This window comes from Jaculus jaculus, chromosome 14 (genome assembly GCF_020740685.1).
Source record: "Jaculus jaculus isolate mJacJac1 chromosome 14, mJacJac1.mat.Y.cur, whole genome shotgun sequence".
NCBI classification, from domain to species: domain Eukaryota; kingdom Metazoa; phylum Chordata; class Mammalia; order Rodentia; family Dipodidae; genus Jaculus; species Jaculus jaculus.
Window position 1 is genome coordinate 75,791,987 of NC_059115.1, and position 144,179 is coordinate 75,936,165.

Genomic DNA, 144,179 nt, shown 5'->3' on the forward strand with positions numbered 1-144,179 from the left:
TCTACATAAAATAAATTTTCCTAGAGAGAACATTGTACATGATTCCCCCCGCCCCCAACAAGATGAACACTGACCTATGGCACACTATTCTCTGTGCCTGGAAAAAAAAAATGCTTAAAGTTTATTTCCTTATCACAATATTCTCCAAAAAATATGGTAAAATCAATTGTGAGACAGACTCTTATTTCTACTAAATTTTATACATGGAACTACCAGTCCATTCTAAGTAATCCGTGTATACCTTATCAGTATTTAAACACAAGCTTAATGGTTTAATCATCATTCCTTCATCATCCTAAAACACTGATTTGCTGTAACCAGGCAAACCTATTTCCACTGAAATAAAACAACAGCTTTTTAGTCTGAAGTATATAGCAGAAATTACTTTGATGCAATAAAAATAAGCAAAAATTATACAAAGCAAAAAAAAATCTCTGAAATTCCATTAAAGGCTACATTGTGTGATTGTCCAAATGTCCACTGGAAGACCTTCATACAACAAAAAGATGTCCCATGCTCTCTTCATAAATGTCTTGTACCTGTAGAGGACACTTGACTCATAGGAGAAAGGAACTGACCAGCCCAGTGCAATTCTGTCAACAATATAACAACTGATACACAATATGAAAGTAGAAAACGGTAGAAACTGCACAATTCTAAATTCCTTCAAAATTGTTGGACACATACACAAGGTGCCTATTTGTCTAGATTTCACTTCTGCTGATAATATGCATTATTTTAACAATCACAGACCTTTTGCTTAAAGTTCTCTGCAGTCAACAATACTTCAGGTTAGTGTGTCCTACCAAGTGCACTTTGAGCATCTTGTTTACTTACCGGTAGAAGAGATGCACTGTACTCGTGTATCCATGACAACACCACAGCATGCTAGAGCAGTACTAGATCTCTCTGTATTTTTTTTTTTTTACAACTTCAATATGAGATTAAAAGTAAGGAGCTAAAACTTATCAAGTAGCCAAAGTGTTTCAATAGATAAAATATATATTTTGCGGAACATACGAGAGTTGCTTGCAGAACTATATTACTGTTATTTCCAAGCCTTAGCTACATCTGTAAACTGATGACAAATACTTCTGAATGGTACAAAAAGTAGAGTAGATAAAACTTTGCAAATTCTTATTTTAACAATAAAATATGTGTGTGTCAAGAATGGATCATTATCCATTTCAGACAATTATATCATACCTTTGCATGTTTTGAATGCTTCATCTTATTTTCCTTTTATAAAGTTTTTTTTTAATCAAAGGGGTTATTAATATTTTGTCTATTAATATCTAGAAGATATTTGTGACTAGTAGTTTGCCCCACTGATATTTTATTTTTATTAAACTATTTTAATGACTACACTTTTGAATAGAAACTTTTGGATAAAGTAACATAAAAATTCCTTTCCTGCCTTAATTTCCTAAAATATGTTATTATTCTGAAGAATTATTTTAAATTTATAATTATTTATTTATAATTATTTCAACCAATCTAAGAATTATATAAATAATTTCCATTGATAAATAAAATTATCCATTGGATCTAGCAAGATTATGTTGCATTTGAAATTCTATTTTGGAATTTTTCAAAGCATGTTAAGTTTTTATAAGTTCAAAATTAAAATGTTAAATCGTTTGTTGATTTCCTTGGATATATTTATCGAATAAATAAGCTTAAATATAACTTTATATCAAAACGTCTCAAAGACATGGCTCACCTACTTTGTGTCTTAATTATCTTGGCATTCAGTATAACTGAAAATTACTTAGTTCCTTAGCAGGGCTATACAGATAGCTCAGTGGTTAAGGCACTTGCCTGTGATGCCTGAGGACCCAGGTTCAATTCAATTCCCCAATACCCATATAAGCCAGATGCACAAGGTGGCTCATGTATCTGGAGTTCACTTGCAGTAGCTAGAGGCCTTAGCATGCCTATTCTTTCTCTCTCTCTCTCTTTCTGTGTCACTCTCAAATAAATTAATAAAAATAAACAAAAATTGTAAAAAAAATAAAACAAAAACTGTTGCAATATGACTAGAAAATTTCTCATTAATATTTACTGAAAAGTAAGTAAGTAAACTTTAAAAGTGGTGAAGAATATTTCTTTCCTCCTTTTTTTTCCCTCCTCTCTATCTTTTGCTTCTTTATCAGCCTCTGGTTCCTGCATGCTTTTCTTTTCTGGCTAAGCCAATCAACTCATGGGCAGCATGCTCTGGAGAAACAGTGGCACGCATATGGCCTTGAATTGGTTTGGTAAACATATGCCTCTGCAAGCATAGGGTATCATGCCAGGAGTGAGATATTCCATTCTGGGGGAAGGAGGGTGGGAAATGCTTAACCACCTACAGATGTTTTGCAGCTAAAGCTAGAAAACTTCAGTCAAAGAGCTGCAAAATGTGTAATTTGGAATCTTTCCAGGTCTCTCTCTCTCTCTCTCTCTCTCTCTCTCTCTCTAATAAGAAAAAAAGTTAACAGCCTTCCTATTCATCTCTGTTGAGAAAATTTACAGTCGCTTCCCAGTTCTGCCCCATTCTGAAGGAAGGACAAAGGATTGAGACTGGAGCTGTCCATCTGCTCCATGACAGTCATGTTATAATAGGTGCTGTCTATTTTTATGCTATTGCTTATGTGGACCCAGGGGACTGGAACTATTTAATTCACTGATTTCACAGCTCTGTTGTGTGTCACAAAAGGTTAAAAAAAACCCAACACACTTTTTAGCACCCTGTTTACAAGGACTCCCTGTAAATCTAACTGAAGTACCAGATTCCCACCCTGCCCCCCCATGCCAACCTGCCCCCCCAGCCCCGAGCTTTCCTTCCAGTTTGGTGCATTCAGATAACAGGTAATAGATGGAACTCACACCATGGAAGTGGTCTGTGCAAATAGTGGTTATTTCAAATCTGTTGTGAATGTTACTTTGAAAAGCTCACACATTCCAGAAGTCAATTTGAAAAGAAAAGATGTTTGCCTTTAAGATTTTAGGATTAGGCAACTCTTCTCCCCGAGATCCAAGAATTAATGCTATAGATTAGGAGAGGGTTAATGAAAACCTGTTGAGGAAGACTGACGACTTCTATTTCTTTCCATGGGCAGGAGCTGAGCAGTCCCTTGTGCAGCTGGTACATGTTGGTGTTTTGCCAAGGCCGTAATGAAGCCTCTGTCCTCCAGGGCATTTGCCTGGAAAGATATTGGTGGCCAAGAAAGACTTGGGCCTGTGCTGTGGTCTTCTCAAGAGCAGTGGTGTGGGATGTTGAACCTGGCATCAGGGTTTGCTTCCAAAGCGAGAATGTGAACATGAGATGAAGGGAATATCTCTCTGTTTCCCACCAAGAAAGATCTCACTGGATATATTTCAGTATATCATATCCTTCCTGCAGCCCACTTATGATTATGTATTTCTCTAATATTTAGAGAGCCATAACATTCACTTGACAGGTGTGATTATCACTTTCATTTGGATACCATTAACCAAATTCACTTCTGCATGTGGTAATTATGAAGATGACTATGTATTCTCTCAAAAATGAGCTTCTGAGAAATGGGCTTAAAGGGCAGAGGTGTTCTCAAATATTTTTCAGAAATAAAGGCTATGACTTATAGTGTTCACAGGGCACATGAAAGTACTATGTGTTGCAGGGATCTAAAAAACATGAATTAGAAAGGCTATCTTACCTTGGAGTAAATTCATGAAGTAGTTTGCATGTAAGTTAGCATTTCTCAGTTTGCTCATTCATTCGTGTCAACATTTCTTGAAAATCTTTAGTGCATCCAGCACTAATTCTGAGGAACATTGGTAGGGACATCTTAAAGGATGGTAAAAAACTATACATTAATTTTTCTTTCTTTATAGTACTCATCTTCCGCTTACCAGGTAAGATCCATTCCACTATGTCTTTACATCTAGGAAACCCTTCATTTCAAGCATATTTTTCCTAACTATTGGCATTTTCATTTCCTTCCATCCTCGTTTCCAGTGTGAAACTAAGTAGTAACACGTGGAAGCTCTGGATGCTGAAAGATGAAGAAAGAACCCACTGCTGTAGACTGCTCTCATTGTATTGACTTCTACGGGCCCTGTTACCATAGTAAATTGTCTATTAATATCTAGAAGATATTTTTGACTAGTAGTTTTCCCCACTGATATTTTATTTTTATTAAAATATTTTAACGACACAGTATTGAATAGAACTAAAATTTAATTTTGAAATAAATTTTGAAAGTAAATTGCCTGTTTACCATAGTCCTGGTAATGGAGCAGGGATTCCTTAATGAACTGAAATTGTGGAACTGAATTGTAAGTCTAGAATCTTAGAACTAATGGGCAAAATGCTATTTTTTAAGTATAATAAGTTGAACAATTGATTCAGCCAGATAGAAGGTGGAATTTATTTCTTGAAAAATTATCTGCTAAGTGATAGTTGTTTTCCATCAATCCATTGAGTTCCTTTGAAAGACAGGGAGATGAAGACTGACGGAAGAGACTTTCCCCAGCAAGTACAAAGCCTTGGGTTCAATCAAGAGCACCATAAGAAATTAAAACAAGGGCAGAGAGCTGGTAAACTTTTGGAAATTGACTGTCGGATGACCAATAAGAAACCCTTGGGCCAGTGGTGGGGAGACAGGCCTGAAATTCTGCCCTTGGGAGGCAGAGCCTACAGTCCGACCATGTCTCAAAGCAACAGAATAGGGGCCTGGGAAGATGGCTCCTTGGTTAATGGCACTCATTTGCAAGCCCGCCAGTCTCGGTTTAATTGCACCTGTGTAAAGCCAGATGCCAAGCAGCACATACGTCTGTGATCTCAAAGTGCCTAAGTCACTGGGAGGCAGAGCCACGAAAATCCCCAATCGAAGGTCAGCTGGACTGGCCTACATGCAGCAGTGAACATGGAGCAACAGGGAGACCCTGCAGTAAGTGGAGTAGGAGAGGACACATTCTCTGGGTTGCCTGAAGACTTCTACGCATGTGCCATGGCATGCGTACCTGCTCATAACACTGTACACATCCAAAAATGCAGGCACACATAACAAAATAAAGTGAGAGAGAGAGAATGGGGTATTCCTGATTTTTTATTTTTAAACTTTGTTAATAATCTAAAGAGGAGTGTTATCATAAAAATATGTGTTCTTTGAGCAGAACTACTTTTTACGGACCACATAAATGGGTACTCAGGAGAGATGAGAGTTGGGGCTGCCAGTTCACCCTCTAACGTTAGGATGAAAGGAAATCCAAGTATGTAATAAACAGAGTGTGACGGTGACAATAGCGTTCTATAGATCTTTGTCATTTATGAAGAAAAGGGGATCCGATTGGAGAAGTTTATGAAACTGTTCAGAAAAGATCTCAACACGAAACTATTACTATTATCTTTCTGACATTGTACTGCAAATGAAACGCATTCAGCAATTCTCCAAAGGCAATTCTCTTTGCCTCAAATAAGTCTTTCTTATGGGCCATAGAAACAGAATTAAACTGGTTCCTAATGTTTCCATTTGTTCTCCTACAGAATAAACTCATTATAGTCAGTCCATTAGAAAATGATATTAAAGGGTTTAATTGCCTGTGCATATTAAATATGTTTAAAATTTATGAAAATAAACATTTTGAAACTGAGTAAATATTTTGTAATAACAGAAATGTGGAATGTGTATTTATGTGTATCTTTCAGGTGAGGCAGACACAGCATACTGCATTGTGCAGTGGGCCCCCCTAGGAAGAGGATGGGAATTTAAGAGTCTAAACCAAATAAGGACAAAATTCATTTTAGGAAACATATGTGGAATTGCTAATAGATTTTTAAATGGTGATTTAGTTTATTTAGACAAGATCTTTGGATGAAATATTGCATTATGGTAATGAGAGTAGATTTACAACAACTGACATGGTTGGTATTCTCTGGGTCTGGACACTTTTCCCAAGGGGGAATGTGTATTGACCTTGTGTCCTTACCCATTTAGAATAACATGTCTCAAAACTGTCTGACTGACAGCTGCTTATTATGAAAGTTCATATAAAATGAAAGATCAAGTTAACAATTTAACAGTAATTAGGTGCATATACAAAATTAATGATCCAGTAAGCTTAACTAAGTCCCCAAAGCCTAGAGGTGCTGAGAAAGTTTTCCCCTGAATTTACCAGCTCCTCAAAAGCTCCAGTGAGCTTTAGTTAGCATTTAGATGTCATGATAAAGCAATAAAAGGAAGAAAACTTGAAAGCATTTTGAAAATTAGGTAAGCACTTTGATGCAAACCCCGTGTTTATTCTCACACATCTACACAAAGTTGTCTAATATGTTTGTCACAAAGGGACAGAATTTTAGCAATGAAATGCTTCATTTAGGCTTCATAATATAGTGCTTCATAAGGCTTGTCATTTGTTTTATAAACAAGCCTTAAGTTTCAGGAAAAAAATTAATGATTAGTTAAATTTTTAGTTATGTGTGTTCGGAACTAGGAAAAGAAGTTGGGGGAAGAAACTTTAAGAAACATTTATATGGAAGAAATTTTAAATTGGGTATGGGTCTCTTTCATCACAAATTAAATAATTGAGTTATACTTTTTAAGTAAGTCATTGCATTTCCTCTCTTCAGGTTTTCTCAAAAAATATTTTTAAGTCATATGAGCCACTCCAATCACTTCTACCCTCTTCTAGCATCTAGTTGAATTAACAGGCAGTGTTTTCTGTTACATAAGGCATGTTGAGTTCCCAAAAAACAATAAGCACTCTGGACTCATGTATTACTGGATTATTTTTGCAGTTCTTTATCTGTTTCCCTTACATTTCACTCTTCCCTAGTGGCTACCTGTACAGGTTTGTCAGGGAATTGTGAGGCTGAGTTTCTAGAGCACGTTCAAGAGGTGACTGAGTGGTCAGCACAGCACAGATTTGGGTAATATGAGCTCCTTGTGTGAGCTCCCTTCACCTTGTGCTGGCCACACGTGGTGGCAGTGCCTCGTTCAAGAGAGAGGACCTCTGGATGCAAAATGGCACCTTGTTTATTACTGACTTCTGTCTAACTCTAAAGAAACACGGGGAGCAATCCTCACTAAGTAGCCCTGGTGGTTTGACTCAGGTGTCCCCCATAAACTCAAGTGTTCTGAATGCTAGGTTCCCAGCTGATGGAGATGTTGGAATTAACACCTCCTGGAGGCAGTGTATTGTTGGGGGCAGGTGTAGAGTGTTATAGCCAGTGTCCCCACACCAGGGGTTGGCACACTCTCCTGTTCCTGTTGTCCACCTTATGTGGACCAGGGGGTGATGTTCACCCTCTGCTCATATTGTCATTTTCCCTGCCATCATGGAGCTTCCCCTCGAGCCTGTAAGCCAAAATAAACCTCTTTTTCCCACAAGCTGCTCTTGGTTGGGTGATTTCTACCAGCAATGTGAACCCGACTGCAGCAGTAGCCCTCTTAACTACAGGTGGAAGATCAAGGAACCTGGGCTCTAGAAAATGGTTGTCCAGTAGAAATTTCTAGGTTGATGGATATGTTCTGCATCTGCAGAGTGACTGACAGGAGAACCATTGTCCATGTGTGGCTCTTGAGGATTTCAAATATAACTAGTGAAAGTAAGGAAGGGAATCATTAATTTTACTAGAATCTTATTCCTTTCAATAGACACAAGTGGGTAGTAGACAGATTTAGAGTGTCCTTCCCTGTCCTTCAGCAACACCTCTCCGCATGCTCGGGAGAATCCACTGTAGCCTTTGCTTCTCTGGAGAGACTGTGCTTTAGAAACTCAACTTCAGAACTCCCTCCCAGCCTGTGCTACCTTCCTGGCCCTGGATGCCTTCTTGCCTGGACAGACCTTCTTGCTAAGCTGCACATCCTAAGACAAAGGGCTGGTGTTTTGCTCCAGAGAGGGAAGCCATGTAGTGAGGGCTCTGTCATGCATCCAATGTGCCTCACACATGTTCACAAGTGACCTCAAGATGTAGCAGGGTGACACGCACCTCTTTTTGAGCTGAGTTATTATGCATGAGTTATAACAAATCAACTAATTCATTACAAAGCACAAATGAGAAATAAGTCAATACTTGGTATACCATATACAAAGACATGCCCATTCACCTCCAGTTATTTTTGTTCACCTACAGTACACCAGGTTCTAGACAAGAGACATAGCAGGGAAAGATTAGTTGCCATTTTGGGACTCATACTTTTATAAGGAAGACACAAAACAGATCAACAAAAGTACCTGTACTCACAATAAAGAAGGGATAGAGCTGGGTGTGGTGGTGCATGCCTTTAGTCTCAGCACCCGGGAGACAGAGATAGGTGGATTGCCATGAGTTTGAGGCCATTCTGAGACTACATAGTGAATTCCAGGTCAGCCTCAGCTACAGTGAGACCCTACCTCAGAAAAAGAAAAAGAAGGGAAGGGCCAGGTGTGGTGGCGCACATCTTTAATCCCCGCACTTGGGAGGCAGAGGTAGGAGGATCGCCATGAGTTTGAGGCCACCCTCAGACTACATAGAGAATTCCAGGTCAGCCTGGACTGGTGTGAAACCCTGCCTTGAAAAATGAGAGCAAAAATAAGGGAAAAGAGTGAAAGAGATGTCTAAAATATATAATTGAGGGATAACAATCCAAGGACACTACTTCTGAAGAAAGATCTAAATGGAAGGAAGAAGCTGATCTTGGAGGGAAGAACATCTTAAGCAACCTGGTCAGCAACCCAAGCCCTAAGCTGGGGATCTCTGTGACCTTTTTTAGGAAATAGCATGAGTCTCCAACTGCTTGCAAAGCAATGAAATTGATTTGAAGGCAGTTTTGTGTTGACTATGCTGAAGACAGGATTTATTCTAAATTGGGAGTGAATGCATGGGAAGGTTCAAAAATTTGCACTTTAAAGGGTTCATTAGGATCACTTCTTTCTTTTTCTTTTTTGGAGAATAGACGGTACAGGTGCAGACATAGAGGCTGAGAAACAATTTCTGTGTCTTCTGAAGTAACTTAAATGGGATGTGCTGAGCATTAGATTTGGGCTGTCCATAGTGATGTGCCAGTGGTAAAGCAAGAGTTTAAAGTGAGCTTCTTTCAATCCAGTCAGTGGGGTTCTGCAGCTGGGCGCGTGACCTCATTTGGAAGTAATATCCAGCCTGACTCTGAGCTCTTTGCGATTGTGAGTCCAGCATCAAAAGGAATCTCTCCTCACGCCCCACACAGGTCCAGTGAACAGATGGGTGAGTCCCCTGGAAGGAGATGCACCTCTCTGTGTGTGCCTCAGCTCTTCCGTAGACCTTCCATGGAACCTCTGCTCACCACAGGAGGTGCCCAGTGATGGCAACTGACACTACTGTTTCCAAGGACAAGGCTCTGGGGATTTTCTTGGGCGTAGGTACAGACTGCCACTTTCCTCATCTTCCTTGCCTATCATGGGGTGGTCAGTTAATGAAGAATCCCAGGCCCATGTTTCCTCACTACAAAGTCAGACAACTCTAACCAGCACGCTTGAAATAGCTTAGAAGCAGAAAAACTACCCCCCCCCCAACATCAGTTTCTTTAAAATTTCCCATAAAAGATAAGTAAGATCTTTTAGGAAAGGAAAAGCATCATTTTGTACATCATTCCTATGCCTTTTCTAAAGGTTTTGTTACATTAATTTTTCATGTTTTTTTTTTTTGAGTCACTCTCTGTGATGTGGAATTTCTTCTTCCTACTTTCCTCCAAGGACATAATATTATTGAAAGTGTTCTTCTAAAAAAGATAAAATTACTACTCCAAGTAGGGGGAAGTCACAGAGAGATCATATTCCAGGCTGAATAATTTCTGAACAAAGAGAATGCTTTTTAGTTTCAACTCGATGCAACATTTCAAGAGTCAACACAAGCAACGGAGTTGCTGCAATTACACGGCCCATCTCCACATGGGCGAGAACCGCAGCTCTCCAGGACAGCCTCTGACAATGTGCAGGACACTCCGCTGACCTTTGGGAAGCACTTAACAAGGGCAAACTTCAGGAACATTAGTTTTCTCTCCTGCCCCATCACCCTGATGCTTGGTGCCCTTCATAACCAAAGCCCTATATAGGAAATAAAAATGTTCTACTTATATTGTGGCTTCAGCATTTCAAAGCACTCTCACACAGATGAGAGCATCTTGTAAACTGTTAAGCACTATGCAAATGGAAATTGTCAGGATTCTCACTGTCTCATGTTTTTTCTTATAAAATCCCAGGAAAGGCAAGCATTAAACACAACTTTAAATATGTAAAGAAAGCATATGACAGCATTCAGGATATCCACACCATAGAGGATTGAAAAGAGTCTCTGAGAGATGATGTTTATGTTCTTTCTTGGAACTACCAAGGCAGTGTGTGTGTGTGTGTGTGTGTGTGTGTGTGTGTGTCAAGTGTGGAGTGGCAGCCCCTCCAGACCAAGTACTGAAGTTCCTTGTGCTCAGAGGCTCTGCTTCTTTTTGAGATGGCTGAATTTCTAAAGAATATCTCCCATCAAAGTAAAGCAGCAGAGCTGGGCATGTTAGTGACTATAATCCCAGTGCTCAGGAGGACGATCCAGAGGGATTGCTGGGAGCTAAAGGCCAAGCTTTGTGACACAGTAGATACTTTCTTGACAACAACAAAAGAAAGAAGAGAGAGCGAGAGAGAAAGAAACACAGAAAGAGAAAGGGAAAGAGAGATGAAGGGAATGAGGTGGGCGAAAAGGCATTAAAGTCAAAATATGGGAAATAATCCAGGAGACAAAAGCTGTAACTCAGAAGACAACTATGAGCATGTGGGAAAACAGTTAAACGTGGCATCAAGAGAGAGAGCAGCCCTTGGGCGAGGGTGGCGCTGAGTGCCAGAGGTCCCAGCAGCACGTGCCAGCTCCTGAGCTTCATCTCAGTGCTGAGCAATGAAGAAAAAGAGCAGCAATGCCTCAAATAATTAATCTGAACTACTAAAAATGTTCTGATCAAATGATATGATTAAACTTATAGAAAAATGTGCTAAGAAATTATGAATAAGGAAGAATTATTAACAGGTATAAAAGTGAAATCCCAAGGCTATCATGACTTCAAGAATGCACAAAAACAAGAAAAGAGGCTGGAGAGACGGCTTAGTGGTTAAGGCACTTGCCTACAAAGCCAAAGAACCCAGGTTCAATACCCCAGGAACCACATAAGCCAGATGCACAAGGTGGTGCATGTGTCTGGACTTGGTTTGCAGTGGCTGGAGGCCCTGGCACACCCATTCTCTTCCTCTCTGTCTTTCTCAAAAATAAATAAATAAATAAATAAATAAATAAAAATAAGAAAGGAAACATAATAATCGTATTCTATTTGAATTGATTAGAAAATATTTGGATGGCCACTATGCTAAATATTGTGCATTTTTGATGATAGAAGAAATCTAAAGAATGAGAATGCAAGCCCTAAATTACCACATACATTAGCGGAAAGAAAAGGTGTTTTAAAATTATGCATCAGGGCTGGAGAGATGGCTTATTGGTTAAGGGACTTACCTATGAACCCTAAGGACCCGGGTTCAATTCCCTACTACCCATGTAAACCAGATGTACAAGGTGGCACATGCATCTGGAGTTCATTTGAGGTGGGTAGATGCCCTGGCATGCCCATTCTTCCTGTCACTCTCTGCCTCCTTTTCTCTCTCTCAAATAAACAAATAAGTAAATACAATATTAAAAAATAAAATGATGCATCAAATGGTAGCAGTAGTTCTACAAAGGATGCATTAAAAGGCAGCAGCAATGCGTTATTTAGAAGCACATGGGTCAAATAGCTAAAGTGGTTGCAACTCTGACAAGCTACAGAACTACAGCTGATGAAGCAGAGAACCATGATAATTTGTTCTAAGTTCTCTGATAATGATTTACTGTTCCAAGTATGTGCACGTGATAGTTAATGAAGTAATTTGAATGCATAAAACTTTTACTTGCTGGGTGTGATGATGCACGCCTTTAATCCCAGCACTCAGGAGGCAGAGGTAGGAGGATTGCTGTCAGTTCCAGGCCACCCTGATACTACATAGTTAATTCCAGGTCTGCCTGGGCCAGAGTGAGACCCTACCTCAAAACAACAACAACAACAAAAACTTTTACTGCAATTGCTTGGCATAGTGAAATTTACTGTTCTTCAGCTTTTTGTCACTGGGCCAAAACCTCAGGAAACAAGAGAAGTTATTGCAAAGGAGAGCTGTTTACCTCGTGGTGGCCCAAATGCAGAGGGGCAAGGGTAAGAGGGAAAGGCCAGGGTTCACCGTTCAAAAGCGTGTCCCCAGTGATTCATTTCCTCCAAGTAGGCCTCACCTCCCACAGTCTTACCACCTCCCAAGAGTCAGCTTAAACTTTGGTGGCCTAAATGGTTTAAACTATGGATCAGGCCAAAGACCTAAGGACAAGCCTCTAATGATAGACACTGAGACACTGAGAAGTGAGCTTTGCTCAACTCTAAGGCATCTCTAAAGCAGTGAAGTTGACATTCGAGATTAACTATCACGTTAATTAATGAGCCCTAAAAAATCAACATATAAAAATAACTTGCTAAAAAGAGTAAATGACAGACAACTAAATAAAAATTACTGGTAATTGAAAAATAAATTTTTGTTTCATTTAAAAAAATTTAATTCGTTTATTAGAGAGAGTTGAAGAAGAAGAGAGAGAGGGGAGCAGATAGAGAGAGAATGGGCATGCCAGGGCCTCCAGCTGCATGCACCACCCTGTGCATCTGGCTTACGTGGGTCCTGGGGAATTGAACCCAGGTCCTTTGGCTTTTCAGGTAAGTGCCTTAACCATTAAGCTATCTCTCTAGTCCTTGTCTTACTTTTTATTTATTAAAAACTTCCTGTATCTTCTCTTTAAAAGTATCTTTGACACAGGGCATGGTGATGCATGCCATTAATCCCAGCACTTGGGAAGCAGAGATAGGAGGATTGCTGTGAGTTTGAGGCCATCCTGAGACTGCAGAGTGAATTCCAGGTCAGCATGAGCTAGAGTGACACCCTACCTCAAAAAAGAAAAAAAAGGGCTGGAGAAATGGCTTAGCGGTTGAGTGCTTGCCTATGAAGCCTAAGGACCCTGGTTCGAGGCTCGGTTCCCCAGGTCCCACGTTAGCCAGATGCACAAGGAGGTGCACGCGTCTGGAGTTCATTTGCAGAGGCTGGAAGCCCTGGCGCGCCCATTCTCTCTCTCTCCCTCTATCTATCTTTTTCTCTGTGTCTGTCACTCTCAAATAAATAAAAAAAATAAATAATTTAAAAAAAAAAAGTATCTTTGGTGGCTGCTCATGCACACTCACCTAGGGCACAGAAGACAAGGCACACAGGTCCTAGGTCTGTTCTCTATCATTACCCTAACAAGTTCTACTTCCCCACACACCACAGCACATAGATCACGGGTGCACTCTGGCCCTGAGCAGGGTAGTCTGTGCCCTCAGGTCCCCAGCGAGAAGCAACGTGCTCACCCTGGTGCCTTGCCCGAACCCTTGAGTAGACTGCCTATGAACACGTACCCAGATCAGGAAGACCTGGGTAGACCCTCCCCCTGCATCCAAGTCAGTCTTGGCTCACCTCCCACATCTATGTTCTGCCCATCCTACAGTAAACAGACCATCCATGCCTTCCCCGAGCAAAGCACACCAGGGTACTCGAGAGAGGCCCCGGTGGAGACCTTAAAAAAAGAATAATAAATGTCAATCAACCCACTTACAAAATGGGGCTGGGAACAGAACAGAGAGTTCTCAAGGAAGAAATAAATTGGCCAAATAAACATCTTTTTAAAAATGTCCAACATCTTTTAGTCATCAAAGAAATGCAAATTAAAACTACATTTAGAATTCTACCTCATGCTAGTCAGAATGGCCATCATAAAAAAGGAACAAAAAAAATCATACACACACACAAAACGAGACAATAATTGATGAAGATGGGGGGAAAGGGGAACCCTTACCTACTGTTAGTAGGACTGTGACCTTATACAGCCACTATGGAAATTTGCATAGAGTTTTCTCACAAACCTAAAAATAGATCTACCATTTGATCCAGCTATACCACTTCTGGGCATATACTGGAAAGATGCCACATGCTACGCTATGTGTATACTTGCTCAGCCATGTTTATCACTCCTCTATTCACACTAGCTAGGAAATGAAATCATTCCAGATGCTCATCAGCTGATGAATGAGAAAAGGAAGATGTGGTACATTTACACAACAGAGTTCTATTTAGCAGAAAGGAAAAATGAAAGTTTCAGGAAAATGAGTGGAGCTTGAAAAAAAAATAATACTAAGTGAGGTAATGCAGGCTCAGAAAGACAAGTGTCTGCGTTCTCTTCTACGTCTGGATGCTGCCATGGAGTAGTTTGACTTGTTTCAAAGCAGTAGCATCAACAGTACTGGTTAGGAAGCTAGAACGAGGTTTGCCGAGAGAAGTGGGGGGTGGGGTGAGAGGGGAGGATGGTCAACACCTGTGAGTGGAGGAACCGCATGCAGGGGAAGATGGTCTGTGAGCAGGGTTAAGTGAAGGAGTTGAGGAGGGATTCATAAAACTAAAGGTGCCTGAGTTAAACTACAGAAATCTTCTTCTTCATTAGACAAGTAAAAGACATAATTCTTGGGATGGCGAGATGGCTTACCGGTTAAGGCATGTGCCAGCAAATCCAATGGACTTAGGTATGATTCCCGAGTACCCACATAAAGCCACATGCACAAGGCAGCACGTGCATGTGTCTGGAGTTCGTTTGCAGTGGCTGGAGGCCCTGGTGTGCCCATTCTCTCTCTATGTATCTGCATCTCTTTCTCCCTCTCTCTCTCATAAATAAATGAATAAATAAATAAAGGTTAAAAATAACTTTTTAAAATAGTTTTTAGATATGGATAGCTTTGGCAGAAGTTCCCTGCTGCAGTGCAGGATTTGTTCTTAAACCTGTAGTGTGCTGTGGATGAGTCATGGTGCCAGCATTAGGTCACACAGTGCGATGTAGGTTAGAAGGGACCCATAAGGCTCCCAAAATAATGCAGGCCACTGTCAAAGCATTTGGTTACTCACCAGAACTAGATGGCACAGGTAGACGTAAGCTAAGGATATATTTTACTAATGTCATTAGCTTCTTTAGAGTAAAAGGAAATTTTTTTTCTATTTCTTATACACAATGTTAGAGGACAAGTTACACCATTAAAACGCTCAGAGGGGGGAACCCTTGAATCTGCAGGTGGCCCAGAGAGAGACTGCTTCCAGCTCTGTGTGCAGTTCGGGAATGCACCTCCTTCTTGTTACCGGTGTCTGGCATTCTCAGCCCAGGGGCTTTCCGCGTATCTGCGCATGGGTGTCTGCTGAAGGAAGATCAACAAGCACCTTCTGAAGAAATGGCTCACTGGTCACCGGGGATAGTTGAAACAAGCATAGCGATATCTTAGGTAGCTTTTGACAAACTTAGGACATATGGAGTCTATTATTCAGCAAATATAATTGAGGAGCCAGGAAGGTAGCTATGTCAGTAAACTGCTTGCTTTGCAAGCACAAGGGACTGGGTTTATCTGTAGAGCTATGTTGAAATGCCGGGTATAGTGGCACATGTCTGGAGTCCCAAAGCTGAGGGGATCCCTGGCCTAACTGGTCAACTCTAGGCCGGTGATAGAACCTGTCCAACAAAAGGTAGATGGTGCTCCTGAGGAATGAATGACTCCTGAGATTAACCTCTAGGCCACGTACACACACGTGAACACAAACAGGTGCACTTGCACACACATGAACACGTGTGTGTGCACACACCTTAAAAAGAAAAAAAGCAGAAACAAATCCAAGGTTCCCTCATCCACCATTCAGCGCATATTACAGTAAAGCCAAGAAAGCCTTGATAGCACCTTCAACAGTACTTCCTACTTGGATGGAACTGTTTATTTACTTGTTTGTTTGTTTGTTTTGAGGTAGGGTCTCGCTCTAGCCCAGGCTGACCTGGAATTCACTACGCAGTCTCAGGGTGATCTTGAACTCATGGCGATCCTCCTACCTCTGCCTCCCGAGTGCTGGGATTAAAGACGTGTGCCAATATTTTATTTATCTATTGTGTGTGTGTTCACACATGAGAGTGCAAGTTCACACATGTCTTAGTCTTTGCTTCTCACCTTGTTTTGAGACAATATCTTTCAGAGTTCATTGTTTTCCACAGTTCTCAGTGTGTAAACAGCCATATTGGTACCATCGTTAGCCTCCTCCCTGTCCTCACCTCCCCCCCCTTGCAGGAAATGTGGGTCGTGCATTGTTAGGTTAGCCATCAGTTCTGTTATCTCTTTCTTTTAGGGAGTCCTCCTACTCTCTCAGGAGTCCTCCTATGTTTTCCTTAATAAAACCTACTTTTGCCTTCATCAACTCCTTTGGTTTGCAAGACAAATGAGAGCCTTAGCCAGTCAAGTCCAACAGATGTGGGTGAAGAGAGGCCCTGTCACTCTCAAGTCCTGCAACCATTGTCTTTCTTTATGAGGAGAGAAAACTGTGACAGCGGAGAGAGGCATGCTGCCTTGTGCAGACAGAGGTCCCAGGTATACTGACGCTGGCTGGAGTATATCTGAGGCTGTGAGTCATGGGTAAAGCAAAAGCATCCTCTCTCGAAAGTGCAGAGAGGGAGAGAGAAAGCCTGGCTCTGCTAACACCTAGATTTCAAACTCTAGCCAACAGGACAGTGAGGGAATATATTTCTGTTGTTTTAAGCATTCCAGTTTAAGGTACAGACATTTCTGGGTTGTAACTGCTTGACTTTACAAAGATACAAAAGATATGCATTCAATACAAAGTTTGCTTCACATTTTGAATATTTAACCCCCCCCCCCCCCCGCTAATGGCAGGCATTATATACTCTCCAGGTGCTGGGAAGCAGCGGTGAGCTGCAATGCCCTGACCAGTGTTAATCATATGGAAAGTAGTCCATACTGCACTATGCACTCATTTGCTAAGCTACAATGCTTGGTAGGTTACATACATTAAATTTCATTTGTTAGGATATTTTCAAGTCACTATGTATTTCTTGGGATCGTTGTCCTAAGCTGAGGAGTAGCTATACATCGATACACTAGCCCTCAGTAACAGCTACCTTGAGTACCTAATAAGCTTGAGAGATTGTTCTGATTTCTGGTGAACAAATGCCTTTGAAGCTTTTCCTAAGGCTGAAGTGAAGCCATATGGAAATCTGTGTGTTAGGACTCTCATTTGCATGGACACAGAGACTATATTGTTCTAGATAAAACCTGGAGGTAGGAGAATAAGTTGGTAGGTAGCTGTGGGAGGGAAAGGGGAAGAGATACGGAGAGAGAACCGACAAGTAGACTGGACAAGATTGGCTGTCATTAGTGGAAGAAAAAGGGAGGTATTTCCTGTGATTGACTTGGAGAGAGGGATAAAAGGAGAGGTTTCTGGCTGTAATTAATAATGGTGGTGCTATGTGCTACGATAAAAAGCGATGAGGATGGTACAGGGTTAGTGGAAGAAGAGTCTTACGTTTGAAAATGTTGAATTTTATATCTCAGAGGGACATAAGAAAAACCCAGTAGGCAGTTGGATGTAAGTATGGCACATGGGTCAAACAGACCTTAGCTAAAAGCACAAATGTTCGGATTAGTATATTGGTGGTATATGAAAAAGATTAGAAAACTGAATAGAACAAGAGAAGGTATCTTATCTTTCTTAAATAACATGAACACTTTTTGATATATGCCCACATACATTCTTTTGGAGTGAGAATATAGGTTTTATTCAGATTCAAAAAGTGACTCTCAGAAACTTAAAAAAATTGAGAGACTACTGATATAAAGTCAGGAAAAAAAAAGACGGTCTGGGATAAGGCATTAAAGCATATAGATTTTAAGAGAAAATCTTGAAATAATATTTTGAAAGAATGACCGAATAGGTAGAAGTAAATCTCAAACTGCATGTCCAGGGATGGTGTTTAAAGGGCATGGGTACTGTTACTGAGAATGGGCATGGCTGATCAATCAAGACAAAAGGAAAAACTTACCACTAGGGTGGTTGTTGTGAACAATTTTAAATCCATTATAAAGCTTTACATTCATAAGAAGTGAAAGAAAAGCCCTTGAAACTTTACAATAACAAAATTTCTATCCTTCAGCTAATTCCAAGATTAATAGCCAGAGTGAATTTTGTGTGTTTGAAGAGGGATCAGTCAACTTTTAATGTTTCCTCTACCTATTCCCCTTTCATCGTTCATGAAAACATTGCTTATGTTTCTGTATTATGTAGTATACTGCTGGTTCTTCTCTGAAAGAAAAGGTGTATGTTGTAGATGTATCTAGAAGACATTGTACATGTATCTGGAAAACATCTACAATGAAAATTGTTGGGCTTATGTAGAAACCAAAGACACTAACATCCAAATAGTTTTCATAGCTATAGGTTGGCTCTTGAGAGAGAGTTGAGTTGAGTTCAATTATATTGTGAGAACCATATGAACAATGGCAAGAAGTTGCAACTTCAAAGAGTGTAAAGATTCTAGGCCAGAGCTGGGGGCTGGGGCTGTGTTAAAATCATGTTCAACTTTTATTATAATTATCAACTATATAATCTGTAGACAGAACCCTAGTAAATCAAAAACTAAGTTGCTCAGTTTTTTTTTTTTTTTTCTGAAACAAGTTTTACTACGTAGGCAAGGTGAATTTTGAACTTGAGATCCCTGTGTGTTAGCTTCTCAAGTGCTAGAATTATACATCTGTGTCACCATACTCGGCTAGCTACTGTTAGCAGTTACTTTCTTGTTGATGGGTCAAAGTACAAACAGCATATTGAGGGAAGGGTGTATTTTGGCTTAGTTTTGGGAGAAGTTTCCTCCTGTCACGGGGAGCAGGCAGCTTAGGAATCACACCTTGTCTGAGCCACAGGAAGGAAGCAGTCTGAGTGAGCTGAGCTGAGCTGAGCATCGGGTGGGACAGACCAATCTACTTCAAGGTTGGCCTCTACGGACATATCTCCTTCATCAAGGATCTTTCTCCCAAAGGCTCCACAACTTCCCCAAATTTCCATGAGCGGGATACCAAGTATCCAAAACATGTGAGCCAGTGGGGGCCATTTGACACTCAAACCACCGTTCTGCTCAATATGCTGTGTGTTTCAAAAGATATTTGGCATCACAGAAACAAAAATGTTGTTAATGATTGCTTTGAAAATAAGCTCTTCAATAAAAGAAAGAGACTTGTGCTCAGAACATGGTTTATTTTCCCTTAAACAAGACATTCTTCCAGAAAGTGAAGAATGATAGGATTGAAAACACTTCCCTCCCACCCTGTGGCGTTCCACACTGCCGACTCACGTGACACGTGGCTGTGCCTATTCTTTGACCCATTTCCCTTGGCCAACGCTTAAGCCTCTCCAGAATGGAATTGTGTCACATTCATCTCTATGGCCCCTACCAATATCACATTAACTGGAGCCTTAAATGCATTAAATTAATAAATTAATCTTAACTATTTACCCAAATAAATTTTTAAATCTCATTTTGAATTTCTCTTTGTACAAGAACTCATATTTTCTGCAAAATTCTTTTGGTTAACAATTGAAAAATAGAATAGTTATCCCAAAATCCATGTAGATTTTTAAAACATGGACCTTACTATGATTTTTTCGGGTCACCATGATTTTGTGGGGTCACCATGTTATGAATTTTTGAAGTGCTTAAGAGACTTTACTAACATCAAGGAATGACAGTGGTCATCTGCCCATTGACTCTATCACCATACGTCAGTTTCTAGGACCTTACATCACTCCTCTAGATATAAGTAAAGAAGTAATTTTGATGATACAAAATGTGAGGCTGGGGCAATACTTCAGCAGTTAAAGATACTTGCTAGAAAATCCTGTTGGCCCAGGTTCAATTCCCTGATACCCATGTAAAGTCAGATGCACAAAGTGGTACATGCATCTGTAATTTGTTTGCAAAGACAGAGGGTCCCTGATGAGAACGCCCACAACCCTTTCTTTTTCTCTATTTTCTCTCTGCTTCCAAATGACTAAAAATATTTAAAGATTAAAAACAATATAAATGTGTTTTTTAACAAAAATATATATGTTAATTTACCTACTTTCTGGAATTCTAAAAGAGTTTTTCTATCTCTGATATTTCCTACTAAAACACACAAAGATGTTTGCTTATGGAATTTTTTTAGCCTAAATCTTGGATGATATACTGTGATGATTATATTTGCAACTCTCACATGCAATTTTTCATACAGTAATTGTTAAGTAGGAAACAGAGGAGAGCCAGACATGTTGATGCACACTTATCAGGCTGGCACTCAGGAGGCTGTTAGAGGATTCCAAGTTTGAGGTCAGCATGAGGTACTAGAAAGATAATTTAAAAGAAAAAAAAAAAAAAAGGTAAAAGCATCTGAGTAGGAATTTCCTTTTTCTCCCATGATCATATAACCACATCATGATGAAATTTCCACCCTTAGCAATGTGGCTAGAAAAGATCTAAAAGATGTTTTCTGTATGCAACACTGCTTTCTAAATAAAATAGTTAGAATCTTTACCATTTTCCCCACGCAAAAAAGAGAAACGAAGAAATCACATTGAGTCTACTATAGATTTTATTTTTATTTATTTATTTTGGTTTTTCGAGGTAGGGTCTCACTCTGGTCCAGACTGACCTGGAATTCACTATGTAGTCTCAAGGACTTTTTTTTTTTTTCAGGTACAGAGAGACTTTATTAGATTAAGAGAAGGAAAGAGACGGAAGTACAGAGAGATCCCACCAAGAGTGAAGGAAGAGGGGGTAAAACCCCTTGAGTGCTACTTTAAAGAATGAAGATTTAGGGGCTGGAGGGATGGCTTAACAGTAAAGGCGTTTGCCTGAAAAGCCAAAGGACCCATGTTCGATCCCCCAGGACTCACATTAGCCAGATGCACAAGGGGGCGCACGCGTCTGGAGTTCGTTTGCAGTGGCTGGAGGCCCTGGCACGCCCATTTTCTCTCTCCCTCTTTCTCTGTCTTATAAATAAATAAATAATATTTTTAAAAAAAAGAATGGAGATTTAAATGTGTTGTTCCCGAAATTTCTGCAGTCAGCTATGATCTCCAACCGCCTGTTTGAGGTCTCTGCTGTAGTGGAATAGATACCCAGAGCTAACACCTAAAACTCAGCGCTGGTCTCTTTTGTGTTAGTAGGCTTTCCGTCTCTGCAATGAATGCACAGTTAAAACAACTTATAGAAAGGAAAGATTTGTTTTGATCACAGTTGTGGAGTTTTCAGTCCATTTTCTTTTTAAAACAGTTTCACTGTGGGGGCTGGACAGATATCTCTGCAGTTAAGACTTGTCTGCCAAGCCTAACGATCTAGGTTCAATTCCCCAGTACCCACATAGAACCAAACCCAAAAAGCGGTACAAGCATCTGGAGTCCATTTACTGTGGCTAAAGGCCCTTGTGTGCCCATTGTAACTCACTCTCTCTCCTCACGGTCTCTCCCTAATTGCAAATAAAGTTAAATTAAATTTTCAAAAGCTTCCTTGTGTGTGTTCATTGTGTATGGCCCCTTCACATAAGCATATGTTGTATGTAGAGTAATCCTCCTCCATCCTCCCCTCCCCTCCTCCTACTGTTGGTGCCTTTTGTTTGCCTTGTACAGTTTCATTTCTACATTCATAACTTGTTCACAAACGTGAGTTTCTGTATCTCTATAAAATGTAGTATAAGGTTTGGGGTGACCAAGACCATGCAAACCACTCTGAGGCAAAGACGGAAGCTTTCATCTGGGAAAAGCACAAGCTGCCAGGGCTGACTCACAAGAGAAGAGCCCAGCCCGCCTGAGTTCTCAGGCAGTGGCTTGACCAGGCTTCTGCAGTGGGGGGAAGGTGAGGAAGGGAAAAGAAGTCATTTGTTAAGTGAAATAGAAAAGTTCCTTTAGGGGACATCATTACATTAATCATTTAAAATAGCTAGGGCATGACACCAGAACAATGACCAGGTGACTTATGAGATAGGGGGCAGGAAGCCATGACCTGGGGCGTTGTCAGGCAGGGAGGGGATAATGACTGGGTGGTTTCTTGAAGAATGTACACTGTCTATTTCCCCATGCCTCTGGCACCATTCTGTTGACCATGGTGACTCCACCTCGGGAGCCTGTCCTGACCTAACATTTAGGAACCACAAAGCAGAGAAAACATACATTTTTCTATCTGAAGAAAACATACATTTTTCTATCTGAAATTGGCTTAACTTACTTGCTACCATTATCTCCAGTTGTACCCATCTTCCGGTATATGACGGGATTCCATTCTTCTTTAAGGTTGGGTTTCAGTGTGGTTTGATTGGCTCTGATGATTGAGCCTGTGACAACTCAACACAAGGAAGAGCAAAACCTCTTGCCTTATGGCTGGAATGCCACCAAGAGAGGAAGAGCTGGTACCATCATATACTTCAAGGGCACACCCCAATAGCCTCGAGACCTTCCAATAGACTTTTCCTGTTCTGGGTTCTACCCTGTCTCAAAAGGGTCTCATCTTAGCCCAGGCTGACTTGGAACTCACTCTGTAGTCCCAAGCTTGCCTCAAACTCACAGTGATCTTCCTAACTCTTTTGGGATTACAGGCATGCACCACCATGCCTGGCTGAGCAAATAGTCTTAAAAAAAAATAAGCGCATGCATCTAGCAAATAAAGCCCTCTAAATGCTTCCCTCCATTGTCTCTTTCTACAGTCTAGAATGTTCTATGTAACTTGCACTTCGCTTAGGTCCCTGACCTCATTTCATTCCACACTTTTGCTCACTCGGTGCATTCCAAGCAGAAAGCATGCTCACTAACCTGCCAGGCTTGCACCTCACTATGGGCCTTGAATTTCCTACCTTTGAGTTTAAAAGGTAACTCTTACCAAAGCAAGGAAGATAATGTTCCTCGGGAGGATGGAAAAGAAAGTCCCCAGAAGAATGAATGCACTATAAACATGCTGTAAGAGAAATGTGAGACCTTCTACCACTAAAAACCAGTAATAGATGGGAATCTGCACTGATAAGAGTTGATATCAAATTCAGAGTTAAAGAAACATGCAATCAATTCTAATTATCCATAGCAACATAGCATGGGTGGCTTCTTTTCATCACCCAGCAGTCAGAATTCAGTGTGAATCTAAAATAGAAACTCATTTCACTCTCACACAACATAATTATGAGGTAAATTTTCTGGAAAAACAATGCATGTAATAGATTCCAGAGTCAAGTAGAAGTGATTTTTAAATTATTTGCTATTGTGGGTTATTCAAAATAACCAAATTATGATTTGATAGTCATCACATTTCAAATGAATAAAAGAATAAGTGAATTTATATAAAGTGAAGCATATTAAGGAAATAATTGGTGCAAACAGAAAGGTGGGGCATGTTGTTATATAAGCAGTTGCCTCTAGTACAACTTTATGTTTTAAAGTTTATAAATGTTTTAAGAATATATATGGATATAAATATCAAAATGTGGGCACATAACAAGGAGCGCTATCTGAAAGATTGTCATATGTCCAAGCCTTAATTATTATGAGCCACACTAGTCCCATTTACCAATAAGCACGTGCCGCTTAAAATTGTTGCATGAATTGTGAATAAGCAACCTTGGCCCTGAGTCGACCAGAGCTTTGTCTGAGGTCACTCTTGATTGCGTGGATCTAGTGTGGCTCTTAATTTTTGGGTCTCTGAACACAAAGTATATCATGGTTATCATGAAATGGTGCAAACTGGTTTAGTTACAGTTATGTGGGTAGTGTATTTCTTTCTCTGTAATCAGATTAATTTTAGAATTTTTATTAAAAATTGCAGAATCAGGACTGGAGAGATGGCTTAGCGGTTAAGTGCTTGCCTGTGAAGCCTAAGGACCCTGGTCCGAGGCTCAATTCCCCAGGACCCATGTTAGCCAGATGCACAAGGGGGCACAAGCATCTGGAGTTCGTTTGCAGTGGCTGGGGGCCCTGGCGCTCCCATTCTCTCTCTCTCTTCTTTCTCTCTCTCTCTCTCTGCCTCTTCCTCTCTCTCACTCTCAAATAAATAAATAAAAGTAAACCAAAAATTGCAGAATCATTTGACTTTCTTTCTTTTTTTTTTTTTTTTTTTTTTTTTTGAGGTAGGGTCTCATTCTAGTCCAGGCTGACCTGGAATTCACTATGGAGTGTCAGGGTGGCCTCAAACTCATGGCAGTCCTCCTTCCTATGCCTCCCAAATGCTGGGATTAAAGGAGTGCACCACCACACCCAGCTCATTTGACTGTCTTTTTCATAGTTCTATAGATACACCTATTCAGAAAGAAAAGCAAGAAATTTGGCCCACAACACTCTACAAACAATAATTCAAATTTAAATATATAATTTGTTTGTTATTATTATTATTATTATTATTATTATTATTATTATTATTTTGGTTTTTCGAGTTAGCGTCTTACACTAGTCCAGGCTGACCTGGAATTCACTCTGTTGTCTCAAGGTGGCCTATATCACGGCATTCCTCCTTCCTCTGCCTCCCAAGTGTTGGGATTAAAGGCATGTGTCACCATGCCTGGCTAAATATATAATTTTTGAAGGATTTCTCCTTTAGGTTCTGAAACTATGAAATAACCTGCATATTAACACTGTTATAACAAATTCAGGATCTTTAACTTAAATAAATGTTTAAAAGATCTACTATAAGAAGGTCTTACTTGGGCTGGGGAGGCTGCTCAGGGGTTAAAAGCACTTGCTTGCAAAATCTGTTGGCCTGAGTTTGATTCCCCAGTACCCACATAAAGCCAGATGCACAAGGTGGTGCATTCATCTGAAATTTGTTTGCAGCGGCAGAAGACCCTGGTGCCCAGTGTTCTTAATCTCTCTTTTTCTGTCAGAAAAATAATATATTTTAAAAAAAACACTGCCACTTTTTTGTGGATGTTTTATCTCCTAGGAATTCAGTAAACTAACTGACTATTGACACCTGTTTTTCCTTTGGCAGACAACCAAATAAAACCAACATTAACAAAGTTCAGAAAATGCTTACAACAAGGGAAGATGACAAATACACCAGATTCTTTAATACTGAGTAAAAGTTTGAAAAGCAATCTTTTCTTCTCATTGCAAATAAGTCAAAAGTGTTTTTTTTAAATATTTGTAAAATACTAAAGATGGTTTTAAAACTAAAATAGCAGTTTGTTGGTATGTTGTATTAAAGCAGCATTACACATTACTAGTTGCACAGAGATTTGATCAGTGTATGTTCTGATATATAGTGATCAATATACTACTGTTGGGCTGGAGACACTGTATAGTTGTTAAGGCACTTGACTTCAAAGCTAAAGGAACCAGGTTCAATTCCCCAGGATTCATGTAAGCCAAGTGAACAAGGTGGCACATGCATCTGGAGTTTGTTTGCAACAGCTGAAGGTCCTGATATGCCCACTCTCTCTTTCTCTATTTGCCTCTTTTTCTCCATCTCTCAAATCAATCAATCAATAAAATTATATGTAATATATACATTTGTAATATATATGTAATATATATATTTGTATGTATGTATGTAGGTATGTGTATGTGTGTGTATATATATATGGAATCATTTAGACCAGCACTTGAAGGAAAATTACATGATAATAATTGGGTAATTTTCAAGTAGGTAGAGAAATAACAATTAAAGTTGAGAATATTTCATGCATAGGCTCACATAGGGACCCAGAGAACAAATCATCCATACTGGGTAGTTTGTGCGAGAATTATCATCAGCCAGCCATCCTCACTCTTAGCTTGCTGCAAGGGAGCTTGATGGCAGAACATGGTACTTTGGCATGAACTTGGCATCATGTCCATGACAGGAGGTAGAATGCAACTTGTCTTTGCACTAAGTATTTCCTCTTCTCTTTTTTGAAGAGTCCTCATAATGTTTTGAAAATAATAAAAAAATGCAGAGAAAGATTAAAATTTCACCAGTAGATTTTAGGTCCTATTATATCATCATGAGAGAGTCCTATCATATACTATGCTTTTACTTTTCTTGGAACAACCATTTTCTCATTTCCATAAATATTCTACAAAAGACATTGAATGGCTGAATATTATTCTATTATGTAGATATGCAATAACTTAACCAGTTTCCAATAACTGAGGATGTGGTATGTTTTGGCTTTCATGATGATTAATAATTCTGCTTGTTGATTGCTGTTCTTTTCCTATTTAGCTTTATTTCAAGTACAGATAAAAACAAAGAAAAAATAAGAAGGACCATCTACATTATTTTATAAAGAAGTACACTCATTAAAATAAAGTTTTATAAGAATTATTTTAAAAGGCCCTTTTGGCTGGGGAAATGGCTTAGCAGTTGAGGTGTTTACCTGAGAAGCCAAAGGACACCAGTTATATTCCACAGGACCTACATAAGCCAGATGCACAAGGTGGCACATGTGTCTGGAGTTCATTTGCAGTGGCTGGAGGCCCTGGCGCACCCATTCTCTCGCTCTCTCTATCTGCCTCTTTCGTTCTCTGAAATAAATACTGAATATTTTAAAGGCCCTTTGTCAGCTTGGCACAGCCTGATATCATATTAAATTGATCATTAAATTATTTGATAACTACTACAAAAAGCTTGCACAAATTTTTAGAATATGAGTTCTGGTTCTATTAGACAAGCACATTTCATTTTGTGATTTTTTTTATATTCTTAGTGATATATGCACAGTGTTTTTTAGAATCCTTTTAGCAGCTTGTTAAATATTGGAAACATTGAAGTAGAGCTTTGAAATAAAATGAAATTGCCAAAAAGTTATGCATCAATATAATCTACCAAGAAAATGAAGCCAACAGAACCCATGTCAACCTATTTTTATTTTCTTTTTTCATTCATGTTTTTAGTTAGTGTACAAACTAATGTTTATTGTGACATCCTGATGCATTTGCACCTTTGTACCTTGCTCTTGTTTATCCCCTTTCCCACTCCCTTTACTCCTCTCTCTCCACTCTCATTTCCCTTCTGCTCTCATGTCCTATGTATGCACACATGCATGCCTTCTTTTGTCAGGCTGCCCATGCTACTCTCTGGTGAAGGCTGCTCACTTGTGCATGTTTCTGTGGCCTTGTGGATGGAGCTGATGCCCGTCCTACAACTCTTTTTCAGCCAGCACCCAGCCTCATGGACTGAGTAGCTGCCAGCTTCTTGGACTCTTCAGTCTATGAACAGCTATTGTTGGACTACTCTGCCCATATTTTGCGAGCTAACCCAGTAAATTCCCTTGTTACTACATATCCAAGTGATTCATTATTTTCCTCCAGAGAACCCTCATATAGTATGTACACATTTAAGTTATTGTGTGAGAGGAAGCATGTGATACATGTCTCTCTGAGTCACTTTTTTTTTCATGTAACATGATGATCTTCAGTTCCACGCATTCTCCTGCAACTGGTATGCTATGTCCATTCTTTTTTATGTGTGAACAAAGTTCCATTGAGTACAATGTACCACATTTTCTTCATCCATTCATGTGTTGTGGACATCTAAGCTGGTTCCACATCTTGACTATTGTGACTAACACAGCAGCAAACATGGACATGCAAATATCTCTGTGGTACCCTGTCATACATTCCTTCTGGTGTTTACTCATGACTGGTTTAGCTGGATGATATAGCAGTTCTCATTTTTCTTTTTCGGTTTGAGAAATTCCCATACTGATATCCATGGTGGTTTCACCAATAGGCCTTACTTCCAGGAGTGCACATGGGTTACTCTTTCCCCAAATCATCACCAACAGTTATTTTATTTCTTCATAATAATTATTTTGACTAGGAAGAGATAAACATCAAAGAAGTATTATTTTGTGTTTCCCCCATGGCTACAGATGAGGAAAATTTTTTGAAAATATTGATTGGGGGCTGGAGAGATGGCTTAGAGGTTAAGTACTGGCCTGTGAAGCCTAAGGACCCTGGCTCAAGGCTCGATTCCCCGGATCCCACTTTAGCCAGATGCACAAGGGGGCGTATGCATCTGTAGTTTGTTTGCTGTGGCTGGAAGCCCTGGGGCACCCATTCTTTCTATCTGCCTCTCTTTCTCTGTCTGTCACTTTCAAATAAATAAATAAAAATAAACAAAAAAAGAAAGAAAATATTGATTGATCATTTGTGTTCCTTTTGTTGAGTGTGACTGTTCAATTCATTTGCCCATTTATTGCTTGGATAGTTTGTTGCATTTGGTGTTTAATATTTTGAAATTTGTTATAGATTTAAAATATTAATCCTCTGCCAGATGTTGACAAAGATTTTTCTTCCCATTCTTCTCTCTCTGTAGTCACTGTTCACTCTACTTACTATTACTTTGCTGTATAAAACTTTTTAACTTCCTATAATCCCACTTATCAATACTTGGAATTATTTTTCATGCTAATGGAGTCTTTTGAATAAATTTCTTGCCTATATCTATATCTGGAATTGGAAACCAGATCAGAATCCTGTGAAGACAAAGATTATGCTCTTAGTGCCAAACTGTCACTGGTCTTTGGCTAATCAAATTCTCCCTCAATTTATAATGCTTATCTCATTTAAACTATGCTGACTTCAACCTCCTCTGGAGAATCTGTTCTTCTTTTCCAGAAGGTAGCGTGACCTGATTAACTACCCCTCACACTTTAGCCAAGCCACAGCTGAAACCACAGAGGAATTGGAGAGATGAGCAACAGTGCTGCTTCTGGGCTGGAGAGAAGCCAAAGGATCCCGGTTCAACTCTCCAGGATGCACATAAGCCAGATGCACAAGGTGGTGCATGCATCTGGAGTTCGTTTGTAATGGCTGCAAGCCCTAGTGAGTGTTCTCTCTCTCTCTCTCTCTCTCTCTCTCTCTCTCTCTCTCTCTCTCTCTCACTCACACACACACACACACACACACACACACACACACACATAAATAAATAATATATATTTTTTAAAAAGAGTTCTATTTCTATGCTGAACCTGATAATCAACACCAGGGTGAAGGAGACAGACCCTGAGGATACCCAACACCTACCAAAGCACAGATCCAGAGGCTCCTAAGAGTCCATCACTGAAGTAGCCTTAAAACTTACTCACCATGGCTCAGAAAATTTTGTGGAAGAGGTGAGGAAAGATTGTAAGAGCTACAGGTTGAGACATGATGCCCTCACCCCAAAACTGACTGCTGCTCCCACAACACAAAACCCACAAACCCATAGAAAATACCAGCAACCACACACAGGAGGGTCCCCAGCAGAATGGGGTCAGGAACAAGGGAAAAGATGGTACCAACATATGATGTATCCATGCAAAATATGTTGTTAATAATAACAATAATAATAATAAAGCTAAAAAATAAAAGAATATATGTATTTATGTAAAAATGCATTAGAATTTATCAGTGAGTTTATCCAATTGTGGGCTTTTCTTGTTTGTTATAGATCTGAACTGCTTCTATTCTGTTAATTTTGGTAGGTCATAGGTGTCCAAAATTTACCAATTTCTTCTATAGTTTCATATTTTTGGAGAATCTATGTTCTCAAAGTCTTCCCTAATAGTAGTTAGATTTTATTGGAATCTGTTTAATGCCACCCTTTTCATCTCTAATTTCATTAACTTGGGTCATTTTCTTTCATTTGACTTCACCAGTGATTTCTCAATTGTGTATATCTTTTCAAAGAACCAGTTTTGTTTTTGCTTATTTTATATCTGATTCTTGTAGTCTCTACTTCATTGATTTATGTCCTAAATTATTTTGTGCATTTACTTTGGGACTTGGCTTGTCCTTGTTTTTCTAAGACCTTGAGGTGCATCATTATTTATTTGAGATATCTCCAATTTAATGTAACAGACATAGTTATAAACTTAACACTTAGAACTACCTGCCTTTGCTGTGTCCCAAAGATCTTGAGAAGTTGTGCTTTCATTTTCATTTGATTCTAAGAATTGGAATTTTTTTTATTTTCCTCCATGATTTAGTCAATGACCCATTGTCATTCAAGTGTACGCTATTCAGTTCCCAAGTATTTGTGTACTTTCTATGGTTTCTCTCACAATTGATTTCTAGTTGTATTCCACAATGATCTGATAAGACAGAAGAAATGATATTGATTCTTTTGCATTTTTCAGACCTATTTTGTGGGCTAGAATGTGGTCTATTTTAGAAACAGTTCTATGGGCTGCTGGAATGAATGCATTTTTCATGTCTATTTCATCAAATATTCTGTAGCCATCTGTTAAGTTAATTTGTTCTATTGTGTAGTTATCTTTGAAATTTCTTTGTTGACTTTTAGTTTGAATGACCTATTTTTAAAGGAAACTGGGGAATTGCAGTCACCTACTATTATTGATGCCATTCCTACTTCAAATCTTACATATTTAAGTATGATATAACAATTTTGACTAAAATGTACAAATTACAAGGAAGTATATGAAAAGTTTAACAGGAAAAGGAATAGAGACTGCTCAAGGACACCTGTTCACAGTGAGGAGAAACAAAGATACCATCAAATGCATATGTAGGAAATAAGTAAAAAGCTAAAAACAAATAAAATTTTTGAGATGTAATGGCAACACTAATGAACGAATTTCAATCATAGAATTGCTAAGTTTTTAGCAAACAAACTTCTGCTGAGCTTACTGTATGTAGAAATGTCATGATCTTTTTTTTTCCCCCAGAAAAGCAAAAGCACTCACTTTAGGACATAACTTTTACAAAAAGTAGGTTAAAAGAACTAAATACACATAAACACACATGCACATATTTTGTGCATATTTATAAAGACATTCTATGTTATTTTAAAGAGTTCTTGGGCTGGAGAGATGGCTTAACGATTAAGCGCTTGCCTGTGAAGCCTAAGGACCCCGGTCCGAGGCTCGATTCCCTAGGTCCCACATTAGCCAGATGCACAAGGGAGCGCACGCATCTGGAATTCATCTGCAGTGGCTGGAGGCCCTGGTGCGCCCATTCTCTCTCTCTCTCTCTCTCTCTCTCTCTCTCTCTCTCTCTCTGCCTCTTTCTCTGTCTGTCACTCTCAAATAATAAAAATAAACCAAAAAAACTTTAAAAAAAAAGAGTTCTACAATAGCATATTACCTTTTCAAAGTAGAACACTGTGTGCCCATTGTAGATTGATGAAATAAGTTAATCAATTCACATTTGATGGCATGGCTCTTCCAAGGATGAACACCTTACAACCAATAACAAAAAAATCAAGAAACACATACAAATGGAGATGAGATTTTGTCACTGTGGTTTAGGAAAGGAAATACTTCTTTTCTTTAGAATTATTATTATTTTTTAACTTACAGTGTAGCAACTTCTGTTTTTCTTCCTCTGAACTTTGTGCAGATTCCATGACTATTATGGATCAGAGCACAAGCCTTTGAAAATGTGTATTCAGAAGCTCTTCACAAGTTTCTTTTCATTTTACTTGGTTAGCTACCAGTGAGTGTTTGCACACATAGAGAAGTTCAGGGAAAATTCTACGTAACTCCAACCAGCACACTATGTGGTGCAATATTAGAAGGAAAAGTACATATTGTTCTCAAGATTAGATTCTTTAAGGCTGATGCACATTATGACAATCTGATAGTAAATACCAAAACCAAGCTGTATATTATCACATCTTTGAACCTTTTTGCATTATACAGATCACACAAATATGATGTACATTCTGAGATTAATGTGACCAGTAGATAATGATGTCAGTGACATGACAATATTATATATATATATATACATAGTATATTACATATATATGTACATAGTCCCTGTTGCATTTAATATTAATTTGGAAATACAATGCCAGCATCAATTTTTAGATGCTACATTCTTTGTTACAAGAGTACATCTCTACATGGGGCCAACATTTAAGACACTGAAGCATGAGGTCAGTACACACATACACACACACACACACACACACACACACACACACACACACACACATCAGAAATATAATGAGTTATATACCGAGACACAAAATCAGTTGTAACTCATTAGATAAGTTAAACTCATATTTAATGACTTTTTGCAAAGGAGTTTAGAATTATAATGATGATTTCTTATAGACAGAGTGATTTCCCAGTAGTCTAAGTTTTCTAATCACATAAGAAGAACTGCATATGATGCTGAATAAATTATGAACCATAAAATTGGAAACAATTCCTACACTTTAATAATATCATAGTTTAACACAAGAAAAAAAAACATGTTCTTCCTTCCCCATTCATTTCACATAAGCTACAAAACTGTATTGGTCTTTGGAGTGCATATGCAGGAAGCAAAGTAGGCAATTTTTAGAAGTATTCTATGGTTCTGATGTAATAATTGGAGAAATTCTATATGAAAAAAAAAATAGTTTCTACAAAGTATATCTCTTGGATTCTTATTAAATCAGAACTGACATAGATTTGGGAATGAGAGACTAAATGGACCATGGTAAGCCATGAAGCGTGTAACTGCCCACGTGGCATCCGAGGACACGGCTGAGTTTTGCATGAAGGGTGGCTGTATGTCGATTGTCTGTCTCAGGTGTGCACTTCTTACCTTTGCTTGTCCGCATCCCCTCATATGGCATCAAGCACGTGTTCTACATCACAGTGATGCAAAGGCTCAGCAGCTTAGTGTAACTTGTGCCTAACACACAGTGCCACAGTGGGCATTTGAACTTGAAGGGGGAAAAAAATCCATCCTTGGGTCTATTACAAAATAATCTTTGGCCCCATCACTTAAAATTAAATTTCTTGCATGTAAATTTCCTTGTGCTTGGAAGTGGGATAAGAATTCTGTGTCAGATAGCTCCCAGAGGTCTTAAAGACTTAAACCCAACGTGAAACAACTATGGAGACTATGTGCAGCTCTACAAACCTAATAATTAGTAGAATAAACAGGTAGTCTTTGCTACTAATAAAGTCGTGAGCCTATATTCAATCCATGACAGTTCTTCTCTTATTCCTTGCTATTTATTTCCCTAACATTTCGCTTCTTACTGACTTCCTTCTACGGGGACAATCCCTGTTTCTGGAAATGTAAAGTTGCCATTAGTGTGGCTGAGCCTGTCCTCCAATGTGTGCACACTCGTTCTTCTCTTTGTTTTTTGTTTTGTTTTGTTTTTCGAGGTAGGGTCTCACTAGAGCCCAGGCTGACCTGGAATTTACTATGTAGTTTCAAGGTGGCATTGAGTTCACGGTGATCCTCCTACCTCTGCCTCCCAAGTGCTGGGATTAAAGGCATGTGCCACCACACCAGGCTGGTTCTTCTCTTTGGGCTTCTTATCTCTTCCAATAAGACTTAGCCCCAAATAGGAAAAAGGCATCCTTTAGAAATGGTTGCCTGAGGACAACCCAGGTTGGAAAGTTGTTAATAAGTTGAACAATTGTTTTTGGCCAAAGAACATTACTCTTGTGAGGCAAACGGTGACCTTTTATTACAAAATCAAGTAGACAATTCAGATATTATCTCAAATTCTCTGTGAGTACTTGAGATTGTGTCACCAAAAAGCCATGTGTTGGAAACCCAGCCCGATGTGTAGTTTGGGAGGTGGAACCTTTAACAGGTGACAAAACCACAAGGACCCATGCTCACAAATGCATTAATGCTTCTTCAGAGGAATGGGTTCTTGCTTCCTTTTCCATCACTTTGTCCTTCAGTCATGTGACACTTTCCCCCTGGAGTTACGTATGTCTATTCACCGCAGATAGGGCACAGAGAACAGATCAAAGCACGTTCACACCCAAAGTACCAATTCATTTACTGGCTACTCACAAAGCAGGGTAGAGGTCACTTACTGGACCATGGGTGACTCCCCAGCAGCTGCCTCAACCAAAATCCCACCCCAGCTCTGATGACTCAGCTCAGAAGCTGCATCTCCGGTGCATGCTGCAGGACACTTGCCAGTTGCTAGCCAGAGCAGGGAGGGGAGTTTTTCCACAAGCAGTTGTTTCCCCTTTACATAACCTCGTGGAGGGAATCTTGCAACTTTTTCCCTGGACTTATTGACCTTGTGAGTCTCCAGAGCCTCCACCTTCACCCCAGATGGGAAGGTTTCTGTTCCCAGGAAGTTGGAAAGTGTCTGCACCTCAACAGTTGATTACTACCCCGGCAATGAGAGAGTATGGTCATATAACCTCTTAAGTTTCAGCTCTCCCAGGGTTGATCTCCGGAGCCTTCCTCCTGCCTCCAGGAGGGAGTATTTCAGTCCAGAGGGATTTTCTCTGCAGCATCTTCTTTTCTGGGATGATGGCCCCCTCAACCGTGGATTTCTCAGTCTTCAGGAGCTTGAAACGATAGATGTCTAGTCATTGTAAATGACATGACCTCCAGTAGTCTGCTTTAGAAACACAAACTAGCCTGAGATGGAGGCATGTGACAGACAATGCTGACAATGCCAGAGCCAGCCTGCTTCCTCAAGGAAGCCTGTACCCTGTCTCCTGGTCTGCTTCCCAAAACCTCCTCTGCAAGCTTCTAGGCTCTGTGGTGAAGACACTCTGACGCTCACTGACAACGATAAGGCACCCCACATATACTCGGCACTAAGACCTGAAGCCGGGAGGAATCTCTGTATGTCAGGAGCCATCCCAACCTAGCATACAGTGGACAAAGAGGAAGACTCAGGGGATGGCGCCTGGCACCGCTCCTCCTTCCATGGTCACCTTACACTGCTGTGCGTTCTTCCAAGCTGTGTTGTCCTGGGGGATGCTCTACCCCCGTGTGGGGTAGTGAGTAAGGGACATAGTAAAGGACAGCTCATCTCATTTGTCAGCAATCCTGTGATAACAGGTTGGGAGGATGTTTCATCAAACTGAATAAATTACCCTAGTCTGTAGTGCCCACCGCCTACCTGTGCCAGCCAGTGGGATGGAGATTGCCAAGAGATACAAGAAAACACCCACAGGCAATCTGTAGGATATCAGGTTTATTGAAACTTGCTATCAGGAAAATTAATCTACTAACAAGGTTGAATATCCAGTGCCAGCCAGACAGGAAAGGAGGTCCGTTGGGAGTGTGGACCAACCAACAGCCCTTCTTGTAAGACCCACTGGTGGTGGCATGGACAAGCAGAAATTTGTTCTTTCCACAGGGTTTTGATCTGCCAAGAGCCGGAGCGGCATTTCCCTGCTTCACAGTACTGCTTAAGGGCTGTGTGCAGGGGACTGTGAACACCTCTTTCATGGTGCTCCTTCACCACAGCTAATACTACTGGGAAAGGATTTTAAAGGTTAGAAAACATTAAGCTGTGACACCTTCAGCTCACCTTCCTCGGTATGAGCAGCATTCCAAGGAATAGCTAACTTCTCTCCACACAGACCTTATCTCGATGTCCCTACCTCGGCGGATTTGGCCCACTTCCACTGCTCCCTTGCCTTATTGAGAGCCTTGGGAATGGAAAAGAGGTATTTGTGGGACATGGCAGTTCATATTGATGCCGTGTTTTGCTCAGGGATCATATATAGGCTTAGCACTTTGAAGTGCTGAATGATCTACAGAAATCATTTCAGCGTTCATGGAACACAGTTTCCCTAGGTGTAGAGCAAAGAAAAAAAATGGCATTCCTTTCACTGAGATCTGATTGTGAGAAAGAACAAACAATTATGAATGTTGACATCCAATACAAATATCAAGATTAAAAGATTGGGAAATTGCCTCTGTGCTGTTTCTTAACATACATGACTAGACAGTGATAATTTGATGACAGAAATTTTCAATTTTCTCATTTGTAACTTTTGTTTAATAAAAAAAAAAAAAACCTAAATGGTAGGAATCCATGTCCCTCCTGTGGTGAATTCAGTCAAGTAACTTTTTTCTTGAGCCAAAAACTATGCCCTGTTTAAAACAATTTGTTTCACTATTTTTTTTTTAAGGTAGGGTCTCATTCTAGCCCAGGCTGACCTGGAATTCACTAGGTAATCTCAGGGTGGCCTCGAACTCACGGTGATCCTCCTACCTCTGCCTCCCAAGTGCTGGGATTAAAGACATGTGCCACCACACCCAGCTTGTTTCATTAATTTAACCCAAAATTGAAAAATATGTCTGCTGTGGTTTCTTTGAATTAGTGGAGAGTTCATGGCCTCGGCTCTTCTTTGCTGTTGACTCTGCACCACCATTGGACAGCTTTTGTTTGCATAAATCCTCTGGACTAGTCTCATCAAGGTAACCAATGCATCCTTTTTGCTAACCGCAGGAGCATCTTTAGCCCTGTTGTTTCTGAACACCTTAGGATCCTTCAATACATCTGACAGTTCTTCCTAATTGAAATGTTTGCTTATTAGGATGTCTGATACGGTACTCTCCTGATTTTCCCTCACACTTAAAGAACTTCCCTCTGAGTTGTTTGAAACCTCATTAGTTGTTACCTGAGCTATGTCTCTGGCGTTTCTCCCCGGTCACTGTGCATCCTGTCATTGTGCCTTTGCGGTGACAGTCGCCTGTACTCAGGTTTTCAGTGGTGATTTGTCTGTTATTCTGAAACATTTTATCCAATCACACTTAAATGTTTAACTGCCTTTCTTGTGGAGAAAAAGCAGTTGGATGTCCAAGATAGTTTAAACTCACTGTGTCCAAAAATCAAATCCATTATCTTTCCCCTTCCTAGTAACTTGTTCTGTTGTGTTTCTGGGCATGTCCGTGGGCCATGTATACATACAGTGTAGGGAGAGGCCATGAGTCTAAATTTCTTAAGCAGAAGGAATGCGACTTAAGGCCTCTAGCGGTTTAGTTTCTACCTGTCGTCCTTCCTTGCCCCCTCAGGCTCTGCCACCCTCCTGTCTTCATCAGCCGCTACTAATCAAAGTTTACAATTCAGATATCACACAGTCTCAGAAGATTTCCTAGTGTCTGTAAACTTTGGTAGAGTCCTTCCCATTCATTTTCTAGAAAATTTACCGTAGATCCTTTCCTATCATAGGTGCTTATAGCATATTATTGCAATTGTACACTTCTCTGTACACTTCCTGTCCTCAGCCTTCGGCTTCGTGAAGGCAGGGACCACAGGGTTTGTACCTGTCTTTGCATCTGTAGGTTTTACTCATTGTGAGACACAGATTATTTTGTTTCTTCCCTTGTTCTGCTGCCTGAATTGTCCCCCTTACCTCCTCAGGGGCATGCATTCTCAATTATTCCCAACATAGCCCGGGTGTTATTAGTACTGTAAATCTCTCATGACCCCTCTAAATAGAATCTATTCATTTCTTCTTTAAGTTCTCTCTTTTAGAGGGGGACCTGCTAGTTTTCAAGGTAAAAGAAACTCATTTTCAGGGATGGGTGGTGAATTTATGTTTAGACATAACCGCAGCATTGGTTTAAAACATGAGCTATTTCCACAATAGGTGGTAAAAAAGCCACTGCCACAGTTCCGACCATGGCCAACCCAGGCTGTGTGTACCCTCCCCACTCCGCCCCACACACTCACATTTCCCATATGAGAACAAGACGAGTCTGCGGTTTCTGCTCCAGCACCATGGAGAGTGGTTGTTGGAAGCACAGCATGTAAAAGACACTCCTTTCTTTCTGAGCTTCCTCTTCTCTGACCTCTCCAGTCTTTGGAGCAGCTGTTTATGATTTTCATTCTTGGAACACTGAATTTTTTTGTATACTTAAGCTTATGGGAGGAAACTGTAGCTACCGTCCACCACTGAAGAGGCTTCCTAGTAGCTGAGATTAGTAAATTAAATTCCTAAAAGGAAAAAAAAAAACATGTCTTACAATGGTTATTAATTTGTCCCAATTACAAGTGACCACAGGGCTAGGTCATATGTTATAGGAATTATGGCATGCATCCACTTTCATAATTGGAGTGGATAGTTCCTAGATAAGGGGTATGAGCTAAGAACTTGGACCAAAAGTTGTTTCTGTCATGAGCACCACCCATGCTACTGGCTGTAATAGAGTCTAAACCACTCTTGGAACTTACAATGTGCACATATAGAAAGAATCATATATATTCATATATACATATTATTCATATTTTATGTCCTTAATGCCTAGGGCAGTCCTTAACATGTACAGAAAATGATGGTGTGGGGAAGGAACTACAAACTGCTGTCAGTGAAAAGTGAGGGCTTACTCTATGGATAGGAACTGGTATGCCCAGATACAGTCATTGCACTTGATTAAAATCATCTAGACTATCATTGCTTCATGTTGCAGAAAGCCAGGAAGCCCTTTCTTCCCCAGATTCTCCAAAAGGGGGACATTCCAATGACTCAATTTGGATTTCTCACATCTGTCATTGTAAGTCAATAAAGTTATATTGTATTAAACCACTAAATGTGTGATAGTGTTTTGAAGCAGCAATTGGTAGTTAACATATTTATAAAACATGCAAAATATATATTCTCCTTGGGTATTTTATTATGCTTATTTTTGGGTCTAAGAAATCCTGATAGATAAAAGAGTTTGTCATTTATTTAGCAGAGAACTTTTATACTCTAGCTGCTCAGGTAAGAATTGTCTAACTCCCAGAAGCCACTGCATGCCCCTTTTGCCAACTCTTCAAAACTGGCCAAGCTGCGGTACTGTCTCCTCTCCGAACACTCTGACATCATCCTCTTTTAAGGCCTTATACAATTAGAATGGGTCCACAATAATTCCACATCTTAAATCTTAATAATTTCTACAAATTCATGTTTCCATGTTATGAATTTCAGTTTCCTGTGACTGGAAATTTGGGGGGGGATATTATTATAATTCTGATTTAGATTCTGTAATTATTTAAGCTACACTAGCAATTGTTCCAAAGATCAGTTTGACTGTTATAGTTTCTCAGCTATTGAGAGGCTAACCAACACCCTCCACCCCAGCCACCAACCAACTCGAAGCAGATATTTTGTTTCTTACAAATTTAACAAGTCATAGGTAATATGCAATCAGACTGAGAACCCATGCTTTCTTTTAAAGTTCTGGAAATTTATATTCCAAAGAGCTGCGGATCCAAAAGCATAAGCTCTGGAGTGTTAATTGTTTGGGTGCACACAGGGCTACGGTGTGCACGTATAGAACACACTCTGTGTGTGTGACATTCAGGAGCTGACTTAGCATCCAGGGTGCCTTCCTGGGGCCTCGTGTGGGCTCCCTGTGGTGGCTAGAGGAAAACATCAGGCGTCCCCTTCCATCACTCACCCGCCAGTGGTTCTCTGATCTCTTCTCCTCCACAGGACTAGAGTTAGAGATGTGTGTAGCCACACTCAGCTGTTGACATGGGTTCTGGAGATTCAAGCTTGGGTTCTCATGCTTACATAGGGAGCACACTTAACCCCTAAGACAGTTCTCTAGCCTCTGACTTTTTCAACTCCCAAATTTCATAGAGCCAAAGAATTCAAAATTTAATTTTTCAAGAGTCACAAAACAAATTTGTCTCAGAGTCAGCAATTAATCCTTACGTGCCAGACTGTCACAACATTTGTCAACATATGATTTTTATTCCTATTTTTAAATACCTGACCTTCCCCCACAATGGCCAACATTAGCTACCATAGAAGAATCTAGGCTTTCTAGTTACCTCATTCTATAAAGATCTGCCCAGTCTCCATCAGCACCCCAATAGACACATCTGATCTTCGTTTCATATTGTAATTCTGCTTTTCTAGCTATCTAGGGTAAAGTCATTGAATGCTTGTCCAGTGAAGCAGACCTTTATTTATTCATTCATCTCTTCTTTAACAGAATTGCCTAGCTGTCACTAGGTAAATTATCGAGGAAATTTGCAAAGTAAAGCAAGTTATCTCATACTTATTAAATCCACACATTTCTCATCTTTTTAAAAAGAAAATGTTAAAAATCTTTAATAGCAATAATGTCGTCTTCCTGTAGGCAAGTGTCTGTTACTGTTTTATTTCCTGACAACCTGGGCCAGGGTGACCTTGTTCAGTTCTAAGTGGGCAAATGCATTCTTTTCTCCTGGCGAGGCTGTGAGAACTCGCACTGGCGAAGAGTACCTGGTTTGTAGAGCTGAGAACAGCTTCATCTCATGAGGTAACTCACCACAAGCTCACGAGCTGTCCTTGAGGTTTGATTCTGTTCTCCGCACTCAGCAATAAACTAAGCAAATGAGGCAACATTAGTATTGAACGGCTTCAGGAGTTCCAGTGACAAAGTCTACAGGAGAGTGCTCGTGTTCATTTTGCTTGGTACCCTTCTTCACTCCTCACATTGCCGACGTGTATCCTGAGACCGACTCCCCCAAACCCTCCTTTTCACTGTTTCTACCGCTCATGGTGGGCTGGCTCCTTGTGATGTCTTTGGGGAGCAGATATTCTCATAATCAAGTAGAAGGAAGTGTGGTTTCCTTCAGATGCATCACATCGCTGTGCTTTCTACTTCAAGGCCAGCACTCTGGTGGAGTACATTTCTTTCTGTCCTTGTCTGCCTAGAACTGCTGCCTCAATTCTAAATCATCAGGTGTTTTTCTTGGAATGGGATTATATATGCACATTATTGCTGAGGCCTTTGCTTTTTTTTTTTTTCTAGTTCTACTCAATGAAAAAAAATTAACAATAATATTCATCATCATAAAACAGGAGCTAGCGGTCGGTGTGGTGGAGCATGCCTTTAGTCATGCCTTTATTACTCAGAGGCAGAGGTAGAGGGAACACAGTGAGCTTAAGGGCACCCTGAGGTAAATGAGGAACTCCAGATCAGCCTGAGATATAGTAAGCCCCTACCTCAAGAAAACAATAAAAGAAAAAAAAATAAGAGCTGAGCATGGCAGCACATGCCTGCAACCCAAGGACTTGGTAGGCTGAGGCAGAAAGACCATGAGTTATTGGTCAGCCTCAGTTACGGAATGAGTTCAAGGCTAGACTGATGATATAGAAAGACCTTGTCTCAAAAACCAAACAGACAAAAATGCACAAATAATAATATAGGTGTAGCTGTATTCAATCCATTTTCAATTTTAATAAAGGATAAATTTGTGCATACGTGTATGTTTTCAATTTACCCACCTTCCCCTCAATCATCTTTCTTCTTATCACTAACAAGAAATGAGATCTAGAGTCCACTTGCCTAAATTTAAATTCTAATCACACACTTTCTTTATTTCAATTTTTGTTTTTATTTATTTATTTATTTATATGAGACCAACAGAGAGAGAGAGAGAGAGAAAGGGCACACCAGGGACTCCAGCCACTGCAAATGAACTTCAGGTACATGTGCCCTCTTGCACATCTGGCTTACATGGGTCTTGAGGAATTGAGCCTCAAGCCAAGATCCTTAGGCTTCACAGGCAAGTGCTTAACCACTAAGCCTTCTCTCCAGCCCCTAGTACCACACTTTTTAATTACATGATATTAACCAAGTTATTCAAGTTGTTCCCTGCCTCATCTGCATGATGGAAATCAGATACGGTACTTTACACACTTTGTGGTAAGGATCTGATGAGAGAAATCACGAATGCTGAAACTAGCATCTGGTGTGCAGTGAGTTCTCAGAACTTAACTATTGTTACATTTCCTTCTGAAGCTATTCATATCTCCATGTGAACCAAATGAGGCAAGTGCCAAACAGAAGCAGAGGTTAGTAAGAGGAAGACTGGGTCTATCTTAGTCATCAGGAAGGAAAGCAGAAAGCTCAAAGTCCACCATTTCTTTTCTAACCATCCTTAGGAAGTTGTAATACGTCCTCTCACTTACCCCACTTGGGGTTTTGTCATCTTATATTTGCAACTTGTAAATGCTTACTGAGGAATTCTCTGATTGAAAAGCCTTCTAAAGCTGGGCGTGGTGGTGCACGACTTTAATCCCAGCACTTGGGAGGCAGAGGTAGGAGGATTGCTGTGAGTTTCGGGCCAAGCTGAGACTCCATAGTGAATTCCATGTCACCATGGGCTAGAGTGAGACCCTATCTTGAAAAACCATAAAAAAAGAAAAGAAAAGAAAAAGCCTTCTAAGTACAGTTGGTTATCTCACTACAATGCTTATCATTGTTTCCATAGAGAAATATAAGCAAACCAATGTAGAAAAAAAAAAATCTCTCAAAGGACACATTTGTTCAGCCAAGAGGATATTTTCTTTCTTTTTGACATGTATATGTGTGTGTGTAGCATGTATACATGTGTATATTCATGTTTGCATATGTTGTATGGATGCATGTGTCTATGCAGGTATGCGTGCATGTATTTGTGCAATGCCTTTGCAGGCCAGAGCTCCATGTTGGGTGTCTCCCTTGACTGCTGTGTACATTATTTGTTAAGACAGGTTTTTTCTCTGAAACTAGAGTTCACTAACTCAGCCTCTGGAACACTGGGAATACAGGCATGTGCCATCACGTCCAGTGTTGACATGGTTTGCAGGAATGTGCCATCACAGTCAGTGTTGATGTGGATTACAAGCATGCACCATCACACCCAGTGTTGACGTGGATTATAGGCATGTGCCATCACACCCAGTGTTGATGATTACAGGCATGCGCCATCACACCCAGTGTTGACGTGGATTACAGGCATGCACCATCACACCCAGTGTTGACGTGGATTATAGGCATGTGCCATCACACCCAGTGTTGATGATTACAGGCATGCGCCATCACACCCAGTGTTGACGTGGATTACAGGCATGCACCATCACACCCAGTGTTGATGATTATAGGTATGCGCCATCACACCCAGTGTTGACGTGGATTACAGGCATGCACCATCACACCCAGTGTTGACGTGGATTATAGGCATGCGCCATCATGCCCAGTGTTGATGATTATAAGCATGTGCCATCACACCCAGTGTTGATGATTACAGGCATGCGCCGTCACACCCAGTGTTGATGATTACAGGCATGCGCCGTCACACCCAGTGTTGATGATTACAGGCATGCGCCGTCACACCCAGTGTTGATGATTACAGGCATGCGCCGTCACACCCAGTGTTGATGATTACAGGCATGCGCCGTCACACCCAGTGTTGATGATTACGGGCATGCGCCGTCACACCCAGTGTTGATGATTACAGGCATGCGCCATCCAACCCAGTGTTGATGATTACAGGCATGCGCCGTCACACCCAGTGTTGATGATTACAGGCATGCACCATCACACCCAGTGTTGACGTGGATTACAGGCATGCGCCATCACACCCGGCATTGACATGGATCCAAAGGTTCCAATCTCAGACCCAGTGCTTGCAGAGCAGCCACTTTACTGAGTGAGCCTTCTCCACAGCCCGAGAGAACTGATCACTCCTTGAAGAGAACAAAGGAACGAGAGCGCTGTGCTCTTGTCTCTGCTCTACCGGACGTTCTCTGAAGACCCTTGCAGAAAGAAAGAAAAAGAAAGACAGGAGAGAAGATGTAAGGATGAAAAATGACATAAAATGTTAACTTCATATCAAACATGAGTGAAAACAACATCTTTATTGTCAATTTGTAAGTTAAATATTTGACTACATAGCAATCTTCCTTTGTCTGTGGCTTGGCTTTTTGCAATTTCAGCTCACTTCAGCCTGCAAACATTAAATGGGAAATTCTAAAAATAAACAACTCTTAAGTTTTAGACTGCATGCTCATTTAAGCAGTCTGATGAAATCACCAGGGTAGCTGCCCAGTGATGAATCACCCCTTTGTGCAGCACAGACACTGCAAATGTTACCTGCCTGTCAGTGAGTCGGTCCCCACCTTGGTTATCGGGTAGACACCATATCATCACAGAGCTAACATTCATGTCGCCCCTGTTTCACTTAGCAATGGCCTGAAATCACAAGAGTAGTGATGTGGGTGACTCATATATGGCAAAGAGAAACTTGTAAAGTGCTTCATTTCAGTGAAAAGATATAAGTTCTCAACTGAATAAGAAAATAAACATAAATTTATGCTGAGGTCACCAAGACCTTGGTAAGAGAGAATATTCTATCTGTAAAATTATAAACAACAACAACAACAAAAAAGAGACCGAAAGAGTTTGGACAGATAGCTTGTGAGGAAAGTGCTTGCCTCACAAGCATGAGGACCTGAGTTCAATCCCCAGAACCCATGTGAAAATACCAGGCATAAAAAGTGACGTGCGTTTGTAATCCCCGCACTGGGAAGCAGGGAGTAGGGATAGAGGTCTAGACTAGTTGGCAAGTTTCAGGCCAATGAAAGTCCCCTGCCTCCAACAAAAAGAAAAGAAATGAAAAAAGAAGAAACAGGCTATGTTCCTGAGGAACCACACTTGAGAGCTAGAGAAACAAAAAAAAATCATGTTTTGCTGTCATTTTAAGATCTGAAAATGTTAGATGTTATGACCTGTCACCTTTTCATGGCTAAAACAACACCCAGCAGGAAGCATCCTATATGAGGAAACAATTTCCTTCAGGCTTACGGTTTCCAGGGGAAGCTTCGCTGTTGCGGGGAGCAGCATGGCAAAGCGGAGGCTGGGCAGTTGCTCCTCACCATGACAGCTTGAAAACAGCAGCAAGAGTGAGCTATCGCCCTAGCACTGACAAACTGGGCTGACAAACCTCGAGGTCCACCTCCAGAGACACACCTCCTCCAGCAAGGCTCTGTCCACCAAACTGACACCAGCAGGGGATCAAGTATTCGAAACCACACCAGGCTACAAGGCCCACCCCCCAGCAACACACCTCTGGTAGCAGGAATTTGCCTGCTAGGAGCTGAAGCTACAGACTCCATTTTAATAAAACACTTGAGTCTATGGAGGACATAACGTTCACAGTACCACAACATCTAATCACAATACTTAGAAGGCTGAGGAAGAAGTTATCCCAAGTTCAAGGCCTGCCAGAGCTACATAACAGGAATAGGCCTTAGTGTATGCACACGCATGTGCACACACACACACACACACACACACACACACACACACACACAAATACAAATGTTTGAGGCCATTGGAAGACAAAGAAACACTAGTGATTGAATGTTTAAAGAATCAGTTAATACATGGATACATGAATAACCCTTAACAATTTTGAGTATCTGATGAGTTGTCCCAGGTGGCTCCAGGGCCCTTCAAGCTTAAGCAGCCTCTGTGGTGGCCTCTTTCACTGAGTCATCACTGTCCTTAGAATCCTCAGTATCTGGGCCAGGACCTGGCCATCCACAAAGCCTTACATCCTTAGGAAACCATATTTGTTCAAATCTGGATGGTGGAACTTAATAGTTTTTCAAATATTTAAAAGATTTCTGTAACTTGTAGTGTTTTATTCTGTTCAAAATTCATGTCATTGCCAGAGGCATTGCCTCCCCCCCCGCAATAAATGATGGCTACCCCACAACACATAACCCACAAACCCTGGGGAATACCAGCAACCCCACTGAGGAGTGCCCCTTGTGGAACGGGGCAGGGAAGAAGGAAAAGAGGGTACCAACACATGTTGTATCCATACAAAATCCTTTTTAAATATTTTTTTATTTATATTTATTTATTTGAGAGAGAGAAAGAGAAAATAGGCACACCAGGGCCTTTAGTCACTGCAAACAAACTCCAGAATCATGTGCCACCTTGTGCATCTGGTTTTGCATGGCTCCTGATGAATCAAACCTGGGTCCTTTGGCTCTGCAGGCAAGTGCCTTAACCACAAAGCCATCCTTCTAGCCCAAAGCATGTTCTCTCTCTCTTTCTAGATAGATAGATAGATAGATAGATAGATAGATAGATAGATAGATAGAGATAGATATATAGATATACACATTCATGTCAATGGGGGCTGGAGAGATGGCTCAGCAGTTGCCAGCAAAGCCTAATGACCTGGGTTTGACTATCCAGTGGCTATGTAAAACCAGGTGCACCATGGTGCATGTGTTTGGAGTTCATTTGCAAAGCCACGCAAAACCAAATACACAAGGGGGCACATGCGACTGGAGTTCATGTGCAGTGGCTGGAGGCCCTGATGCACCCATGCTCTCTCTATCTCTCTTCTTGCAAATAAGTAAACAAAAATATAACTTAAAAAGGAACTTAAGATACTCCTTTCATTATGGAAAGTTTTTTTTCATCATGTCAATGTAACACTGGCCAATTAAATTAGCAACCATTAACTCATGAACATGAATACAAGAAAAATATAGTTTCTGTGCATATTAATCCTTGTCAGTCCTCCAGATATGAAGGTTTCTCATAACATACTCAACTAACTTGGAATAGAAAATATTTTAATTTTTCTTCTATTGAATAAATACAATTTTTTTAAACAATGTTTCCTTAAGAGTACACCATAGCAATTGTATGAAGTATAAGTAATGCATAGAGATGACTTGAGCACACAGGGAGATGCATATAAATACATGAAAGAAACCAGTACATCTTATCTAAGTCTGCAGGTGACTTAAGTACATGGAAGGATGTGTATAAACATATGAAAATACTGCAACATTTTACATAAGGTACTTGAGCATTCATATCATTTGGCATTTGATAGAAGGCCTGGCATAAGCATCCCACAGGTACTGAGGGAAACTGTATATTGTGATAGATTATAATTTTCAGTTGTAATTATGTTGTTGTTGTTTTAAGGTAGTCTCACTGTAGACCAGGTGATCTGGAATTCACTATCTAGTCTCAGGCTGGCCTTGAACTCACAGTGATCCTCCTACCTCTGCCTCCCAAGTGCTGGGATTAAAGGCTACATCTTTCCTCTTTTGCATTCTAATTCTTTCTCTTTCTCTGCTTTCTGGATTATTAAGGATTATTTTCTCGTCTATCTAACTGTATATAGTCACAGACTTTCCATATTACAATTTTTTTAATAGTATTCTCTTGTTGTTTTGACACCATTTTTCTTTTATATGTAAAGATATTGGTCATAAATAATCTTGATTTTGTTCCTCTCATCTTGGGTTCATAATTTCTGACTTTAAAATTCCTGTGCTTATTTTTAGGTTGGAGACGTCCTGGTGCATCAGGTGATCTTTAAAAGCTCACTGGTATTGAAAGTGGCACCTTATAAAACACAGTGAAAGATCTGCATGTTAGACAGGGCTGACTGGTGGTTAAGCTTCACTAACAAGGAATTTACTGGACAGCCAGCATTATCCCAGAGATCTCACATTTCTGGTTGCATACGTCTTTTCTTGGGAGCCATTCAATTTCTCCAGAGAAATCTCTTGCAATCTTCTGCCTGGGAAGGAATGTGCCTGGCTGGCCTGCATTTTGACAGCAGAGCCAAGAAGGCGATGGAAGGTCATTATTCAGTTTGCATTGCTTTCAGTTCTGCTTCTTACCCTTTGTAATGCCTGGAGTCCTTGAAACCAAGCCAAGGTTGTTCAATTTCTTTGAAGAATCTCTCTCTCTCTCTCTCTCAGAAAATAGATAAGAAGTACGTGTGTGTGTGTGTGTGTGTGTGTGTGTGTGTGTGTGTGTGTGTGTGTGCTCGTGTGCACAGATAATCTAGTAGTCCATCTGCTTGCATTCACACCATCCCACACTGCTCTACCTTTCAGCCTGAACCTCATTCTCCATTGTACATCCAACCTCTCCTCCAACTACGTGTCTTTGCTTTGCCTATCCCACTCTGTCTGTCACTCGAGTAGCTGTGACCATATTCTCAGTTTCTTTTCTACTAGCCCAATACCTTTATTATCCTTTTGCCATCACTTTGGTTGAGTTAGTGGGAGAGCGCACATTAATTAATCAAACAGTATTAACTAAAACACCTAACATATTTTTCTTGACAAGCACCAAAGCAATCAATACTTTCAATACTTTCCACAAGAACCCTTGTTCCTTCAGTTATTTTTTCTGCATTTTTAAAGTACATTTTCATTGTTTCGAACTAATAACATGTACAAAATATCTAAATACATATGAGTATAAGATGTTTTCCTTTTAGCTCTTTAATCGATCTCTGTATAACCTGAAATTTTATTGTATGATTAGGTTGTTTGCAACTTCTAAGAGAAATGGAAAATATTGCTGAAATTCTACTAGCCACTGAATAAATGTTACAGTATTACAAATCATTTAATGCCTTTGTAACTGGGTATGGTGACTCATTACAATCTCAGTACCAAAAAGCTAGCCTAAAGTTCCAGGTCAGCTGTCTCAAAGAAATAAAACAACAAAAGTATAAAGTAAAACAGAATCTAAAAGTAAAACATTAAGAAGAATTTTGTGGACAACTTTAGTATTTCTTTCAATAGATTTCTGTTTCCATCTAAAAATTGTTCCAAGTTGTCATCATTATTGTCTTCTTCCTTTTTATATAACACTAAAGCATTGTGTACAAGTCCTAATTGCCATATTACTTGTTTTCTTTTATAAAGGCATTTCAGTCAAATATTTATAAACATTCATAATGTGTTTTTAAGTCTAAACTGCTGTCTAACCATAGCCACTAATCTGGCTTCCTTTCTTAGTCGGTTATGTGTGCATAATTTCAAACTTCCCAGTAAAAATAGTCTTGCAGATTTTAACATTTCAAGTTATCAATACTGTAAAATATTTTTAGAATCTCTTCTAGAATATACCAAGTTTTCAGATTCAGAAACAAAAAATATAACGTAGACAGAGACAAGACAAGTGAACCTAACCCCATGAGGAAATGCTAATGAGCAGAAGGAATGATTTCAGAAGTAGAAAGCAAAGGGTGCATACAGGGAGACGTGAAAAAGGATTGCCAAGCCAGTTCCCACTTCTCTTTCGGAGGAAACTATCACTTTCTTTTCATCCAGATGGAATCTTTACTTCCTGCTATTAGTTGTTGATCATTTTTTCTCATCATTTGTTCCAGAAAATCAATTAAAGCAGAAATTAAAAGATGTGAGTTCTGGCATGGGGTCCACTTTACTTGGTGACGTCAACGAAGAAAACTTATTTTTCTTCTTCTCTTAAAGTGATATGCTTAGCACATCAATTCCATGGCAATTAATTTTAAAAGAATCAAGTAGAAGGAAAACTCTGTCAAGATGAAATGAAGTCATTTTGAAATAAATGCCAACTTTCTATTTCTAATACAGCTGCTATACTGCAATATAACAATATATCACAATATATGAGTGCACTAACCAATATAATAACTGTACAACTAATTTACTTGTTTGAAGAGTGCAAGTCAATTGAATACAAAAAGCCTCCAATCTCTTAGTTTAGTTTTAGATTGAATTTTAGTTTCAGATTTCAAGATTCTAAAAGTAGATGTCTGCTATGATACATGGCTGAGTACGAGTGTGGGCGGAGAAAAGATTTGTTCTGACTAGTAGTAATTTCCATTTCTTGGATTTAAATTTTATCATAAAATGCTGATATTTTATAATAGCTTACGGTTTCCTCCCAATATTGCGATTTAAAAAAAAAACCAGAAAAACAGCCTCAGATGAGTATGCAAAATGAAGTAAAGAGAAGGTTGACAGTATTAATGATAAGTGTGGCAAGTGTGTTGCATCCACATAGTAATAATGGTATGTGTTGAGGACTTAAGAAGCAGCACAACTCAACAATGAGACTAAAGTCACATGCTCCAGAATACACTGACCCTGTTACAAAAATAAACCCTGGGATTTGGATGCAAGGAGTTTGTCATATTTTTCTCAGTAACTTCCAGCTTGGAGATACCCACACCTTCACCATTCTCTAGAACACACAAAAAGAACACCTGAAAACTGGCCTTCCAGCCTCAGGTGAATTCAGCAGCAGATTTCTAAAGAACTGTACGCAATGTGAGGAAACCTAGAATAGAGGACGACCTTAAAAAGGAACTCCACTAAGAGTTAGACGCTGCCAACCTCAGCTACAAGCACTGGGGAGAAGGAAAGCAAAGGCACTGTGATCCCCAAGGCATTAAAACAAACACACAGACGACCCTGATAAGCATTTTGCTCAACAAGAGGAATTGGGAAGGACCAAAAGTCTTCACACAAACCAATCTTTTTGATGAAAACGTATTCCTTTCTTTATTCTGGTCTCTGTAAGACAGTGCACAAAGTGCTCATTTATATTTTCTTTGTTTTTATTCCAAAGCTATAAGATCAAAGAGTTAATAAAACCTCTTTGCCATAGAAGGTCATTACAAAACTAAATGTAGCAATTCAAAGTGGAAAATAGCATAATTGCCAGGGAGACATTTAATGAAGTAACATTGTGGGCACATTCTTTGAAGAACATTTGCAGACTCTCAATGCATCTGCATGGATGCATCTGAGTGATACTTGCATTCCACTGAAGCAAAAGAAGGTCACTAGAAATCACAAGTATGTTTGAGATAGAATTTTCTACGATGGTTGAATATAGTCATCAGTGTTTCTCACAGCAAACTGGTATCAAAAATTTCCATATCTTGGGGCTGGAGAGATGGCTTATCAGTTAAGGCACTTGTCTGCAAAGCCAAAGGACCTAGGTTCAACTCCCCAGGACCTACATAAGCCAGAAGGGGTGGGGGCGTATGCTTCTGGAGTTCATTTGCAGTGGCTGAAAGCCCTGGTGCCCATTCTCATTCTCTCTTTCTTTCTCTCTCTCTCTGCCTATTTCTGTATATTTTTCTCTCAACTAAATAAATAAAACAAAAATAAAATATTTTTCAAAAGTCCACATCTCTTTTCCTCTTGAGCCTAATTAAATTCCCTCATATGGGACATCCATGTATTCATTTGAAAATAATTTGAGGCACTATTTTTTTTTTCAGGAACTGACAAAGTTGGATGGCAAGATAAAGGATTAACTTAATACTTCCCATTAGCTATTGAGATACTGTTTTCTTCTTTTTTTTATTAATTTTAATATTAGCATATTTACAATGAGAACAAATATAAACTGTATAGTAAAAGTTGTCAATATTACCATATTGATTTCCTCCAAAGAAGGAGGCTGATACACCTGCCTTCAGATGCAGTGGAATAGGTCACAGTTTGGTACTCATTATATGCTATGGTCTGAATGTTAATGCTTGCCCCAATTCAACTCTTGAACTTAATCCCCAATGTTGAACAACGTTGAGAGGTGGAACATGATTAATCGCCTTGTACAAGGCCTGTAGCAGCTCACTGGACCTTCTGGCCCTGTGAAGACAAGCTACCTGGGACTCACTAGCCATGGACTAAGAAAGAGGCACTGGCCAGACAGGACTCTTGACAGTCTTTTGATTCTGGACTTTCCTGCATCCATACCTATGGGAAATAAATTTCTGTTGTGTATAAATTGTCAGTGTACAATATTTTGTTATTGCATCGTGAATTGATTAAAACACCAGAGACCTGGAATCGCAGCACTAGAACCCATCAGGCAGGTTTCTTCCCCGAAAAGCAATAGCAGTACATGCAGCCCAGAGCCTCAGTTCCTTCCCTCCCGCAGAAGTATGGCTGGGAGGCAGCACAGAAGGAAGCTGGTAGAGGATACTTCGTACCTCTGACCCAGGAGTAGCGAAAAGATTCTGAGAGAGACACAGGTTGTTCTCGTGAGGAAGTAAAGAAAAGAAGCCCTGTGAGGGGTACTATGGGGATGGAGTGGAACGTTGGCACGCTTAGGTGCTCAGATAGTGATTTTCAAGAGAAGATAACGATAACAAGATTGTAAATTTAAAATACCTGAGATTAAGCTTAAGTGCTAAACTTCTTAATTATTTGGAAGCAAACTGATCTACTCCACTATAAATTGAATGTTTCAAAGCGCTGTAGAAAGTCAGGCTGGTGGGCTGGAGAGATGGCTTAGCGGTTAAGCGTTCGCCTGTGAAGCCTATGGACCCTGGTTCAAGGCTCGGTTCCCCAGGTCCCACGTTAGCCAGATGCACAAGGGGGCGCACGCGTCTGGAGTTCGTTTGCAGAGGCTGGAAGCCCTGGCGCGCCCATTCTCTCTCTCTCTCCCTCTATCTATCTTTCTCTCTGTGTCTGTCACTCTCAAATAAATAAATAAATAAATAATTTAAAAAAAAAAAAAAAAGAAAGTCAGTCTGGTGTCAGGGAAATGTCTTTTTTTCTTGCACCCGTGCATGTCACCTTCCTGCAAGGGGACCAGTTTGTCGATCTGGCCAGAAGGAAAATTACGAACAACAAAACGAAAAGGGGGGGTATAAGTCAGCTCAGAGCTCTGAGACCTAAGAAAGGAAACTTTCCTTTAGCTCTTGAATAGGGTGATTGTATTCCATACCACTTATCCAGTGCCAATAATCCAGCAAGACTTCCATTCAGTGCTTCACCAGAGCTGCAGCAAGGTGACCCCGGGCTTGGGGTTGAGGTCAGGGAAAGGTCACAGCCTGAAAAATGAAACTAGTCAGAAGGAAAGAATGATAGGAATGGGGAGGCAGGTCACCCACAGACGTAACCTAATCTAGAAGATAGTGCAGAAAGGCATTTTAAAATGGAATTTCACTGGCTCTTCAAACTGGTACTAGGATGCTTTGAAACATGACCACAGAAATAGATATTTCCTCACAAGCATTCCAGTAGACTTTCTCTATTCCTTTATCTGTTTTTAGCTCTTCAGTTCCTTATGCCCCTTTTTCTCAGCTCACTGCCATCCCACCCTCACAACGAAGATCCAGATTGCTTATGAAGACACTGCAAACCCACTAGACACTTAGGCAGTTCATGTTTCCCTCCTCCACACGCCTGGTGCTACCCTCTAAAAGCTGCATGGCAACTGTGTGCCTGCCTGATGAGGGGAGATGGCCATGGTACGCCCTGACTGCCCATCTTGAAGAAACAATTTTAAGGCTAAAAAAAAGCTTAATTGTCAGGATATTTTTTCCTCTTTCATAACTTTTTATATCTCCTCTCTATCTCTCTCTGTCTCTGTTGTCTCTCTCTATCTCTGCTTCTCTCTGTCTCTCTCTCTCTCTCTCTCTCTCCATATATACACCTTCAAGGTGTTTGTTTTAGAGAGAGATGATAGAAAGAAGGAATATGGGATCATACTTATTTTTAATCCCTGACTGCCAGAAAGCATTCCTTTCCCTCAGTGTCAGTGCACAAACATTCCATAACTAAATCTACAAGTAAACACAAATAACCTCAAAGTTGCAAAAGACCAGGTATACTTTGAAGAGGACTTGCATCTTAAATAGTCTCCGAAAGCTGACATGTTAAGGTAAAATGTTTACTGTGCCTCTGCTTTTTTTCTTATAAGAAACACAAAAATCATAAAGTTAAAAGTATCATTTATATATCCTCAGCATGAAGAAAGATAGAGGACTTTCAACTTTGTGTTTTATATCTGTTGTCAAGAATTCATAAAAGAAAGTCAATTTTGTATGAAATAATTTTACAAAATTACTTTTAAGAGAGTCAATTTCCATAGATCATTTTTAGTAGGTCTTTTAATATGAGCTCCTTAGTTTTATTAGTGCATTATAAATTATTTATCTTTCAAAAATACAATAAAAACAGAATTAGAATGTGTTTGGTTTAGATAACTCACAGTACTAAGTTAAAAATAGTATACTATGTGTTACTCAGTAAGAAATGTAAATGTGCCCTAAAAGAACATTTTTGAGTCAGTTTCACATTAAACATTAAATAGAAAAGTTGACTTATTTAAAACAAAGCTAGTCACTGCATCACTAGGACACACAAGCATTTCTTTGTAAATAAGGATGAACTGACAGTGCTTGAAAGTATAGTCCATCAAACTCACAACAAGAAACCCAATATTATGAACATGTAAAATTCCATGTTTATTTAATATCCATTACATAGCTGGTTCATTGAAACCAGACTTTGTTAAGACAAATAACATTTCTGATGAACATAAACAATTTTATACAGTTGAAATGCATCCTGTGTTTTCACATGAATGGAGATGTCATTATGCGAGAGTTTCAGTAATAAAGACCTTGCCTTGAATTGGCATGGCATCGCTCAGTGTTTCAAGGCAGCCTGGGCCTCCATCCAGCTCCAGAGGCGAGATTAACAGCTCGGTGCTCAGGAACCCAGCCATGTACGCTCCAAGCCTTCCCTGAGCTGTGGGCTTCCTCCAGTATCACCATCGGCCTCTGCTGTGGTTGATGTCATGGGGCACCTTCTCAAAGGATATATGCAGTGCTCCAGATGGGTATTCCTAGGATAAACATTATTTTTGAAAACTTAAAGGAAATATACAAATAATGTGAAAAGGTTGACTTCTAGTCAGGTAGAAGTTTGGGTATTATGCTTAATCGTAATACTAATCAATATAATTTTTATAATGGCTTATGTTTATTAAAGTATGCCAGGCATCATGTGAAGTATATGCATTATCTCACAAAATGAACACACAGTGCTATAATTATCTCTTCTCCAAAGGCCGAGGAAAGGGAAGACAGTCTCACAGGCAGGAAGGAAAGATGCGGACGCCTTGGTGTCATCACACAGCCCTGCTTGACTGGTAGCCACCTATGTCTGTCACTGAGGATCAGAAAGAGCGCTCAAAGCCATTCACAGCCGCTCTCTGACTTACTTTTCTCTTACAGAGCCTGGAAAACTAAAATTCTTGACATTTTTGAAAGGCCTCTTTCTTTTCCTGTTTTTTTTTTTTCTTTTTTCTTCTTCTAAATTTTATATTCCAAAGCACAATATAACCTTCCTGTACTGAGTGGTCATGTGACAGCTTCTGACCAATAAGACACAAGCTGGTGCTTCCAAGAACACTTTTTTCTTTCCAATTTTTAAAAATATTTATTGAGAAAGAGAGGGGAGAGAGAAAGAGGCAGATAAGGGATAGGCGCTTCTTGGGTATGGTGCTTCATGTCTATAACCCTAGCACCCAGAAGACTGAGGGAGGAGGACAGTGGAGTTTGAAACTAGCCTGGGTTATCATAAGACCCTGTTTCAAAACAAACAAACAGCAACAATAAAACCTTGATTAATTAGGGATTATTAGTAATAATCACTCATATTTGTTAAATAAAAGATAAAGTTTATGAGTTAACTAGAGTATTCTGTACAAATAAATTACTGTCAGATGAATTTTTGTGCATTGGACAGTAAATATTAAGAAATGGTGGAAGAAGGGATATGGTTCAGCTGTTAAAGTCATTTGCTTGCAAAGCCTGATGGCCAGGTTCAATTCCCCTTACTCAGGTAAAACCAGATGCACAAAGTGGTGCATGCTTCTGTAATTCATTTGCAGTGGCAGGAGGCTCTAACATGCCCATACTTTCCCTTTTCTTCTCTTTCTGCCTTTTTCTTTCTCCTCCCCCTCCTTTACCCTCTCCCTTCCTCTCTGTCAAATTGGTCCTCTCACCTAAAGTATGGCATGCCCAATAATGCTAAGATATGTTTTCTCAGTTATGTGCATCTGAAGAATAGCTATGGCTCCTGGGCTGATGGGAGGGAATTCAACTGACTCTGGTCCCAACAGAAAAGAAAATTTCAAGACCAAAAATAATCTAATTTTTTGAGAAATATTTGTTTAGCTTTTTCAATTTAAAGAAAGCACACTTTCTACCCTCACTTTGTTAATGATTAAAGTCCCATCTTCATTGCTTACTGGGTGTGTGATCTTGAACTATGTAGCTTCACTTTTCTCAGATTATCACCTTTATTTTCTTTTCAGTCAAAGAAGGCAGCATTTCACCATCTACATACAGTATTACTTTTAGGAACAGAAGATGTGTTTTGCCTGATACTTTGCTTGTCATGTAACATGCAGTTAACACATTTTAATTCTACTTGTTCCTTTCCTCCTATTTGTTCTCTTTGACAGAACAGTTTTAAACATGTCTAAAAGACAAATATCATATGATTTCATTCATAAAGAGTCTTGAAAAACATCTCATGGAAGTAGACAGAAACACAGTGGTTAGCAGAGGCCAGGGAGGGTACAGGTGAGGCTGGATAGGTTGAAGGGCAGTTAATGGGTACAAACTACAACCAGACAGGGAAAAAGAATTCTATTGTTCTATTATATAGAGGGTGTTTCAGCTAGCAATATTATATTATGTAATTCAAAACAGCCTGAAGAAAGAATATTGAATGCTCTTATCTCATTGTAACTGTTTGAAATGACAGATAATCAAGTATTCTGAGTTGATTAATACTCAATGTATAAATGTACCAAAATATCAAAATATCACAATATACCCCATAAAGATGCATAGTGAGTGAAACATAAAGTGAGAAGGAGAAAATGCTTTCAGAGACTATGCAAAAATCTCTGTCAATTTGAAAGATAATTACACACCTTTGATTAGGCACAGTTGTTGGTCAGCTCAATGTTTCTTCCTGGGTTGTAAGTTTCCCAGAGGCTCAGCCATGACTTTGTATATGTTTATTTTCTTCGTAGTACTTGAATTTCTAAATAATTTACCATTCATATATCTGAATAGGAAAGTAGTGTTGAGCAATACAATTTTGTAATAATCTAATGATTTGTCAACCCAAATAGCTCGTGTTTTTGAAGGTGTGTTATTATTGCATGTACTGTTAGCAATACTTAAAGACCTCCAATTCCAGCATGAACAGTCAAATCCATACTGTGAGTGATCAAATAGAGACAGAGTGGTCCCCTGTCACTAGTTTCTTTTAATATAATGTCTTATTATTCACTAAATCTCTGTTAAGCAAGCTAGAACACATGCAGATTGTGCATTTTTAAGAAAACAAAAAGAGAAAAACTTAAGGAAATCATCCACCTAATTTGACAGAAAGCAAAACTTTAACACCATAAGTACTTAAATATATAAGATCAAAATTACTGGCAAATAAAAATAGGCAATCCCACGATAGTGCTGCTAGTGTGCTCACAGCTGCCATGGTTACCTGCATGAGGCTGGTCAGTCAGTGGTGCCCCGTGCATAAGGCAGGAGCCGAAGGGGCCCCGTCCGTCCCGGAGAAGCTGTTGACAGGGGTTGCCGGGCCATGGTGAGCTTTCTGTTCAGCGGTGTGACCACATGTATGCTGACCATGCTTTGGTAAATAACACCTGACCCGTGCTCATGCAAGGAGCCTGAATTACACTCCGTGGTTCACACAGAGAGGGGCAGAGGAGAACTATGCAGGTTTGAGTACAGAAACTAATAAAGTAGTATCTAAACTTACAAACAAAAGCTGCAAAAACAGAAAGACAGAAGTGTTTAGTAGGAGTGGGAAGGAAAGGAGAGAAAGTAATGGGGTGAATGTGATCAAAATATGCTATATTTGTACATAGAGCTGTACAAAATAAATTAATTTTAAAAAGGAAAACAGATGACAATAACACCAAATATTATGAAAGCAACATGCAAAGTTTTGTGTAGTACTTTTTAAAAAATAATATTTTAGTATATTAGAGAGAGAAGAGGATGGGCACCCCAGGGTCCCCTTTCACTCCCTGCAAATGAACTCCAGACACACGTGCCACTTTGTTCATCTTGTTTGATGTGTACTGGGGAATTGAACCCGGGCCATCAGGCTTTGCAAACAAATACTTAACTGTTGTGTCATCTCTCCAGCCCTTTTCAACATTGATGTAAAGTAGACATTTGTTACCTGTTTATATAAATGAACATTAAAATTCAGAATGATAACTTACTTTTTTTTCAAGTAATAGGCTATGGGTGTGCATTTTGACCTCAGAATTCTTTCACAATACTATGACATTATTTTGCCCAAATTTCAATCAAAAAAGGGGGCAAGAAAGGCATAAAGGTGTGGACTAGTTACCATCTTTGTCCTAAATCACTTTCTGCTGACTGTGGAGCTTTTTTTTTTTTTTTTTTTTTTTAAGTAAGGGTTCTTCTGAGAAGTCATTCTAATAAAGACTTTATTCAGTAAAGTTGGTCTCTTCACTGAGCATGCTTGGGCAAGAATTAGAGCGATTTTCTAAAGGTCTTTAGTTCATACTTGCTTTTTAGCTTGTTCTTTTTTTCTCCTCTTTAATGTCCATTTTCAAACGAGCAGCAAGGAATCACTTTAAGGCTAGAATTGCTGTGGGGTGTTTAACAGGTGCTGGAACTCATGTCCAGGTCACGGGTTCACAGCCAAAGATATACGATTCTCTCTTCTGTTAGCCTGTGATTTCAATCAGGAAGACTAGGCCCACATTGTTCAACGAGTACGTCCTTCCTTGCAACTATTTGTCCTTGGACCTTGATTTAGAAGTTCTGATGTGGAACCAGCAGGGTCTGCTGCCATGGAGAACTAGCAGGGCAGTAACACATATTCCAGTGACGGATGCTGCAGCTGTGATGCCATCACAAAGACCACTGGATAGAAGTAACCCTGTGAGGGAGGAGGGCACTTGTTCCTCAAGACCATTTCTTTAAGGAGAGGAAGGATTAGAGAAAACAGCAGAAAAGCTGCACAGAAGGGAGATGATGAAACAAGCTCAGACTAAATTAGAAAGAACAGGAAAGGCGGCCACATGGAGCCGCAGCAAAACGTGAGCTCACTCCTCAGTGTGTCAGTCCCGCCACACGTCTCCTCACTAGACAGGAAATCTACTTCACAGCACCACCCTGTTTAAACCAAGCCTAGCTCTTGCATAGGACGCTTGAATGAGATAAAATGTAAGGATTTCTCAATTTTCATTACATATTAAAACACAAATTTCAACCCATGGCAATTCGAATAACCATCTTTTAAATACTGAAGGAGTGTGTGAGAGAAAGACAGAGAAACTGAGAGAATTTATGCATGTGCATGGACCAACCACAGTTTGTTGAAGTGATGACAAAATTTTTGGCACAGAGACTGCTAAATATGTTCTCTGGGGGGAAAAAATGAAAATTTAAAACAAAGTGGATTTCCCGCTGTTGCATATTGATTTACCAGTTAGTCATAAAAAACCCAAAGTCATTTCAGGCTTCTTGAAAAATAATCCCCAAAAAAGATTTAACATATCTTATAATGTGTACATGTATGACTGCAATCCTAAATATCACAGACAAAAAAAGCACAACTTTCTAAAAGTCCAGAAAAAAAAATATGTTGGCTATATTAGTCTGCCTAGGTTGTCATCACAAAATATCATAGCCTAGGTGGCTTGAACAACAAAATTTTACTTGCTAGATGATTTGTTGCTGCCGATGGCTAGTGTTTCAGCATGCAGACTGTCACTTTCTTTCTGTATCCTCACACCCCGTGTGTGAATGTGGAGGCAGGGAGATCACCTGCTTCCTAGAAGGCTGCTGATCCACTCACCCATGAGGACCCCACCTTGAGTACCTGAGCACCTCCCAAAGGCCTGTCCCCAAATCTCAGTCACTAGGGGCCAGGGCTCCAAAGATGAAGGAAACACAAAATTTCAGTTCACAGCACTGATCAAAAATTGCTTCCAGGATCCACTTCTCCATCCTCTGGGCAGGACATTGGTGTTGAAGACTTTTACCACCATGGCTTCTGGTGCATTGGCAAAACTTCAGATGCGAGGTCTTCTGGCCAGGTATCCGCAGGTTCATATCTGGGAGTTGCATTTTCCTGTAAGTTTGGTGTGGCTGAACAAAGAAAGAAGGTGTATGCAGATTTCTACAGCAATCGTGATTCCATGGAAGATTTTGAGGAGAGGAACAGAGCCAGTGTTCAGGGTGCAAAATGATTTTGGAATATAGTTTCATTGCATTGAATTCCATAAAAGTTTTGTCATTGATCTGTGTTCTGGAACTGTAAATATGTGGGTTAAGGAATAGTTTCTCTCCATAAATAACAATTACAAATATATATATATATTTCCAGGGCTGGAAAGGTTGCTCAGTGGTTGAGGGTACTTGCTTGGAAAGCCTGGAAGCCTAGGGTTCCATTCCCCAGTACCCATGTAAAGCCAGATGCACAGGATGGCACATGCATCTGGAATTTGTTTGCAGGGCTGGAGGCCGTGATATTTCCATACTCTCTCTCTTTCAAATACATTAAAAATATCATTTCTGGGCAAGCCAGTGAATGTGTTAACCTAAGGTTTTCTGAAATTTTCTTATAGTTTCATACTTCAAGTTCTACCTCTGGTCTTATTAAAAGTATAAACAATGCCTGTGCCATCTTGTAGACATGAGCTCATAGACCATGTAATTGCACCCGTTGCATGAACTTTTGGAACCTTCATCTGATATCTTCTGCTGCCCTCTTGTCACCCTTTGCCTCTTGCCTCCCCTGTCCCCAACACATCCCATAATATAAGTGGAGAGACTGCCTGGTGTGGTGGCTCACACCTTTAATCCCAGCACTGAGGAGGCAGAGGTAGGATGATCACCATGAGTTCAAGGCCACCCTGAGACTACATAGTGAATTCCAGGTCAGCCGAGCCTAGAGTGAGACTATACCTGGAACACCAAAAAAATAAAAATAAAAATAAAAAATTGGAGAGACTATAAAACAAGAAAATGCATAAAAATTTTAGCCATATATAAATATATACACATATGTGTACATATATACATATACACATATGCATATGTATCTGAGATACAGTATCCAATAACACATCAGCATAATGTACAATGGGAAAGTGGCTATCAAAAGGTAACCCAGGCAACAGATCTGAAGAGAGCATTCTCTAAAGAAGAAATACAAGTGCCTAATAAATACTTTAAGACAGTGTTCAATGCACTTAATCATTAGGGAAATGCAAATTAAAACTACTTTGATATTACATCTCACTACAGTCAGAATGGATATCAAAAAACAAATAACAACAAATGCCAACAAAGGTTTTGGGAAAAGGCAACCCTCACTTACTATTAGTAGGAGCGTAAACTGATGCACCACTAAAACTAGATCTGCCACAGAACCAAACTGTGTCATTCCTGGGCATGTCCCTTAAGGGCTCTGTACTACAGAGTCACTTCCTCATCCATGTTCATTGCTGTTTTATTCATGGCTAGAAAATGGAATCAGCCTAGATGCTCATCAACTGATGAACGAATGGATAGAGCAGTTGTGCAGATACACACAATGGAGTTTAGTCACTTGTAAAGACAAATCAAGTTCTCAGGAAAAGTGGACAGATCTGGAAGAGATTATACTGGGTATGTTACCTGAGGTTTGAAAAAAAAATGCCTCCACTTTCATATCAACAGATTCCTGCATCATAGGTATGATTCTGTGTGAACTTTTTGTTTTGTTATGTTTTGTTTTGTTTTTAGAGGTAGAGTCTCTCTCTGGTCAAGGCTGACCTGGAATTAACTATGCAGTCTCAGAATGGCCTCGAACTCATGGAGATCCTCCTACGTCAACTCCCGAGTGGTGGAATTAAAGGCATGCGCCATCATGGCCAGCTCTGTGTGAATTTTAAGACACATTATCAATCAATCTGAATGTTTAGACCCATTCAGGTTAGGTTTTACTGACTATAAATTTCCTCTAGTATCTTAGAACTTACTCTTGCTTGAGCCCCTACCTCTTGTGTTTATTTTTAATTATATTTATTTATTTGAGAGAGAGTGAGGCATATGCAAAGAGGTAAAGAGAATGATCATGCCAGGGACTCCAGATACGGCAAAGGAACTCCTCACACGTGTGGCACCTTGCATGCTTGACTTTACTTGGGTACTGCGGAATTGAACTAGGCTCCTGTGGTTTTGCAGGCCTGTACTTTAACTGCTGAGCCATCTCTCCAGCCCCTCCCTCTTGTTTTGAAAGACAGTAGCCAATTTGTTACCATCCAGGTCTTTGTCAAATCACTTCTCCACTAGCAATTCCCTGGCTCATGGGAGATTAAGGAGAAGGAACATTGTAAACATATTATTTAAGCAGTTACCAAAGCACTTAAAAAACAACAGATTTTTAAAAGGGTATCACTGTCAAAACAAACAAGACTTCTTGAAAATTTTTATTGATAGTATTTGACTCCCATGTAGGTTTTCTTCAGAATTCAACAACCAGCTGTTATTCATCTTCACTTTGAGATATTTACCTTCTGAATGTAAAACATTCAACATTCACACTTTGGTATCTCTGAGTAATTATTCCCTCCATATGAAATGACCTGCTTGTCTCTTACGCTAGATAACATCTAGGACGATATCCAACCGGTCTCTTCCATGACCTCTTTCTTGTTTTTTTGGCTAAAACGTGTTACTGTATTTAATTCTCCTACCACAGGCTTCTTGTTGCTCTGACTCTGAGACTTGGCCCACATTCATCTGTATGTGTTAAGCATCTGTAGAGTGAAACTAGAATGTAACACATACACAAGCATATGTTAATCGTGAATACTTAACGAGCATAACCGCCTCTCTGAGATTTCAATTCCCTCCTATAGTGGAATGTAAACTATTGTTACTGTTAGTATCTTCTTAAAAAAATTTCTCCAAGCAAAGATGAAAAAGACAATTTTCCATTACTCTTAGCCAGGAAGGTCATGTTCCTGTCCTCTCAGAGTGGACAAAAATCAAACACAATATTATTAAAGTCAATTTAAATCTCTGGGAGCTAAGGTTATTTGACTATAATTATCTCCTTGCACTACTAATAAAAAAGAGAGAGTTATATACAGAGAAAATCAGTTGCCTTGATCAAACTAAATTCCAAGCAATTCCAAGGTCTTCGTTCATTCTGTGTTAGATCTCTATTATATGCTCCTGGACACCTCCTCCCACAAAATGATGAAACCAATAATCTAATAACATTTTCAATTCATAGTGTTTCACCAAAATGTTTAATTTTTTACAAGTCAATTTCTAAACTTTCTGTTGATAGTGGCTTTCTTTGAAAATTGTTTAAAGTTCTTTCTGCTTAAAGAATAATAGAAAATAAAGAATGTGATAATCTGTGATTGATTAAGGAATGAAGGTGTGGGTGCTGTTGACCACATGAGAAAAATAAAACTTGACAAGAGGCTTCGCTTAGCTGAATAATGTGACCCTTATTTGATGAGTGGATAAAACAAGCAGAAGGCAAGTAATGGATGATTGATTTCAAAGGGGAGAGATTAGGCTTTAGAAACTCTAAAAGAGATATTTTTTGATCAAAAGATTTAATATATTCATTATGATTTTTTTAAAAAAAATTAATTTATTTATCAGGGGAGAGAGAGAGGGAGTGAGCGTGCCAGGGCCTTCGGCCACTGCTAACAATCTCCAGATGCATGTTCCACTTTGTACATCTGGATGGGTCCTGGGCAACCACATCCAGGTCGTTAGGTTTTGCAGGAAACTGCCTTAACCACTGAGCTATCTTTCTAGCCCCAAGACTCAGTTTCCCAAATGACTAACTTGAGGTTTTTCTGCTTTCAACTAAAGCTCTTTTCTTTACTCTGGTTGCTTCTCTGTGAAACTGGACAGTTGTGCTGCCATAATAAGTGACCATGATAGGCAGGTACAGGATCGTAGTGTAAAATTTACCTGGAAAGGGTGAATGCTAGGAAAAGGAATAATACTAGGAACTGCACTGCAGAGGGAAAAAAAAGAAAAAAAAAAAACATGTCTTAATGGGAAGCTGAGCATTGATGTCTATTCCAATTATATGAAAGCTATGTGCTGACTTGTTAATAAATCAGTAAAAAATAATTCATTGTAGCCAGGCATGGTGGTGCATGCCTTTAATCCCAGAACTTGGGAGGCAGAGGAAGGTGGATAGCTGTGAGTTTGAGGCCACTCTGAGACTACATAATGAGTTCCAGGTCAGCCTGGACTAGAGAGAGACCCTACCTTGAAAAAAAAAAAAGAAAGAAAGAATTTGTTACTCATGAAATGGGGCGAGAGTGAGTTGCAATACACATAAAGAAACTGAAAATTCTAATCAAGAACAAAGATGTCATAGCTGAACATGATGATGCATGTCTGTTTTCCAGGCCAGAAAACCCAGGAGTTCAAGGCCAGCCTCTGCTGCATAGCAAGTTCAGGGTCAACTTAGGCTATGCAAGATTTTGCCTCAAAGGGGATTAAAACACACACACACAAACACACACACACACACAAAGAGAAGAAAAATCATGGGCTAGAGAAGTGGCTCCGTAGTTATAGTGCTTTCCTGCAAAGTCTAACCACTGGAGTTTGCTTCCCCAGAACCTATATAAAGCCAGATGCACAAGGCGGCACATGCATCTACAGTTCATTTGCAGTGGCTAGAGGCCCTGGCATGCTCATCCTCTCTCTTCTCTCTCTCTCCTTTCGCCTCTCTCCTCTGTGTCTCTCTCTGCTTGCAAATAAATAAATAAATAAGTATTTTTTAAAAAGAAAGAAAAGAAAAATATAACAAAAAAAAAAAAACAAGCAAAGTCATTGGGAGACTGAGACAGAAGGATTGCCTTGATTTTGAGGTCAGCATGGACTTCAAAGTGAGTCCCCAGTAACCAGGAGCTACTGAGAACACAGCGTGGCTCCCAGTGGCACGGACTGTTGAGGAGGCTCAGTGACTCTTCACCCACAAGTAGCTTGACTTCTCATTTACCACCAGGCCTCTTTTCAGGGACGTTACAGACACACTTCCAGTGAGTGACTACCTATAATGAGGTCCTGACCAATGTGCAGAGCAGGATGGTCACTTCTGTGTGGGTGGCAGGGTCATAAGGGAGGCATGCTCCATAAGGAAGAATTCTTCAGCCTTGGGAAAACGGATCACCCGTGACTCACAGTGTGGCTGTCCTACCTACTTCTGTTTGGAAAGTCAGTGTCAGATACAGGCCCGCTCATGAACCAATGAGAGAAAATGAAAACAAGGAGCAGCAGAGCCAGCTCTGCTAGGAGCAGAAGAGAGGCTTGCCTCCAAGAGCCCACAGCGTGCATTGAATGATGTTCCCCGAAATAAGGCCATTCGGCTGGGCTTTCTGAATCAGGAATGAAAAAGTCAGGGCCAAGGACTGGGGATGTAGTCAGTAGTAGACTACTGTTTTAGCGTTGCAAGAATCTGGGCTCAGTCACCCCCACCCCAACACCCACACACATAGAGGAGAGAGAGAGAGAGATTTATTTTCTATCCGGCTACTGCTTTAAAACTACATTCTCGGGGCTGGAGAGATGGCTTAGCGGTTAAGCACTTGCCTGTGAAGCCTAAGGACCCAGGTTCGAGGCTCGGTTCCCCAGGTCCCATGTTAGCCAGATGCACAAGGGGGCGCACGCGTCTAGAGTTCGTTTGCAGAGGCTGGAAGCCCTGGCGCGCCCATTCTCTCTCTCCCTCTATCTGTCTTTCTCTCTGTATCTGTCGCTCTCAAATAAATAAAAATTGGACAAAAAGGTATTTAAAAAAAATTAAAAAAAAAAACTACATTCTCCGTCTTACACTGTTTTACCTCCTCCCATACATGGTATAGGTCTTCATCACCAGTCAATCGACAACCAGCTGGCTGCCACCGCCCTCCTCTGCGCTCCTTCCCCTGCTCCAATAGGAGAAGCGTCGGGTAGCCAGAGTTAAGTGGACGAGGAGATGCGCACTGTTTTCTAAATCAATAGTCAGCCACGTGGAAGGAGCAGCCAGTGCCTTTGAGAAGTGTGAGCCACTGTGCGGGAAAAAGTTGCTTCAATTGCCTCTTCAAATGTCTTAGAAATAGTTTTTGTCGACAGTTTCAGGAAAACTTAGAAATTGCTTTTCTCAAACTGCAAAGCTGAATTTTAAGCCTTGCAAGGTACACAATTTTCTCTTAATTTCTAGGAAAAATTCAGTTTTGTATTTCAAAAAGTATATACATGTTTTTGTTTTTAAAAATGAAAAAAAAGTTACTGTAGTCACAACTTTAAGAATTCAAGACTTTTTATCAATTTAAAGTGGAATGAATTTTTACTTGTTTTAGCAAACTACCCTCAAAAGAGGGGGGGATTACCCCTAATGTAGCTTTGAGCTTTAAGTTAACTTCTACATTGAAGCCATCTCTTACCTTCTCCCTCTTCAAACTCGGGCCCCATAGGCCCGGCTAAGCTTTTCCTCTGTCTCCACTTCCTCTTCCCCAACTTGTGGAGTCAGTCCTAGCAAATATAGAGGTGAAAAAAAAATCATTTGTCACTGGTTTCAAACTTAACAAATATTGCCCTCAAAAAAAAAAAAAAAAAAAAAAAAAGCAAAAGGTGACTTTGAAGGACACGAGTCAAACCATGAACTGAGAAGGTGACGTCTTATATGCAGGGGCCCTGTGGCTTGCAGGGCTGTCTTGCTTTGTGGGCTTCTGACTCCCATCAGCCTAATGAAGGACTTTGCTTCCACCTCCCAGAGCTGCTCATCCCTAAAGCTGCCTCCCAATTTAAAAAGAAACATCTAGCAATTTTCATTGTTTAAAATATTTGTATTCATTTATTTCCAGAGAGAAAGAATGACCACGAAGGGCCTCCAGTCACTGCAAAGGAACTCCAGATGCATGTGTCACTTTGTGCATCTGGCTTTATGTGGGTACTGGGGAATTGAACCAGGGTCATCAGGCTTCGTAGGCAAGTGCCTTAACCACAGAACCATCTCTCCAGCCCACCTTGTGTTTGTTTGTTTGTTTTTTAATCATGTCAATATCTACAGCCATTATGCAGAAGTTGCCTTGTCATAACTCACTATGCTTAATATATATGTTAAATCATTCCTTTTTCAGTTTTTGAGTGCATTTTAAGAGAAGTTTTTTTGTCTATGCCATTTTTTAAAATGTTCCATCCACACAGATGGTCATCTTAAATTTTTTAAGTTAACATAAACCACACAGTATTATTACATTCTTGCTCTGCACAGACTTCTGCTGAAGACCCCAAGCCTGAGGCGTGGTTTCTGTTCCTTCAAAAGGAGATAAAAGTGTTAGCGCTGTCTTTGTTTGCACCAGACAGAGAATTTCTTCTTGATATAATTAGAAGTCAAAGGGAAAAAAAAAAAAAAACTGAAAAGACGCTAATTTTGCAATTGTGTCATTCACCGTCCATATGCTTCCTAAAATGTTCTTATACACACTAATGGTACACATCCCTCACCCCAGGGGCAAAAAAAAAAAAAAAAAAAAGGCTGAATTTTGTCCAAGGTGTCTTCTAGCTGTAAGAGTTTATTATAGTACAGAGCAGTCATTTCATTTGCAGACACACAAAGGAGAAAGATGTATATTTCTCTCCTAGTGTTTCAAAAAGTGGAAATAAACATCCTGCAGCAAGAGCAGACTCCTCTCTGTCCTCCAAGACGCTGGGTAACTTGTTCAGACATGAAAAGGTAATGAGGAGGTGTGAATAAGAGCAGGAATGAGAACCCAACTGGTCAACTTGATTTGGTTGCTGTAAAAGACCTTTAACAATCACATGGAAAAATGTCATTAAATCAGCTGAAACATTTTTTTTTCCCAAAGCTGAAGGCAAATGCTGGCGATCAGTTTGCCATAGTCAATGTATTTTAATAAAGAATTAATGTAGTTTTGTTAATGTCAGACTTAATCATTTTAAACTCTGTAATGGTGACTATTCACTTGGTCTTCATTGCAGCAGGTATGAGAGTTACAATGCTTGAAAATTTTTTCATTATCTAACAGGAAGTAAACGGTAATTCAAGCTGACTTACATAGAAAGGGGCAATGGAAGGAAGATTAATAGGAAAATTCATTCATTTTTGTTTGTTTTGTTTTCACTTCCACAGCCAACATAAAACACAGTAATGTCAGCTGAGATGCAGTATTTTTCTAATAATCCATTTTACTGCATAGGAACTCCAAAAAAATCTATCTATCTGCCTAAGTCTTCAAGGCAGAACCTTCCCTAAGATCAAAGCTGGTGTTGCTTCTTGAGACTCTCACTTCTAAGAAGGAAGTGGATCTCCTTCCCCAAAGGCAGTCTTGAGACTCCCCGTGGAACTTACCCTGGGCGATAGGATTTTCAGTGACTGAAGGTTGCCGCTGCTACTCTTAATCAACCTAACCCACGTCACCCCGTAGATGTGAAATTAATGAGCATCAGTAAGGACCAAGAGCCACCCTGGACCTGAGCCATCATCGCCTGGACTAGGAGTCAGTGACTTGGTATTCTGGAGACCAGTGGTCTAAGAATTAGACGTCCGGGATTCCAGGTCTAGCTCCATCACTAACTGGGTGGTAATGATCTCCAGAACTCCCAATCTAAATGAAAGCATTCGTGGGGATGGATGTGCGTCTAGCATCCTGTAATCCTGTCCACTTCCTACAGTGTTGTGCTGAGGTACAGTACTAAGTATAATGTTCAGGGACTTCAAGGTAACGAGCCAGTCCAATGAAAGGGTTTCTAAAGACCGAGCAGCATTACTTCTCATCAATGACATGTACCTTATTAAGGAATTAATAATAGACCTACAATTAGATGGGCATAGTGTTTCTAATTTGCTAGTTAACTCTTTGACTCTGCCATATATTGACTTTCAGGAAGCTAGAGAATGATAGATGTGGATATCACCATTAAGTAGTTGATCTTCAGGCATACCTGCATTAATATTTTATTGATTGCACTTCATTTTAATTGTAGTGTGGCTAAAATTCCAAAAAGATAAATATCTTCCTATATTTGAAGACCCCAGAGAACAGTAACTTTGAACCATTTATCATTAGAATAAACACAGACTATTACCCAACAATGATGTGCCAATATGTCTGTGAGTGCATAGGCTTGGCTTGCCTGTAAACTCCGTGACCTGCCTCCAGCCTTACAGGAGTCTGCTCTTCCACAGATAAGCAAAGCAGTCCCAGATTCACTAAGGGATAGAAAATGCACTCATTTATTACTTAAAAAACAGAGAAATACACCTATTTACTTTAAATTTGAGCTCATCTATGGCCATTTGCAATTACTCAATTTTAAGATGTAACAGTCTGTTTTCTAAAATCGGTGGCCTTCCTTTTACAACCATTGTAGGCAATAGTAATTTTGGCCAGCCAATGTTATTGGTATTCTGTCATTCGAAATAAATAACTGGTAAACTTCAGTGGGATTCCACTGCTTAACATTTAATCAGTAATATAAGGAAATAATCTTTAGCCATTCAGCCAACTACTGTTGGCCTAGTGTGTGTTTTAGACACATGATAATCACAAATCGCCCATCAAACTGTGTTTTCCCAGTGTAATCAATTTGTTTGCAACCCATCCAGTAGCTCAAGGATTAAATCAAATTTCAGGGGACAAATGCAAACCCCACTACTCCTTCAAATGAAAAAAAAAAAAAACACACAGGAGGGAATATAAGACGAGAAATGATGAGGTGCCCCATACTGGGGAGCCCAAGAGCTGCCCAGGTGCTCTCTGACTCCCTTTTCTGGATGATGTACTTCCACACGTCTGATTTTTTTCACCAAGAGGAGGCAGCAGTGCAGACAGTAATAACGCTGTCTCTGTCGCCTGACAAATTTGCCTTTGACTCCTTACCTCACTGCCCCACTTACTATGCACTGAACTTGGGCCACTTTTTAAAGCCTCTTTAGACCTGAGTTTCCTCTGTAAGTTGGAAATATGCTTCAGGGATAAAATGAGATAATGTGGGTAAAGCTTGTCGTACTGCGCCTGCAAATGATAAGCACTCAAGAAAGTGCAGCTTCAATTTAATCTTGTCATTAGCAGAGCATTGAGATGACAGATGAACTAAGATTTATTAAGTTCCTAGTGCTCCTTGGGCAAAAATAGGTTCTAGAAATTACCCTCATCCCGTTCTCTCTCTCCACCCTCAGCCACACAAGCTTCTTTATGCATTTGAAAGTTAATTCTCTACCTGTGTGCCAACCTTTTCTTTCATCTCCACTTTCCAATTTTTCATGCTTCCTCTTAGAAACATCCTTATTTATCAGCAAAACCATATGTAGAGAAAAATAAAAATAATAAAAGTGAATTATTCCTTAAAAGTTATCTATGAGTAGATTTGTCTAGATGCTAGAATTGTTCATGATTTTTATCCTCTTGACTTACAAATTTGTATTTCCAAAATTTCTACATTGGCAGTTATTAACTTTCAAAGAAGAAAAAGTATATTTTAAAAGTATGCATAACTGGGGAAATTTATTATTAAACTCAATAAATATGTGGTCATAGGGAATTATGTGAAACAATTGGTGTATACACTGGATACTAAAGGAAAATCACATTAGTACAAAAGTCCAGGACTTAGAAGATATTCAATTCAATTTTACTATATTTCAGTAATTATACGTCCTTGGTCAGGTTGCTAAACCTCATTTATGTCATCCATAAAGTGAAGAAGTAGCACTTTCTAGTAACTCCTTGGAAGAGATTGTATATGTAAACTGTATGGTATATTGAAGAGTTAGGTCTCAGATATGTTGGGTGACCTAACAGTTGAAAAGCTTAACATGCTTTAAGAACAGAATTCACTGGAAACAGATAAAAACTCTTGCAATCCTTAAAATCATCTCATATATTTGGATTCCCTAGCCATATCTGAAGTATAACATGTTCAAAACTAAATATTATTTTCTCATATTTCCTACCCAAACCAGTTCATTTTCCTATAGTTATTGGCATTGTTGGAGAAAGATCCATTTGATAATTATTGAAGGTAATAACATTGAATCATTCCAGGTCACAATTCTGTAATAGTCAATGATAGTTCCTCATCTCAACTGAGGTTTCTTCAGGAGCAGGAGTTTGATTTTATCCTTTTTCTATATTTCTGTTGATAGAATTGTGGCATGGACTACTCTGCTCTCATGCCTAATGGGTTCTAATGATGCCAGTCTCTTCCCTCTTGAAGATATCCCACATATAGTGACCTTCACAAATCTTCAATCTCCATTTTCACCACATCTTCCTGCATTACAACTACAAATTCTTCATGTTTCATTCAAGAATCTCCATCTTTATAATTAACAAATGGCCCTACCACCCTTTCTTTATTTCCATATATCAGCCGATTGTACAGAGGAACATAACTTGTCACTCCACTCTGTTCAAACTTACTTGATTGTTATCACCCATGTAGAAAAGCACACCTTTGAATTCAACCTCCCTTCAGGGTTCTTCAACCTCAGCTGCCTTGTGCGTTAAAAGACGTTTAGTGGCAATCCTGGCTTCTATTTTTCATATACACAAAAATGTTCACAGAATTTCCCAAATGTCCCTTAAAGAACAGAATCGTTCCCACTTGAGGACTACTATTGTACTTCTGTAGTTTGGTTCCTGTGCCCTAAAAAAATTCACTCTCAAATTACACCACAGATCTATACACCACTAATAGTAATGGCAGCTTTTTAAAACATTGAGCCTAAGTTTAATATTTTAGCTAATAATTATTACAGTGAAAGTACATTTAGTTTTCAGGGGCTTGTATAAAAGGATGCAGAATACATGGTAGTCATATCTCAGATAGTCTCTGGAAAGAAGGGTGTTGTCCCATCTAAAGGTGTTAGTCTCTCAGGCACCAAACCTCAGTCAGAGCAGCTACTTCTTAAGGCCTCTCTTATGTTACTTTGTTTAATAATTTTATCAATATGAATTTTCACATATTATTTTATATTCATTTACATTAAATATATATTCACTTCAATATAGAATGGGATTACAGTTCTTACCTGACACCACCTTTCATTAACATAAGCATGTCTATTAGAGGATTCATTTAATGTTGAACAATCAAGCATAAAGAGCTTTATATGACGTATGTCCTTATTGCATCATCATATAGATGCTTACGCATGTGTTACTGACATGTAAAAGAACTGGTTGGAGTTTTTACAGGTAACAAAGATGCATTATTATTCTCCCATCTAAATTACTGTAACACTTGAGCATTATACAAAAAATTTGACCTTGTCAGGCTGTAGAGATGATTCAGTGGTTAAGGCACTAACTTGTGAAGTCTAAGGACCCAAGTTCGATTCCCCATGCATATCCATGTATCTGGAGTTCATTGGAAGTGGTTAGGGACCCTGGTTCACACATTCTCTCTTTCTATCTGCCTCCTCCCTCAAATAAATAAGTAAATAACACATTTATTTTTTTAAAAATGGCCTTCTGTCATCTTTTCAGGAGTGGATTAGCTTCAGATCATTGAGAACCCCTGTGGTTACATTGCTTGAGAGCCACTACTTGGGCTTTTTGATATGCTGTCTAATATATATATATATATTATATATATGAAGAGAGAGAGAGAGAGAGAAAGAGGTAGAGAGAGAATGGGCATGACAGGGCCTCCAGCCACTGCAAATGAACTCCAGACAGGTGCGCTTCCTTGTGCATCTGGCTAACGTGGGTCCTTTGGCTTTGCAGGCAAACACCTTAACTGCTAAACCATCCCTCCAACCCTAATATATGGTTTTAAACAAATTATATCAACAGAGATATCTAGGAAGATAGGACAGAGGACGGCTTTGGAAGAGAGGTAAGAGGTTTCATTTAGAGTGTTACACAAGAGCATGTAAGTCATTCTGCTTCTTAGTCCTGAGGTGAGAGGACAGTGTAGCTGCTCTCTCTCTTGGTAGAGGAGTGGCATTCCACTGCCTTGGTTTGCAGTCTTCTTGCCCATTCTCTGAATTACAGCTTCTGCTCCTATCCTTTCACTAATACTACTTACAATATTCACCAGAAGCCTCTTATGGATCCAATAGGTTTCAGTTCTCCTATGAGAGTTCTTGACTTTAATGTCTTTGACTATTTATTCCCCTCTAACCTGCTCTCAAATATATACCTCAATGGGGCTGGAGAGATGGCTTAGTGGTTAAGGTGTCTGCCTGCAAAGCCAGAGGATCCTGGTTCGACTCTCTAGGACCCCTGTAAGCCAGATGCACAAGGGGACACTGCATCTGGAGTTCCTTTGCAGTGGCTGGAGGCCCTGGCATGCCCATTCATTCCCTCCCTCTCTCTATCTATCTTTCTCTCTCTCAAATAAATAAATGACATATGTCTCAACCATAGATACTTTTTTTGAGTGATCTGAAGACTCTATTTGTAACTACACAGGAGACATCACAGTCCACAGGCCTTACACACAGACTCAGTTGTGTGATACTGAATTCATCCTCACTTCTGGACTCAAATTTCCTTTTCTTCCTGTGCTCTCCATTTTAAAACAGGGCTTCAGATACCCTCAGCTTTTAAATTAGCATAAAGTTTGATCCATGACTTTCCTCTCACCCTTTAATCCAATCTGTCATTCTGTTGGGTCCCTCTTCAGTATGTCTTAAACATCATATTGCCACTTTTTTTTTTTTTTTTTGGCCACCAGCTACATTCTGAATCATATAGTCCCCGACCACTTTATTCAGAAATTTGCAAATTGGCTTCTCAGGTGATCAACTAAGTATAAAAATAAATTTCCTAGTTCTCTGAGTTGGCCAATCACTTATGGTAAAATATCTGACAGGGTGGCAGGCCTTACTACCCATAGAACTAGATGCAGCAAGGCTACATCAAGGAGAGAGGACTTGTGAAGACCAAGGGCTGATCCGACACACGTGGACATGGGTGGCAGCTGCGCACCCATGAATCGTAGAAGTAATGCCAAATTCTGAGGTAAAACGAGGACCAAATGTCATCAACCACTGAAATGCCTGAAGGTAACTAACACAAGCCAGGGAGCTGAAGAGACATGGGTAAGAGTCTGCTGACTGTCCTATTTCTTGCATAGGCTTTTCTTTGTTAGAGACAGGCTCATGCCAGCTTTCCTAGGCTGAAGACATTCCCCTAACTCTGAGAGCCAAGCTGTCGGGATCACAGTATATGACATGCCCAGCTCAGACTACTTTTTAAAAAAAATATTTTTTTTATTTATTTGATAGAGAGTGAGCCAGAGAGAGGGAGGGAAAGAGAGAGAGAGAAAATGGACAGGTATGCCAGGGCATCCACTCCAGGTGCACCCATCATTTTGTGTATCTGGATTTACATGGGTACTGAGAAATCAAACCCAGGGGGCTGAAGAGATTGCTTAGTGGTTAAGGTGCTTGCCTGAAAAGCCTAAGGAACCAGATTCAAATTTCACAGAACCCACATAAGCCAGTTACACATGGTGGTATATGCATCTGGAGTTGATTTGCAGTGGCTGGGAGCCATGGCATGCCCATTCCTCCCCGCCTTCCCTCTCTCATAAATAAAAAATATATATATATTTTAAAAAAGAAATCAAAGCCAGACCAGCAGGCTTTACAAGCCAGTACCCTTAACCGAGCCACTTCTCTAGTCTATCTCAGACTGTTTCTAATGAACCATTTATATATCTACTGGTTTATATACATTGCCACCTAAAACGTGGTAATGCACCACCTTGTTTGAGCTACCCAGTCTCAAGAAGTGGGAGAACATATTTTAAGTTTGCATCATGTAGTAGTTTATTAGCTTGAGCCATTAGTGGTCAATAGAAGGGAATAACTGAATAAGCTATTTGGGGAACTAGGTAAACTCTATTTCTAACAACATGCCATTTTTAACTCTTCTAACTCAACTTCATACTAATAGAAAAAGGACAAAGGAGTTTCCTTTTATCCCATACCCAACTATTAGTCTCTGCTTTTTCTGTTTGTTTAAGCTACATTAGCCTTTGCCATAGTATAATCGTACTTACTCCAAACAGGCTTCCGTACAGTTGATTTTTGCTACTTACCATTTATTAAAGGAAGTATTGACATGATGTGTTGTTATTCTTTGGATAGAACAGTAAAGAGCCTGCAAAAATAATTAGTAATGGATAAACAGTGTTTATAGCAAAACATGTAATTTAGATAAATCAAATACATGTAAATTGGTAATTTCTAAAATACTCCAAGCCTGGCATGGTGGCACACGTCTTTTGTTCCAGCACTCGGGAGGCAGAGGTAGGAGGATCGCCGTAAATTCAAGGCTGCCCTGAGATTACATAATGAATTTCAGGTCAGCCTCGGCTAGAGTGAGACCTTACCTCAAAAAATAATAATAAAATAAAATAAAAAATAAAAATAAAATATTCCAATACATTTATTTAGGCATAAATTGAAATATTGTTTTGTTTTCCAATTGTAATGATTTGAATGTAAATGTATGTCCCCCATGGCCTCAGCAATTTTTTTCTTTTTCTTTTGAATGAGAGAGAGAATAGGTGTGCCAGGGCCTTCAGCTACTGAAATCGAACTCCAGACACGTGCGCCATGTTGTGCACATGTGTGAGTTTGTACACTTGTGTCACCTTGTGCATGTGGCTTATGTGTGGCTTGGAAAGTAGAACATGGGCCCTTATGCTTTGCAAAAGGTGCCTTAACCCATGGCTGGAAGCCAGGAGAGAGTCAGTCCCCAGACAGTCAGCGTGTCTAGTGCCAGAAGGTGCTACATGGGCGACTGGGGGAAATGACCAATATCTGTCCAAGCAACTCAATGTCTAACCTAATTAGCAACAAATAACCGGATGTGATGCCCACACAAGTGCAATAGTGGCACACAGCCATGGTGAGGAACCAATTGTTCTTGATTTGGCTAACTGATCCACTCAGTGGTACTAGACCCTTAGCTGGAGCTGGGAAACAAGTCAGAACCATACCCAAACACAAGCCCACTCTACAATATCAAGCTACCATCAATCACGGGGTATAAGAGGGCCTACACCTATCAAACTGTCTATCAAAAAAGTAAGTGTTATCTCAATTTTCTGGGTGCTAACTTACTCTCCTTTGGAGAATCTGCTTCTCTTTTCCAGATAGATGCAGATCCTAAGGAGAGAGCTGCCCCAACATACCTCAAAAGGGCCCCGACTGAAACTAAGGACAATTGGCGAAACAAGCAAGGGTGATGTTTTCCTGTGAACCGGATACCAGCACAAAGGGGAAGGAGATCAACACAGAGAAAAATCAACTCCTACCAAATCAGAGAGCCAGAGCCTCAGAGGCCCCCAACACCTCAGCACTGAAGCAGAACAAAAATGAACCCAACATGGCTCAGGGAAATTTTGCGGAAGAGGGGAGGAAAGAATGTCAGAGTCACATGTTGGTTCATGATTTGCAGAGATATTTATTGTACCAATAACTGTGGGCTAACTCCACAATGCACGACCCATTTTCATCAACAAGGAGGGTCCAATGTGAGGGGGTAGATCATAGATGAGCCTAAACAATGGTACCAAACTGCCTGTATTTGCTGAAAACAAAACTAATAAATTAAATTAATAATAATAATAATAATAACAATAAAATAATAAAAAATAAAAATGAAAAATAAATAAATAAAAATAAAAAATTAGAAAAAGTGAAAAAAAAAAAAGGTACCTTAACCTCTAAGCCCTCTCTCCAGCTCACCGCAGGGATTTTATTTTTTTAAATTAAGATTGTTCTTGTCCCCCGTGGGCAGAGCTGTGCCGGGGAATTGGTATGTCACTGGGGGAGGAGACCTTCAGTGGAGAAGCAGTTCGAGCTCTGGCTAGTTTACTGGTGCCTCTCTGCTATGGGTCTACGGAAGTGAAACAGCTTCTTCTGACAGTGGTGTTTCTGCCTCTGGACTCTGGAAGTCTGAAATTCATATCAACTTCTTATAAACAAATCTTAGATTTAGAAAAACTAACAACTCTCGATTATTTGATAAAATTTTAAATAAAATTCAACAAATTTATCTGTCTCTCCAAATGTTACCATCTATGTAAATTTTAAAACAATGAGTGTCATCATATTCATTGATCAATATGATGATAAATAAAAGAAATGTACAAAATAGAATTCTGAGATTACATTGATCTTTCTAACTTTTAGAAAGTAAACATAATGCAGGCAGATAAACATAAAAATGTATAAGAGCTGTTCAGATATTCCAGCCCATAACTGCTTTTGTGGATTCTTCTGTCCTCAGGGGTAACTCTGAATTCTATCTTTCTAAAGATGAAGAGTTATGGGCCACATTATATGAAATGCTCTGAAATTAAAAGTAATTAATAATGATTATATTATTCATTAATTAATAAGTCCATTCTAATTGCAATGATTTACAACAGTAAATCGGGAAGTGACTTAATGCTACTGAATCAATGGATCAATGAAAGAATAAGGAAAGCCTTTACCTTTTGGAGGGAAATTTAATACCAAGATAGTACTTTTTAAAGATATCATCTACCTGATTTGATCATAGATATTTTTTCACATATTTTCTGAGAAGGCAAGGTTCCTTCTCATTAGACTTCCATATTAAATGATTATGTGTCAACAACTATCCCCACATTTCCCTTGGATTAGCAACTCATCAACTCTACCTGGTGACTTGATTCCCCAGGAGGAAAACACAAACAAACAAAAAACAAAAAACACAGTGCCTGCACAACAGTAGTTACAAATGTATATATAGGAAGGGTCCAGACCACCCAGGTTGTACCTGGCTAGCATGGCTACACAGCATCAGTTTCTAGTCCTCTACTCTTTCCAACAAAGCCATCACATTTTCATCAGATCTTATCAATAGTAAAATCATCTCACACAGGTATTCCTATTGAGTTCTATAACAAATCCGTTAAGATGGGCAGGGTAGGTTTTGGCCAATACAACTATTTAAAAAAAAATACCAGACATCTGGAGTGTGACTATGAATTCCATAAATATGTTGTCTATCTATGCATTCTGTCAAACAATAATAGGGAGGGATGAGAAGTCTGCTGAGTATGTGAACAAGAAGTGGCAAGTGAACGTTCAGATTGATTCAGATGGGGAAGAGCTCCATCTTAATCCCAGGTGGCCCTGCAGAGTGACCCCAGCTCCAGGAAGGTGAGCTTAGGGCTATAGTCTATGTATTGTCTTACAAACATACTGATTTTAGATTTTTTTTTTTTTACATAGTCTGAAGGGAAGAGATGTGCTTATCAAATGAACAGGGAGTGGCAGTCTCAAGACTTCTTATAAATCTTTTTTATTGCTTTGTCCACCAACTGATCCTAGTTAAAGCGAAAATCCTTAGCAAAGAAGTAGCAAAAGAAAACAATATCATGAGCACTTTACAAAGAGGGGAAGCCAATACATGTTGAGAAGTTCTTGTTAAGCCCAAGCACATGGGGCAATGGTGAGGAGAGTCTGGACACATAACTCAGTAGTCATTTGCTTGCCCAGCAAATGAGAGGCTGTGAGTTTGACATCCCCAGTGGTAAGGAAAGAAAAACAGTAAGGAGACTTGTTTAAACCAATTGCCTTTTCCTTGTTAAGACAATGTTTTGCCCCTGGCTGGCATTCACAATAATAGACATTATTAACTGATAATGAAGTGACAGGAGGAAAAGAATGAAAAATAAAGACAGAAATGGGGAAAGAGGAGCTGTGGAAAGTGTAAAGGAAAAGGAATAGATGTTGAATCTCTCTATCTTTGGGAAGTGGCATCCATTTTGAAAAAAATAGAGAAGTCATACCCACAGGAATTTATAAAGGTTGAGATACAGAAATTAACTACATTTCAACAAAACCTCATTTATATGTTTATGTCCAGTTCAATGGCAATTTGTCTTATTGCAAATCTTACATACAGTAATCAATAAGGTATGAGGATTAACTCTGGCCAAAATTTTAAAATGGCATTGAAAAAGCCAGGCGTGGTGGCACACACCTTTAATCCCAGCACTCAGGAGGCAGAGGTACGAGGATCGCCATGAGTTTGAGGCCACCTGAGACTCCATAGTGAATTCCAGGCCAGCCTGGGCTAGAGTGAGACCCTACCTCAAAAAATCAAAAAAACAAAAACAAAAAAAAAAAAGAAAAAAGAAAAAAAAGGGCATTGAGAAAATGAAATGTAGTCTGGAAATATGGCTTAGCAGTTAAGTCACATGCCTGCAAAGCCTAAAGACCCAGGTTCTATTCTCCAGGTCCCATGTAAACCAGATGCACAAGAATGTGCACACATCTGGAGTTCATTTGCAGTGCCTGGAGGCCATGGCGTGCCTGTTCTCTCTCTTCACTTTCTCTCTCTCTTCCTCTCTGTCTCAAATAAAAAATAAATTAAAAAAAAATTTAATAAAAATCATGTCTCCATAAATTAAAAGTTGTTCATTGACACATATTAAATTGTCTCTAAAATCAGAGTAAAACAGTTAAATCATAATGTCAAGATAAAAAAAATTGTCTTTTGGGTAATATAAGACATACATGTTTCCACATTTACATATAGATTTCACATGTTGGATTTTAATTCAGTTTGCTGTCATATGTTTGATAGACCTAAAGTTTTAGGAGTGTTCTTTTAGTGAAATGTCAATCTGCACATATATTCCATTTGCTGCCAGTCTTTCCCTCATGCTTGTTGACGTCTACCTGAGTCTCTGAGGTGCTTTAACATTATTTCCTCATTAAGATGAAAACTAAACTCAAGTTATATATCTTAACCTCTAGCTATAAAAGATAAATACAACATCTACCATAATTAAAATGAGACCAGTCTAACAACAGCCTGGTGTTTTCCCTACCCTTAACTCTGGACCACACCAGACACTTTACTGGATGTTTCAATTAGCTGTGCTCTGTTCCAGAGAAGACTCAATGTGACGTTTCTGTAACTTGGGCATTCAAACAAAGTACTTACCTCATTGTTTATTTATCAATATGTGTGTGTGTGTGTGCAAGCATGGCACCGTCTCGTGCTACTGCTATTGAATGCCTGCCTGGCTTTACATGGGTGCCTAGGAAATTGGACTCAGGCCAGCAGGCTTTACAAGCTAGCATCTTTAAACACTGAGCAATCTCCCTAGCCTCTTGAACAAAATTTTGCTACCTGAGGCAAATATACAAAATATACAAAAAATATACAAAAATATACAAAATAAATTTTTGTTTCACTGTCCCCACTGACCCATATTCACACTCCATTTTAACCACACACATAGTAGTAAAAGGAAGATAAAACTTTTTGGAGGTGTTAAGACAACACACTACTATAAAACCACATGTCATGGTAAAGGTCTCAAGACGAAGGTTTACTCAGGGTTCCTCTGCCTCAGAGGATTGTTATGTGGTGTTGACAGTGGGGGTTTATTCACCTACCCTAAATCCCATGGTATCACTGCTCGAGCTAGAATCTAGAATTGGTGTACTACTCTCAGGAATGTGTCTGTTTTAGTAGGAAACACATGAAAAAGGACTGAGAATTAAGCCAAAGTTCGTATACATCGACTGTAGAATAAAGGGGACAATCTGAATCCTTCTATCTTTACATTCTGTTGAATATGGTCCTAACTTCCCAGTTAACCCCAAACGGTGTGACTGTTTTTGCTAATGGATAGAATGCTGCATCCATTCCAAATTGTCCCTTTGCAGTTATAATTTTATGGAGATGAAAAAGTGACATAAAACAAACTGTTCACATTTAGCATACAATTTTTATACATGTATACATCTGTGAAACTGTCTCTACAATCAAAATAATGACATATCTAGCACTCCCCAAAGTTTCCTGGCTTATCTTTGAATTTCCTGCCAACTGACCCCCTTCTCATTGGCAACCTAGTCCTTGTGACTCTGTGTTAGTGTCCATGTCCCGAATGGTCGTCCTCCCTCTGCAGGATGGTTTACTCAGCATCACAGTGCTGACATTCTTCCATGGCGTACAGCACTGTACTCATTTGTATTGCTGAGTAATACTCCACTGTTAGAACACACTATAATTTGTTTATTTATTTACTGCTTGGTAGGTTGTGGACTAGATTTTAAAGTTACTGGAGCTATGTATGGTTGGGTTTAAATTAAATGGATGTATGATCATTACTGCATTTAACTATTTTTCTAAACTTAGGATTTCAACATGTGATAACTTCAAACATATCGTAACTTGTATTTTGTAAAGTGATAACACTTTAGGATTGATAAGCTATTGCATTTTTCTCTTTAGGTTGGGTCCATTTGTAAAAACAATTACTCAACTCAATTAATCAACAATTGCTTGGGTGATGTAAGTTAGTCACATTATAAAACTTGCTGATCTGAGATCCTTCAGAATAAATATAGTTTTCCACTGGGTTTCCTTCCTGCTTTCCTGTCTTGATCTTTTGTCTGTATTTGTCTGAAGAAACTACATAAAACCTGGACATTTAAAACTTTTAAAGGAAAAATTAATTATAGCTTTATATCTATAACCACACAAAGAGGAAGATATAGACTTGCTTAGGGGGAAAACTTTCATTTTTATTTCCTAATTTTGAGAGTTATTTTAAAAACTGAAACTAAATTTTTTAATTGGAAAAATATGGTGACATTACTCTTTTAATTGAAGAATATAAGAACAATGAAGGACAGATTTCTAGTTTTACTGGTTGGCACAATAGAAAAATGTTCCTATTTCACAGGTATGCCATTATTAATGCCTCATCCCATGGTCCTTTTTCATTCAGAACTCCCACTGGGAGTACCACATGAAAGAGAAATGCAGGATGAGACCCGATTATTATAATTCACAAGACTAATTATGACTTTGAGTTTTCCTGGATAAGCTAATTCTTTCTGCACCCTGGGATCAGTAAGCACGAAAGTATTCTCACAAGGGCTTCACTGCATTTAACATTGCATATATTGATAAATAAATTTGGGGACATTGAACTGCACTTCAATTCTCTCCTGTTTTCTTTGAGGTGTGTCTTTAAAATCCTGAATCATTTCTAAGTCTGATGCTATATAGGGAGGAGTGACATGGAAATGTAGTCGGTGGGCGGGGGGGGGAATAAATATGAGCACACTGCAGAGGTATATATGTCTGAAAATGTCATAATGTAACCTATTATTTTATATGCTGCTAAAAAATTAATTAGGAAAAGGACAGTGCCACAGGTGCATTTTTATGAAAAAAAAAATAATTAAGAAGGCACACACTAATCATTTATTTCTGGCCTAAACTAATTTGTTTTAAGTGAGCTGATTCTTTTTGTTGATCTCAGTGGAGAGTGGTGGTCAAGGAGGACCTGGGAGACGAGGGTTTTAGAGAACTGGAAAGAATGCAGGGTGACAGACAGGAGTTGGAAGAGGAGACAGAGCAGGCCTGACGTAAGAGGAGAGGAGAGAGGCAGGAGAGGGAGACGCTGCTTCCTTCTCCTTGTCATCCCAGGAGACCCTGGTGCCCGGCACAAAATGATAAGGTGATCCTGGATGACTTAACAACTGTGAGAGCTCTTGCTTTGCACATCTGACCCACACTCAACCCAGGGCTTCTATGAAGGGCTCTAGCAACCCATCCCCCCGAAGGCCATTTTCCTTCCACCACCCACTGCACAGCCCCGGGAGTGGGGGTTCCTTTGTGCTCTGAGTCATTCCCATGTTGCGAGTTTCTTCTCTTCAGTTTTGCTCCCAATTTTACGCTCACATAAAATACCAAGCGATGGAGATGTTTGGGCCGTTTGCAGAGAATTAGTGTTGTGTGCCCTACCAATGCAGCAATAGATTACATAAGGTCAATACTTCTTTTCACATGTCTCTAATGCAGATGCATTTTATGAGGTAGCACAGCAAACACTGAATCACTCTAGTCGAGAGATACACAAAACAAGTAATTATAGCTGGTTGAGGAAAAATAATTATGCAGTTGTGTGATGGAAACCAGTTTTTAACTGGGAGGAGAAACTCTTCGAAGAAAAGCATGTGAAAAGGCTTTATGTGCTCTGGGAAACAAGCCATTCTATAACCCTTCCTAACGCAGCTGGTTCCTCAAACAGAGGTGCCACACTTTTACATGACAGCGCTCTGTACGCTGCCCATGGTACAGCAGCCCTGTGTGCAAGGCGCATATAGTGACTGCTGTTTCTGTTTACACTCCTATCTTGAGTGACTGCGTTGACTATCAGTTTATCTAATATTTTAGGAAGAATATGGTTTCCTGGCACCTCAGACTTACCAGGCAGTGTTTGGTTACGATTAAACAGACACCAAGGATCACTAGCATATCTTATTGGGAGTCAGCTTTTATTATCATAAGTAATTAATTCATAGTCCAGATGTCCAAGATATAGAAAATAGCATTTAATATTGGAGGGAAAAAGGCTTACAGGGTTTATTTGCAATATGTCATACGATTCTATACATTATAAGGCTCATCAGTGACGTGTAGACAGATTCACAGAAGGCAAGCATCTCTAACACAACAGTCCTCACTCAGCTCTAACACATGCCCAACACTACCCCCCACCCCAGTAAAGCCAGGAGTATTTTGTTTCCTTGCTCTAAACCATGACTGTTCAAAACTCTAACTAAATCCACACCATGAATGAACTCACAGCCAAAACAGCTAGTGCAGCTACATTTGGGCTTAGATCAGCACTTCCGTTTAACACTTCTTAAAACCACACTGAAGAACGAGGAGGTTATGGCATGAAGTGGGCCAGTGCAGGGAGGTGTACGGTGTAAAGAAAGAAGCTCAGCATCGCCTCTGAATTTTCAGGAGTGTAAGGCTCTTTTTTAAAGTCTTAATATTTAACATATCTTATCTATATGGCATAATGCCATCTGTGGGCAGCACACGGGCCTGTGAAGCCGGAGGAAGTTTCCATCCTAATCCTTTCAATTGCTCCTTGTCGCTGCCTCTGTCCCTACAGCCATATACCGGGCTCCACACCACTAGAAAATGAAAAGAACAAACAAATAAGGCTACCTATCGGGCAATTTCCATGGTTGGCTTCAAGTGAATTGTAACTTTTTTTCCAATTTAGAATTTGAGTTACTAAAGTCTGAAATTGGTTTGGTAATTTGGAGCTGGGGAAAAAAAAAAACTAGTTAAGATAGATAACTTAAAAATCCATTTTACTGTATCATGGTCAGTATAAACAAGTGATAAATATAACTCCATTGAATATATCAGTACACACATGTCTCTGGTACTTTTATAAATTATAGAAATCTTATTGCATGTATCAAGGGCTGTAAGCTCATGTTACCACAGTTTCCACTTACATCTTTAGGAGCTTTATCAGTTAAATCTGTAATTTATCCCTTTATCTTATAAGTAATTGTTGAGACAGACATATGTTGGCATAATAAATTACATTGTCATTAATAATAAATTACTTTATTCAATACTCCAAATATCTTAGTAAACTAATATTTTGTCACAATAACTTCACTGATGCAGTATAACCTAATATTAATTCATATCTACTAAGGTTTTTAATACATGCAAAGATTAATAATTTTTTTGCCACTGTGAATGTTACTTCTTTCTGTTGTTGTTTTTTGTTGGTCTATTTTTTTGCTTTTGCTTTTAATTTTTAACACAGGATCTCATTATATGGCCCAGGCTGACCTGCAACTCACTCAGTGGTCAACACTGGCCTTAAGCTCATGGTTCCCCTCCCTCCTCAGCCTCCCAAGTGCTGGGATTACAAGTGCCACACTCAGCATTATTTCATTTTTAACGTAATTTTTCTTTTAAAAATTAATATTTGTTAGTTAGTAATCTCAAGCACTTAGACTTAGGGTACGCATATGATGGCTCCAGTTATCCTAATACAAATAACTATATTTCTTAAAAAGTAGAACTATTCATTTGGAACTCCGGGATTTTTAATATAATGTTAAGGTTAGTGTGGCTAACTGCTTTAAATTGTTAAACATTCATTTAACCACTTCTAACAAATCTATTGAATGCTTTTACACATTCTAAAACCACTGAATGTTTTATTTTGTAAAATCTGACTTAAAAATTAAGCTATCACTATGAAAGAAATGCTTTTAATTGAGAGATGTAAGTGGGGATAGAAGAATTGAGGGGGAGAAAACTATCAAGTGAATCAATATGATTAATGAAATTAAATGTGGATTCATAAAACTCATATTCACAGATTTACAAAAATATAGTAATGATGACCTTTTAAACATATTTTCAAAATCCTAAATAAAGTCCCATGTATATGGAGACATTTTTCATGTTTAAGAAGTAAAATCTACTCATATAATAGAATTATGTAACTTTACCACTACTATACATTTTAATAGTCCTTTGATAGAAAACAGATGATATTTTAATTCACAAAAGTTTTAAAGGAAAAAAGTTTTACAGGAAATAATGGTTAATTTCGCTACTTTCTGGGATGTTGATACCTAAAATCTTTTGATATTATTGACATATGTATATAGCATAAATTTTGCTTTAAATTCATATCAAGGTCACTTCAGTGTGAACCCATTAAATTTACAACTCCATGCCATTCTGCTGCTGGGTCACTAAATTGTTAAACCTTAGCAGATAAAAATTTAATAAAACCACATGTTAATTTATACAACTTCTGAAGTTCGATACATAACATGGCATAACATTAAAAAGAAAAACTCAAGTAGCACAGACATGAAAGGGTTATGCACAATTACCATTGACGGACGGTCAAGGTGAGAGTATAGTCTTCAATATGGCTTAGCACCCCAAAATGGGAGATCTGGAAAGAACACCCAGGTTCAGACAATTCAGGCTATTCTCAGTATGTGATTTGGTTTAACTTCAGAAAATTAATAATTCTGAGTTGTTTATGATTACTATTATCAGTGTTAGTGGATTCACCTCACATCTTGTATATTTCCTATAAGCTTTTTGTTCCTGTTTGTGTGAAGAGTGTATTATATTATTTCCACAAAAAATTCAGTCAGAACTCAAGCTATTTTAACAAATTATATTTTCCTTGTTTATTTTTTTTAAATGAAGATTCCAGGATATTTTTTGTATCACAGAGGAAAATTGAGAGACTACTTTATCTGGTAGCTTGCTACTGATGATGAAAAAGAACACAGATGTAATTGGCTAAACAAACCCCAAAGGAAGTTTCAAGTACCTCAAACATGGGGATGTTCTTAGTTGTAAATAGCTCAACTTTATTTCTAGAACCTAAAATAGGTGTTCCTGTTCCCCCACCTCCATCTTGCTTCCAATTCAATACTTCAGATTTATCAGAGTAAACAGGCGATTGTCAGAAAAGAAAATCCAGCTAAAAGTGGAGGGCTTCTGCCTCTTCCCTCTCTCTTGCACAACCCAGTGCCAACAGCTATTGGAGGACAGAAGGAAGAAGGGCCTGCCACCAGCGTGGGGTGTGGAGGCAGACGGGCACAGGAGCAGCACCCCACTCTCTGGGCTCGGGGGCTTTCTCACTCCACATCCCCAGAGTGAAAAATGCTCTTCATTCACAAAACACAACAAGAAAATCTCTGTAATTATTTTTGGCTCAGCTCCACTGAAATGTATTCTCCTGTAAGCGACTCTGTTTTAAATTGAAACAATCCCTAGAATATTCATTCTCTGCTCTCTTTTTCTTCCCTCACTTAGTGTCCCTGCATGCCACCCACCCCCAATCAACCCACCGAGCTTCATTTTCCTTTTATTTTCTCTATTTCTCTCTTCTGTTTCTCTCTCACTTGCTCTCTCTTGCTCCCCCATCACTCCTCCCCACTGCCATTCAGGATATTTTTTTCTCTACCATCCCAAAGTTGGGCCTCAGAGGCTGCTGACACCAAGGCCTCCAAGTGCCGATGAAGGCCTCCATGTTCGCTGTCAGGCATTCGAGCTTACCTGGCTTCCAGTCCAGAAATTGCTCTCCATCCTATTGGACTATTGATTCACTTACATGATGGTTTGAACCAAAAAGTAGATCACTTCTCATCTATTCTATTGAGAAAATCAGTAACACAATTTACTGTTCTATAGTTTTCTTCAACATCCATTGCTCCCAAGATGGAGAAAGTCTAATGTCCTTTAGTAGGTGAATTATTAAATTATAGCAGCAAAATGTTAAAAATAATTATTTTAAGACCTACTAACAAAAATGAATACATGGAACAAGAATATAACTATTTAAAATTATTTTTTTCTATGGCTTCCACCAAGTTTTTTTTTTCTTCTTTCTCTCAAAGGAAAATAAATTCAGCAGATGTGCCACAGAATTCCTGCTCCAAATGAAGTTTGTGTGTCTCTGCTGACAAAGTTGTCTGGGCAGTGGAATATGGGCTCCTCTTCTGAGCGGTGCATTCTTTTGGACTCTTACACAAGGCAAGGATTTTACTTGCAATGATTTATGTTTTGTAGAATTCCACATTCACATACTTTTCAGTTTTTGGTGTCTATAGGCAGAAGCCATTAAGAAACCTTTATTAAGAGAGGTGGATCCCATGCTTACTTTCATTAGCATTAATGTGTTTTTCTCTCACTTTCTAATTGCAATTAATTGGTGTTCATTTCAAATTATTAGCCCCCATCACCCATGAAATGTGTATCCTATTTAGGGTGGCATGTCTATTCCAGTGAACAATGACCTTAATGTGCAATACTGTATTCACACATTTCTAAGGAAACCCTATCCTTCCTACCCTATACTGACAAACAACAAAACCCCAACAGTTGCCCCGATATGAAATGTTTCTCTAATGTCCCATCTGACCAAAATAGTAAGGCAGTTTGTAACCATATAGTCAAGATTTTGGTGTTTCTAAGACTTCATAAGAACCTGATTATCAGGCTCCATTTGGTTTTCCAGATAGAGAGGGGAAGGGAAAAGAAGGCAGAAACCCAGCACACACCACACCACACCACACCACACCCACACTGCTGTTAATTACAGTGTAAACATTTAAGCAATATTCTCTCTCTGTTTATCCTTTGGCCTTTTCACAAGGAAAAGGAAAGGTGGCAATTCACATGTATTCTGCCCCTTCCCTTCCACTGTTTCATTTCTTGTCTTTCTGGCTTTCTTTTACTTCAGCAGAAAAGAGGTGGCATATTTGAGAAGACAGAAATGTTTGCCCTGGTTAATTTTTCCACACAAAGAAATAGGCTAGGCACCTTCTACTTTGTCATATGACCTTTGTTAAACCACTAATGTGGAAGCTGCATTTTAATTGCAAAATATTGTAAAGGGAATACAGTGGGAATACATAATCCTTGACTCTTAGCCAAATGAGAAGAAGTTTAATAGCAATGTATGGCTGCAGGAATGGCCATGTTTGGGATCCATATGCATGCTCACCTCACACATTCAGGCAGTGCAATAAAGCAGGGAAAAAACAGCTGATACACAAAAGGGACCGTCTAGACAGTACCCCATCAGTCTGGCTAAATTTGGTGCTGGCATTCCCAATGGGATTGTAATATAATTGTCCTGGTGTCTGTTCATTCCCCCTGTCAAACACCATTCCAGATATACATCCCCTACTCCCAAACCCTTGTTCTTCCACAAATATGAAACCCAAACAGTGCCATGCTAGAAAGGGCAGAAGATGGCTCAAGCCCAGCAAAATGTTATAATTCAACAGAACTGTGTTGTTTTACTTTATTCCTTAAAAGAAAAATCCCTCTGTTACTTTTTTTTAACTCCAAGTACAATTAATGTCAGTCTAATTTTAATAATTTAAATTAAGAGCATGGAAAAATTCTAATGCAAATATAAACAATCTTAAAATATTGAGCACCTTTGATGAAAGCAAATAGGCCTTTTACTCCTTTGTACTTATTAACCTCTGCTGGAAAATTTAACAGAAATCAGAGATGTGGAAGTGCAGTGATGGACATGGACCATAAATTCTAATGAGGAAAAGGCTAATGAAAGCAATGTTAAGCAAAAGCATTGAAAATGCCATTTGAATGTTTTGTCTTTCTTAAGTTTAAGCCACAAGAATTTTCCTCCCTATAAATATCTTATGAAAGTTAAATTTCTGTTAATCTGTGAATTAATGATTTCATGTTTTGGGCATTTTAAAAGAAAAAGCAGCAATATTTATCTACACATCTGTAATAGCTATCAGTTAATATTTTTAAATATTCTAGATTTAAGACATCAAGAAAATGAATATCATTTCTTAAAGAATAAAATGAACCCAAAAGCACATCAGGAAAATGAATAATGCATAAATTATTGATAAAAAACACTCATAATGCAAAACTTCCACAGCACTGAAATTAAAGCTGTCAGGTTTTTTTTTTTTTTAAGAAAAAAAATGGGATTTAAACAGTGCTATATAACTGTATACAATTATTTTATTTTCTGTTTCAACATGTCACCTGTGGACACTATTTAGATATTTAATTGACCAGGTAACCTATTTTTTAAATGCTGCTTTTAATAACTAGAGAAATTATCTTAGGAAAGAAATTGGGCTATTTGCTTTATTTTGTGTACGAAAATTTAAGGCTGTATTTGTATTTTGATTTTTGAAGGTTTTGTAGCCCTTTCCCTGGTACCATAAACAAAAATTTGTCTCCCACGTCCCAGCAGTTTTAAGGGGCCAGATTAGGGTCCCAAGTGCCTGGAGGATGTCTCCCAACCCTCATCTAAGACAACTCCAACCTAGAGAAAAATCAGTGAAAATACTTCAGGCGCTAGACCTCACCCTCCTCCAAGTTCAGGAGGTGAAGATACAAACACATCAACCAGAGCCAGACGCAAGCAAGACGTGAGGCAAAGACATGGGGCCTCAAGGCCCACAAAAGCAGAGCACCACCACACAGAGAATCTCAGCCCAGCACCCCCAACCCACTCAGGTGTGCTGTGTGGGGGATCTAACATTCTCACGTGCAAAGGGCAGAGTTAAAATAAGATTAAGAGATTGTATTTTCCCATCTTAATGTAAAAAAACACAATTAGTGATTGCATATTTTTCTTTCATTAGAGTCCCCAGAAACAGTCATTAACAAAGACAACAGCACAATATTTTAATAGTGTCTACTTGAAACTGAGTCCTCTGCTTGCAGATTTTTTTTTTTTTTAATCTTTTGGACGCGCACTTGTAGAAAGAACTGCCTGCTGTAGGCCTCTTGGAGATGAAACAGTGTAGCCACGTCTGAGTTTTAGACTTGGTTTTCAAACTATTGAATAATGTCCTATGAGACCTCTTAGGTCTTAACTGGATTAAAATGAATATATTTGTGCTCCAGCTCTTTTCAGTTAACTAATGTGCATGTGAATTGATAGTGTGAGAGGGAGCTGGTGAGAGAGTGTGTGTGACATTGGGAGTGGGTGCAGGGACAGGCTGAGTGTGGCTGTGTGAAGGAGTGTGCAGGCCAGTGTGCGCTGCTTCTGATAAGTGAGAGAAATGAAAATGAGCAGGCCTTGGGGTCTGATGTGTTTGTCCCTGCCCACAGGAGCAGCTGAGTTGGGAGCTGATGGGGGAGGGGAAGGGTGGTGGTAAAAAGAGGATGGAGAACAGGGTGTGGCGTGTTTGTGCATGCGTGTGCATGTGTGTGTGCGCGTGTGTATGCATGAGTGTGTGAGTGTGTGTATGTGTGTGGGGGGGGTTGGCTCTGAGGTTTCAGTTATGGCCAAGTCGTTGGTCTTTGTTGGGTCCCAGTATAAACAGCACGGAGTTTCAGGTTCAGGGTAGAGTGCATGCAAAGGGAATGCCATCCCAGTTCCCCTTTCTGTCCCTTCCCTGTGGTTACAGCTCAGTACATTGCTTCTGGGAAGAAGGAGTGGGGGGAGAAGCAAGAGATGGGGGTCTGTCTGCAGCTGCCCCTCTCACACTTGAATAAAAGAACTTTTTTTTCAGGGGTAGGGAAGCTGTGAATACCTTTCCCAATAAGAGATGAGGCATATTGAAAACTATATTAAATTACCCTGATTAACAATTTAGCCACGAACAGGGGAGCTTTGGGAGATCTCTATAGGCAGGACTGGGGGCTATTCATGCCAGCAGCTAAGAGGTCGAAAGGTTTCTGAAGTTCACAGGCTCGGAGCCTTTGTTATGCTAACAGACAATCTCAAATCAGCTGCCTAGTGGAGTGTGAAATATAAATGATTCCTTGAGAACTTCCAATAAGTTGTCACTCTTGCTCTCCAAATACCAGGACAGGCTGCTAATTTCTAGCAGGCCCTTTTGCAACATTGCTAGCCCTAAATGAATGCCTTTGTAGTTCAAATAATCTTTTCAAGGGAGCTGTCCTGTCATCATAGCCCAAATGCATCTTGGTTTTGACTATTAAATGAAAATCAGGGCTCAGCCGCGCTTGACTTCTCCAAGTAGCCGATGTTTGGGAAGGGCGGCAGCTCTCACGCACAAGAAGTTAGCACCCACTGCAGGAGGGCCAGGGCACTGATAACAGCTCACAGCCCAGAGCTACCCCAAGTCTCACCCCCCCACACCCCTATCTATTGGGAACAAAGCTCCAGGAGAGATTTACGGGCCTTCCCTGAGGCTGGACTACCTTCCTCTTTCAACCACACCAACATTCCTCTGATTTATAGACCCTCTGTCCAACAGGACGGCCAGCTGACCTGCTAGCATCTAGCTGGTCACTTTGCAGCAGCAACTTTGGGAATGAATGTATGCATTCTTTAGGGCAGACAGGGCCAAGAGGAATAGGACAAGGTGTATGTCCAGGCTGTGCCCCTCTTATCATAGGCCTGTGGATATTACAGTTTCATTTCCCATAAGGACATAAACACAGTTTATGATCTTGGGTGTAAACTTTTGTGCATGTCCAGAGAAAAGTCTGACTCTCTGGGTCTGAGCCACAAAGATTTTGTAAAGCAAGGGAAACCAACCCTAGTTCAAATCCCAACTGAGCTGTGGGAGGGAGAGTGAGACTTGACCAGAGAGTGTTCCCAAATCTAACATCATACTAGGAAGGGACATGTCTCATTTACAAAAGTAAGGAAACAAAAGAGACTACAGACCAGAGGAAACTAGAAACCCATTCTCATCAGACATCCCAGAGGAATGACAATAATAACTTGCGTCTTAAAGTTTTAGAGATTTTTGACTCCACCTTCTCAACTTTTTTTTACTGAAGCAAAGGTCCACAGTATCACAAAGCCTCTGCTTTTGCCTGAGTTAGCTTAACGTTTGTGGAGAGAGATGCGGGGGAGGAGGAGAAGGCCTCAAATGGACTGTATTTCTTAATATATTCTTGAAATAGGTTAATAAACATGTGTGCACATAAGCAATCCCCTCAGTACACTCTTAGGCAACTTTGTAAAGTTGGAATATAGAGACAGCCACACACACAAAATGAGGGTCTTGGTTTCCCTTCATCTGCTTGTTCCAAGTCCAACTTCACACTGCTACACTGGTATAGAAACTAGTTTGAGGAAACACTTCTTTTCTTCCCTAGATATACCAATACTTATGACCAGATATTAAAACATAAATCATATGTCTATATGAAGCATACTATAACTTTCACCACTTTTGTGGTCATTTTAGCTTTTACCTTTAAATCTTGTTTTTGGGTTTTTTTTAACAAAAAAAGAAAGAAAGAAAGAAATCTAGGATACAAAGCCCAATCAGAAAGAACTATGGGATTTAACTCAGAGAATTGGGACAATAGAGTTCAAGTGTTTAGGAACCAGATTGTCGTTTATTGTTTAAAATCTTACTTGTTTCAGTAAAACAATCTGGAGATGACATGATATAGAAAATTAGCTCAGGTTACTAAATTACTAAAGGAGTAAAAACTTACAGATTTTTTTCTTTCAATATCAAAATTTGAAAGCAATCTGTTATTGATCTCCTCACCCCCTTTTCAGAGGGACTTAGCCATCTTGTTTTCCTTTCAGAGGCAGTAAAATGATTGGCTGTCAATGCACTGCTAGTTACACAAAAAGAATGCCCCCCATAGAATGCGCTTAAAGTTTTCACCCCCTTTCCAATAAAAAAAAATTAATTAAAATTAAACTGTAGCATGTCTGCATACTACTGACGCATGCTGGACATTCAAAAGAGAAGTGACTTCCCTTGCACTTTCCAAATTCTTATTTTACCCCTTCCAAGAATCCTCTCTTTTTCTGTCTTTAACACATCAAAACAGGAAGAAGGAGCCTTTGTGCTATAACTAGAGGGAAAACACTGGAGAATGTGTCAGTGCTGTGAATACCAGCACCAGTTTGGGGGTTGGTTTGTTTGTCCCCCTGCCTTGGTTTTTCTTTTCCCTTTGCTTTTGTAGATTTTAAACTCTGGCCATTCTGAGAAAAGCGGAGGTTGAAATGAAAAGTTGGGATAAATGGCACGAAACCTGTGTGTTGGCAGAATCTGATGAAAGCAGGGCTGGACATTACAGAGTTAGAGCAGCTACACACACACACACACACACACACACACGAAACAAAAGTCATAAAAACCTGCTTTTATAGGGTCTTTCTTTAATACTTATCATCTAAGGGGTAGGGAATTCCTATTTTTCAAAGAAAGTTTCCAAGGTTGTCTTTCCTCCCCAGGAGCAGTGTGTGAATGTGTGTTTGTGGGCATGCATATGAGGGTGTGTTTGGGGAGAAAAGACAGAATGGGGGAGGAGGCAGGGCGGATAACTTTACTGACATATTAATCCTTTAGATAACAGAAAATGAATGGTCCAAATAGACATTTGTTTCCCTTAATAGGTCTCTTATACGCTGTGGCATATGCTTCATTTATATGTATATTTATTTAGAGGGAGGAGAATAATAGGTGTACTTTGTCTATAGTCGCAGTTATTATTTAAAGCCCAAAGAGGTTACAACTTTCTTTCTCTTCCAAACACAAATAAAAAGGCCTCTTGAATATACCTCATGCTTTATGTTGAGAGCCAATTAAAAATAATGATAATATTCCAACTATTGAGCGTTAGAAGAAGAAAGAATGATGCTAGAGGCAGAATGACTCCAAGATGGCTGCCTATTCCTTCTCTCCCCTCCTTACTGCCTGTTTTGCACATAGAAATTAATGTAAAATTTTGTTTAGAAATCACATTGTAGGTCATTTGTAAATGATGCTGCTTAGGGGGGCACTAACCGGTGCCCACAATACCCTTAGATACCATGGAGGAAGGAGAGATTAAAATGCAAACATTCAAATGCTTTTAGGTTGGTGCCTAGTGAGTAGGCACACACGTGTGAACAATGCACACGTAACTGCAAATGAAATATAAGGCGTGAGTCTTTCCTAATTCTTGGAACAGGAGGGCAAAGAAGGGCTCCAGGCCACCACTCTCCCCTCCCAACGGTGAGAGAATGCACTACTCATGGCCTGAATTTGATTTTTTTAAAACAGATATATCTTAGTGATGACTCTCTCATTAGGCAGAACTCTGAAGTCTGGGGAGATAAGATTTCCATAAATTATCTCTCTAACTTATCTCATGCTGGTGTAAAATGCAAAGCTATTTTTTTTTTGTATTTTTCAGAGAAGAGAATATGAAGCTAACCAGCTTCTCAACAAACATGCTGAAGGATTAATATCACTAACAATTGCTACCATTAATTATAATAAATATATTTTAATCATAAAATCCAACCCATAAAGCTAAATTTAAAATAAAGTAGGAAATAAATAAAAAGATACCCGGTGTTTTCTAATAACAGATTTGTAGCAGCTGTGTTTCTTGAGTACACTTGGCACAGAACAAAGCAAATGGTTTAGTTCCTATAGGAAATATATTAAAAAGAAAAAAGGGGGAAAAAAACACAACCCTTTATCTAAAAGCCATCAGGGACAAGCACTCAATGCAAGTTAACAAGCAGGAACTGATAAGATAACATTTATATGAGGTCAGAAGTCAAATGCCAGTCAAAGGCTTTTAACCTCTTGGGTCATAAACAGGAATAGTTAAAAGTGAGAGGTAGTTATTTATCGGATTTTAAGGGTACCTGATCATTGCCAGAGAATCACCAATGATGAAACTAATTGGGATTTATAGAAAAAGAACTTTGTAGCAGTGCAAAGAAAATTAACCTACAAACCTATGATTCTTCAATAGGAAGGAAGAAAAACAAACAAAACCCCTTGTTTGAGAGGAAAAACCAGTCTAGTAATTTAAACAGATTTAATGATAAATCCTCTCTCATAAACAATAATTGATGATAACGTACAGATTGACTGAAATTTAAGAAATTATATTTTTACAAATCCTGTTTTAATAATCTTAGCAACCAAAAACAATTACATTGTTTATTTCCAGCTTTTATTCTTTTTCTTTTATTCCTCATCAGACATAGTAAATTACACAGAACCTAACTCTAATATTACATATAATAACTTTGCCCCAAGAATGTCATCATTTACAAACGTAAAATTATATATATTCTAATAACAAGTATTTTAAAGAATCAGAAAATTGAAACTACTTAATTCATTTTTTATCTGAGTCTATCATGAGAAACAGATGTCATCTTTCACTTGCTTACAGAAATATTTTTTCTTTGTTTTGATTTTTGTCCTTTTCCCTCTTTTCTTTTTCCTCTCTTTTTCTTTCTTTTTGTAATATTCCAAACTCCCAAATAGTTCCTAATTCCTGAGTCTGCTAGTTTATATTTTCAAAGCATACCCACCCCCTTCATTCTTTTGCAATAAAAGAAAGCAGATCTAGATATTTCTTTCTAGAGAGAGATAGAGGGATTGTTGTGAGGCCTGTTAAGGCCCACTGTTTCTTTAAACAGAGTCCACAATACACTAGGCGAACATTGTGGATTTAAAATGCTTTTTAAATATTTATCACTAGTATTTTATCATCATATTCAAATGACACCTGGAGTGCACTCACCTTTATTGACAATCTCTGTTCTGAAAGTCCATTTGCTTCCTTAAAACCCCCCAAGCAGAACAAGCACTACCCGTTTTCATTCAGTTAATGTTTAGTAAAAAACCAAGCAACCTTCATCAGCATGCTGATTGCATCGTCAACTAACAAATAATTTACTACTCTGAGCATTGCATTCCATTAAAAGCTCATTAAATTTTCTGTTCTCCAATGGGAGGTTTAGCTTTTGAACTGCATGCTTTTGCTTCGAATGATCATTTATTCAATTTTTGCAAATGTTGTGCCCCCCCACACTAAAGTATAGGTAAGCCATTCAATACCTATAGACTGTGAACATATGGAAACACAGCCCAGAGTTTGAGAATATTCAATTTGATTTATAAACTCTTTTTAATAAAAATTCAACACAATCTCTTGTACTTTTAGGATGTCCTGAAATAACTGTATATCTGTGGTTGTAATGTAACCCAAACATAGCTCTAGGAATATTAATATCTAATACAACATTTCAAATCTTTCTCTAAGGTTTAAATTTTCCTTCCCCACATAATATAGCTATGGTAATTTTTATTATTTTTTTTAACCTTATAACATAGTTGCCTAGTGATTCAAAAAGCGGGATGGCACCACAAAGCCCTTGCCCTATGTGATGCCATACTTGGGGAGGAAAGAACGTTACCCAAAGAAATGTATTTTCTGGGGCTTGCACCATTTCCTCCAAGCACCTCTTTCCCTGAATTGTTTTCATGTCCAAGCTCATCTAGCAACGAGTATATTGATTATTTTTAATTTAGAGAAATGTAGAAAAACATTAGGCCACAAATTAACATGCATCTTTGGATTGCTAATTGCACTCATTGCAAATCTGGGTCATTTTGCATGAGTGACTCTAATGTGGGGCTGAGATTGTGGCGCAGCTCAGTGGATTCCTGGTTCCCCGCGCTAATCCTGAACTCGGTGATTGTGTCAGGTGCAGCGCCGTGTGCCTCGGCAGCTGGCTCATCCTCATCAATGCAAATAAGGCGACAATCAGAGCCGCCTCACCAGTGTGAGGCCTGATTGCTGAGGGCAGGCTAAAGCACGACACAGACTCTCACTTTCAAATCACGCTAAGTGACAAGGCAACTGCAATGTCCCCCCAGTTCACAATCACTCCGTCAAAAACAAAACAAGAAGGGGCCGGCTGCGAAGAAGAGGAAAGCCCCCCGTGTTGGGGAAGGGGACTTGTTTAGAGACGGAGGTAATGTAAAGAGCGGCTCAACAAATAATCGCGTGGCTCCCATGCTGAGCAAGAGGCTTTGTTTTAAGAGCTGCGGGGGATTCGAAGGTAAGGGAGACTCCATCCCCGCCTTCAAGAAACCCTGTGATGTGATTGCAGGAAATTGTAAGATTACGATAACGGCAGAACTCTTATGAAGGAGTAGTGACCAAAATCTTAAAAATGAAAGCTTTGGAACACTCTGGTAATGGAACTCTTTGGAGAGGGTACGGTGGCATCGATGTCGAGTGTGGTTTGGGAGGTTTCCAGTTCAAATCCCAGCTTTGTCACCTTTACTCAAGTCACTTCCCCTTTCTAAAAACCGCAACGTGATCGTCACCTGAGGACCTGCCTCGTAGGCATCTCTGAGAATGAAAGGAGATTGCATCAATAACACTCCACCTGCCTGGCACTTAGTAAGTGCTCAATAATGTCAGCTGTGATTATTACTTCCCCCTTTACGCACAGAGAGAAGAGGAGCCCCAAAATAACGATATGCCACTGTGTGAAAGACATGTATTTGATCCTGTCTCTAAATTCCTGTTTTACATGTAGCACTTACCCTGTGGAAATGAAAATACTGTGAACGCTAAAGAGTCCCTCTCTCTCTCTCTCTCTCTCTCTCTCTCTCTCTCTCTCCCTCTCTCTGTTCTGGACAGTCCTGGCAACTTAGGACATGAAGGACAGAACAAGTGATCCCTGATTCTTTCCTTTTCTTCTTCTCCAAACAAGTGTGCAGACTTCCCCTGCTCTCCAGCCCCACCCTCTTTATTTTACTGCCTAATCTATAAAGGAGGATTAACAGCAGCACGCTGCTTTGGCATGGAGCAGAATCTGGGTAGGACTGTCTGTCGGTAGAGCTTAATGAATACAATTTTCTAGGATGGTGAGTGCAAACTTTTAGGTTCATGCTGTGCTCCAGCGCTGGCTCAAGAGACAGAGGAACATACCCTTTGATCAGACTTAGGTGCTGCCCCAAGAACAACCTTTCTTTACAAAGGAGTTAGAAGAGGGAAAATCTCTCTCTCTCTCCCTCCCTCTTTCCCCCCCTTCTCTCCCTCTCTCTCTCTCTCTCTCTCTCTCTCTCTCTCTCTCTCTCTCTCTCATTTGTACTCTATAGATTCAGATTCTAGGTAACTTCTCTTGGTCCCTCAAAGTTGAATTGCAGCATGGAGCCCATAGTTCACCCAGGCACCAGCAGACCAGCTTTCTGGATAAAGAGGGTGGCTGGCATCTTTTCTCCTTTGAGAGACAGGGTGGAGGTTGTTAACCTTCCAGGGGGAGATTGAGCCTAGACAACATCATAGACACCATATCCCCCCTGGAGTTGCCAAACAATAAAAATGCCTCCTCTGCCAAGCACAAAGAATGGCCTGAAGTTGGAGTTTAGCAAACAGCAAACCACATAAAGAAGAAAGAATAGGAGGGTGGGAGAGAGGAAGAAAAGCAGAAAGACGATAGAAGGAAAAATACATTGAAAGAAAAACATCAAAACAATATATTTTCTATTTGGGGTTTTGCCACAGGGAGATCAGCCACGCAGGCTTGTCCTGATCTGTGCCAATGCCAGGCAAGGAATGAGGAGGTAGAAAGGGGGCATCCTCCTAAAATGCCAAGCAGGTCAGCAACCAGGCACGAGGTCTTTTGGACATAGCTGGGATTTTACAACCTTGGCATTGGGAGTGGGCATACAAGGTGGGAATGCTATGATCTTGTGCCTTTCTGCCCAGGATCCTCTCCTTCTCATTCTAACAGGATTAACAGATATTTTCCTAAGCAGAAATCAAAATGTGTCAAATCATCTGAGACAGTCAATTTGCTCACAATGCCCACATTCTTGAAGGATGGATGCAGCACTATTCACAAACAGGTCCATTTTGAGACACACAATGCATCTGAGAGGTAAACATTTATCTTCATCATCTTACCCTCCTTTCAGGCTGCTTAATTTTTCTCAGAGACTCTCCCCTCCTCTTTCACTCTCCCTGGAACAACCCCCACCCCGGCTCAGCTTCAAAACATCTAGTACAAAAAGACATGACTTCCCGGGAGGATTCGGGTCTCGGTGATCTTGATGATGCAATGTGTGCTGTGCACTCGGAGCTCCTGGCTGTGTCCCTGCATGTTTCCTAGCAGCTCGAGTTTGGATTTTTGCATCACTTGCAAATCCTCCTGGAACCCTTGCGAGGGTTATACCACCTTTTCCTCCTACCTCATACCCAGCTATCAGAACTCCTTCCTCACCCATCTCACACTGGTTTTGTTATTCCTATCATTGCTATTATCATCCAGCCACTAGCACAGCCCTCTTCAGCTTCTCCTTGGGGAGGCGTTAAGTTACCTTCCTTTGTGCTACTTAAAGCAGCCAGTCCTCAGCTCCCTTTGAACAGTACAGACCAGTGTCACCTTGCGACAATAAATGAAAGTAGAGAGGAATTCCAACTTCACTTGGCTGGCAATCCTGAAAAATCACATGTGTTTTCCAACCCCTCCCCTTCCCTTCCTTTTCATTGAGACTCCAAGACGTAGCAGCAATTACAAGCCCCTGAAATGAATTAGAACAATAGCTACTGGTGCATTTTGTGTAATGTTTAAGATTTGGATAGTAGACATTCAGCCAGGAGAATGACATCTGGGCTTTATTTCTTTTTCTTACCACTTGCTATAGAGTGAATCTGGAGTGTCCCCCAAAGAACCACATAGTGGAGGCTTGGATCCCAGTGGAAGGTGGTAGAACCATTAAGAGGTGAGACCTGCTGGGAGAATTTAGGTTTGAGGCAAGTCCTCCAAAGGGCATTGTGAGCCTCCACTTTCTTCGTCCTTCTCTTATTCACATCTTGCCCATAGGTTGCGTGTCCTTTTGTCTCTCTCATGGCCTTCTGCCATGATGCACTGCCTCATCAAAGACTCGAGGTAACAGACCCCCTAAACTGTGGGCCAAAATCAACCTTTCTCTTTATAAGTTGCTCTGCCTCAAGTACTGTTGAGATGATTAGTCCTCTTGCAGATTCAGTATAGGAACAAAGTTTTCTCAGTTAAAGTGGATGCCCTGCATTAGTTTCCATGATGACATATTTCCTATCAAAATATTTTAGGTGTCTATGTAACCATAATGTCCTATGTGATCATGGTGTCAAAATGTAAGGCATGAGTCCAGTCTACCTAGAAAGCTGGCTTCACCATTTCCCTTCCCACCTGTTAATACTCTGTCCATTTTGCTCCAGTTCATAGCACCTCTCCTCTGGGAAATTTACTATTTCCCTCAGGACTCCTGCTGTGGAAGTCTATCCTTCTCTTCTATCACCTGTTGGAGTGGGCTTTGTAATGTAGACATTTCTGGTGTCTGTCTGTATGACCAAAGCACAGGTCATAGAGGGTGAAGGTCTTACCTCCTCCTCTCTGGTTTCTCCCACACCCCACCCAGTGGGCCAGACTCAGTCCAGTTATGCCATCAACTGAGGACAATGTCCCAGCTTTGCATCAGCCCCTGACTAAGCATCATGCCACTCTTGATCCCCTCTAACACCCATCCACTTGTATCTGACATGGATCTCAAGTCTTTCCTACATTAGAATTTTTAATACTTTTCCATCTAAACACTCTTCTTTAGAAAATAAAAAACAAGATGGATTGTGAAGTGAGAGAATTGCAAAGTGCTATCTTATATCAGAATGAATAAATCATTCATATTAGCACTTCTGCTTCTAGGCTGGTCTGGAATTGGCAACAAATACCTATGATTACTTTTTTCTTTTTTTTTTTTTTTTTGCTTTTTTGAGGTAGGGTCTCACTCTAGCCCAGGCTGACCTGGAATTCACTCTGTAGTCGCAGACTGGCCTTTAACTCACAGTGATCCTTCTGCCTCTGCCTCCTAGCTGCTGGGATTAGAGGCGTGTGCCAACATGGCTGACTAGTTTTTACGTTTTGAGATGACTCAGACAAGTTCTGTGCTGTATCAATTGCCATGGGTCTGAAAAGGAGCTACTGGGCTACCTGGGTATGTATTTAGTTTTTGAGTCATACTTACTGTTTTGATTTTTATTTGAATGAGGTATTTATCTTCAAAGAATCACTACTGCCACTACCACAGCAAAAATCCTACTTTATATTTTAACATTTTTTTCCTTAAAACCATGCCTTGTTCTCAACCCCATCACATCAGTATTGAATATTTTCTCCTGATAAGGCAAATGACACTTTAGCCTTAGTTAATGTAAAACAGGAAGGTGTTAATCTCATTTTCAACATGTCAGCTTTTCCAGGTGGGGTATTAATACGTAAGATCCCCTGCTGGAAGACTCAACAGAATCTTTCTGGCAGTGAAGGGAAGTCCAAAGCTGGTAATTTTTGCTTGCCTTTATTGAATGTGCTCAGTTTTGCTTCATTCATTGAGAAAGATTTATCAGTAATTCAGTGCATCTAGAGAAACAAAGAGATGTGTGCAAACTATTGAGTCAGACACTGGAAGACTTTATTTCAAGATAGTCACACTTCACAAACATTAGGTTTGTTTGATGACAAATAACAACTAGGTAACAACAAGGTAAGATATATTTTAAAAGCATTTGAAATACATAATTTTGCAACATAGACTTGCAGTCAAATATCACCATTTATTTAATTCAGGTTTTTAAATTCAAGAATTGTAAAGAAATAATCAAGGAAAAGTAGAGTATAGAGAGAAAACATTTTTCCTTAATGTGTATGAATGTGTGTGTATATGTGTGTGTGTATACATATATATACATACACACACGCACACACACACACACACACACATTGGAACTAATGTGGACAATTTTTTTTATTTTTCATGAATATGTAGAAATTTAAAAGTCACAACTAACAACAAAAGTGTTCATGAAAATGAGTTGGTAGGGATAGTGCTCAGAAAACACATTTCCTATAGAAAAGTTTTGCTTATCTTAACTCTCCTTTGAATACTAAAAGGGCAGCTTCAAAAGAGGTCTACCCCTTGCTCTGCTTTCCTGACTGAATGGCCCCTGGGTTCCCAACTCCCAGGTCCCCTGCTCCAGAGGGTGCCCATGCTAGGTGCATAGGCCAGAGCTCCTGGTTGGTTCCCCACTTCCCATTTCCCTGGTCCCAGTACCCCTAACACTATCTTGGGGAAGCCTATTCCCTGTATGTAGACTGCAGAAGCATGACTTTTGCACTGGTTTCTTGATTGACTGGCTCCTGGATAGCCAAATCTCTATTGCCCAGAACCAGAGGTATTTCAGGCCACTTTAGGAGCTGGCCTCTGGCTTCTGGCTCTCCAGCGTCTGGGCTCCTGGCTCACCAACCCCTGATGCCTGTGTGCTGAATAGTGTGTGCAAGTGGAACAAGTAGGACACAGCTCCCAGTTCCCAAGTACCCTCCATGTACTTGCAATCTCTACAATTTGCATATCTGTGGTCATGACCCCATTGTACACCAATCCAGTTCACATTTAAAACAGAACACCCATTGATGACCCTACAATGAAAAAAAAAAAAAACAAGAAAAAAAAAAACAAGAAAAGACAGAAAAACTGAGAGATCGCCACCAAGGATGCCTAGACTCACAATGGAATCTTCCAATTAAATCATAGAAAAATCAACAGAAATTGAATCCCAAAATGAAAACACAGAAAGCAATATGATACTGGTCAAAAGAACTGCTGAACTGGAAGCAATCATATAAATGAAATTGAGCAGAATTATCTCTTAGAGCTCTTGACACTATGCTTAACTTAATTGAAGAAAACATTAGAAGCCTCAGAAAAGATAGAAATGAAGTGAATGTGAGTCAACAAATGGAAGATCTCAATAACAAATTGATGAAGCTTAATGAAGACATGATCAAATGCAAGAATGAATTCCAGGAAGCATCAAGAAAATCAGACCTGGAACTAAAATCGTACCTCATAAAAAGAGATGACACAAGCAAAAATAACACAATAGAAAAATATAAATCAAATAAAGCTTTTAAAAACCTCTCTAGAACCCCTCACTAACAGACTCACTCATGTGGAAGACTGAGCTCTGAGCTGGAAGAGAAGACAGAATAAATTGATCAGGTGGCCCAAAACTTTGCTAAGTTCAACAAGTCATGTGAACAGAATATTAGAGACCTGTGGGATACCTTAAAATGAACAAACATCCAGGTCATGGGTATACCCAGAAGGAGATGAAATCCAAGCAAGTAGCATAGAGAACATATTCAACAAAATTACTGAAGAAAAATTTTTCAGTCTCTCAAAAGAGGAGCCTATCCAGATACAAGAAGCTCGTGGAAGAGCAAGCTGGCAGGACCAAAGAAGAATCTCCAAAGCACAACATAGTTAAAACTCTTAACAGTGAATACAAAGAAAGAGTGTTAAAAGCAGTAAGAGAGAAATGACTCACTACATACAAAGGCAATCCCATCAAAATGACCTCAGATTTCTTAACAGAAACTCTTAAAGCCAGAAGGGCTTGTAATGAAACACTTCAAAGTGTAAAAACTATGGATTCCAATCCAAGCTACTATAACCAGCAAAAGCATCCATGATAATAGATGGTGAAAGGAAAACTTCCCTAGAAAAAAGTCAAGTCTACAATTATATGAAAATAAAGCCAAACCCACAGAGAATACTTCAAGGAACACTCCACACAGAACAAACAACCAATCTCAAGAGCCAACAAGAAGATCCCCAAACTATAGCATGTTCAAAAAAGTACAAGGCCCAAGAAAGCACCAAACCCCATAAAACACCCCACCACAGCATGGATTAGGTCAAACCTAACAGTAATAACTCTAACTATTAACAGTCTTAACTCACCCACCAAATGACCCAAGTTAACAGAGTGGATCAGAAAAATGGACCCTCTGTATGCAGCCTGCAAGAAACCTACCTCACCACTAACAGCAGACACCTCCTCAGGGTGAAAGGTTGGAAAATGATATTCCAAGCAAATGTAAATAAAAAATAAGCAGGTGTTGCTATATTAATACCTGATAAAAAATAGACTTCAAACCAAAAGTAATCAAAAAGGACAAGGAAGGCCACTTCTTACTCATCAAGGGAACTATCCAACATGAGGATGTCACAGTCATGAATCTACATGTGCCAACTACAGTTCATAAAATAATACCTACTTGAAAAGAAACAGAAATAAATGCCAACATCATTATAGTCAGAGACTTCAATACTCCATTATCATCTACAGATCATCCAATCAGAAAATCACAGGGAAATAATATAGCTCAACAACATCGTAGATCAACTAGACCTATAGGTCATCTATAGAACTTTCCACCAAAATTATACAGAATACAAATTCTTCTCAGCAGCCCATGGAACCTTCTCCAAAATGACAATATATTAAGCCATAAAGCATGCCCATAGATGCAGGAAAATTGAAGTCACTTCCTGCATCATATCAGATCACAATGCTTTAAAGCTAGAAATTAACAACAAGAGACACATCAGGAACTGAACCAGCTCCTAGAGACTGAAAAACACACTTTTAAATTATGAAGGGGCTGTGGAAGAAATAAAAAGAGAAATTATAACATTTCTAGAATTTAATGATAATGAAAACACAACTTACCACATTGAATGATAATGAAACTTTCCATAAGGGGAAAATTTATAGTGCTAGATGCCTTCATAACAAAGATATAGAGTTCCCAAATTAATAAACTTACTGTCTACCTAAAGGCATTAGAAAAACAAGAATCATCTAACCCTAAGTAACTAACATCACCTGAACACCAAAACCAGACAGAGATGCAACAAGAAAACAATAGGCCTATATCCCTGATGAATTTAGACGTAGAGATTCTGAATAAAATACTTGAAAAGAAAATTGAACAACACATCAAAAGCATTATCCACGTTGATCAAGTAGGCTTCATCCCAGGAATGCAGGGAAGGTTCAACATACAGAAATCAGTCAATGTAATATACATAAACAAACTTAAGCATAAGAACTACATGATTGTCTCAATTAATGTAGAGAAGGCCTGTGACAAAATACAACACCATTTTATTATCAAAATGCTGGAGAGAATAGGTATGGAAGGTTTACATCTCAACACAATAAAGGCTATATATAAAACATCTAAAGCCCAAATAATACTTAATGGAGAAAGATTCAAGGAATTCCCAATAAGACTGGGGATAAAACAGAGCTTCCCACTCTCACCACTGCACTAGAAGTCCTAGCCCAAGCAATAAAACAGGAGAAAGAAATGAAAGGGATACAAATTAAAAAGGAAGAAGTCAAATTAGCCCTATTTGCAGATGACATGATCCTATACATAAATGACCCAAAGGTCTCCTTCTCAAAACTTTTAAAGGTGAGCTTCAGTGAAGTTGCAAGATGTAAAGTCAACAAATAAAAACCAGTACTCTTTCTATATGCAAAGGACAAATATACAGAGAAGTAAATCAGTGAGGCTGTCCCATTTTTCAGTAGCAATAAAATATCAAATACCTTAGAATAACACTAACCAAGGATATGGACAACTTGTATAATGAAAACATAAAAAAACTCAAGAAAGAAATTGAGGATTACTTGAGAATATGGAAAGAACTCCCATGCTCCTAGATAGCTAGAATTAATATTTTGAAAATGGCAATTCTATGAAAAGCAATATACAGATTTAATGTAATACCAGTAAAAATTCCCACATCATTTTTTACAGAGTTATAAAAATTATCTCAAAATTAATATGGAATGGCAGCAGGCCTTGGATATCCAAACATATCCTCAGCAAAAGAAACAACTCAGAAAGTATCATTATACCCAATCTAAAGCTGTATTACAAAGCCATTGTAACAAAACAGAATGGTACTGGCATAAAAACAAATCAAAGAGAACAGGATTAAAGACCCAGACCTTAGGTCAAGTAACTACAGCTATGTGATCTTTGACAAAGGTGCCAATAAAGAAGACAGGAAAAAAGATAGCATCTTCAACAACTGGTGTTGGACAAATTGGATCACCATATGTAGAAAAATAAAACTAGACCCACACATCTCACCATACTCAAAAATCAACTCCAGATGGACTAAAGAACTCAAGAGAAGACCTGAAACTCTTCTCCTACTGGGAAGGAAAAAATAGGGGAAAAAACTCCCCAAGATATAGGAGTGGGAAAAGACTTCCTGAACAAAACCTAAGTAGCCCAGGAAATTAAACAATCACTCAACCAATGGATCTGATTAAGCTAAAAAGCTTTTTCACAAACATACCATAAGCAGAGCCAATAGATTACCCACGGAGTGGGAGAATATCTTTGTCAGCTGTACCATTGGCAGAAGACTAATGTCTAGAATCTACAAAGAACTCAAAAACAAACAAACAAACAAAAACAATAAAAAAAACACTCAAAAAGTGGAGCAGAAAACTGAATAGGGAATTCTTAGAGGAAGAAATACAAATGACTAACACACAGTTAAGAAAATGTTCAACAACCTTAACCATTAAGAAAATGCAAATTAAACCAACTATGAGATTTGGCCTTAGTCCAGTAAAACTGGCAATCATTAACAAATCCTAACAACAAAAAATGTTGGTGAGGATGTGGGGAAAGAGGACCTCCCATCCACTGTTGGTGGAAATGTAAACTTGTATAACCACTATGGAAATAAGTATGGAGATAGCTCAAAAGGATGACCATAGAACTACCAATAGAGCCTGTTATTCCCTTACTGAGCATTTATCCTAAATGCTCCATGCGTCACTACAGAGATATTTGCTCAACCATGCTTATAGCTGCTCAATTCATAATAGCTAGGAACTGGAATCAACCCAGGTGCCCATTGCTGCATTAATAGATAATGAAGTTGCAGTACCTTACACAATGGGAAATAAACAATACAATGAAACCTGTAGAAAAATAGACTTGGAAGAGATCATACTCAGTGAACTCATGCAATCACAGAAAGACAAATGCCACATGGTCTCACTTATCTGTGTTTCCTAATCTGGACCAGTTGGAGTTCCTAACATATCTGATAGGCAACCCAAGACCCAGACAATGGGGATGGAAAGGTTTCTGGGGAGGGTAAGAGGAGGGTTGGTAAAAAACAAACACAAAACTAAATCCAAAATGAGCTGGTGCCATAGAAACCTTTATGATTGGAGATAGACTACCAGATATAACCTTCAAAAATATTAAGTGGGGAACACTTGAAAAGAAGGGCCCTGGAGAGGGTGGGATGAAGCTTAAGCTTAAAAAAATCTTTTTTTTTTTTTTTTGAGAGACCTACGAGGTCCCCAAATCAAAACAGCTTTCTATCAAAGCACTTGATTACTCACCTGAGACAAAAGGTAAGACCCTATTTCTGAAAACATATGTGCTACCAACACACAGAATGGAGAGACTTGCCTGGAATCCAGAAGAGAGCCCGTCCCTAGACAGTTAGCCCATCAAGTGCTGGAAAGCACGACTGAGAGAGAGCGACCAACAGCAGTCTGAGAAACCAAAGGTCTAAGCTACTCAGAAGCACACACCCTGACTGGATGTGTGTGTCAGTGCAACAGTGGCACACAGCCTTGGCGAGTAACCAATAGCTTTCTGATTGGCTAAGAGATCCACTCAGTGTAAAGGAACCCATATCTGGAATTGGGAGCCAGATCAGAATCCTATGGTGACAAAGATTATGTTCTCCAGTGTAAAGTTCTCACTAGTCTTTGGCTAAAAGAAGGGCTATATACAGCAAATTCTCTCTAAATTTTTATGCTTATCCCATCTAAACTATGCTGACTTCACTCTCCATTGAATAATCTGTTCTTTTTCAGAAGGTAGCGAGACCTGAAGAGAAACCATCCCTCACACTTCAGCTAAGCTTCAGCCGAAACTACAGAGGAGTTGGGGAGACGAGCAAGAGCACTGCTTCCATGCTGAACCCAACAAGCAGCACCAGGATGAAGGAGACAGACGCTGAGGACACTCGACACCTACCAAAGCAGAGAAACAGAGGCTCCTAAGAGCTTATCACAGAAGTAGACTTAAAACTCTCCCACCATGGCTCGGGGAATTTTGTGGAAGAGATGGGGGAAAGATTGTAAGAGCCACAGTTTGAGACATCATGCCCAGTGGCATTCCCTCACTGCTGCTCCCACAGCGCATAACCCATAACCCCATAGGGAATACCTGCAACCCTACTGAGGAGGATTCCCAGCGAAATGGGGCAAGGATGAGGGAAATGAGGGTACTAACACAATGTATCTATACAAAATATGCTGTTAGTAATAACAATAATAAAAGAAAAAAGAAGTCTATCACACATATCAAACAAATTAGTAACTATCTTCCATACCATATAATCAAATACCAAAACTAGAGTTTATCTTTAAATATGATTAATAGGATTTTTTTTTAAATTTTCAACCTTTTTTTTCTCAAGGTAGAGTTTCACTCAAGCCCAGGATGACCTGGAACTCATTCTGTAGTCCCAAGCTAACCTCAAACTCACAGCAATCCTCCTATCTCTGCCTTCTGAGTGCTGAGATTAAAGGCATGTCCCACCATGCGTAGCTTGGTTTTTCACTTTGTACTTTTTAACTGATGCCTAAAATGTGTACATATTAATGAAGTAGTGTGATTTTTACTATAATATTCAAATCGGAGCATATATATACATGTGTGTGTATGTGTGTGTGTCTTCATGTAGTTACAACTCCTTTATTGTAAAGGCACTCATGCTCTTTCTTCTCTCTGTGTTTTAGTCAGTTCCATGTTGCTGGGATGAATAACCAAACCAGGAACAATTTATAGAAGGAAGGGGTTTTTCAGCTTAGGGATCCAAGGGGAAGTTCTATGATGGCAGAGGAAGCTGGCCCCCTTTCACAGATCCAAGCAGAGAGAGAATCTACCACCAGCCAACACCACAAGCAAGGACACACTGGGAAGAAACAGCAGGGACCCAGGCAGATCTCAGATCACTCTGCTTACATCTGGGCTAGAAATCATATCCACCCCTGGTGATACCTCTTCCAGTCGGGCATCTGGAAAGCCAAGTTATAAGCTGTAATAAAGCTTCTGAGTCTATTGGACATGCATTTAAACTACCACATTCTCTGTTGGTGGTTTTGATGCAATCATGCTGTGGTCTATCATCCCTGCCCTATCTGAGGTAAGGATGTATGTTCATGTTGCCCCACAGAAAAAGTTTCCAGTGACAGTCTACTAGTTCTATTAGTTTTTAATGATATTTTTGAGGTTTTTCATAGATATGACCATGATATCTCCAGACAAAAGAAAGTGCATGACAATTTGACTTCCTCCTGCTCATTTTGGATATCCTGTATTTCTTACCATTGTCTAGTTGCTCTGGCTAAGACTTACAGTATAATCTTGAATAAAAGTAGGAGAGTCAGGACTAGCTGGGCATGATGTCATATGCCTTTAATCCCAGCACTTGGGAGGCAGAGGTAGGAGGATCACTGAGAGTTTGAGGCTACCCTGAGACTACATAGTGAATTCCAGGTCAGCCTGGGCTAGAGTGAGACCCTACCTCAAAAAAAAAAAAAAAAAAAAAAACATAGGACAATCACCATTCTGTGTTAATAGAAACTTTCATGTTTCCAATATAGGAAAAATTAAGTTAATAAAAAATGACATTTTATTTGTATATCAATTGACATTTCACCATTATGACAAACACTTTAGAGAAACAAACTAAAGAAAGAAGGGAATTTTGGGCTCAGAGTTTCATCAAGTGCATGTGGCTTGATAAATATCTACGGGCCTGAGGCAAGGTGGAATATCATGGCAGCTGGAGCCTGTGGTAAGGGAAGTATAGTCAGTCACAGAAAAGGAAGGACAGGGCAGGAGCAGGAGATGACTCAGTTGGTAAAGTGCTTGCCACTCAGGCAAGAGCACTCGACTTCAGATCCCAGAGAGATGACAAAGGCAGTGTTGGCATGGTGACCACTTGTTATCCCAGTGCAGCAGCCAGAGACAGGGACCCCAGGGGAAGCTGGTTACCAGAGAGATCACACAGGCAGTGTCGGCATGGTAACCACTCGTTATCTCAGTGCAGCAGCCAGAGATGGGGATCCCAGGGAAAGCTGGCTACCAGAGAGATCACAAAGGCAGTGTTGGCATGGTAACCACATGTTATCTCAGTGCAGCAGCCAGAGACGGGGACCCCAGGGGAAGCTGGCTACCAGAGAGATCACACAGGCAGTGTCGGCATGGTAACCACCTCTTTTCCCAGTGCAGCAGCCAGAGACGGGGACCCCAGGGGAAGCTGGCTAGCTGTGTTAGGCAAACTGGTGAGGTCTGGGGTCAGGGGAAACCCCCACCTCCATAACACAAAGAGAAGAATCAATGGAGGAAGACACCTACCAACCTCTTTCCTCCACATATCCACACATGCACAGCATGGACACCACACACGCGTGCTCACACATACACACGTGCAAGCACATCGCATACACACTCAGAAAAGAGAAAGAGGAAAAGACAGGGAACAGATATATGTTTCAAGGGCACATCCCCGTCCTCCAGCTAACACCTGCTCCCTAACATTTCCATTACCTCCCATAATTCTTTAAAATTATGAAACCATCAGTGAATAAATCCGTTCATGTAGTCAGAGGCCTAATGATCTAACCATATCTCCAAAGCCCCATATACTGTTTCCATCTGGGACCAAGTCTTCAACTTATGAGCCATGGGCAGAAGGGGATTTCTTTTCCAAACTGTAACAAGAAAATTTTTAAATGCTAGAAAATTAGATTATAGCTATTGATAAAATATTGATTAATTTGAACTAAAAGTAGTACAGAAACACAAAGGAAAAAATGAGATGGTAACATAGGCAAATAAAATAACCTTTTCTGGGGCTGAAGAGATGGCTCAGTGGTTAAAGGTGTATGCCTGAAAAGCTGATGGCCCAGGTTTGATTCCCAAGTGCCCACATAGGTAGGGTCAGATGTACAAAATGGCCCATACATCTGGAGTTTGTTTGCAATGGCAAGAGGCCATGGTGTACCCATTCTCTCTCTCTCTCTCTCTCTCTCTCTCTCTCTCTCTCTCTCTCTCTCTCTCTCTCCCTCCCTCTCATAAACAAATAAATAAATATTTTTGAAAAACAACCTTTTCAGGTGTGGGCAGGTGCAGAGTACGACTGTGCAAGCAGATGAAGAGGCACCAGGAGCCCTGGAAACAGACAGCAAGGCTGCATGCGTGCAGCACAGATTTGAGATGGAAATGAATGTGGTGACGGCTGCTCTGGATAGGTTAACTCTACACATGGCATTCTGTGCGGTACTCGAGCATTCCTGGTTCATAGTTCTGGATATCATGCCCACTTTATGGATGAAAAATGCAGGTGCAGAGACATTCAGCCTGCTTTGAGTTACAGAGTGATGGGCAGGCCCTAGGCCAGCAATTCTTCTGCCTTTTGAGTTTCAGATAGAGGCTTGAAAACTGTACAAGGGAGAGAAAAAAGCTGAACCAAAAGCATGTGAAACAAGAAAAGAGAGTCACTGAGGAATTCAGAGCTGTCAAATCTATCCAGCAAAATAAAGGCAGGAAAAAAGTGAGATGATAAGATTTTTTTTCCCCATTCCTGTTCAAGTTAGTAACAGGCACAGTGCCTCTTTTTATTCATCTCCTGTCTGTACAAATTTTCCCACACACCATTCTATAGTTATATAATTCATTTCCTTGCCCACTGGGTCAATTCTTTATCATGTTACCAGTTTCTTTTTGTAACAGCTTCTTATGCTCCTTGCCAGTGAAAGTATACCCTCTGAATAAGAGAACCTCAAAAGCAAGGAGAAGGTGGGTAGGGACGGGCTGGTCTGCAGGATCACTGCAGAGCCTCATTGCAATTGTTCCACCTCCCCAGTGGGCATTATTATGCATCTCCCCTTAAGCATAAGGCCATGTTATTTTCTGTGTTTGGCTTTTACCTGTACCTGGTCAAACTCACTTTACAATATCACAGGACTCAATTCCAGCAGTGTTCTTTGCAGCTGCATACCTGATATTTCATATATTTTTTTCTCAAATCTCCTTCTGGAGGTGGTTAACATAATTTGTACCATTGTTGGCATTTTGACTCTTTTTTTTTTTTAAATAACTAAGCACAAGTAAGTTGAAGATCTTAAGCTTTGCACATCAGTCAGTTCAGAAGAAAAATGTAGACATTTGTCACCAAAGTGGATAAATGGTTTGCATAGGATGGTAGAACAGACCAAGCCTGGGTTATAAAGCTGAACTCTTAGAGGCTCTGTACCCCATACAAGTCCCCAGTTCAGTTCAGTCACTACTGACTGCCACGTGCTATGTCTCAGTACAATAGTGGATTACACTGGAGTCCCCACTTAGGGACTTAAAAAAAAAAATCAAGGCATGTCTTCAAAAAGCTCTATCAGTAAAGCTTTAAAACAACTTTTGAAGAAAGAGAAATTTCTAAGTAAAATTATTCCCTCAAAAGACCAAACTCCCATCTAAATTTGTTACTATGTACCAATGTAGATCAAGGAAATGTTTAGCTATGAGTAGTGGATAGCGAACAAACATAAGCAACAACAAAAATTTCTGACTTCCTTATTCAGCTATCCAAACTGAGTCAGGGTGCAGCCCGTGGGCGGAGGCGTGCACTGAAGGACGCACGAGGGTTGAATGTGAAGGTGCGTCCCCCATAGACTCGGATGTTTTACCAAGCTTGCAACTTGTGTCTCTAGCAGCCTAGTTGGAGGAGGTGTCACTGTAGTCCAGGCCAAAGGTGTCGCTGGAGGTGGAGCTGAATGATTGCAGCCCAAAGGTGTGAGCTCTGGCAAGGTGCTGCTTGCTGCTTTGTGGTTTTGCTGGGTGGTGGTAGATTTTTCCCTCTCCTTACGTCTGTGAAAAGGAGCCAACTTCTCCCACCATTGATGGCATTTCTCCTGGATCTATAAACTTGAAATAAATCACATTGCTTCCCATAAACTGTGTCTGGTAAAAGTTTGTCCCAGCATCGTGGAACTGACTATGACAGATGACTTTCTTACCAAAAACTAGTCACTCTAAAGAGTCTCCCAGTCAACCAACTAACAATGGGTTCAATTTCATATCAGGGAGCAAGGATAGGGATTGAACAAAACTGCCACCATTTCCATTTTATTTGGGGGTATCTGTTCTATTTCAGAATATAAGCAACATATGCATATTTTAATAGGAACTACTTTAGAGAAAAGTCAATTGTCTTGGCTGTTGTAGAGGGTCTTAATTATCAAGAGCTTAGCATTACTGTTATGGTAAGGTAGAAGGGCAGGAATAAAAGGAAGAACAACATGAAGTAAGAGCTGATTTCAGACCCTGGAAAATTAGAGGACTATGTATGACGTCACAGTGCAAAGCTGATGACCACCTTGCTTAGGGACAAGGGGACAGAACGTGACCAAGAAATCGTCCTCTCCTGCCTGCCTAAGGATCTTGGTGACAGTTTATTGGCCTAGGAATTTGTAAACTTAGAAACCTTGATAGAAAAAAACTATCCTCAGTAACAGCTATAAAACATCACCTCTGAGTTTTCTTTTGTAATTTTAGTTCTGGCCCTAGAAAGATAAAAGAAATATTTATATAAGTTTTTATATTTTATATTCTACATCATAAGACAAATGAGTGATGTTCTGTGTAAATTTAGAACAGTTTTCTTTGCATTTTCCCCCCATACTACCCCAATACATAGGCAAAGTAGATTAGGGTGACTACATTTTGTCAGCAGAATGACCAGCGGTGTCAGGGGAAGACTTGTTGAGGGTAATTCAGGCAGTGAGTCTTAAATATCTTTAGAATAATGGAGCTGTTTTCCTTAGAACTCCAGCAATCTATGTCACCTGGTAAGAGGTTTATGTTTATTTTACATGAAAACAATGCTTTATATTGCTTGCTGGTCAAAAAGAAATTCTCTCTGGAAAGAGATATGGTGTTACTGTGTGGAACTCAGACCACTCACCTCACCTATATAGACAATGCAAGGGTTTAGTTGTCTTAATGATTGTAGTGCAATGGTTTAATTGACTTGGAATCACACTAATTCTGTTAAGAAATTGTTCTTCCCATCTCAGAATTCCTATCCATTGCTTGGACCCTAGGTTCCCAAGTTCTTCTTTCAAGATCTCCATTTAACTGACAGAGCTATGAGCTCAGAGAGCCAAGATAGGTATAAAAATGCAAGGTCCTGTATTATAAGTAAAAAAAAAAAAAAAAAAAAAAGTGATATACAAATTAGATTTGGGATGGAGTCTTCCTGCCAGCCCATTTATTATGGGCTATAAATATAGTTTTGCTACATAAACTTCTTCTACTGCTAGACTGGGCCCCAGACCAAGAAAGGTAGGTATGACAAAAGAGAGCATAAGACCTGGCCCAAGTGTACCATCACCCAAATTCTTTAATTGCATGAGCGTTTATTGAATGCAAGCTGGCATCATTTGAGATACTGGGCATATAAGAGTGGAGCGTGATAAAGACGCGGTGGTAAGTACAATAGCAATCCACAGCATGTACACGTCCAACTCCCTCAGAACCTAACAATAGGTTACCGTGTATGGTTAAAGGCTTTGTATTCATGAGGGTGCAAATTGTGAGTTAAGGGTACTGTTCTGTATTATACAGATGGTCTGATCAAGTCACGTAGACCCTTAAAATCTGAGTGCTTTGCAGGCTTGGAGAAAGAAGAGGCAACAGAAGGTGAGGTTCAGAATAATGGAGAAATGGGAGTGACTCTTGCTGGTTTTGAAATTGGAGAGGCTGCAAGCCAGTTATCATTTCTCTTTTTTTAAATTTTATTTTGTTTATTTATTTATTTCAGAGTGAGAGAGAGAATGGGAGTGCCAGGGCCTCCGGCCACTGCAGACAAATCCCAGATGCATGTGCCCCCTTGTGTGTCTGGCTAATGTGGGTCCTGAGGAATCGAGCCTCGAACCGTGGTCCTTGGGCTTCTCAGGCAAGCGCTTAACCACTAAGCCATCTCTCCAGCCCTCAGGTATCATTTCTTCCAACTCCTGGATTTTAGCCCAGTGAAAGCTATCAGGTTTCTGATTTCCAAGACTGTGAGATAGTTTTGTGTTGTTTCAGCCACTCAGTTTGTGGTGTTTTCACAGCAGCAAGAGGAACTAATATTAGTCCTATCCTTCTTGTGCTTTATTATAGAGGAAAGAACAATTAAATATAAGAGGTCATTAGATATTTTCAAAAAGGGATTTGAAGAAAATTGAGTAATGTAAGTGAGACTATCACGACACGTCTCAGTGTAGAGAGCTCCGAAGCATGGGTTTGGGTGTTAAGCAAAGGCCAGCTACCCTCACAGGGGTGGCCAGTCAGTCCTTCTTCGGAAACGAGGCAGTTGACTTGGGTCCCATGAGTGGGATGAGCTACACTCAGAAGAGAAGCAGGTGACAGTGACAACAGTGATTCACGTGGTGACATTTTTCCTTCCATCCATCCTCTTCTGTTGTTTCCTACCCCTCTTTCCTGTGGCAGGAGCAGGTCTACAAGGGGATACCTGGCACAAAAAGCAAGTTTGTTCTTGGCCAGCTAACATTACCTGGTTAGTTCTGCAACATAGTTTTGCATGCTATTTGGGAAGCTCTGCTCAAACCTGACTCTCCAGCCCTCCCAAGAGTTCAGTAAAGCAAATCCCAGAACTCAAGGACCCTCAGAGGCAGGATTGCAAAGTCAAGGCAGAATACATATACATTAAGTATCTGATATCTCCCAATCCGCTCTTTCTGCTTCGTCCACTGAAATCACCTTGTATCCTTTGCAGTGAACATGGAAACCGGCAGTGATTTTAAAGAGCTGACTTTGGACATTATGGTCAGGAGGCCTCTCTGAGAAGGTGAGACAGGAAGAATATAAAGGGGCAGGTGGTGTGAAAATCTAGGAGAAGCGCACAGGGTAAGAGCAAAGGCTGGACAGGGTGAGGTCTAGGGAAAGGTGGATAAGCAAGACTTGTTCTCACAGAATTTACCTCTGAGTGTGGTATTTATACAGAAGTAGGCAAATGGTAGATCACACAGTTTCAGGTGCCAACCTTCATTATAAAGAAGTGAAAGTCATGAGTATACTGCAGGTCACTGAGAAAGCAAGCGGAGAGCTGAGCTGGGAGCCTTCTGCCTATTAACTAGCTGTCAGGATTCTACAAAGTTATGCAACATGCAGCCCTTGTGGGGAGAAAAGTCATCGATGGTGTTAACTGTCGGTGAATCCTGAGAGCTTTAAAGCTGGCCAATTGTACCAATTGGTGGAACAGTGGCAGGTAGCAGGTCTGTTTGAGGGGGTACCAATTGCTCTCTGATTGAATTTGGGGCCCACTCCATGAGAGGGAATTTCTGCCTGGTACTGAAAACCTAGTCAAAACATATGGCTGAAGCAGTCATAAGCCCTTGAATGGAAACTACTACTGTTGTCTGGGTAAATAGATATATTATATCTACCAAACTGCCCTCGGAACACTTATGTTTGTGCCTGTATATTAATGCTACTCTCACTTTTGGTTAGAGAAGCTTCTCTTTTCAGATGGTGGTGACCACTTTGGTGACTCAAAATTGGCCAAAATGCTGATAATAAGTGACAGCGATGTGTTCAGTACTAAATGAGGCATCTTTCTCACAACCTCCAAGGCTCAGGGACCATTGCAGAAAAGGTGGCGGAAAGAATGTAAGAGCCAAAAGCAGAGGAGGAATACTTACAATGCTGTCTTCCAGACAGAAAGTGGCCTTGACATTCATCAGCTCACAGTGCCTTATGATACCTACACAAGACCTGCAAAATAAGAGGAGAACAATGATGACATCAAAATAGGGGACCACATGGAAAACAGGGGTTTGGTGGAGGGGGAACTTTGGAAAGGAGAAATGGGAGTGTTGGGAGGGAATTATGAACATGGTATATTGTCTGTATTTATGGAAGTTGTGAATGGTTTTAAAAATGTAGAAAGTTCTGGAGAGATAGCTTAGCGGTTAAGGCATTTGCCTTCAAAGCCAAAGGAACCCAGTTCAATTCCCTAGGACCTATGTAAGCCAGATGCACACAGTGGTGCATGTGTCTGGAGTTTGTTTGCAGTGGCTGGAGACACTGAGGCATCCATTTTCTCTCTCTCTCTCTTTCTCTCTCTCTCTTTCTCTCTCTTTTTTCTCTCTGTCAAACAAATAAAATATTTATTTTTAAAAAACCTCCATTCTAGGCCGGGCATGGTAGTACATGCTTTAATCCCAGCACTCAGGAGGCAGAGGTAGGAGGATTGCTATGAGTTTGAGGCTACCCAAGACTCCATAATGAATTCCAGGTCACCCTGGTCTAGAGTGAGACCCTACCTCAAAAAACCAAAACCAAAAAAAAAAAAAAAGACCCTCCATTCTTAGAAAAAAGCATAGGAAAAACAAAGAAATGAAAGATTGTCATAGGCTTCAGGAAATGCCTGTTTGATGAGATGATGTCAGACTAGTACATGGGATATTTATAGTTTAAAGAAAACTCATTTGCCCCATTGTAACACTTTCTCTGGAAAAGGAATTTCATAGGATTCTTCAAATAAAAAATAGATATCTGTATTTTGCAGGACCATCTTTGTCAAGGTCAGAAATACTGAGAGAATCTAACAGATGTGCAAATGGCCCTAGAATCACAGGCTGTAAAGCAGCAGCTGAAATCATCACTTCTTGGTGTTCCCGACTTTAAACTTCTCAAATACATGTGAACATGTTTTTAGGGAGCTAATTCCTGGTATATAAATATTTTTTTTCCACATTTACAAGTTGGTTTGGATTTTGTCTTGGGTAGCTGTGATTTGAGAAGTTGTAAAGACAAAGTAACGTAGACAGTGCTGGTTTTCCGTCATTTTGTCAGATGAGCTCTTCTCTGGTGGCTGCTGGACCAGGCTGACCAGGCTGTCAAAACCAGAGTGAAGCCGGTGTGAGCAGAAAGAGACCTGGCTTCACACACGACCTTCCAAATTGATTTGTCTGCAGGTGGACACTGCCCACTTGTCACAAGCATGAAAAGTTAATTATCAATGAAAGAGTATGTATTTCCTGCAGGGTTCCGATATTTATTGGCAAATGGATGTCCTTTATCTCCCCAGAGGAAAGGATCACGCTCTAAAACAATTTACTGCCTTGAGTTAAATTTTTAGAGGGGGAAAAATGAATATTCTCAGATAGGTTCGCTCAAAAGGTACAGCAGGTGGGCTTTAGTGGGTTCATTTTTTAATTTTTTTAATGTTTTATTTAATTTATTTATATTCCAGGAGACAGCGGGGGAAGGGAATTGTCTCACCAGGGTCTCTTGTCATTGCAAACAAATTCCAGATGCATGCTCCACTCTATGCATCTGGCTTTACACAGGTACCTGAGAATCCAACCAGGTGGTCAGAATTTGCCAGAAAGCACTTTTAACTGCTGAGCCATCGCTCCAGCCCAGGTTTACTTTTTGTAACAGAGCAGTTACCTGACATATCTTTTCCTTTCAAAGAAAAACATTTTTCTCTTAAATATAGACTTACTGGTAAATGTAGCATGTTGAATGCATACCATCTACAGGTGCCTACCTCCTACCTTCAGAAATGGTGATAAGAGCCACTGATAGGAATCACAAACTAATAAGGACAGAGAAGAGAGAAGAGAAGAACTAAATGAAGAAATCAAGAACCTGGTGCCTGGAGAGCAAGTGGATAAGTGGCCACAGATCATAGCAGACCTGAGAATACAGAACCCAGAGTTAGCAAAGGGAAAAACTGGGATAATTCAATTTTCTCTTTATTTACTTTCCAGGAAAGAGAGAGTTTGAGAATGAGAATGGGCACTCCAGGGCCTCCAGCCATTGCAAATGAACTCCAGATGCATGTACCACTGTGCATCTGGCTTTGCATGGATACTGAGGAATCAAACTCCAGTAGTTAGACTTTGCTGGCAAGTGTCTTAACCATTAAGCCATCTCTTCAGCCCTAATTCAACTGTTTATCAAAGGCTTGTATAAGCTTCTGTCATTGGCAGCACTAGATGCCTGTGAAAATGGGACTGGGTAAAAATAAAAAGATTGGCTCAAAGTCTAAAATCTCTGATCCACCGGCAACATCTGCAATTCCCAGCTCCAAGCAGCCCCTTACCCTTCCATCTGTTGTCCTGATAGGTGAGTTCTAGTTTCTGGGACGTATGACATAGAGCCTCATGGGTAGGTGTAACTTAAGGTGAGAATGGGATGCTGAAATCGAATAAAAGAATGCATGTTAGATGTTGGAATCCCAAGTCCTCTTTACCTTTAAGAATAGTAGTTGACAGGCTTTTACCCTTTAACAGGTTGAAAGATCCTAGCATCCCCACATAAAGGTATAGCTACTATAATGAGGAAAATATTCATAATGAAAACACACTATTAGAATTAGTAGAATGTGTGGCTCAGTGATTACAGTTGCTTCCTTGTAAAACCTGATACCCGGGATTCCATTGCCTGGTATCTACATAAAGCCTGATGCACAATGTGCCGTGCACGTCCGTAGCTCATCTGCAGTAGCAGGAAGCCCTGGTGTGCCCATCCTCTTATCTCTCTGCAAATAAATTATCAATAAGATATTTAATATAAAATAGAGTTTATAGCATAAACACAAAAGAGACACCTGGGTGTGGTGGCACATGCCTGTCATCCTGGTACTCAGGAGGTAGAAGCAAGAGGATTGGGAGTTCAAGGCTGGCCTTAGCTACATAGCAAGTTAAAGAATGAAGAATGAAAGTGTGACAGAAATGACAAGGACACTAGAAGAGTTGAAGAATTTAAAATATCTCTGGAAATTTCCCAGAGGATAGAACAGAAAAACAGAAATGTAGAGTGTTGGAAACTATAATAATAGTAATTCATATGACATTATATTAATATGTTCATATACATGACTAGCGTAAAAGATCTAAACTCTAAAGAATACTAGTTTCCAAAACAGAGAAGATGGGGCTGGAGAGATGGCTTAGCGCTTAAGGCCTTTGCCTGCAAAGCCAAAGGACTCAGGTTCAATTCTGCAGGACCCGTGTAAGCCAGCTGCACAAGGGGGCACATGTGTCTGGAATTCATTTGCAGTGGCTAGAGGCCCTGTTGCTCCCATTCTCTTTATTTGCCTCTTCCTCTCTCTGTCTCTCTGTGTCAAATAAATAATAAATAAAATGCTTTCGTAGGTGCTCCTCTCTTTTGGTATTGATAGTGAGATTTGAGGGTTTATTTTAGATCAATAGAAAATGGCAAAAGTGAGGAACTAGTTTACCACAACTACATTATATTATGATGTATTATAGAAAAGGTGAGGGAATTTTGCAGATATAATGTAGGTCTTGTCTTAGCTACTCTCCTGTAACTGTGACTAAGCATTTGGTGGAAAGCCTTAAGGAAAGAAAGATTTGTTTCATTCACAGTCCCAGAGTGCTCCATAGAATTATATATATAATTATATAATTATATATATATATATATGTATATATATAATTATATAATTAGCCCCATGTGCTTAGGCAGAATATCATGGCAATAAAAGTGTGTTAACACATCTCATGGTGGCAAGTAGAGAGAGAGGAAGATACTAGGGATGGGGTATAGCCTCCAGAGACATGCCCTCACTCACCCATTTCCTCTGGCTACGCCTCACCTCCTAAAGCTTCCACAGGCTCTGGAGACAGCGCTGCCAGCTGGGACTCAGCCATTCAATACAGGACATTGGTGGGATCATTTCATTTTCCAACCACAATAGGCCCCTAATCAGGGAATATTAAGTTAACCAAAGTTATCCACACCTTAGTAAAATTTTTCATGGTCATATAAGCCTTTCAGAATAAAATATTTCTAGACAGAATAAAGACACTCTTGCACCTATAGCCTTTCAATTATTGCCTGTGTGCCTTTCCTCACAGGAGGCAGAGGATGTACTCCATTAAAAAAAAAAATGAAGAAAGCCAAGAAAGAGAATGCCTGAAGACTTGCATAGAAGGAAGGCAGAGGGAATCCCAAGATGATGGAGAGGGTGGGCCATACAATGGTAGTATAGGGTTAATAAAGCAGCGTGCCTACGGTGGAGAGAGTGAGAGGATTTATGGAAGATTTGCTACATAAGATGAGATTGAGAGTAGTGAATGAAATTGATAGAATAGAAACTTAGTGATTAACAAAAGAATTTCAAACAACTTAATAGTTTAGTCCTAAGATGGTGACAAATACATCAGGGTAAACCAGTAAAAAATACGTCATGATCAGCTCAAAAAGTTGTCGCTACTGAAGACTCCATCTGGACAAACAAAAAAGCCATAAGAGTACGTATCCAAGAATGGTATGTCTGAATCACAGCGCACCTCTATTTTCAGTGTCTGCTGTTTTCCTGATGAACCAGATACCAGCACAAGGGGGAAGGAGACCAACACAGAGAAAAATCAACGCCTACCGAGTCAGAGAGCCAGAGCCCCAGAGGCCCCGAACACCTCATCACTGAAGCACACCAAAAATGAACCCAACATGGCTCAGGGAAACTTTGCGGAAGAGGGTGCGGAAAGAATGTTAGAGCCACATGTTGGGTCATGAGACATTTATCATACCAATAACTGTGGGCTAACCCCACAATAAACGAGCCATATACCTCAACAAGGAGGGGCCAATGGGGAGGGGGTAGGTCATGGATGAGCCTAATAATGGGACCAAATTGCCTGTACTTGCAGAATAGAAAACTAATAAAAAAAAAAAGACACATTTCTATTGAATTCCATAATTGCCAGACAAATTTACATTCCCACCAAGACTGAATAATGAGTCCTCTTTCCCCACACCTTTCTAACATTTGTTTACTTTGGCAGATGGAGCTGGGCTGGAAAGATGGCTTAATGGGTAAAGTGCTAGCTGTCACAAGTACGAGGACCTGAGTTTGAATTCCCAGGGCCCATGGAAAATGCTGGATATAGGGATTCACGCCTAAATCCAAGTGCTGGATAGACAAACAATCCCAGCTTGTCTGGCTGAATGTGTGAGCTGCAGGTTCAGCAACTGGCCCTGTACAAAAGGAAAACGTGGACAGTGACCAAGGAAGACATCTGACATCAACCTCTGTTTCCACATACACACATGTGTGCCCCTCCCCCGCATGTCTGGGCACCCAGAGAGAATGCATACACTCAACCAAAACAAGTGGTGCTAAGAAAACTAGTCATGCATCTATGGAAGACTAACACTACATTCCTCTCTACCATGTGCGAAAGTCAACTCAAAATAGATCAAAGACCTTAGTATAAAACTTAAAACTTTGAAAATACCAGGGGGAAATGTCAAGATTGAGGCATATGCAATGACGTTCTAAATAGAACTTCCATTGCTCAGGAAATAAGAATTGAAAAATGGATTTCATGAAATTTAAAAAATCCTCACAGCAAAGGAAACTGTCAGCAGAGTGAATAGACAACATACAGAATGGGATAAAAATCTTTGCCAGCTATACATGTGACATATATCTAGAACATATAAAAAGTTGAAAACATTAAGCACTGAAGTAACAAATAATTCCACCAATACATGGGCAAGTAAACTAGACAACTCTTTTAAAAAAAGAAATATAGCCAATACAATAAAATCATGAAAAAATCTTCAGCATTTTTAGCCATTAAGAAAATGCAAATGCTAACTATATATATAATATATATTATATGTGTGTGTGTGTATATATATGTATATATATGTGTGTGTGTATGTGTGTGTAGATAGATAGATAGATAGATAGATAGATAGATAGATAGATAGATCTTTTTTTGTTTTGTTTTGTTTTGTTTGTTTGTTTTTTCAAGGTAGGGTCTCATTCTTGCCCAGACTGACCTGGAATTTACTATGTAGTCTCAGGGTGTCCTCAAACTTGTGGCAACCCTCCTACCTCTGCCTCCCAAGTTCTAGGACTAAAGGCATGCATACTATATGCAAACTATATTGAAGGACTGGGAATTCTGCCCCATAGTAGGGAACTTGCCAAGCATATCCAAAACCTTAGGTTCAATGTTAGCACTACAACAAGCAAAACAACAGCACTGAGACTCAATGATCATTAAGAAAACAAGGTAACTTCTTTAAGAGGTTGGGGGGCCCTTACACATTATGGGAATGTACACTAGTTTAGCCACAATGGAAATCAGTATGGGAGTTCTTCAAAGAACTAAAATGCCAAACTACCACATGATCCAGCTAATTCATTCCTGGATATACATCCCAAAGCAGTCAAAGTCAGTATACAACAGAGTTACCTGCACACCCATATTGATGGTGACGTGACTCAGAACAGCCAAGAGACTGAATCAGCCTAGGTGCCCATGGATAGGTAAAGAACCAATGGGACATATATACGCTGGTGTGTTATTCAGCCAGCAACACCAAATATCATGTCATGTGCAGAAAAATTGGTGGAAATAGACATCTAAATGTTAAATTAAATAAGTCCAAATCAGGAAGACAAATATTTTATGTTTTCTAATAAATGTGAATGCAGATTTAAAAAAAAAAATGAGCCAGGCATGGTGGTACATGACTTTAATCCCAGCATTCAGGAGGCAGAGGTAGGAGGGTTGCTGTGAGTTCGAGGCCACCCTGAAATTACATGGTATAATTCCAGGTCAGCCTGAGCTAGAATGAAGGCTTACCTTGAAAAAAAGAAGAAGAAGAAGAAGAAGAAGAAGAAGAAGAAGAAGAAGAAGGAGGAGGAGGAGGAGGAGGAGGAGGAGAAGGAGGAGAAGAAGAAGAAGAAGAAGAAAAGAAAGAAAAAGGAAAAGAAAAAAGAAAGAAAGTAGCAAGGGGACTATTTGGGGAAAGGAAGGATACCAACAGGGGAAGGACAAAAGAGGGTAACAGGGCAGGCCTGGTGGCACATGTGTTTAATCTCAGGATTTGGGAGGCAAAGTTAGGAGGAATTGCTATGAGTTCGAGGCCAGCCTGAGACTACATAGTGAATTCCAGGTCAGCCTGGACTAGAGTAGGACCCTACCTTGAAAAGCTGAAGAAAAAAAAGAAGAGGGTAATGGGAGGTGAATATGATCAATATTATACAATCTTTTATAACTATAATGCATTACACACATGCATAAAAGTACCACAGTGAGGGCTGGAGAGATGGCTTAGCGGTTAGGTGCTTGCCTGTGAAGCCTAAGGATCCCAGTTCGAGGCTCAATTCCCCAGGTCCCATGTCCTTCTGGAGTTCGTTTGCAGTGGCTGGAGGCCCTGGCACACCCATTCTCTCTCTCTGTCTATCTGCCTCTTTCTCTGTCTGTCTATTGTTCTCAAATAAGTAAATAAAAATAAACAAAAATAATTTTAAGTACCACAGTGATACCTATTGTTTTCATAATTAATATGCCTAGAAAGGGGAGACGTATGAAAAGAAGAACAAAACTGAAAGTGACCTTTCATTAACAAATAAACTGAAGAATTGTGAAAATGATTCGTTGAACTCATTATTCAGGAAAAATATATAAGAACAAAATGAGTAGTTTGAGTTAATTTTGTTTTGTTTTGTTTTGGTTTTTCAAGGTAGGGGTCTCACTCTAGCCCAGGCTGACCTAGAATTTACTATGTAGTCTCAGGGTAGCCAGGAAATCAAAGCTGATCTTCCTCCCTATGCCTCTCAAGTGCTGGGATTAAAGGCGTGCACCCCCACAAATGGCTTGAGTTAACTTTTTTTTAAAGTTTTTCAACAAGGTAGAAGAAATCACACATGACTACAGAGCACAGTCATGTTTACCCCATGACACCACACACATGGCACTGAGCAGTGTGGACACAGCCATGACCACATGCACACTAAACTGGAGATGCATGTGTATGTGGGAAGTGAAGGGTGAGAAGTTTGCAAATGTGTCATAGAGACTAGCGAGGCAATGACTGGACATTGGGCTTCTACAGTAAACCTATAGATAATTCCTTACACTGTCCAGGAACAAAAGAGGCTATGCAACTCTGTTAGCTGGAGATAAGTGGTAAATATCCAAAGATCCGCTAAAATGATGCAAGTGGGCTGGAGAGATGGCTTAGTGGCTAAGGCACTTGCCTGAGAAGCCTAAGGACCCCGGTTTGACTCCCCAGAACCCACCTAAGCCAGATGCAAAAAGTGACTCATGTGCACAAGGTCATGCATGTACACAAGGTCATGCATGTGCACAAGGTCATGCATGTGCACAAGGCGGCACATATATCTCGAGTTTGGTTGCACTAGCTAGAGGCCCTGGAGCACTATTTCTTTCTTTCTTTCTTTCTTTCTTTCTTTCTTTCTTTCTTTCTTTCTTTCCTTCTTTCTTTCTTTCTTTCTTTCTTTCTCTCTCCCTCTCTTTCTCTCTCTCTCTCTCTCTCTCTCTCTAGCATAAAATTAAAAATAAATAATGCCAGTGGTTGTGAGGAAGAGGAAATGGAACAGAGAGTGAGTTAGGGGTCTGCCATTATTACTATGTAACAAGGCTTATACATCTATTTTGTGTTTAAAGCTGTGCTTGTATAACTCTGATACATAACACAAGAAGGAAAAACAAATGATTAAATCAGTGATCTAGACAACTGGTTTCTTTTTTCACACTGAACATATATTATCTATTTAAATCTTTATATAGGTTCACTATAATAATTTTGTTGTTATGTTTTGAAGTCAAGTTCACCAGAACTAAAGCATCAAGTGAATGTTTTCTAAGTTTTTCTCTTAAGAAGTTAGGAACTTAGTCCAAAGTCATCACAACTACCTGAAATATTTTTAAGCTGTTTTTGGAATTTCAAAGCCTGTGGCAAACTTCTTTAAATAACTTCAAAGGTGTCAATTCATGGATTTAATATCTTAAAAGAACCGGAAATTATTTGAAAAGACATTATATTTGAGCAGTCACAAGTGGGGAAAAAACTATTTTTGGTAAAAAATCTAGGTATGACTAATACAACTGATTTTTTGGATGGCTTATAAATGAGCTGCAAAGGAAACTTGACAAAGAGAAAGGATTCCAAAAGTATGTTGTTTTTGAAGCATAACTATCACAATATGTGTATGAAACATATAAACAAAACACAATGTATGATATATAACTGAAAAGTGATTGGAAGGGGAAAGCATGCCAAGTGAGACAATATTGCCTTTATATGATAAGTGTTACCCACTCTTCTAAATCCAAGCAGGAGCGCCCCTTATTTATCTCACTATAATATGTTTCCTGTCTTCGGCAGAAAAGCTATGACTAGATGTAAACCTCAGCCTTTGACTGGAACTTCTCCTCGGTCAGAGATGTCTTCAGATCCTCTGGTACCCATGACATCTTTCCTGTCCCCAGCCGTAGATGGCATGGTCTCCGTGTTAGTCTTTCCATCTTTCTTAGAAAGTCTTTCCATCTGCCCTGAAACTTACCAGCACAGGGCCTCTCTCCTGGGTGATTTTTATGTTTTTATTTACTTATTTGCAAGCAGAGAGGGAGAGAGAGAGAGAGAATGGGCATGCCAAGGCCTCTAGGTTTTGCCAACAAACTCCAAATTCATGTGCCACTTTGAATATCTGTCATATGTTGCAATCCCCAATTTAATGTTTCATATTAAAATTAAGTCTGTACAGATCAGACATTATGAAAAACTGTATGGAGGCCTCTCAAAATACTAAAAATTAAACTGTAATATGATCTAGCAATCTCACTACTGGTATCCACCCACAGGAAACTACATCATTACACTGAAGAGACCCTCATTCCCATGTTGATCACAGCAGTGCTCACAGGAGCTAAGAGCTTTACCAATAGACAAGTGGATTAACAAAATGTGAGCTAGTGGAATCTTATTTAGCCATAATTCAGTTAAATTTGGTTATTTGACATACTGAATAGGAGGACGTGGTAGTAAGCAAAGTGAGTCAGGCGCAGAAAGAGAAAGACTGTGTGTTCCAGTATACACGTGGAAGGGAACATGTGGATCTCAAAGAATGCAATGTAATAGATGGATAGGAGAGGAGAGGAGAGGAGAGGAGAGGAGAGGAGAGGAGAGGAGAGGAGAGGAGAGGAGAGGAGAGGAGAGGAGAGGAGAGGAGAGGAGAGGAGAGCAGAGCAGAGCAGAGCAGAGCAGAGCTTAGGACAGAATAATAGATGTTTCCTGACCCTGGGAAGAATTTCAGGGAGAGTGGAAAGAGGATGGTTAATGGAGACAGGAGTGCAGTGAGATAAGAAGAGTGACTTCTTATGTCCCCTAGCTCTGTGGAATAACTATGGCTAATAACAGTTAACTGACTATTTCAAAATAGCTGGCAGAGGGCTGGAGAGAGGGCTTAGCTGTTAAGGTGCATGCCTGTGAAGCCTAAGGGCCCTGGTTCGATTCCCTAGGTCCCATGTGTGCCAGATGCGCATCGTGGCGCACGCGTCTGGAGGTCGCTTGCAGTGGCTACAGGCCCTGGCACGCCCATTCTCACTCTCCTTTCCTCCCCACCCCAACTCTTCTTTCTGTCTCAAATAAATGAAAATGAGTTTTTAAAAAATATTTTAAAAATAGCTGCTAGAGAGATCGTTAAAGCTAGTGGAGGTTCTCAATACACAGAAATGATAGATGTTAGAGGTAACAGATATGCCACTTACCTCAATCTGATTACTCCACATTTGAAGTATGTATTGAAGTGTCACACTGCATCCTATAAATATGTAGAATCACTAGGTATCAGTTAAAAACTATGAAAAGTAAACACATAAAATTAGATTTACCTTTTTGGTCATTTTTTTCAGTCCTTTATCTAAAATGACATCATATATTCTTTTTGAAATCATTTTTTTTATGTGTGTGTGACACAGAAAAAGTAAGAGAGAAAAGAGAATTGGTGTGTTAGGGCCTCTAGCCACTGTGATTGAACTCCAGACACACATGCCCCCTTGGGCACGCTTGCGTCATTGAATGTCTGGCTTACAAGGGACCTAGAGAGTCCAACATGAGTCCTTGGGCTTCACAGGCAAGTGCCTTAGGTACTAAGCCATCTCTCCAGCCCACATCATATATTCTTGATCAAACTTTCCCAACACCCAGTTGCTTAGCAGGCCATACTAAAGTAGTCAAAGAGAACTGAGTGTTGATTTTCCAGGGAGGGTTTTTCTTTTCAAACTGTGTTAAACAGAGCCATTACTAGACTTACATTTACAAATTTAGACTTAATTAAATATTATTAAACAGAGAACAACCTGGGCTACATATCAAGATTCTGTCTTAAAAAAAAAAAAAGCAATGGTAAAAAATACTCAGAATCAGTTCCGAGTTATTTTGCTACATTTTGTTATGCATATCCTTGTATCTTACTGTATGATAAAAATGCTATGTAATGTGTACGACTGGAAATCTCCCCCTGTATGCTCTAAAATGTTGTTACTAACTCAAAAGTAATCTTGATTAACTAATTTATATCATGAAAATCAGAAAACGTGAGATTCTGTTGTTAGACATTGACCATTTTACCACTAGGGGTAGGGGGCAGGGAATTAAAAGATAAAATGTTGGCGCTGAATGGATGGCTTAGCAGTTAAGGAGTTTGCCTACAAAGCAAAGGTTTTGACTCCCCACGTTAGCCAGATGCACAAGGGGGCACACGTGTCTGGAGTTCATTTGCAGTGACTGGAAGCCCTAGCACACTCAGTCATTCTTTCCCTCTGTGTCAAATAAAGAATTAATTTATTTTTTTTTTAAGAAGATAACATGTCTATACTCTCAGCTGAGCTTCCTATTTGACCTGTGCACAATAGATGTGTGTATTTGTTTTAGTTTTAGTTACTATAACTCTTCCTATTATCAATTACTGCAAAATAGAAAATATTACTGAGAAGCGAAATTTGTTAAAGACAGAAAGGGAGAGAGAGAGCCCGAATATGGGATTGCCAGGGCCTCTTACCACCACGGACTCCAGGTGCATGCTGCACTTTGTGCGTCTGGCTTTACATGGGCACTGGGGAGTCAAACCCTAGCAGGCAGGTGTTGAAAACAAGTGCCTTTGATTATGAGTCATCACCCCAGTCCCTAGAAGCAAAAATTTTAAATGACAAAACAAGAAAAAAAAATCAGTGCATTGCTATCCAAGGCGTTAACAGAAGCTACATCTGGAATGTGAATAATATGGATGTTAATGCGCTGGTAACAGCTAGACTAAAGGGAGGTATTAACAAGGGGGATTGTTCAGAGGACTTGTAGCTAGCCAAGGAAGCACGCTTCTTCACCTGTGTGGCCGTGTAACTTCCGCGGTGAGCGTGGCATCTTTTGAAAAGGGAGCTAAGCGTTTGAGGTCAGAGATTCACAGGCAAGGAAAGAAGCAATGTAATGAAGTCCTTCTGCCTTAGGAAAGCACGGGAACGTGTGCATTGGAAGCCAGTACAGAAGGAAGTGGAAAAGGAAAACATGGCTAAGGGTCAGGGCAGAAGGGAATGGGGAGATTTTGTTTGAGGAAATCTGAACTGTTCATGCCTCAGGCCTCCTCGTGGGAATGTGTCTTGTGCTCCTTAGGTTGGAGCTGTAGGGTTAGGAGAGGCAAGGAAGACATCAGCGGTGAAATACCATTTCACTCACATCGTGTAACGAGCACGCACTGTCGGTGGGACTTACCTGTGTGGATACTCAGCATGACCCCAGCCCATGACCTCCCGGCTGAGGTTATGTTTGCCAAGTTTGTTTCCTGTAAAGTTACTCTTCCCAGACCTTCACGTACCACATCCTTGGTAACCACAGAGCACAATATAGAGCTCATAGCTACAAAAGGAGTGAGACTTACATTATGTCTCCTGGATCAAAAAATATATATAAAGTAATTAGAATTCTATACAAGAGACTTACTTACATATTTCTTCCTATTCATTTATGTGATCATTTTGTGTGAGCACGAACTGATGTCTATTAATTTGGAATATGGGTTACAATTCAACACTCCATTTATTCTGTTACTCAAATTTTTCTACTTTGGCTTCTGGGGGCAATTTTGTCTAATCACTTTGACCTTTGACATATGTTATGGTTGGTTTGGGCTTTGATTTTTGAGCACTCTTACTTTCTGAAACTACAAGATGCCCCAGTGCCATCTAGGATATTTTCTGCCCTAGTTCTAGAAGCAGACATTTCTCCAAGGACTCCTGGTTCCTTTTGTTGGAAAATAAAAAATTTAAAGCCATGATCTGAGCGCGAGGAGTGTTTGCAACTGTAGGGGTGTTTTTGCCTCAGATGATACAACACACATGTGTGTGTTTAGATTCAGTCCATGTAGTTATACACATACTATAAATATTTCTCCATACACAGCCATCTGGCTCGACAGTAAGTTAAGTGGGCTTCACATCAAAGTCTTTGACTCTGGCCCATTAAATATGGATCATCATAGCCTTTTCTCTGTGCTGATATGTAATCTCTCACCCCAGCAGTGGAGAATTTGTTCCCACATCCCACTTAATAATTAAATTTCAGCATATAAACTTTGGCATGGTAGTACAGGCCTGTAATTCCAGCACTTAGGAAGAGGCAAGAGCATCTCGAGTTTGAGCACAGCCTGGGCTGCATGGCAAGACCCTGTCTTACACAAAATACTATGCACATGCACTCACTTCAGATTAACACATACCCTCACAGGAGAGCAAAACTAGATGAATTGAAATACAGTGGTTAGGTACAATTGCATCATTCTTACAAACCTTATTCATTTCCAAAGTTACTTAAACAATTTTTTCCACCAGCTATAGTGAGATTATTTTAGACATTCGCAATTCAGTTAGATTCTTAAGTTGCAGTCTACATTTAATCTGGAGACCACTGAACTCCGAAATGACATTTTACACTTATTATGTATTAAGGTTTTTTCTTTGTGCTATAAAATTAATTTAACAAGTTTTGACACCTACATGGTATTATGTAGTTATCATCATAAAAAGAATGTTGCTGCTTTAAAACTGGCCCATGGGCTGGAGCGATGGCTTAGCAGTTAAGCGCTTGCCTGTGAAGTCTAAGGACCCCAGTTCGAGGCTCGATTCCCCAGGACCCACGTGAGCCAGATGCACAAGGTGGTACAATCATCTGGAGTTCATTTGCACTGGCTAGAGGCCCTGGTGCACCCATATTCTCTCTCTCTCTCTCTCTCTCTCTCTCTCTCTCTCTCTCTCTCTCTCTCTCTCTCTCCCTCCCTCCCTCCCTCCCTCTTTCTCTCTCTGTCTGTCTGTGGCTCTCAAATAAATAAATAAAAATAGAAACAAAACAAACAAATAAAAGAACTGGCCCATGGTTCTGCTTGTCAACCTCTCTCAGCATGATCAACAATACCTCAAACCCCTATAAACCACTGAATTTTGTTTACTTTAATTTTTCTAAAGTTTTGCCTTTCTAGAATGTTATATAAATGGAATCACATGTCATGTAGCCTTTTAAGAATGGCTTCTTGGGCTAGAGAAACAGCTTAGCAGTTAAGATGATTGCCAGCAAAGCCAAAGGAGCCAGGTTTGATTACCCAATACCTACATAAAGCCAGATGAACAAGATGACACATGGTCTGGAGTTTATTAGTAATGGCTGGGGGCCCTGGCATGCCAATACGCTCTCTCTCCTCCCTCTCTTTCTCTCTCTCTCTCTCTCAAATAAATTAATATTTTAAAAAAATGAATGGCACCAGGCATGGTGACATGCCTTTAATCCTAGCAGTTGGGAGGCAGAGGCAGGAGGATTGTAGTGAGTTTGAGGCCAGCCTGAAAATGCATAGTGAATTCCAGGTCAGCCCGGACTAAAGCAAGACATTACCTCAAAAACAAAATTAAATTGAATTAAATAAAAACAAAAAGAATGGCTTCTTTCACTCAGTGAAATGCATTTAAGCATTATCCTGTTATTAGGTCATTCCTTTCTCTGTCTATTGTCTCTATAGTCCATTGTGCAGATACACAACTGTTTGGTTATCCAACATCTACCATGTGTTACAAGAAATTGAACCCACAGCCTCACAATGCAAGGCAGGCACTCTACTACTGAGGTACAGCCTTGTGGTGGCTTGATTCAGGTATCCCCCATAAATTTAAGTGTTCTGAATGCTATGTTCCCAGCTGGTGGAGATTTCGGAATTAACGCCTCCTGGAAGCAGTGTATTGTTGGAAGTGGGCTTATGGGTGTTATAGCCAGTTTCCCCTTGCCAATATTTGGCATACTCTTCTGTTCCTGTTGTCTACCTGATGTTGGCCAGAAGGTAATGTCTACCCTCTGCTCATACCATCGTTTTCCCCTGCTGTCATGAAGCTTCCCCTCGAGCCTGTAAGCCAAAATGAACCCTTTCTTCCTAAAATCTACACTTGGTCAGGTGATTTCTGCCAGCAACATGAGCCTGACTGCCACAAGCCTCATCCTTTTGTTGTTGTTGTTATTTTTCAGGGTCTCACTACACTGCCCACACTGGCCTGTGTTCTGTACTGCCCTCAGGCCTTGAACTAACGGCTCTCCTGTCGCAGACACCCAAACAGCTGGTATTACAATTCTGTATAATAATCCCAGCAGTTATTAAAGAACTCCATGCAGTTAAAAATAAGCATAAGCAGGATTTTGTGTGGGTATATGTGGTTAAATCAATAGAACAAGTAAGCAGGGACATGATTACTGGACTGAATGATAAGACTATGCCTAACCTGGTTAGTAACTACCAAACTACATCTAAAGTGGTTATATAATTTTTTTTTTTTTTTTGAGAGAGTGGGCACTCCAGGGCCTCCAGCCCCTGCAGTCACAGTCCAGATGCACGTGCCATGTTGGGTGCATGCACGACCTTTGCACTCAGGTTACCTTGTGTGCCTGGCTTACATTGGACCTGGGGAGTCAAACATGAGTTTTTAGGCTTTGCAGGCAAGTGCCTTAACCACTAAGCCACCTCCCCAGCCCCATATATTTTCCTTATCTCTCAGCCTTGCCTGAGGGTTCCCATTTCCCCACATCCTTGTTGCAATTGGTGTTAACAAGTTTTTTTTTTTGGTTTTACTTTCTTTATTTATTTTGTATTTTAGTCATCCTAGTAGGTATATAGTGGTACCTTGTTGGCATTTTGTCTTGATGTAATGAAAGTTATGTTGAAGATCTTTTTGTAAGCTTATTTACCATCTGTGTATTTTCTTTAGTCCATGTGTTAGTTGCAATCTCCAGAGGAACAGAATAAATAGAATATTTATGTGAGTATTAAAGAGGGTTTATTTGAGTGCTTTACATAACTGAAGACTGGATAGTCCAAAATGTCCATCTGCATGCCACAGAGTCAGCAAGCACAGTCAGAACCTGTCCAGCTCCAGAAGCTACCTGCCTCCCCACGGACCCATGAAGCAGCTAGAGGCGGTGTTGGGCGGGGGAGGGCCCGGCAGCTCTCTAGAAGGTCACGAGGGTGAGTCTGTACTGAAAGGCTGAAGAAACTGGACCCTGATGTCCACTGGCAATGGCGGCAGCGATGGATGCACTTGCCGGGGAAGGGTGGGTTGTACGCGCACTGACTGGATCCTTCCCTTGGCCACTGTCATTCGATTTCAGTCTGTCTTCCTCAGTCGCTGTCCCACGTGGCAATCACCCCTGGAAACACACTCAGAGGCACACCTCAAAGCTTGTGTTATTAACTCCTAAGCATCTCTAAATCCAATGAAATTTACAACCAACATTAACCACTATAGCCCATTTTTTGTCTTTAACACAGTCTTTCCTTAGGAAGGGTGAAATGTGGTTGAATGGATTTCATGTTTTGTCTTTTGTTCATACTCTGGCCCTAATTCATCCTATGGAGTGTTTTCATTTTTCTTCAGCAGGCTTCTGTAGCCTGAGCCGACCTTGAAAAGACAATAATCTTCCCGTCTCAGCTTCCCAAGAGCTGGATTTCAGCACGGACACATCTAGTGTCATCTTCTGTTTCTGACAAAAATCAAGTGAGTTCAGGTTACCACAGACTGGAGGACAAACTTCAACTATTTCTTCCTCACAGTTCTGGAAGCTGGAGGTAAGGTCAAGGTGTCAGCATCTTTTTTTTTTTTAAGACAGTCTCACTAGCTCTGGATGATGTGTAACTCACCCGATAGCCCAGGCTGGCTCTGAACTTTGAGTGTCTTCATAATGCTCCCAAACCTATCCTTACCTTTATGCACAGTATTCTAAGTTGCATTTGAGGGCCTACCTAATCCCTTTAACTATGATATAAATATCAGAAGATAATGTTATTTCTGCATTTTTATTGTGAGGAAGAAAGTGGCAGTTTAGACATTGCTTCACATTAGTTGACATGAGGTAGATATTCTCCTTTCTTTGAAAACATTAGTCTATAACTCTGGCCATATTCCAAATGTTTTACAGCTTCTTGGTCTACTTCAAATGTTCATTTATTATCCTGTCATATTCTTTTTTAAGTTTTTGTTTAGTGTCGTGGTTCTCAAACTTTGGTGTATACCAGAATGTGGGAGATCCAAAAAGAACACCATGGCCTGGGTTCAATAAATCAGGATACAACCTGGGACTTCATATTGCTATCAGGATCCTGAGGGATTTCTGATACCACTGAAGTTGGAGAAACACTGGGTAGGTATTTGGAGAAAAGGTGACAGTGAGGCAGTCCTCTCCAGCTGAGGACCACTCCAACCTTGAACAGGAACCACCATCCACCTGTGCGGATGCTGACAATGGCTTTGGAGGCCAGGGCTGCTGTCTTGCTGAATCCCCAGCCTAATACCTTCCTGGGGTTTGTGTGTAAGAATTTTGTCTAAAGTTGAAATTGAACATCAGGATATTTTTACTGCACAAGATGATATTTAAGAAAACTGGTTTTTACTGAAGAGTTCACCAAAGGAACATTTTAAAGCCATCTGGATACATTGCACCACGTGAAATTAAAACTATTAAATGATGTGCCCCAGAATTTGCATTTTGAAAAGTATATTACATTATGCAGGGCAGACAATCCATGCATCTTTTCATATGACTGGTTCACTACTAATCTATATAATAAAAATTAAATGGCAGTTATTTGCTTATTTATTTTTATAACAAAACATTAACCTAAATTGAGAAGACTGCATTGTCACTTTTTTATTACCAGAAAGGAACTATTTCTCAGATATTAAAAAAAAAAAGAAATCTTAAGTCTTCAAGATCTTCGTGGCCTGAGCTATGACTGTTATTCAATATCACTTAAGAGGGCCCAGTTCCATTGCAAAAAAAAAAAAAAAAAACCTTCATCACATCAAAACATTATTTGCATATTCATAAGATTCCACCTTCAGGCAGAGACATGAGCCCTTTTTCTTGCAAGCTATCACATCAATAGAAATATACAAATAAGCATCAAGAAAAATGTGAATAAGGATACTAAATGAAAAATGTTCACTCACCAGTGCACAGTTTAATATCAGGTGAAAAGCATGCTTGCTTGATTACAAAGAAAATTTTGAAGGGAAATAATTATGCTTATTGTTCATATAAATATTTAATTGGCATTATTACCAATAATTGCTAATAGTGATGAGTGTATTTATGAGTAATTGTTCAAATTTGCTAAAAAAATATACTAATGTGACTTTTTAAGAAATATATTTAAGTCTGACCTGAAGAGTTATTTTTTAAAATCAAAATAATACACTGAGGCATGGTGGAAAGTACTTTACTTTTACAAAGGTTTCCCCAAACTCAATGGTAAACCAGAAAATGAGTGCTTTCCCATGAAGGTAAAAATATGAAATATTTGAGACTTCTTTGCCAGAAACCAGGTCATAGTATTCATTTTACCAGTAACAAATGGTCAGGATGTAAAATATTTCCTTAAATTTCAGCTATGAGGAGAGCTGAGGAGAAATCTCAGTGGGTAAAGTATCTACCCTACAACATAAGAACCCGAGTTCAGATCCAAGCACTCCCATAAATTCAGGGCAGAGGGTGCACACCTCCCATCCCAGCACTTGAGATACAGACCGGTGGATCCTCAGGGCTTGCTGCCTAGTTAGTCTAGCCAAATTGATGAGCTCTGGGCTTAGCGACAGAACCTGTCTCAACAAACGAGGAAATGTTAGACACCTCACACTGACCTCTGGCCTCTACATGCACATGTGAAAGCACACATGCACACACACACACTTGTGCCCACACACATATGAACATACATTCACACACGTCCACCACATGCTTCACACACATGTATGTGAAAAAAATCCAATGCAAGAAACAATTTTGCTCTGAGGGTAGATTCATAATCACTACCAGTCAAATAATTTCATTCTTCTTCTTAAGAAATTTGAATTCTTCCTGTTCGTCTTGCTTTCAGCATAAGTGTGTGTTAACTATACTTTATCCTCACTCTGTCTACATTCATCTTTGTCCTTTCTCCAAATTAAAAGGGATCTTATTACTTTCACTTACTATTAACCCTATAAAGCAAGAAGTAACATGAAAACCACCAAAATCTTCAATGGCTCTGGGTCATCACTACTGAGGCTACACCAGGTACCAACTCTTACAGTGATGCAATTTGTACATCTGTAGAATACAGGTCATTGGTGGGAGAGATCCTTCCCAAATCATATGTTGTATATTCCACTTAAAATATTAATTTTAAACTGCCTGTATTTACTGAAAAGAAAACTAATAAATTAAATTAAAAAAAATAAACTCTCTAGCCAGGAAAAAAAAATAAAAAAATAAAATATTAATTTGCTGGTTGGAAAAAGAAGGGGTTTTCCACAGACATTTATGTGCATGTATACAAATACATACATACATGTGTGTGTGTGTGTGTGTGTGTGTGTGTGTGTGTGTGTGTGCGTGTGTGTGTATGTAGAGAGAGAGAGAATTGATGTCTTTAAGTATAATCATTCTACTTCCTTTCCATATTCTAAAATATTAGTTTGAGGTGAAATTATCACAGCTTCCATAAACTAAGGATGCTACCCATTTTAGGTGGCTTAAAAAGCTACTGACATCTTCTACAGTGTACATAAGTGCTGACATACGAGACCTCTGACATTTATTGGTATTTAGACTTAGAGCCTCTTTGACATTAAGTTTAACCTCAAAACCCAACAAAGAAATCAGTTTCAGGACCAATAAAATGAAGTACTTTGGTTGTGTTTTCATTATTAAGGACCAGAAGGTGGGGTGCCAGGCTTTGTCCTTGGAATACAAGAGACAATAGTTCACAGGCATTTCTGCACAGCTTTGGAAAGTGGTTGCCATTGGGTCCTTCATGACTCCTTAGCCCCAGAGCATACTTTATTCTCTTTCCCTCTCTCTCTTTCCCCAAAGCAGTGAAGTGGTTTTAAATTCCATTTTTGATGCAAAGACCATTGGTGGTGTTAGTCCTCGACCCTGCATAAGCTCCTTTCCTTCATTCACACACTGCAGTTACAAGTCCATTTAGAAATAGTGAAAAGGACTTCACAGTTTCTTCAGTACACATTTACAATATTGCTCTCAATTTTAAGTTCACATTTTCATGCTAAGACTTTGATACAAGCAGACCGCAAGTGGCAAAACATACTCGATTTAACTTAATTAAATTCTTACTGTCATTGTCAAATGGCAATTTTAAAGGATTTGAATGTATCTGAACTGTAAATATGTTTAAATAATCAACTAAAATTATTCATGCAGAAAATATCCAACCCTCTCTTATGCATTTCAAAATAAAAGCAAGGCCTTGGGCTAGGGAGATGGCTCAATGGATAAAGCACTTGCCAGACACATGTGAGTGCCCAAGTTCAGATCCCCAGAACACAAATTTTAAAAAATTTAAAAAGCTAGAGTAAGTACCACAAGCATATTGCATACCGGAGAGAAAGGGGATGTGTCTAGGTCCATACCACCCTAAATTCACCAGGTCCCATCTGATCTTGGAAGCTAAGCAGTGTCTAACCGAGTTACTACTTGGATGGAACAAGGGAGCCATGGAAAGAGACTCGCAGGCCAGATAACTTGGCAAACACAGTGGTGGACAAGAGATCCTGCCTCAAATGAAGTCCAAGGAAAGGTCCAGCACTACAAGTTGTCCTCTGAACTTCACACGTACCTGCACGCACGCACACACAAACACACACACACTCACACACACACACACACAATCCTCTAGAGATAGAAAGATGGCTCAGCTCTTAAGAGTGCTTCCTGTGTAAGCTTGAGGACCTTAGTAGGCCTGAGAGACCACTGGAATTGAATCCCCAGAACCCTCATAAACTACTGGGCAAGTGGCCCCCAACATCTTTAACCCCAGTCCTTTAAGGGAACAGAGACACAAAATAGCAAGCCCCAGGATCATTAAGAGACTCCAATTTAAGAGCGGGTTGGAGAGCGATGGAGGTGGACCCCTGACATTGCACCCCAGCCACTGCTGGTGACTACATGAAACAGTGCTGGGCACTGGGGTAGTCTGAATGAATGCCCCCCAGTAGATTCAGGAGTTTATTAAAGCTTGTAACTTAGTTGTAACCTGGCTGTGGGAGGTGTCACTGTGGGCTATTCCTGGGGTCCAGCCTTAAGTTGTTCCTGGGGGTGGATTTGGAATTCCAGCCTAAGGTGTGCAAAGAGCAGACAGAGTTCTGCCTGCTGGGCGCCCTGATGTTTGCCTGTTTGCCTGCTGGGTTTTGCTCTTGCTTTGGTCGTGAGTTTTCTCTTTGTTACCATTACAGAAATTCCCTTGGATCTGGAAGACTGAAATAAATTCCATTTCTCCTATTAACTGTGTCTGGTTTGGAAGTTCTTCCCAGCAACGTGAAGCCCACTATGACGGGTCTACACTGGCATACACCACATACACACGTACCATGTTACACACACACAAGCAAATACGAATCTTTGAGTTAGTGTTGATGCAGTGTCAGCATTTAATAGCTAAACGAAGGTATATATAATACACTGTAATTTTTTTTCTGTACATCTTCCATTTTTTAGCTATAAACCACTTTTTGCTATATAACTTTTGTTTTGTTTTGTTTTTTGATGTAGGATCTCACTCTGGCTCAGGCTGACCTGGAATTCACTATGTTGTCTCAGGGTAGCCTCAGACTGATGGCTACCCTCCTACCTCTGCCTCCCAAGTACTGGGATTAAAGGTGTGTGCCAACATACCTGGCTACACTTTATAATTAATTCATCAGAGAAAAACTGGGTCACTATTGATAGGTATATGAAAAGTTAGCTTTGGATGAATCATTTCTTAAATGAAATGAAGAGGAAAATTTTCATTCTTGGGTGTCGAAAGGGAAGTTCCAAGTCTACCATTTGCTTGTGTAAAATGCAAAATCATTTTATGAATATTTATACATATGACTGTGACAACTCTAAAAACTAAGTTATTTAATCCCAGAAATTTGAAAAAACACCAACTTACTTGGGACTATCCACCACATAGAGGATTTTTGGTATTTTAGTATCAGAAATAATATAAAACATTAGTTGAAGATGGAAAATGATTCCAGAAACAAATTTTATGTGTGTATATGTGTCACTATCTGTTACAGTGAAATAAAAACCACAGACATTGCATGAGAGTCGCTGAAGGACTGTTATGTGGTCAATAGCCTATAGAAGCACAGATGAGGCTGCAGTTAGAGCTATTTTGTGGGTTTCACTCCTCTTCATTGCTTTATCTTTTAGACTCTTGCTAGTCTCAAAAGATAGAGTTTTCAGGCTGGAGAGATGGCTTAGCAGTTAAGGCACTGGACTGCAAAGCCTAAGGACCCAGATTAAATTCCCCAGTACCCATATAAGCTAGGTGCACAAGGTAGTACATGCATCTGGAGTTTGTTCACAGTGGCTAGAGGCCCTCCTGTGCCCTTTCCCCTGCTCTCTCTCAAATAAATATATATATATATATATATATATATATATATATATATATATATATATTGAATTATAGGGTTTTCCACACAAAACATTATACACACAACAATACAAACATTCACACATCATCTCCAGAATGTCCAGACTGGCTGACTTTCAAATAATATTCTTCATTTTGATGAATCTACTATTAGACAAACTGAACTAATTACCTGGGTCAAAGGTTTTGGCCCAAACATTTCAAAATATTTTCTTTCCCTATAGATGTAGATGTAAAGGACCTAGTTAATTTATAAATTAAAGAACTAAGATGATTTCATAAGTTAGTTTGCTAAGGGGGAGGGTTTCAGAGGACCGGGAACTGAGACTGTATTGCAGAGGATTTGATTGGGCTAATATAATGTTATTACTATTGTCTGTCACATGTGAATGGAAACAAGTAGGCGGGCCAATGAAAAGTCTATGTGCTGCCAGTGAAGGAGGCAGAGTGACATGAGAACCTGATTAGGCATTGGAAAATGTTTTGAAAATGTGTCTCTTGCTTAAACCCCTTTACTGATACAACATGTTTTATTTTTGAAAGTGCCTAATTCCAGAAGAAAAACTAATATTATGAATACATTTTATACAAAGATGTCATCTAACTTTTTTAAAAAATTCCATTACTCAAAAGTTTTGTTTTAATTAATGTAACTACCTTCTACAAGGGACCACTTAAGACAAAAGTGAGGACCATTAAGAAAACCTGTAACTCAGCTCAGTGTTCCTTACCAACCTGAGATAGGCATCTGCTCCAACGAAGCATAGGCATCATGTTGATTCCCTTGCTGTCTTTCTAATGTAGTCTTAATGCTGCATTGACTTTGTTTTTAACTTTACATAACAGAATACCACACTGTATGTACTACCCTGTATTTTTATATCAAATTGTGTTCTCAATGAGCTTTCTATTGTTATACATTTTGAGACATTAAGTGAGATACTGTGTGATCACAATCTATATATATATATTGGCATCTTAGGCCTTCAGTTGTTTCTCACTGTTTCTTCGGGCACAATCTTTTGAGTATAGTCAACAACCAGGTGCAACAGTGTAGCTTCTTATGGCCAGACAGAAATAGAAAGCAATCAAAGAAGAAATATGAGAGAGATTTTGGATAGAAGTATCCCATAGACATGGATCATGTTGTGCCCAGAAGCCAAAGATTGTTATTAGGAAACTTTCAGTGCCAGGGGAAGGATATCTTCCAACAAGTTCTTGGCCAGGGAGACCCCTGCTGCTTCCAAAACATTAGAAGCTATTGCCAAGGCTCCGGGTTGCCCACCAGAATTAGATGGTAAGACTCTGTTGCCAAAGACTCTACATGCTTGGGTTACAGGTCACTGAGAAATCAAGCTGGAGCTGAACTGATAGCCTCCTCCCTATTGACTAGCTGTCAGGATGCTGGAATGAGCTATGCAACCTCTTGGGAGAGAAAAGTCATCAATGGTCTTAACCAGCAGTGTACCCTGCAAGCTTGACAAGGGACCAACTTGGCCAAATGTAGCAACTGGTACAATGGTGGAACGTCTGTTAGAGGCAAACCAACTGCTCTCTGATTGGACTTGAGGCCTACTCCATGGGAAGAAATTCATGCGTGGTGCCGAAAAGTGAGTCAAAAGCCTATTTCTGCTGAGGTCATAAGGCATGGGTGGGGTGGGCAGAGTGACACTGTTGTCAGACTAAATGGTTATGCCAAACTTCCCTTAAACACTTGTGTCCTTGCCCATATATCAATGCCACTCTCAAGTTTGGTTAGAGAAACTTCTCTTTTCAGATGGGTGTGACTGAAAACTCACCATAAGGCTGAAAAGAAGTGACAGCAGAGTGTTTGGTAGCAAGACATCGCTATCACAACCTCCAAGGCTCTGGGACCATTGTGGAAGAGGTGGTGGAAAGAATGTAAGGGCCAAAGGAAGGGAAGGCGTGCTTACAATGCTGTCCTCCAGTCACAGCATGATCTTGATATTTGTGACCTCACAGTGGCTGCCACTGCCTGCAGAAGACTTGCATCATAGGAGGAAAAGGAATGATGACATCAAGATATAAAAGAGGCCAGTTGGAAAGAAGAAGCAACTTAGTGGAGGGGAGTATGATCATGGTATATTGTCTATATTTATGGAAGTTGTCAATAGTTTTTAAAAACAAAATGGGGATGGAGAGATGGTTTAGCAGTTAAGGTGTTGGCCAGCAAAGACAAAGGGCCATTAGTTGTAATGAATTTAGCCTCTCAACGCCACATGTTAATAATAGGAAGGCAGTATGGGAAGCAGGGGGAAGAAGTATTAATTCCTTTGCAATCTTTCCATGGACCTTAAATAGCTCTCAAATACCAAATCTATTGCTTTAGGCATAATCAGAATGCTCTATCCAGGGCTGAAGAGATGACTTTGCAGTTAAGCCACTTGCCTGTGAAGCCTAAGGATCCTGGTTTGAGGCTCGATTATCCAGGATCCACGTTAGCCAGATGCACAAGGGGGCGCACGTGTCTGGAGTTCGTTTATAGTGGCTGGAGGCCCTGGCGCGCCCATTCTCTCTCTCTCTCCCTGTGCCTCTTTCTCTGTGTGTCACTCTCAAATAAATGAATAATAAAAAAAAAATTTTAAAAAAGAATTCTCTATCCAGATGACGTTTTTGAGGGAGTCTCAGTAGCATTCCAGAATTGTGGTTTCCACTGTCTCCTCTCTAGCGTGAATTTCTCAATGTTTTGCTAGCTCACTTCCCCACACATTCTTATACAGCAGTGTGGACATCTTGAAATGGATATCATGAGCCTCTCTATAATGAGTATCCTCCCAAGGTATGCCAATACAGGGTAAAAATATATTACTTCTTCATTCCCAACATCAATATGTAAATAGACAAGTAACCTCATCTTTCAATGAAATGAAACAAATGCGTATAATAAGGGATGTGCTCAAGTTATAGCTCCTATGACACCTTGTTTTTTTAATTTTTTAAAAAAAAATTGTTCATTTTTATTTATGTATTTGAGAGCAACAGACAGAGAGAGAAAGAGGCAGACAGAGAAATAATGGGCGTGCCAGGGCCTCCAGCCACTGCAAAAGAACTCCAGACACATGCTCCCCCTTGGGCATCTGGCTAACGTGGGTCTTGGGGAACTGAGCTTAAAACCAGGGTCCTTAGGCTTCACAGGAAAGCGCTTAACCACTAAGCCATCTCTCCAGCCCTCCACTAACATCTTTTGGCTACAATTGGTCAATAATTGAAGACTTCTAAAGAGAATGGAATAAGACAACATCCAAAATGTTTACAAGCAATTCTGTCCCGCTCTTCTGTATTCTGGCTTTGCTTGCTCAAGAATTTGGATTTTATGTTTGTTTTGAGCTGTAATACTTTTTTATTAAGCAGGAGAATATCGATATCCTGGGGTATAAATAGCTCAAGCAGAGTACAAACAGAGGCTCACGGGTGCTATGTAGTGTGAAGCCAAGGCAGTCATCACACATTTCACTTCTAATAAAAGATAACATGAGTAACAAACTTGTTTAATTCGCTTAGGCAGGGTGAACCCTGCGCCTTTGCCAATTATTTCGTTAGCTTTATGTTGAATAATGCTCTAGAGAGATACTTTTTTACCCATACATGCTGGAGTAGGAGTTAGTGTCTAGTTTATTTCAACTACATAATATATGTGAAAAAGTGCTTGCAAATTAGAGGTCTTTATTGTAACACAAGTCTGCCTTAAGACACACAGGCTCTCAAGTTAAACAGGAATTATATTCTTTAGCTAACAGATTTATGGAGTGTAATGAAATTTTGCTACTGGGTAGTAAGAATCGACTGCATCATCTGTTTCAGCAGAGATTAGGAAAAGGTAAGTGTGAGGTACTCTTGGAAAAGAATAATGATGGAGCAAGAAGCCCTGTGTGGCCTTGAATCACATGACTTCTCTAAGACTCTATTCTTTACCTGTTCGGTAGTAATTCTAAGCCCTAATATTATTGGGATCAAATTATATAATAGATGTAATATGTATGTATGTATATCCTACTCACTACTCACTACTGATGGCTAGATTGCCCTTTACTGCAACTTCATCTCACATAAACAACATCCTCTTTATGTCTGACTACCTCATCTCAAGTCCAGTGAACATTTCTTTCCAAACTGCTGTATCTGCCTTCAAACCGCCTCCTCCTAGAATCAATTGCACCAGTTTCTCGTGTTTCTTAACTTTGCCGTGTTTCTTCTTTCTCACGGCCATTCTCTTGTCTCAGATGCCCCCTTGACTTGCTTAACAGCATCATTTTAGATATTGGTAGCGTTGAACTTCCTCTGCTTCCTATTCTCCTGGAAAATAACTACAATTAATAATTACCCACAAGACTAGGCATCTTTTTGCACTACATAAAAAGATTTACTGCAAAGAACCACATCTTATAACTTACATAAGACTCACAGAAGATCTTCTTATTTTTTTTTTAATTTTTTTTATTTATTTATTTGAGAGCGACAGACACAGAGAGAAAGACAGATAGAGGGAGAGAGAGAATGGGCACGCCAGGGCCTCCAGCCTCTGCAAACGAACTCCAGACGTGTGCGCCCCTTTGTGCATCTGGCTAACGTGGGACCTGGGAAACCGAGCCTCGAACTGGGGTCCTTAGGCTTCACAGGCAAGCGCTTAACTGCTAAGCCATTTCTCCAGCCCAGGATCTTCTTATTTAATGATGATAAGCCCCAGAGCACCCTGCAATGGTTATTCTTTGTCTAATATGATCAACTGAACACCAGGTCTACTTTCCAGTATAAACAAAATGCAGACTTCACCACACTTAATCAGGCTGCTCTCCCCTCCTGGGAATCCCATGATTTATACCATTTATGGACATTGAGATCACCACCACCTCTCAGATACTCACTATGTCCCAAGACTTTTCCTAACCAACTATGTAATCATGCCACCTGATAATGCCTGTTCTCCAAACATGATTTCTTGTAGCATTTTCCTCTCCTCCCACCAAAAGAAAATTTTCTATTTAGATATTATGGTTGAAATAATTTTCATCTTGCTACAGTTCCCACTCTAATATTTCAATGACTACTATGAATAAAAATCTCTCCTTACTTAATCATAGATTCATTGCTCTCTCTTAATATTATTATTTCAACAGATTTTTTTCCTAACCCTGTCCTTAAAGTGGTGCTAGGTTCTACCCTCACCATTTACCCAGGGATTCTATGATGCCTTGTGGCTATCCTGACCATATGACTATTCACACTGAGAAGTTAAGACTACTTATTTTGTTGGCTCAAATT

General features: G+C 39.8%; 1 protein-coding gene and 1 pseudogene across 13 annotated transcripts; one reads left to right on the forward strand and one right to left on the reverse strand.

The window, feature by feature from the left end:
* Window positions 1-31,915: 31,915 nt before the first annotated feature.
* LOC123454767 lies at window positions 31,916-95,082 on the reverse strand. Of its 13 annotated transcripts, XM_045134125.1 has the most exons (10): window positions 94,867-95,078; window positions 74,096-74,157; window positions 65,461-65,548; window positions 56,499-56,574; window positions 55,921-56,033; window positions 53,598-53,817; window positions 51,910-52,015; window positions 43,013-43,148; window positions 37,322-37,585; window positions 31,916-34,190 (listed from the first exon to the last, which is right to left on the reverse strand). In XM_045134125.1, the coding sequence occupies exons 6-10, from the start codon at window positions 53,695-53,697 to the stop codon at window positions 34,044-34,046; spliced, it is 753 nt and encodes a 250-aa protein (XP_044990060.1). In that variant the 5' UTR covers window positions 53,698-53,817; window positions 55,921-56,033; window positions 56,499-56,574; window positions 65,461-65,548; window positions 74,096-74,157; window positions 94,867-95,078; the 3' UTR covers window positions 31,916-34,043. The 13 variants fall into 13 exon arrangements, 9 of the variants coding, with proteins under 9 accessions (XP_044990060.1, XP_044990059.1, XP_044990058.1 ...); XM_045134124.1 differs by lacking the exon at window positions 55,921-56,033 and having other exon boundaries at window positions 94,867-95,076; XM_045134123.1 differs by lacking the exons at window positions 55,921-56,033; window positions 56,499-56,574 and adding an exon at window positions 68,126-68,249 and having other exon boundaries at window positions 94,867-95,072.
* Window positions 59,051-59,253, forward strand: LOC123454768 (annotated as a pseudogene).
* Window positions 95,083-144,179: the final 49,097 nt, after the last annotated feature.

Coding starts and splice junctions, on each gene's coding strand:
- LOC123454767 (XM_045134128.1), bottom strand. CDS start 53,697: ATGGCTGGGTTCCTGAGCACCGAGCTGTTAATCTCGCCTCTGGAGCTG. Junction 52,016..53,597: donor CGATGCCATGCCAATTCAAG/GCAAGGTCTTTA, acceptor TTCATTTTTCAG/GCTGTGACCTTTCCCTGACC. Junction 37,586..43,012: donor GGCTGCTCTGCAAGCACTGG/GTCTGAGATTGG, acceptor TTTTCCTTTTAG/GAATTTAATTTACTAATCTC.